This window comes from Camelus ferus, chromosome 7 (assembly GCF_009834535.1).
Source record: "Camelus ferus isolate YT-003-E chromosome 7, BCGSAC_Cfer_1.0, whole genome shotgun sequence".
In the NCBI taxonomy this organism is placed as follows: Eukaryota; Metazoa; Chordata; class Mammalia; order Artiodactyla; family Camelidae; genus Camelus; species Camelus ferus.
In genome coordinates this window covers 9,000,580-9,144,758 of record NC_045702.1, presented here as the reverse complement: position 1 = coordinate 9,144,758, position 144,179 = coordinate 9,000,580, and the positions used below count along the sequence as shown (strand labels likewise).

At 39.8% G+C, this 144,179-nt stretch overlaps 2 protein-coding genes and 1 long non-coding RNA gene across 5 annotated transcripts in view; all 3 read left to right on the top strand.

The window, feature by feature from the left end:
• Positions 1–1,396, top strand: part of ZC3HC1 (zinc finger C3HC-type containing 1) — a 16,184-nt gene extending 14,788 nt beyond the window's left edge. The window contains exon 10 of the mRNA XM_006184709.3: positions 933–1,396. Within this exon, the coding sequence (XP_006184771.1) occupies positions 933–1,001 (69 nt within the window). The 3' untranslated portion in view covers positions 1,002–1,396. The remainder of the gene's footprint in view (positions 1–932) is intronic.
• Positions 1,397–42,440: 41,044 nt separating this feature from the next.
• On the top strand, positions 42,441–134,764 carry UBE2H (ubiquitin conjugating enzyme E2 H). Of its 2 annotated transcripts, XM_032483329.1 has the most exons (7): positions 42,445–42,953; positions 95,228–95,304; positions 95,900–95,974; positions 111,958–111,997; positions 113,315–113,367; positions 126,656–126,784; positions 130,455–134,764. In XM_032483329.1, the coding sequence occupies exons 1-7, from the start codon at positions 42,901–42,903 to the stop codon at positions 130,577–130,579; spliced, it is 552 nt and encodes a 183-aa protein (XP_032339220.1). In that variant the 5' UTR covers positions 42,445–42,900; the 3' UTR covers positions 130,580–134,764. The 2 variants fall into 2 exon arrangements, with proteins under 2 accessions (XP_032339221.1, XP_032339220.1); XM_032483330.1 differs by lacking the exons at positions 111,958–111,997; positions 113,315–113,367 and having other exon boundaries at positions 42,441–42,953.
• Positions 134,765–136,689: 1,925 nt separating this feature from the next.
• On the top strand, positions 136,690–143,636 carry LOC116664798. Of its 2 annotated transcripts, XR_004321254.1 has the most exons (3): positions 136,699–138,407; positions 138,844–139,156; positions 139,824–143,636. It is a non-coding gene; the product is annotated as an uncharacterized LOC116664798 (long non-coding RNA). The 2 variants fall into 2 exon arrangements; XR_004321253.1 differs by having other exon boundaries at positions 136,690–139,156.
• The last annotated feature ends 543 nt before the right edge of the window (positions 143,637–144,179 follow it).

The following is a 144,179-nucleotide window of genomic DNA, read 5'->3' as shown; positions in this document are numbered from 1 at the left end:
TGAAGCTAGAAAAAAGTTTATGCTGTCTTTCAACTTAAATATCATTTAGTTTTGTAACTGTGTTAACTAAATTGCCCTCAGTCATGAGTAAGAGTTCAACCTTTTCCCTCCTGGAACTGTTTTATTGAGACATTCAGCCAGGGAGAGGATAAGAAAGCAGTGAAAATGTCATCTTACGTTAGAAAGTGGAGGGAACTTTCTCAATTATCTTGCCAGATATGTTTGTGCTCTCACTGAGGCCCTATGCTCATCACTGTGGCTCTCAGGCAGAGAGAACCGAGTGTTCTGCTTCACTGAGGACACTGGTCTTGTAGGGAATTGTTTTGTCTCCCTGTAACACCATTTCTCAGAATCTTAGATCACTTCACAGGCATGGTCAAGTGGCAGTGAGATTCTTCCTATTATTAGCTCTACTGGCTAAAACATGAAGCTGAGAAGGCCAAGGTCATAGTTTAAACTCTTAAGGGTCATTTAACTGTGTTTCATTTGTCGGCCTTGGATTATACTGTTAACACCAGCATGGCATCCTGCAAATGTGAATCCCTGTTCACAAGAAATAATGAATAGGGCCAATTCAACATCACAGATGAGAAATCAGTGCAAAATGCATGCCGCATTAATGGTGGGTCAGAAGTGACAACCTCGAATACAAAGATGAGGGCATATACAGAATCCTGGAGGGAGGACATAAGCTGTATTTAGAGGCTCTGAGTGCATTCACAGTATCTCTCACAGTAGACTTAAGCTTCTTGATTTTCTTGGCTTTAGGTGTATATTATGTATGGCACAATATAAAACTAACTTGTTTTACTTACTCCTAGACATATCTAGATCATTGTGGGAGAAATTTACAGACCACACTTTAAAGCTATCACCCATCCTTTGTCTCTATAAAATATTTAATCTCTAATAATGAGCTTTTCTACTTACAGAGTCTCTCTGAGAAATCAAGGAAGGTATTCCGAATATTCCGGCAATGGGAATCCTTATGCTCATCCTGAAGGTACTGAACCCCTGCAGAGAAGAGGAATGAGTGGCTTTGAAAAATAAAGCCTGGATTCCCTTTTGAGCAGCTGATGCTAAGGTTGTCTCCATTCTGGTTTAATCATATGGAACCCCTGCCCTTGCAGAGGCACGAGTGTCACCACCTGCATCTGACTGAGGGGAGCCTGTTTGCACACGGGCACACGGGTAGGGAGAGGTACAGCAAGCCTGGCTCTGTTAAAGGAGCGCGCGGTACAAAACTCCATAGAGGGCCCAGGACTCCTTGCGAAACTCAACGGAGGACCCAGGACTTGAGCAGTTGTAGTGTTTTTAGTGGCGGCAGTGTTTTGAGAACTTTTATATCCCAGGAACATGTCAGTATGTGTTAATAAAATATTTGTTAAGATTCTTACAGGTGGAGAACTGTTTTCCGCCTTGTCTAATGGGCTGATACAAAGGAAATAGAGACTGAGAAAACTGTAGTGGAGCAGTAAACAAAGTCAAAATTTTAGTTTTCAGGTTGGCTGCAAAGCCTAAATTTATCTGTGATTCTAATCAAAGAGGTATTCCTGAGCCAGAGGCAAGATGATGTTGATTATATCACCAGGAGGTCTCCTGATTTGTTACAGTGAGTGGTAAGCTGATAATTTTCTCTTCACTTCACTAATAATGGAATAAGAGATTATAACAAGGGGAGGAAGGCCCTGCAGAAGAGGCCCCTCTCCATGTGCCTTCTAATGCATGTCTCCACTGAGTGGGGCTCCCCAAGGCACTTTCACTGCTGGTGGGGAGCATTGGTCTTTGTGGTGGAGAAGTTGACCTTGACCTGCCCCATGTAAATAGACTTCCCACTGAGAAAGTGACCATGAGGGACGAAAGGAGCTCTTCTCCAAAATGTCTTATTTTCTTTTACTAACTGTGGTTGGTTGGTTTTATAACTCACTTCTTTTATACTGAAGTTAAAGAACATGATAGACATAATATTCCAACCATGCTAAACTTTAATTTATATCTCAAAAAAGAACATTTTTTGTACATACTACACCCAACAAAAAATGAATAATCCCTTAATATCATCTCATACCCAGTCCATATTCAAAATTCCTAACTGTTCCAAAAATGTTCTTTACATCTGATTTGTCCAAACTGGGATCCAGTTCAAGATCATAGGATGCATAAATCTCTTCAGTCTGAAGGACACTCCCTTATTTTTCATGAATGTCAGATTTTAAATTTGTCATTTTTCAGCTCAGATTATCTAAAGGATAAATAGTATTGATACCTCTCCTAAATCAAGCCTCTGTCTGTGGATGAAGCCAGTAGAGGCTGCTTCCAGATGGTTTTTCTAGGGGTGCTCTTTTGCCTTTAGCACTGATGAATGGCCTGACTGTTCATTGTCAGTCTCCGTGGTCCCCTTAGAGACTGACTAATGGGCAGCTTGCTAATGTTACAGAAATGAGACTGGTCCAAAGTGGGAAGCCATTTGCTGACTAGTGACTATGTGAATTAAAAGTCTGCTCTCTAGAAGCTCATAGCCTCTAGGTCACGATTTCTTAAGGAGTGGTAGAGTCGTTAACGTGAGGTATTCAAATGGACTACAAGCCTACTTTCGGTTTATAATGTGGGGGTTTTTTTTTTAAAGTCTTTCCATTACAATTTTTTATTTATACCTCCCTTAAAAAAAGTTTTTACATTTCTTTAAAATAAGCAGTTACACACATTTTTTGTGTTCTTTTTTTTTTAATCATAAATGGAAGCAGATTGGGATAGACCTGATGTAATTCCAGGAACATTAAGTCTTCCATGTGTGAGGCACTATGCAAACCCTTACATAATACAAAGATAAATGACCGCTGGGTTTCCACCCTCAAGAAGTTTGTAGTCTAGCCTGAAAGATACATTTATGCATAAATGTTGCATAAGACAAAGAGTGCTAAATACTCTAGGAGTATAAATAAGTTAATTCTCGTGTATGGAATTGGAGAGAATTTCAGGGAAGGTATAGATGTGGGCTGGACCTTAGAGATGAGTAGGAGACATAGGGTCCATGAGAACAGGGACCTTGTCTGTCTTGTTTATAATCTCAACACTTAAAACTGCCTGGCACATGGTAGACACTTAATTAAAAAAGGATATTTGAGGCTGAAGGAGCATTAAGAGCAAATGAGCAGAATTTCATATGCTCCTGAAAGAGCAGGTATCCTGCTGTGGCTAGAGCTTTGCACTGAATAGAACAGAAAGGATAAAGAATACAAGTTGGGCCACTTTGGAGTCTTGTATGTTATACCGAGGAGTTTGGTCTTGATTCTGTGGGAAAAGGGAAGCCGTTGGAGAATTTTTGAGCAGGGAAATGGTGTTTTTGCTCGGGAAGAGAATTCTTGTGTCTGAATAGCATACATTAGGGGAAACAGGACTCTGAGGGAGGTATGATGGCGGGAAAAATGGATGCTTCAATAGAAATGTCAGTAGTGACTTCAGCATGATTGGTTTGGTCATGAGGAATTGGGGACGAATCACAGATGACCTTGAGGTTTGTGGCCTGATCAATCAAGATAGAGAACTCAGGTGAGGAGGGAAGACAGTAATTTTATTTTTAATGTTTTGAGTTGACTTATGTAAAAACATCTGTCTAGAGATGGTGTTCTAAAGTCAGGAGAGGAGGGTTCAAATAAACAGTCATTGTTTCAAATGCTCAGAGTCTATAGAATCTAGAGCCACACAGAGTGAAGCTATCAAACTTATCATCTCACAGGGACCTTAGTGCCAGCCTTTTTAACAGCATACCTGAGGGCTCGAGGCTGCCTGTCATGTTTCTGGTGAATATACCACTAGGCTGGACTGAGTATACTGTCAGATAGTAACAGGTAGTCTCAGATGGGATGATGATTAATTTTATGTGTCAATTTAACTGGGTTAAAAGATGCCCAGATAGCTGGTAAAAACATTTCTGGATGTGCCAGTGAAGGTGTTCCCAAGAGAGATTAGCATTCGAATTGGTAAACCTAGTAAAGAAGCTCACCCTTACCAATGCAAGTGGCTTCATCCAATCCACTGAGAGCCAGAATAGAACAAAAAGACAGAGGAAGGGAAAATTAACTCTCATCTTGAACTGGAACCCCCATCTTCTCCTGCCCAAGGACATTGGAGCTCCTGGTTCTTGGGCCTTTGGACTGGGACTGGGACTACACCACTGGCTTTGCTGGGCTTCCAAACTTGCATATGGCAGATACAGGGACTTCTCAGCCTCTATAATCACGTGAACCAGTTCTCCTACTGTACAAAGACCTCCTTCTTTATACATATCCTATTAGTTCTATTTCTCGGGAGAATCCTGGCTAACACAGATGGGACTGAGCTCATGAACTTCCTTTCTCAGCATTTCTTTTCCACACATGACATCACTTCAAAGCCAGGCTGTTATTCATTCTTCTTGTGGGTTGTTCCTCTAAAAGTTTTTGGTTTAACCTTTTTAGTAACACACTTGTCCTGATTTGACTCTTTGTTTGAATTTTTTTTTTCTTTTGGCAGATCCTTTTAAAGAAAGTCATTGCCTAAAATTTCATTTTTGCTACTTTACTATACATAAAGGTAGCATCATAAATCATTACAAGGAATTTTCCCACTTGTAACTAGCCAAACTAGGTAGCTTATGGGGATGCTATATAATCTTTGTATCAATTGTTTCCTGCTGGCTCTCTTGCTAGTAAATAGGATTTCCAACACATTCCTCTATACCTCCTAGGTCAGAACCTTCTTTTGCAGTCTTGGTCCTAGGGGTCAGGGCAAGTCGTGGTATCTTGAACACCCCCTGCTAGTCAAGGCTATTCAGGCTGCCTAGTGTGGCCAGTCCTTCCAGCCTTCAGATTCTGCTTTTACTGTTTTTCTCCACAGAGGCCCATAGGATTCTATGTTTTGTTTTAACAAAAGTGGCGTTTCCCATCCAGGTAGACTTTGTTTCTGTTTTCTAAGAAGTTAAGACTGAAACTCAAAGACATTTAATAACAAGGTCTGTCATACAGCTAGAATGTGGCAGAGCCACACTTAAATCCATGTTCCCCACCCTTCTGTTCCTTCCATTATAATACAGCTTGGAAATACCTTTCAGCACGGCAAGTCTAAGATTTTCCTTTCCCAAGCAGAGTTGAGATCTGCCCCTCACACCAGAAGGGAATATCCTACAACCACTCGTGGGTTACAAGGATCCAGAAATGAGTCTTTTGCCTGGCTCTTTATAGATTTTAGCCAACTTGAATACACTGAGCAGGTGGAACATGCCCTTTAGGGACTTTCCTCATTTGCTCATCAAACTCTGACCAGTTGTGGCTGCTTCAGAGCCAGCTTTCAAATCCCTTCCACCCTGTTCCATCTTAGCAACTGAAACAGCTGCGTGTACAGCCTGACCAAGAGCAAAAGTACAAACACTTCTTCCTCCTCAGTTTTCCATGCTATTTTTGGTTTTATTCCTATTCTGGGCTTTCTTTGGCTTTATGTAGCTATTATCTGGTTTGGTTGGCCCGTGCCCTTGGAAGTGAGTGCTGCGCATGAGCCCTTTAATTAGAGACCATCATTCCAGCTTTACTGCATGCTCTCTTTTCTCTCATTGTCCCTTGGCTGAAGTGATGGTGGTGGTTATTTTTCTCTCCAAGCACCTCTCTGACTGAATCAACATTGTAACTGAAGCCAATTAGGAAGAGAGGGAAAGGGAAACAAAGTTTATGCGGTCTCTGGGGAGGACTGGTAGGCCATGGAGATTGGTGGTTTATTCAAAGATTATCTGAAGATTCAGACCATGTTAATATACTCTTCAGCTCTTTTCCTCATTTCTATCAGCTACCTATCAATATCCTAGGGGTAGATGTGGAGAAAAATGGACTGCTTCCCGTATAGGTCAGTAAGAGCCCTCAAGAGGTGGCCCTGCTCTGTACGTGTAAAAGTTTGATGGCGCTGCAAGTACACACTAAACACTGCTTGGTGTTTAACCACTGTTCTAAACACTGCCTCCGAAGCCTGTGTTCTTAACACTGAACCATCTGTATCCTAAGTAGGAATGTAGCTCAAAAGAGGGAAATTTACAAACATGAAGATGTTCAATACATGGTTACTTCTAAGTTGAAAATAACCTAAACATCTAACAATTAGAGAGTGATTAACTACATTGAGTATAAATCCGTGTGCAGAGCAGGCCCACCACTTGAACGCCACCCTTCATCCTCCCAGTCTAGGTTTGGGCAGCATCATTCATCATCCCTTTTCCTTCTGCTGACATGACTGAGTACATCTTTGCTGGGAGGCCCTGCAGCTGTGCCATGGTCTTAGTTTTCCAGGTCTTAGTTCCCCTTCTCTAATATGGGAAGAAAATAGATGTGAAACCAGTTGTGAGAGCTTTCTTCTGTAGACCCAAAGAGATTAGATGTCAAGTGAAAGGCAACTTACCAATTATAAAGTGACTAGAGAATCTCCCCTTCCAAACCATCACGCCACATCAGGAAGAGCTGGAGCAAGTCCCTGTAGCTCAGCTGAAGCTCAGCTGAGTTGTGATCAGGTATGCTGAGATGTAAAGCAGCAGTATCTTCCAGAGCAGCCACTAGGTGGCGACCGTGCTCCACACCTGGCATCCTTACGGAGTGGGATTTCAGAGACCTGGCCTCCCTCCCCACTTTATTGCTAATCACTAGCAGATCAGCAGTGGTGAAGAGTATGGCACTTGCTTTTTCAAATGGCTTATTCTCATTTTCAGCATCATTCCTACTTTGTCCTTATTTTGTTACGGGTCTTCTCTCCTAACCAAACTTCCCTGAAGGCTGAAGCGGCCCTGTTTCTACCGTGGGCTTATATAGTGATGGGAAAAGAGAAATAGGCTGAAAGCACTGAGACAGGTAGGGACAGAGAGAAAGGGAGAGAATGGAGCCACAGAAGGAAAAAGGTTCAGGTCAGGGTTAGGACCCTGTGTCCAGCATTAGAGGCTCAAATAACAAGGACAAGAAGCTGATTCAATGGGAATTCAGCTGCAAGAGGAAGTCTAGGAGAAGATATGCCCCTGGCGGGGAAACTGGAAGACATGAGGCGGCCCCCTCTACTCGATGTGGCGTCCTTGTGCCCCATCTCAGCTAGGCAAGCCACTAATGAAGCTTTGAGAACACGTTCATAGAAGAGTGGTGTGTCACCAAGGCCACAGAGCAGCCCAGACCCAGCAGATGACCCTTCCCTTGCGAGGATTCCAAAGTCTGTGACTAATGCTAATTAACCCTGACTCACTGTAGCACTGAGCACGAGGTCATTATCTCCGCTGAATGGAGTGGGGAAACTGAGGTGTGGAGTCGGGAAGCTGCTTTGCTCCATTAATGGCACCAGGCCTTTATAACCACCCTGATCAAATGCCCATGAAGCTGCCCTTGATAATCAGGAGCAAACACTTCCCACTGGACTGTCCAGAGGAGGAGAGAGGGGCCTTTGCTTAGCGCTATTTCCACGCAGGGTAGAGCCATAAAACTCCATGGTTTTATGTACAACAATGAGTTGCAGAGACTGCTTGGCCTAGCCCCTGCTTCTACAGTGAAAGCCAGGTTGGGGGCATGAGAGCCAAGGTCGCACAGTGGGTTCTGTGACTGCGCCAGGCCTAGAATCCTGAGGTTCCATGCCCAGTCCTCTTGCACTACAGCCCCGCTGACAGCAGAAGAGAGGCTGTAGTGTGTGTGGTCAGAGCACTGGCTCCAGATCCAGTAGCCTGGGTTCAAATCCTGGATTCCCTGGTTACCAGCTGTGTGCTTCTGAGCCAGCTACTCTGTGCCTCAGTTTCTTCACCTGTAAACAGGTGATAATGTTAGTAGCTATGCCATAGGGATGCTTGAGAGTGAAGTGAGAGTTCTGAAGTGCTCAGAATGGTGTCTGGCATGTAGTAAGTGCTCAGTAAATACCAGTTTTGTGTGTGTGTGTGTTATTTAAATAAGGCAGATATGGCAATCCTTAACTGCACACCTGGCCACTTGGCTATCCTATTGGCTTCAGCTCAGTGGTCTCTCTGGCCAAGTTTCTCCAGTTTGCCTGGTCTTTCAGGTCTCCTGAGGGGGGAGAGTCAGGAGGAAGAGACATACCAGAGTCCGCACCACACTGTCCTTACTCTGAAGAGGGCTTCTTTAGCTGGCAGCCTCTGTGACAACATCAGAAAATGCAGGTGCTGGTGACTCAGCGCCCAGCCCAGCTCTAGAGGCATCAGCAAGCATCTTGGGCAAGAAGACACAGACCAAGAAAACCACATTCCTGCTGGCTTCCTCGGGTCCTGGCTCTGGGCCTGGCAAGCCCACCTCAGAAGGTGGTGGTGCAGTGACAACAGGAGAGCTAATTACAGTCATCACCTGCTGGGGTGAGAATACCGGCTTGTTTTGTCCAGCACAGCTTACCTGAGTCATCCATCCTGGAGCCTGGAGCCACCGGGCCAGGAGCTGGACCAGCAGGCTGCGGGGAGTCTGGAACACATTCTGCGTGCTGTGCTGGCGAGTGCCAGTGCTTTCTGCTTATTCTCCCTTCAGAAAGCAAGTTGAGGCAGTTTGGCCCTGGAGACATAGCTCCACGGAGTGAAGAGCTTAGTAGGGGGTTGACAACAGGCCAAAGGCCCCAGGGCCTGTACTGGGGTGAGCAGAACCAGAGCTGAGGCCTCAGAGCCTTTGGAAAATCACTTCCACGGATCAGAGATAAAACCAAGAAATAGAGAACAGACGGGTGGCAGCTGCTTCCCCCCCTCCACACAGCCTCCCACACCAAGGAGCCACTTCTTGCCAAGGCCCCGGCACTCCCCAGGCCAACCCTGAAGATCAGTGATGATCTTGGTCAACTCTCACTAGCTCAACCTAGGGTTTTGCCAAAGTAAAATAAGAAAGAAAATAGGATCTTTATTTTACACACACACACACAAATTTTAATTACAATAGAAGAAAATACTTTTTCAGAAGGTATAAATGAGAATGAAAAGTCCCCTGTTCTCTCTCCAACTTAGTGGGTGAGGGAAGCAAGAAGGATGTTACAGAGGAGAAAAGACGTGGGCCCCTCTGCGGGACTGGGACGAAGAAGTTTTACAACCTTGAGGTGATTTCCATGGTGGGGACCATCTGTGGCACAGCTGGTGAAGGGGAACCTAAGAAGGCCAAGTGAAGACACCTGTGGGTGGAATGAGACACAGGAGACAGTGTGTTCAGTGATCCCATTGGCCTAGGAATGCGGCTTTCCTCCAGGAAAGAGCTAAAAAGACCCATAAAACGAAGAACTGGCCAAGAGGCCAGCTTCCCTGGGCCCTGAGGGGCCTAAGATGGGGATTGCGTCAGGCTCCTTCCCCGCAGCTGTGGCTATTGCTGGTCTCCCTCGCTCCTGCTGCAGCTCCCCAAGAAACTGGAGCCTTGGTGGCAGCACCTCCTGCTATGTGATCTGTACCCCATTAGAGCCTCAGCATTCCTGTTGCCACCCATTGCCCCTCTGCTTTCTACTTGGTGGGAAGTGAGGCTGACAGACTATCCCCCAAGGGAAGAGAGAGGCAGGAAGGTGGAGGAAGACCTAGTTCTGGCCTGGCTGACTGGAACAGACCTCAGTCTCATAGTGACTGGCCTTCTAGTCAACCTGCCAAGCTGGGGTGACTCCCAGCCCTGACATTTTTGACACCCTTATAAAGGATACTGTGGCCTTCCCCAGAGCAAGCATGCCCAAGAACCAAGTGAATGCTGCATGGTGTTCTCTAAACTAGCCTCAGAAATGACATAGAATCACTCCCAGTGTATTCTACTGGTTACAAACAAGTCATGAAGGTCAGCTCAAATTCAAAGACAAGGTTCCCCACCTTTCGAAGAGAGAAATGTCAAATAATTTGAGGACATCTTTAAAACTACCTTACCTATCTTGTCAACTTTCTCTGGGATGAAAATGTTAAAGGTTAAGGGTGTAAGTGAATCCTTCAATTAGAACATAGGTATGAGAGAAGAGAGGCCAAATTCCTGAAGGCAAAGGAATATTCAGTCTTGGAATACAGTGGAATCATCTGTATGAGTTCAAACACGACATCTCAGGAACTCAAGGATGATTCAGGCTTGAATCATTAATCATTAATCAAGGTTTATTGAAGGCAACCTACTAAATGGGAGAAAATACTTGCAAAATCATAACATACCCAAAATATGTAAAGAACTTATAAGCTCAATAGCAAAAACAAACAAACAAACAAACCCCAAACAATCCAATTAAAAAATAGATCTGAACAGACATTTTCCCAAAGAAGACATAAATGGCCAATAGGTACATGAAAAGATGCTCTATGTCATTGATCATCTGGGAAGTGCAAATCAAAATCATAGTGAGATGTTATCTCACACCTGTCAGAATGGCTATTACCAAAAAGACAAGAAAAACAAGTGTTGGTGAGGATGTGGAAAAAAGGGAACACTTGTGCACTGTTGGTAGGAATGTAAATTGATGCAGCCACTATGGAAAATAGTATGGAGGTTCCTCAAAAAATTAAAAATAGGACTACTATATGATCCAGCTTTGGGGTCCACTTCTGGGTATTTATCCAAAGAAAACAAGAACACTAACTTGAAAAGATACCTGCACCCCCATGTTCATTGCTGCACCATTTACAATAGCAGATATGGAAACAACCGATGTCCATCAGTGGATGAATGCATAAAGAAATTGTGGGGGGTGTGTGTGTGTATATATATATATATGTATATATTAGTATATTATTCAGCCATAAAAAAGAATGAAATCTTGCCATTTGTGACAACATAAATAGATCTTGAGGGCATTATGCTAAGTGAAATAGTCAGGCAGAGAAAGACAAACACCAAATTATCTCTCTTATATGTGGAATCTAAATAAATAAATTAAAATTAAAAAAACTAAGCTCATAGATACAGAGAACAGGTTGGTGTTTGCCAGGGGTGGGATTGGGGGATGGGAGAAATGGGTGAACTGCTTTTGGGTTGTTTTTAGTTCATGTAGAGTTTTTTTTTTTTTTTTTTTTAAAGCAAGTGAGTCTCATTCTACTGCATATCTCACCATAGAACAAGCATTGAACTCATGGCTCACTCATAAGTTTTTTAAAGGTCACATGCCAAATAGGATATCTATGATTAAGAATCCGGGTCTGGAGTTGTCTACTTAAAATTAGAGTTGGAGCCAGTAACAGTTGATGTCCAAAAGAAACAAAATTGAGTCAACAACTAAAAATAAAAATTGTTTCCAGAGACTTCAGCCTCAGGACTTTGGGAACGGCAATACATCTGGCTCAGAATAATGTATACAGAGGAATTTTCTAGTCATGATACACCATTCTTATGATTTCTTTCACAGTCCCATGTCTTTGGGAGGTGGGTAACATTCAGTCAACTGACTTAAGTTTATTTAGTACTCTTTATGGTGGTTGTGATCATCCTGTTACATTTCCTGAATTTGAGAAAGGGCCATACGTATCTGTGCATGTTAAAAGGAGTATCCCTGTAGCTATATGTGGGGCCCCAGAGGCATCAGGTCATTGTATCCTTTTCATTTTAAATTGTATCACCTGGAGCATTCAGTTCACTATGAAGCCAACATCAACCTTCACTTCTTTTTCAAAGTGAGACTTGTATCCTATGCAGAAACCCACATCTCTTGTCCAACTCAAATTCAAATATTTTTATTTTGCCCTTCAAAACTATCTTTTCCACATAGATCTTGATTTCCTCTGATAGCTCATCAAGTAACTTTTCTATTTCTTCTCTGATACAGTCCAAAATGTTATTCTCTATTGACTCTTTTAAAGAATTATGAATTTTTTTGGAGGTGGGGGACATAGCTCAGGGGTAGAGCACATGCTTAGCGTGCATGAGGTCCTGCATTCAATCCCCAGGACCTCCATTGAAAAACCAAATAAATAAATAAATAAACCTAATTACCTCCCCCCTGAAAAAAAAAATGAGTTCTTAAGAACTAATTAGAACCATGAATTCTAAAGAATTAGAGAATTATGAAATGTCTTGACACTCAAAAATTATTTTTGATCTATATATTTTTTCTTTTCTTCATAATATATTTCCACCAAATTTTAGTCAATAATTTTCAACTTTTTCAAAACTAAGATACTTTTTTTAGTGTTATTTATTAGGTTTATTTTTAGAGGAGGTACTGTAAACCAAGATACTTTTTTATTGACGTAAATTGACGTAAAACATTCTATAAGTTTAAGGAGTACAAGTGTTGATTTGATACATTTATATATTGCAATAAAATTACCACCTTAGAGTTAGCTGACTCTTCCATCACTTCCTGTAATTATCATTTCTTTTTTGTAGTGAGAACAATTAAGATCTAGTCTCCCAGCAATTTTGAAGTATATAACACGGTATTGTTGACTGTATGCTGTGCATTAGATCTCCAGAACTTTTGTATTTATTAGTTGCAAGTTTGTTAAAAAATGAAAATAAAAAATAAGAACTTGATTTGGGGATGGGAAATGCTGCCACAGGACGGGGTAGGGGACAACAGCTGGTATCCACATCAGGAACAGGGAAAGAGCAGAAGTGAGAGAGGGTGGTGGGAAGCCAAGGACCAGGGAAAAAACCCTGAGAAATGAGACTGAGCAGCTCTGGAGCTATGGGTTGAAAGAAAGAAGTGAATTCGGACGGTGACCTGCACAGAGGACGTTCTTTCCCTATAGCTTCTGGGATGCCTGCGGTCAGTGCCCCGCCTGCCAACTGAGGGACAAGATGTTTGGGCTCCCAGGCTGTGTGGGCCTCTGAGCCGCTGCCCGCCGAGCCAGAAGTAAGCAGCAGAGGCCGACACACTGTCGTGAAAGCCAGAACTGGCACTGACTGTGGAGCAGCTCACCAAGCCCAGGTTTGGGGCCCTTGCTACACAAGTAAGATGAGCCTTTGAGAATTCTGATTTTTGCCCCTTTGACTGCCCAGACAGAAAATTAGAACCGCTCAGTGTCCTCAGATCTTCTGGGAAGTCCCGAAGGGGTGCTTCACATGTGTCCACCGGCCCACCTGTCACAGGGCATCTTCCATCAGGTTCTTTGTCTCTGGCTTCAGCTCCCACTGGCTGACCTCATACACCCCTAAGACACTTTTTATTTAATTGAAGTGTAGTTGATTTACAATGTTGTGTTAGTTTCAGGTGTACAACATAGTGATTCAGTCATACACATGTACATATTCTTTTTCATATTCTTTTTCATTATAGATTACTGTAAGATACTGAATAGAGTTTCCTGTGCTATACCTTAGGACCTTGTTGTTTATTTTATATGTAGTAGTTTGTATCTGCTAATCCCAAACTCCTAATTTATCCCTCCATTCCCCCTTTCCCTTTTGGCAACCATTAAGTTTGTCTTCTGTGTCTTTGAGTCTTTCTGTTTGTAAATAAGTTCATTTGTGTCATTTTTTTAAGATTCCACATAGAAGTGGTATCATATGATATTTTTCTTTGTCTGACTTACTTCACTTAGTGTGACATTCTCTAGGTCCATCCATGTTGCTGCAAATTACATTATTTCATTCCTTTTTATGACTGAGTAGTATTCCATTGTACAAATATACCACATCTTCTTTATCCAGTCATCTGTTGATGGACATTTAGGTTGCTTCCATGTCTTGGCTATTGTAAATAGTGCTGCTATGAACATTGGGGAGCATGTATCTTTTCGAATTAGAATTTTCTTCAGATATATGCCCAGGAGTAGGATTGCTGGATCATCCCTTGGGACACTTGAGGAAGCCAAAGTTGCCATGCTTTGGGTGCACTGAGAAGCTGGGTTCCCTGTCTGTGTGAGGATGATAATCCACTCCCCAAAGCAGTGCGAATGTTGTCAGTGCACCCAAAGCCGCAGTGCATGGTCCAATCTCAAAGCCATTTGTTATCAGTTTGGTTAGCTTCTGGCTCTTAATCTGAGACCAGGGGTCTTATGAGAAGACATCTACTGGTCAGCCCTCCTCCTCTCCACTGAGATCCTCCCTCTGCCCTTTTCCTTAGACTCCTAAGGCCGTGGTAGCCTCTTGGAACCAGGATACACCAACAGCTCCAATTCTGAAGAAGCTGTTCCTTTACGTCTCCATATCTACAAGATGGATTTTAGTGCTTTTACCTGAAACAAAGGACTGAGTGTCCTCAACTGAAGCTTTATATGGGAACAGCTTTCCAATGAGAAGTTAGTTTTGATTTTTTTTCCCTTGGGCTCTGAAAATCCTAGGACTGAGTTTCAGAGGGGCAGAAAGTTACATAAGGGCAGGAGGAATAAACAAAGTGAGGCATGCAATTGAGTGTTGAGAGATGCAAAACCGTGTATAAGATCACGCTGATCTCTCAGAACTTCTCAGCTGCCTCATCCACCCTCTGACACACCGGGGCTGTGTCATTAGTGTTTGGCACTGAGAAGGTGCTCAGGAAAAATTTGTTGTGCAAATGAACGTTTATATTTGGTGGAAGAGTTTGGAGGCAGAACCTGTAACCCTGGTGTGGGATTGAGTCCCTCCAAGAAGCTACTTTGAAAGGGCTCCGGGAAATCTGATTTTCCCTCTGCTGATGAGAAGAGGGCAGAGCAGTGTAGGAAGTGGGAGGGGAAATTACCTGAGGGCTGGAAAGGGGAAATTTGGGGCTATATTTAGCCTGAGAAATGAAGAAGGGACTATGTGCCCCAGCAAGTGTGCGGCCTGACCTTGAGAACATTAGAAAAATTTTGACTCAGTCTACACTTCTATAACTCCCCTCATCTCGTTTGAGATTCTCAACTTGGCATTTTTTTAAATTAAATTAGGGTAACTAACCTTGTAATAAACTTTACTAGTCACAAAACCCTAACATGGGCAATTGTCTCATCTGACACTACAAAAACTCCATAGAATTAAATAAACAGACATGAGTCTCATCTTCCTTTTACAGATGAGAAAAGTGAGAATTGTAGTGTCAATAAAGGGAGTGAATTCTCTATCTGAGGTCTCTCCAACCCAGGGCCCTGTACTCTTTCCACTGTATGTATTTTACTTTGTATTGAGCGCATTACAACACAACAACAGGGAATTAAAGAAAAAGATAGTTTCAAAAGCACCTCATAAAACATGAAGCTTTATGTATACATAAAATATTGGTTTAATTCTGATATAACATATGGTCAGGGCTATTGCTAGTCTGTATGAAATCTTTCTAGCAGAGCATGAGCCGTGTGTTTGGTGAACAGCCTGCCCGACAGTACACGGTAAATCTTTGGAGTATGAAGGAAGGTAGCAACAGACACGAAGTCACAAAATCTGGGATTTAGGTCCAGTTCTACCCTTATTAGCTTTGCAGAAGTAAACATGTCATTTTGCCTCTCTGAACTTCAGTTTCCACATTTGTAAAACTTAAGGTATTAATTTGCTGTTACCTTTATCATCATATTTGGGGGGGGGGTGAGGGGTGTGGCAGTTAGGTTTATTTATTTAATTTTTAATGGAGATGCTGGGAATTGAACCCAGGACCTCATGCATACTAGGCATGCAGTCTATCACTGAGCTATACCCTCCCCCTCTCTTTGTTTGCTTTATAGGAAGATTTTTCCTAACTTTTCTTTTCTAGCTCAGACTTTTTTGCCCTGCTCTTGGCCTATATTTCCAACAGCCTCCGGGATGTTTCCATTTGGATGTCCTGTTGTCACCACAAACTCCATATGACCAAAGGTCACTTCTTGTGTTCCAGCAGTGTCATCGGAATTGTCCCAGTCACTCAGGCTGGAAACCTGAGTCATCTTTGATGTTTGGTAACTGTCTCTCTCCACTGTCAGTCGGCCCCCAGACCCTGTTGTCTCCTCCTTCCTGCATCTCTCACAGCCCCACCTGTTTCCTTCCCACATGTGCCACCCTCCCCTGGCCCAGGCCTTCTTGGCATCCTGTCTAAACTGCTGTCCAGGATGGCTCTGCCTCCAAACCTTACCAGGTCTAACCCATCTTGCACACATTCCTGCCGGATGAATCACTCCAAAATGTTGCTTGTACCAAGCCACCATCATTCTCAAAATTCTTCAACAACTCCCCATTAGGCAATGGGACTGGGGCTTCCCCTGTTTAATTTCAACAACCTTTGTGAATTTAAATTCCATGAGAAGAGTCTGCTTTAGGCTCTGAATATACTTCCTGAACAAACCATTCTCAGTCCGGCCTCCATACTTGTGCCTTTCTCCCAGGAGCAGAATGCCCTTCCTTGGGTCCGTCTCCCTATCTAGATTGGACCTACCTTTCCAGACTCAGCTCTAACCCCAACTTCACACCACCTCACATGATTTATTCAGCTCACTAGCTCTGAACTCCTATGGCATTGACTGCCTACAATATGCACATTTATTTCTTGCTCATTTATCATCTTGCAACATCTTTGCTCTACCATAGTGATTAAGAATGTGAGCTCTGGAGGAGGGAAAAAAGAGCTCTGGAGCAGAATACTATGAGTTGAAATCCAGACTTTGCCATTGATTAGCTGTGTGACCTTGAGTAAGTCACCTAACTTTTCTGTGCCTCCATCCATAAGATGAAGATCCTAATATGATTTACTTTATAGGGTTTGATGTGATGATTTAAATGACTTAATACACAAAAAGTACTTATAAACATAGAATTGTCATATAATCCACTTCTATTTCTAGGTATGTACCCAAAAGAATTAAAACTAAGGACTCAAACAGACTCTTACACATTAACATCGATAGCAGGATTTTCACAGTGATCAAAAGGTGGAAACAAACCAAATGTCCATCGACAGATGAATGGATAAACAAAATACGGTATTACATACAATGGAATACTATTCAGCCTTTAAAAGGACTGAAATTCTGACATATGCTATAATATGTTTGAACTTTAAAAAATTATGCTAAGTGAAAGTCATGGACACAAAAGGATAAATATTGTATGACTCCTCTTACGTGAGGTACCTAGAATAGGTAAATCAAAAGACAGAAAAGTAGAATAGAGGTTACCAGGGAGGAGAGATGGGGAATTACTGTTTAGCGGGCACAGCATTTCTGCTTGGGATGATGACAAGCTTCCGGAAATGAATAGTGGTGACAGTTGCACAACATTGTAACTGTACTGAATGCCTCTAAAGTGTAAACTTTAAAAAGGTTAAAATGGAAAATTTTATGTTATGTATATTTTACCACAATTTAACCCTCCTCTCAAAAGTGCTTAGAACACTATTTGGCATATATAAGTGTTCAGTGGTTGTTCGCTATTATTACCACCTCTCACATTACTGTCTTTCTTAAAACTTAATAGATGTCAAATGGAGGAGGTGGCAGCACTTTGGAGATCACTGCAGTCCAAGACTAGACCGCATGGATCCCAAAATATGATACTATCAGTGCATCTGGAGTTGACCAGGCTCAGGAAAATTGACTCATTACGTCAAATTCCCTGGAAACTGATCAACTCGATCTCCAAATGCACATTCTTGGAAAACCTCCTAGGAAAACAACCTATTGTCTGAAGATTCCTTACCCACATGGAATCAGAGGCTAAGGGTCAGGGGCTTTTAACCACTGGTGGCATTTGGGACTGGTGGCTTAGGGTTCCCTCATCCTCTGCAGGATGGCTTTTGCTGTCAGGTACACTGCTCAGGGCATCCACACCCTGAGGTTTGTCACTAGAAATCACACTGACTAGTTTTTGCTGTTCAACTTCCTTTTTTTCCAAATTGTGGGTAGATTCCCCCACACCTGCACCCTGATAGGACATTCTGCTTTTAGCCAAGTTTCAAAACCATTAATTCACTTATAAGCCCTTTTAGTTCTGGATCTGACTGTACATACCTTTGAATGGTCTTGAGGGTTTCCAGCAACACACTTAACCCACTTCAAGAGACACACTTTTGCACCTAGCAAATGGGTTCATTTTCATGTCTGCAGGAGACTAACCATCTCCAAATTTCTGAGGATATCCCACAGGTAAACACTGCCTACAATCTTCCTTTATGAGTTACAGCTCCTGCTATTACTTGGTGTATCATTTCATTCATTCATTCATCAAGCACTAATTGAGCACCTACCCTGGATCAGGCATTGTGCGAGGTGTTGGAAATACAGTGGTGGGCAAAATGGACATCTGCCCTCCAGAGCAGACAATCTAGTGGACAAAAGATGACCAGGGGGCAGTAAGATTGGCTTTCTAGGCAACATACGGATTTAAGACATCCAAACAAGTCCTCTCCAACAGTCACAACAGGAGATGATTCCCTCCTACCCGCCTCTAACAAAGCTGTCACTGCTCAGAAGGTTTTATTTGTTTTTGTTTTGTTTTGTTTTGTTTAGCTTTTCCCATGAAGTAGCTTTTAGAGCCTCTAGTGTAGCCTTTTGAATAACCTCAGTGGTGGCAAAGCTCTGAAGAGTGCAGCAGATCTGACTTTCAGAAAGAGTTAAAAGGCACTCAAAGTTAAGTCTGGTAAATAATTTGTGTGATAAAGCTAGGTAATATCATTGTGGGTAGAAAAAAATTTTTTAATGTGACTCTCTGGAGACTTATTTTTGTCATGCTAAAAAACTGTTTTTGGAAGCAACAAGGAAACTGGAAAGCCAAGAATGTTTGGAGCCACAACGGCATCACTGTTTAGCCGTCCAAAGGTGAAAAGGGTGACACTTATTTGGATGTGAAGTTCCAGAGAATGGCTGGGTTTCTCACTCTAGAACCAAACTTGAGAGCCTCTGGTTCTCTTTTTATATAAAAAGTATTCTCATTATTTTATAGTTATGAACTCCCAGGAGAAGGAAGGGGCCATAGGCGGCATCTTCCCAGCCGCCATTCTATGCCAACAACATGGAGGACAGTTTAGTTCCAGGGTGAATGCCCATTCAAATCCCCACTCAGTCCCTCACTAGCTGTGACCTAGGGCAAATTGCTTGGCCCTCTCTCTGCCTCAGAATCTCTACCTTGGGACCACCCTGTAACCACTGCATAAGGTGTGAAAATATAAGTGAGTTAGGAATATATGTATGTATATGTATGACTGAACTATTATGCTGTATACCAGAAATTGACACAACTTATAAACTGACTATACTTCAATAAAAAAAAATTTTAATAAATTTTTTAAAAAGAGAAGAAAAAAAAAAAAATGAAATGAGTTAGGACACTGTAGGGCATTGAAAACACTGCCTGGCGCCCAGTCAGGCTGAGTAAGTGCGTGAGTGATTTCTGATGACACTGTTTGCTCTTCAGGAGCAGGGACAGGATTGCTCTTTTTTGTCTCATGGTTCCTAGCATGGAGCTATTGATACGGTACATGCTTAATAAAAACCTACTCTGCAATAAAGCCTGTTCGGTTAGTTCTCTGCTCAGCTGACAGCAGAGGTTGCTTGAAGCGGGGTGAGCCAGGGGTGGGGTGGGAGCAGAAAACAGAGGGCCCTCTATTTTAAGCATTTGCTTCAGCTGTTGCATGGGGACCATCCTATCACGATTTAAAATAGAGCCCTCTGGGTGGCCAGAGCAGGCTCTCAAGGTCCACTGGGGCCCAAGAGACCCATCGTGGCAGTGAGGCTGAACCTTACAGCCTGCCGGCCTGACTGGCTGCTCCGAAGAAGAGTGGCTTTGTTTTGGGGTCAAGTGGTAGCTACCTGACACAGTGGGAGCTGCCAGGGCCGGTGCTGGAAGTAAGGCTGTGGTTCCCAGAGGACCGTAACGCCTCTGAGGCCTCTCCATCACCCGGGAGGGCCTCTGGATCCCTCACCAGCTGGCTTCTCACTGGCTTGATTCTATTTTTAGACACTTGTGGTAGGTTGGATTATCTCCAGTCCTGAACACACTCCCAAGCCACAGCAGAACTTAACAGCAACCCAGGCCATGTCTGTCTCTTCCCCAGAAATGACCAGAAAACAAAAACCATAAAGGTCATGGTAAAGGGTGGAAAGTGAAAGGTCCAGCTGCCACTTGGAGGTGGCAGGTCTTGAGCTGAGGTGACTGCCTGCTCTTCATGCTTGAGCTGGCCCAACTGTACCCACACAGAGAGGTAGCCACACTCTCCCAAGCCTCTGCCCCTCACAGAGCTGACCCAGGCCTCTTCACAGTCCCAGGCCTCAGAGCAGCTGAATCCTTGCCCTTCCCGGCCTTCCTCCGCTCAGACTCCTCCTCCAGCCGGCCCTAGTCATTTAGCTCTCAAAACACAGGTGGCTTGTTAAAATCATGTGGGTGGCTTGTTAAAAAATCCAGATTCCTGGGCCCTTCATTAAACCCATTAAATTAGAGTCTCTGTGGTGGAGCCAGGCATCTGAATTATTTAAACAAGGTTCCAGATGATCCTGATTCACACCAAACTCAGAGTCCGTGCCCTCATCAGTCATCTTCTCTTTGATCCTCACTTCCTTGTTTGATTGAAACTGGAAACCCCGAGGCTCAGGCTGGAGCCACACATAATTTCTGCCTCTCTAAAAAGTAAAGTTTTCTGTTTAAATTATGCAGACTCTAGATCTCCAACGGGAAGAATTTCCTATTTGCCTAGGGTTGGCACTTCCTGCCTCTCAGACTCTGATTTTTAAATATAAAATATGAGGATTATTAGCAAGACTACAGAGTCAGGAGAGGTGGCCTGGTCTAGTTCATTTATGTAAGAGGTTGGGCAGCTACTCTAAGCACAGACACGATTCTGGGCACTAGGGATACAGCACTGAACAGACCAGACTGGGTCCCTACCCTCATGAAGCTGACATTTTAGTGAGAGAGTCAATACATGAGCAAATAACTAAGATAATCTGAGGCAATAATTGAACCCGGTTGTTCTCAGGCACAAGTAACAGAAGATCCCAACTGAACCAGCTTAAATGACAGGGGTAGTTTCTTACCATACTGTATGGACTGAATTGGTCCCTGCCCCAGATTCGTATGTTGAAGGCTTAACCCCTAGTACCTGAGAATGTGACTGTATTTGGAGACAGGGCTTTTAAAGAGGTGATTGAGTCAAAATGAAGTCTTTAGGAACTATCTTGTTTAAGTCACCATTATTTGAGTTTTCTGGTACATGTTGCCAGGCTAAATCCATACCTGATACACCAAGAATCAGCTGTGTTTGTTACCTGTGGTGGCCGTGAGAATGGCTTCTCACATCTTTGAATACAGGGAGCGTAACTGATCAAGGGACCCAGTCACTGCATTCTGAAACCCATCACTGCATTTGGGCCAAGGCCAAGGCCGAATTTCCCATGGGCTGCTAATGAATGGACACAGATGGGCTATTAAAACAGCCCCTCTCCTAGGAGATGGATGGAAGATGGGTAACTTTGGCCGGAGGACTCCCCAGTGGCATCACAAAACTTTCCTTAGAATTGCACTGCAGTCTAAGATACTTCCACCCAACTTCCTTTCTTCCCTCTCTTCTTCACTCAGGGTTCGACTTGCAGCATGGTCTGATGGTTCTCCTAGGCTCATCTGACACCCTCTTCATTTTCCCTAACAGATAATTTCCCTAATAAGTGTCTTGTGTATTTAATCCCATCTTGGTGTCAGCTTCTCTGAAGACTTGGACTAACACATTCCCAAACCTGTGTATGCCTTTTATACTTGTTATTATAATCACATAATTGAATAAAGTATAACTCAACAACAACAACAAAATGAGGTTCTTAGGGTGGGCCCTGATGACTGGCATCCATATAAAAAAAGGAGATTAGGACACAGACAAGTGCAGAGGGAAGACCATGGAAAGAAACAGGGAGGAGACACCATCTGTAAGTCAAGGAAGAGGACTCAGAAGGAACCAACCCTGCTGACACTTTGATCTCAGACGTCTAGCCTCCAGAACTGTGAAAAAATAAATGTCTGTTGTTTAAGTCACCCAGTCTGTGGTTTGTTGTCACGGCAGCCCAGACAGAATAATACAGCTGTCCAACAAGAACTGAGGTCAGACCACTCCAGGCTTGAGAAACTCAGGGACTCAGTGGCTTCATCTCTTTCATTCCTCTCATCCTTCTGCTCTGCCATCCTCTGCCTAGCCCTCAGTTCTTCATATGGTTGTAAGTTGGCTGTTAAAGTTCCGGGAATCACACTCAGACAGGACAACACTCCCTGGAATGAAAGAGGGATTGTTCCATGCTAGGTATCTCCTTTTCAGAAAAAATAAAGCTTTTTCCAGCAGCCTCCTAACAGAGTCCCCTCACATTTCATTGGCTGGAATGTCATCACTGCCCAATCCCAACCCAAGCACTGGCAAAGGGGCTGGGAGCACCATAACAAGCTTAGATTAATTAGGATTCACTTCCGAGATGAGCTGGGGGTAGGAATCACCATCTGAACAAAATCAAAGTTTTCTGGGCAGGACAGAGGGAGAATGGGCTTTGGGGAGGCAGCCAAAGATGCCTGCTGTGGATTACTCTGCAGAAAATAAGAGCAGACTGATGTGATAAAGAGTGAGGAAGGTGGGGTGAAGATGACAGGGTTAGACCGGGAGATCGGGGATGGCTTCTCTGAGAAGGTGATGTTTCAGCTGAACCCCAACTGACAGGAAGGAGCCAGCAAGCAAAAACTGGGGCTCAAAGCATTCCAGACAGTGGAAGTGCAAAGGCCCGGGGGTGGAAACAAGTATGAGAAAGAAGTAGAACTGCACTACCTCTAACAAGACCTTCCCTTCCCTCCTCTCCTCTCCCTTTCTTCCTTTCCTCCCCCTCTGCCTCAGTCTACTTACCTGAAAAAGGGGCTTAATGAGGATTGTCAGTCACCTCCATGTGCCTGAACCATCATCAGGGCGGATACCAGTCTGACTCTGCCACAATGATGTCACAAGAGCAGAAAGCCCTGGAACAATCAGGCAGGCATTCTCTTTCAGGAAGGATGGGAAAACTCCAAACGGTAGCTTGTCCAACGGTCCCAGTGAGCAAGCACCTTGGTATTTCCAGCTTTCCTACTGGGGGAGAATTTACAGAGTTTGATGAAGAAAATGCCATATGTCTTGGGTACTTGTGAGAAATGTGTGCAGGTCCTCCAGGAAGATAAATTTCACATGCCAGCTGCTCACCCCTCCATCTCATTCACGTCACTTCTGCCTGGGCAGGGGGTCAGGGAGAGTGTGGGGAGCAGACCCCAGTCTCTCAGAACTCAGGAGTGTGAACTCAGCATCAGGAAAAAGGTGTGGCGTCACCAGATGTCAGGTTGGAAGGGATGTCAGGGGTCATCTGTCTGACTGCTTCATCTACTATTTTTCTTTTTTCACTTAAAAATGTCTTTACATTCTCATTCTTAAAAAGTGAGCATAAAGTAGTCATCAATAGAGTACAAAAAATGGTAAAGTCCCATTGGCATATTGATACAACCACTTTGGTAACCTTACCCCATCAAGCTGGACATGTCCATAGCCAGTGGCCCAGCAATCCCACTCCTAGTTAGGTACCCAGAGAAACTCATGTACCCTAGAGAGATGACTGTGTACCAGGCTCTTCAAATGCATTTAAACCCATTACCTGTGTTCAAGGAGTTTTCAGTCTAGCAATGACAAATCAAAAGCAGGTCATTACTTGGTTTTAGAAACATAAGAGACTCACAGACATAGAAAACAAACGATTACCAGGGGAAAGGCAGTGGGAAGGGATAAACTGGGAGTTCAAGATTTGCTGATACTAACTACTGTGTATAAAATAGATAAACAACAAGTTTACACTGTATAGCACAAGAAACTATATTCAATATCTTGTAGTAACCTATAATAAAAAAGAATATGAACATGAATATATATGTATATATATGACTGAAACACTATGCTGTACACCAGAAATCGACACAACATTGTAAACTGACTATACTACAATAAAAAAGAAACAAAAAATAAATTTTAAAAAAACTCAAAAAAAATTATAAGGATTTAGTTAACTAAAAAAAAGGAAAGAAAGAAATACAGATATGCAGAGATAACAAAATTCTAAAATAGAACATGACAGGGTCAAAATATGAGAGCCCAAGTATTTGCATCTCTGCTCTTCTCCCAGTCTCAACCTAAGAGCCTGAGTGCTAGGAACTGAATGTTTGTGTTCACCCCAAATCCGCATGTTGAAGACCTAACCCCAATCAGTCGTATCTCTATGGGAATCTTGACATCCAAGGGGGTGAAAATCTGTCCCGTGGCCTTGCTCGCTTTGCTGAGTCAAGGGTGGTCTGCAGTGAGAATACATAGGTTCAGATCGGCTTTCGCACTCACTGTATGTAGTGGGCAATCCACTTTCCTCTAAAAAAATTAGAATAAATAACACCTGTACTGTCTTTTTCATAGAATTCCTATGAAAATTAAATATGGAAACATTAGGGTTTTTTTTAATTCTTACATTATATTGAAGTCTAGTCAGTTTACAATGTTAGTTTCAGGTGTGCAACAAAGAAATTCAGTTATAACATATACATACATATATATTTTTTGAGTCTTTTTCATTACAATTCATTACAAGAAATTGAATGTAGTTCCCTGTGCCATACATTAGGTCCTTGTAAATATGGAAACATTTGTAAAAGCCCTTTGTAAAGTGTGTAAAATCCTATACAATGTGAGATATTATGATCATTATCTTTGGCACTGGCACTGGAATGCAAGGGTTCTACAGATAGGTAAGGGGTTCTAAATAAATAAGATTGTATGGCTACCCCGTGTGACTTAGCTCCTGACTATGGACGGTCTGTCTGCTTTCTCAGCTTGCTGGTGGTCTGAAGTCATACCAACTTGGCAAGTGTTTGGCTGGAGCCTGAGAAAGACAGGGACAGAGAGATGAGGAGAATGAAGGACTGAAGCAGAGATAAATGGCAGACCTCACCTGTCTTCAGGGCTAGGATTTTCCAGGGTGTGTATCAGAGGACTGCCTTACCCTTCTTCATCCAATAAAAATGACTGTCAGAGTGAGTCTGAGTTCAGAGAGAGCTCATAGTGAACTTTGAGATACTCATTTGAGAGTAATCCTAAGGTCACCTGACCTACTTGTAGACCGCATGGAATATGGGATGTGGAACCTCCTCCCTCCTTCCCTGCACTCTAGCCACACTGAATTATCAGGAATTCATCTGATTCACATTATGCTCTCTAGGTTTGCAAGCCGTTGTCTCCCTCCTGCCCTTTAATTGTGCTTATTCTTCTTCCCTGAGTACCTCTTCCCATGCCCCAAATCCTGCCTTAACTTGGCTCACTCAGCTGTTCTTAGGTCTCTGCTAAAGGGTCACCTCCTCCAGGAAGCCGTCCCTGAATTCCTCACTTTGGGTTAGGTGTCCAGACTGAGCAGCCACACATGTAGCAGGTATGAACTATTCAACAAGGATGATGCCAATTAGGTTACTTAAAAAAAAAAAAAAAGTTCTTGATGTTACTTAGAACCACCTCAAGCCCACCCTCCTAGACTGGAGAGAAGTCTGATACCAATTGTTCCAGAGATGAATTCCACTCCCTTGGATCATCCCTCACTTAACCCCAGACTCCTAGTCCTCCAGCAGGAAGATGCCCTGGTTGGCTCTGTTGCTTCATGTCCCATTCCTGGCCATCTCTCTGTCATTGGTGTTCCATGGAATCCTGCGGCCTCCTGTCTAGCTTAAGGATTTCCCTCACCAAGGCTGGCTTCCAGCTTCTCCACCACTCCCCTAAGCTCTGAGCCCTCTACCAATCCACAATTCTCTTCCTCGAGACTTTTCTGGAGTCTGGTTGCTGCACATTTTGAACCCCTGAACCTCCCATCCTTTCCTTAGACAATAAAATCTAATCTCACTGATTATACAAATGACCCTCACCACCTCCAAGTATCACCTTCTGGAGGTAAAGATTTCTCAGGAATCTGAATAGAGGCCTGCTTATTATACTATACTATACTATACTACACTATACTATACTATACTATACTATACTATACTATACTGTACTATATTATACTATACTATACTATACTATACTATACTATACTATACTATACTATACTTCATTCCCTCCTAAGGCATCCACAGCAGCAAAAGCTGATTCTTAACAGACTACTCTGCTTCATATATCACACATTTACATCATCCTAACCAAAAAACAAGGAAAGAAAAAGAAAGAAGTTTCACCTGTACCTTGTATATGTTTCTGTCTCCCTAATAAATAGCTTTAGAGCTATCTTGAGGACAGATACCTCATATTACAAACCTTTGTATTCCCAAGATGAATGCTTAATAAACATTGGATGAATGAACGAATTGCCTGTGGAATTCAGAACTCTCTGTACAATATGGTACTTACTGGCCATGTTACAAGGCTTAAACACCAAGGTCTCTTTTTTGGCATTCTCTTTTATCAACAGAGAGCTCCTGATTTTCAGAGTGTGATAGCAGCTCATCCTCCTAGACTGGGGACAAGTTTGTAGAAGGCAGAATGTCTGTGCTGGAATTTTCTATCCACATGGCCAAGTCTTAGCCAGCTTGTGAATATCAGTTCCATGACCAGTTGACAGACTTGACCTTCCTGATTCCAGGTAGTTAATAGCCGAAGTGTTAATAACTTAGCAAATAACAGACTTGAGAAAATTTTCATGCAAGGAAACCACTGGAAGATTATTCGTGTGCTTGGGCAGATTTTTTGTTTGTTCAGTTTTGTGTGTAAGTGTGTGTGGGGTGGCGGGGAGCTGCTTTGTTTTTGTTGTGCTTTGTTTTGTTTTGGGCTTGCTCCATCAAAATCTTGGCTTCAAGGTGTTAAAACTGACCAAATAATAAACAACCAAATCAGTGCTGCCCCAGAAACCGAGGTGCCATGGGATGAAATGTTTCCACCTGTGCCGAAAATGAACCTTATTAGCACAAATGGCCAAGGCAAGTAGGGTTATATTCCATTCCAGAAGGCACACAGCCAAAGGAGGGCTTCTGGCACACTCTTCTTAGTATGCCTGACTCAAGATCTCCTTCCCTTCCCCTAAAAAAAGAGAAGGGCTTGAAAATGCACTTAGTTATCTCAATAACAGGCAAATTGTTATCCCTCAGTGAGAGAAATTTAATTCCAGTGATCTGTGTGTGGGAGCTCCAGGGATACCAATCAAAACCCAGCAGGGTTTGAGAGTGAAGTATCTAATAACCAACAAACAATTATTTCTCCAAAACAAGTCGTACCCAACACATTTAGAGAATCTTTTCTTTTCTCCCTGACTTAATTACTGATCTGGTAGATAGCTGGAATGCAACGGGAAGCAAATCCTTGGACTGTAATCAGAAATATTCCCCTCCGGATGCTAAACCAGCCACGCTCAGGTTAGATGTGAGGTTGTTCTACCTGTGACTGGCAGGGAGGAGCACCTGTGGGGGCTGCGAGTGGAGGCCCCCCGCCCTGGGCAGGGGCAACAGAAGTCAGTGCGTGGTGGGGACACTGTGTATCTTCCACACACAGACTACAAAGGGGAGGCCACAGAGGAGAACAGGGAAGTGGGAAGAGGATGGGAACTAATATTGGTGGATTGAAGGCCTCTGCCATGGAATCCCTGAGGGCTTCCTTAGATGACAAGGAAGTCCAGGAGAAAGATTCTCCACATAAGCCTGGGCAATGACCACCTGAGGTAGAATTCGAGAAAACAGCCTAGTGAAATAAAAAAGGAGGTAAAGGACTCCATCTAATCATTGATTAACAAAAAATTATTTAGCATTTGACTATAGCACTGACTGCGGGTACCAGGAATATATTTTAAGAGGGATCTGGTTTTCACCCTCACCGAGCTTCTAGCATCGTGAGAGAGCTGGACATCAGGCAATGAATTCTACCAAGACAATCATGAACTTCGGCATTCCACAAGGATTCCAGTCTCCTGGTATCAACCGGGGCCTTGCCTCAGTCACTCTCTATGTGATCTCCAGCTACAGCCAAAGACAGATTCAGCTCAGACACAACGTTCTGAAGATCTCGGAGAACATCTCTCTCTTCTCTCAATGTCCCAGAGAGGCAAACTGTTGTTAATGAACAAAATGAAGTTCATTTTGGGGAAGAGGGGAGGTCAATTACTGATTTAAATATTATTGCTGGGGGCTGTACAACCTCTGTGAAAATCAAGACTCTTACACAGTTCTGCCCAGGAGTTCCTCTTTATTTGAAATATAATCTAAGAGAGTCTTAAAAATTAGTTGTACACACAAGGATGCAGCGTTAATTACAACAACAAAAAAGAGATGCAGCGAGTGTCCATAAACCTATCAACAGTTAAAAACATCCATAGGATGGAATAGTTTGCAACAGCTAAAAACAACAATATGAGCAGGTGCTCATGGCCTAGTAGATGAAAAAAGTTGATACAAACTCATATAGACTATATACTTCAACTATGTAGAAAATGTGAACATAAAAATGAAAATATGCCAAATATTAAGGAAGCTTTCTTGGGGAGGTGAGGTCACGGATGACTGTTATTTTCTTAACATGTTGTAAGTTTTCCCCACTGGGAAGAAATTACCTTTTAAAAATGTTTTTTATTGAAGTATAGTCAGTTTGCAATGGTGTGTCAGTTTCTGGTGTACAGCACAATGCTTCAGTCATACATATACACACATATACTCCTTTTCATGCTTTTTCATCATAGTGACTAGAAGATACTGACTATAGTCGCCTGTGCTACACGGTACAATCTCGTTGCTAGAAATCACTTTTAAAATCAGAAAAATGTTATTACAAATGAAAAAGAATAATTTCAGGCCTATAAGCAGCTGTGGTTAAATTTTGAATTCTACATTTTTCTTCCATTTTCTTCCCTCTTCTTTTTATTTCCATTTGAGGAACTACGGGCCTGTAAGGTAGGGGTGAACATTTGGTTCAATAGACTTTGAGGGGCCTCCTGGCACCCCTGGAAAAGAGCTGCTCCCCTAGGCTTGCCTGCCCTCCCAGGGAGGTGTGTGGGTGACCTCACACACCACATGGGCTGGGCAGCTGGCTTCCTTTAGGCCTCAGGAGGAAGCAAATGGCTCCAAGACTAGTGGGGACCCGGGGAGGGAGCTGAGGTGGGGCAATGAAGGGTCTGGGGTGGGAGCAGCAGGGAAGGCTTTGGGGACTTTGCAGGCCACCTTTCCTGTACTCAAGACAGGCATGCCCAGCAGTTACTGACCACGCTCCTTTTCCTCCCTTTCAAGATAGGGCAGGAATATTTGTGCATCTGGGGGTAACCTAGAAGTCAAGGATATAACAAGAGAACCATCACGAAGGATAGATAAATCCTGGCTGAGTCTGGGCTGGGCCAAGTGTTGTACCCAACTGGTAATCAGTGACAACTGGTCACCAGCCTGGTTGGTAGGAAGAGGCCAGGCTGGTGGTTCTGAGACCCTTAGGGTGTTTCAGAACCTCCTGGGTGAAGGATGTAGGAGGTCTACCCGCTGTTTATGCACTGGTCAAAAATCTTGAGTGAGAAGATAGTTTAGACAATGTTGTAGGTCCTGGGATCCTTCCACAGTGCAAGAGGGTCTTCTGTCTTTATTCAGTGCCAAGAAATACCAGAAAGTTTCCTATCCAGGAGTTCAAAATTCAAGCAGCCCACGGATGAACAGGGCAGCAAACAAAGTCACAGGCAACAACTGAGGGGAGGAGGAGGAAGGTGAGGACTGGCACCTCTCCAGGGAGAAGGGATAATTTATTTGGAGGCTGGAGGAAAAGGGAACTGGACTCAGGGGACCAGAAAGTCTTCCACTATCTTTAGGGGAGGCAGAGCCAGAACCTCCTCTATGTTATTCCTGCTACTCCTGAGGAAATGGAAATAATGAAGGAAAGGAAGAAAGATTCTCAGGAGCTGGAGTGGAAAGGCCTGAGGGAAGACTCTGCCGTCCTGCTGTTCTTCCTCCAGCAAACCCTCGTTCTCCCTTGTCTCCCTTTTGCAAATGATCTTTCTACACAATCAGGTAAATCGGGTTTATTTCCCCAGAAGGGACCGTAGGAAGACAAAGGTTGTCTTCATTTTGTGTCATTGATTCTCTGATTTACTCAACAAATATTTTTCTGACCTGCTTCCTTTTTTTTTATTGAAGTATAGTTGATTTACAGTGTTGTGTTAGTTCCTGGTGTACGGCATAGTGATTCAGTCATACACACATATATATACATATTCTTTTTCATATTTTTTTGTTATAGGTTATGATAATATGAACAGAGTTCCCTATGCTATACAGTAGGACCTTGTTGTTTATCTATTTTATATATAGTAGTATGTGTCTGCTAATCCCAAACTCCCAATTTATCCCTTCCCTCCCCCTTTCCCTTTGGTAATCATAAGTCTGTTTTCTATGTCTGTAAGTTTGTTTCTGTTTTGCAAATAAGTTCATTTGTCTCATTTTTTTTTTGATTTCACATATAAGTGATATCATGTGATATTTGTCTTTCTCTGTCTGACTTACTTCACTTAGTATGATCATCTCTAGGTCCATCCATGTTGCTGCAAATGGCATGATTTCATTCTTTTTTATGATTGAGTAGTATTCCACTGTGTATATATACCACAGCTTCTTTATCCAATCCTGTCAGTGGACATTTAGGTTGCTTTCACATCTTGGCTATTGTAAGTACTGCTGCTATGAACAGTGGGGTGCATGTATCTTTTTGAATTAAAGTTCCCTCCAGATATATGCCCAGGAGTGGGATTGCTGGATCATATGGTAACTATTTTTAGTTTTTTTAAGGAGTCTCCATATGGTTTTCCATAGTAGCTTCACCTAATTACATTCTCACCAACAATATAGGAAGGTTCCCTTTTCACTACACCCTCTCCAGCATTTATCATTTTGACTTTTTAATGATTGCCCTGCTTCTTACATCAATTTTCTAAACATTCTCAATTAGCAGGCCACATCAGGGAAGGCAAAATAGCCTTTATTAAAATGTGATTTATCTCAGTGCTTGCCAGACTTTTTCACGTCATGGCACACGTTATGGTAAACTGTAATATTTATATGACACAAAGGATAAACTGACAGTGTAAAGCTGGATGCTGTCGTCTAGTGCCAGCTGCTCCAGGGCTGCAGGGGTTCATCTCCTCTGCAGACCTGTACCCCATGTCTTGGCACACTATTGGGAACCCCCAATCTGACACTTGGATCCTTGCCTAAACTAAAAAAAAATCCCTAGAATTAATAAATGGAAGTCATATCTATCAGTGACACAACGATGACATAAACTGTGTCTTAAATATTGTGAACACATTTTAAATGTATCCCCAAAGCAAAACAAGGACATTTTAAATGAAGCTGTTATCCCTATTGCCAGTGCTATTCCTAAGAAGTCCCCACCCGCTCACTAAGCCTGGACGACGCTGGGAGAGCCCCGGTGGTCTCTGGATGTCTCTTCTAGCCTGTGTGAAGTATTAGGGCTCATTATCATTATTGTAACATAACAGTGTCCTTCCCATCCACCACAGGTTCTGAACCCAATGAGAACAAGGCTTAGGAGTGAGAAAAGTTGAGATGAAAGTAGAGCCTTATTACTGATAAAGCTGGATTGGAAGAAAGTGGCTGGTACGCACATCCAAACGGGCTTCCTATTTTTGTTTCCCAGAATCAAACTTACCCACACAGTCTTCAGCAAAGCAGCTGGATTATTGCAGGGCAAACACCCTCATCCTTCCTGCCAAGACTGGCTGCTTACCCCTTGATGTGCGGGAGGTTGGGAGAATTCAAGTTATTTTTCCAGTGCCATTCCCTCCCAGAGAAGCCAGAAGTAGTTTCTGTTTAATGGGGCAAGGTAGGAATGCAGGGTGGTGAAAATAGCCCAAAGAGCCTTTGAGGGTTTATAAACCTTTTACTCTCAAATAAAAGCAGAGTGTGTCTTGGCTTCCTGGAAAACAGAGCTTGAGACAAAACCTAAGGGTTAATGTTTTAGTGGAGAGGGGAGGTTGCAAGCCCAGAGCAGCAAGAGGGAAGAAAAGAAAGGTGAAGCAGGGAAGGAAGGGAAGCAAATCCAAGACTGTGCATGACCAAGCTGGCTCTGGCCTCACAAGAAAATACGCAGCATTGCTCGCCAGGAGGCCAGCTGGGTTGGACCTGGATGCTGGAGCTCCTGTGCCCTGGCTCCCCAGGGGGGTTGAGGCAGCACCTGACAGGGCAGCACAGTGACAGCAGCTCTGACTGCAGGGCCACAGAAAGAAGCCCGTGCCTCTCTAGCCAGGAGGCAGGGCAAGACCGGGCAAGATGAGACTGCAGAAAAAGTGGGGCTTAGCCAATCTAGGAAGGTGTATAACTTATGAAAAAACTGTCTTGATTTTGAGTTTGCTTAGGGCCCTGATGCTCTGGGCAGTCAGATATCTTTTGACTACAACTTTGGTTAAGTGCTGGTTAAAAAAAAAAGAGAGAGATGTGCTCTCTCCTTGTGATGAAATGATGCAACTGTCTGCAAGGGCCCAGAGGCCTTGCAAGTTTGAACTGGGCCTGCAACCACACAGAAGCCTGGACCATTGGTCCAACCACTGACCAGACAGCCAAAAACATGGCATTGAAACAGCATCATTTTTATATTTATTTTTTCAAGCTGTATATGGTTTTATTATTATTATGTATTGAGATATAATTTACATACTTTAAAATGCATTCTTCTGTTGGTTTTTTTGTTGTTTTTTGGGGGGAGGGGGAGGTAATTAGGTTTATTTGTTTATTTATTTTGATGGGGGTACTGGAGACTGAACCCAGGACCTCGTGCATGCTAAGCATGTGCTCTACCATTGAGCTATACCCTCCCATCTAAAATTCATTCTTTTCACATGTACAATTCAGTAGTTTTAGATCATTCACAAGGTTCTGCAACCCACAGCACAATTAACTTGAGAACATTATTATTACCCCTAAAAGAAACCCCATACCCATTAGTAGTCCCTTTCCATTTCCCATTCCCTGCAGGAAACCACTAATTTACTTTCCACCTCTGTGAATTTGCCTGTTCTGGACATTTCATATTAGCGGAAATACTCAATATGTGGCGTGTTGTGACTGGCTTCTTTCATTCAGCCTGTTTTCCAGGTTCATCCATGTTATGACATGTGTCAGAACTTCAGTCTTTTTTGGGGGGGGTGGATTAATAGCCCCTTATATGGCTATATCACATTTATTTTTCCACTCATCAATTAATGGACATTTGAGTTGTTTATACTTTTTGGCTATTATGAATAATGCTGCTATGAATACATATATACAAGTTTTTTTGTGTTTTAATTTCTCTTGGGTACATACCTAAAAATGGAATTGCTGGGTCACACATTAATTACATGTTCAACTTTTTGAGGAACTGCCAAACTGTTTTCCAAGTGGCTGTACCATTGTGCCTTCCCACCAGCAATCTATGAGGCTTCTAATTTCTATGTGTTCTCACCAGCACTTATTGTCTGTGTTTTTGATAAAACCCATTCAAGTGGGGGAGAAGTGATACCTCACTGTGATTTTGATTTGCATTTTCCAAATGACAAATGGTGTTGAGCATCTTTTCATGTGCTTAGTGGCCATGGAGAAATTTCTACTCAAATCCTTTTCCCATGTTTAAATTGGGTTATTTGTCTGTGTACTGTTGAATTGTAAGAATTCTTTGTATACTCTGGATAGTATATGTCAGATATATGTTTGCAAATCCTTTCTCCGCTCTGTGGGTGGAGATATGTCCTTTGAAGTACAAAACTTTTAAATTAAAAAAAAACGTTGATGCGTATCTTCTTATTACTTTATGTATGCATCTATCAGTAGGTACTGTTTAAAATCGAGTTGTAATTGACAGAACATTATATTCGCTTCAAATGTACAACATAGTGATTTGATGTATGTATGTATTTCGAAATGATCATTTTTAACCAAGAAGAATGTGACTGAATCAAAACAATCATGTTAGAGTTTGGTAACATTCCCTTCTGCCCCAGCCATTGCCGGCCAGTCAGCTGAGGGCCCGTTTCCTGGATCCTTTGCCGTGTGACCACTGGAGTAAGGCCAAGGCAGCCAGAGTGCCCTGGGGAAAACCAAACTGCCTCTTGAGACACTGGGAGAAAATCAGAGGAGGGAAATTTAGGAAGGGAAAGGAACCAGGAGTCCTGTTTTCTCACTTTAGCTTTCTTTTTCCTTTGATCAACTCAGCAAATTCATACATCTCACTTTCCCCAAATGCAAAATTAGCAGAAGAGACCTGCCTACCATTGAGAGGAATAAGGAAAATTCAGTTAAGTCTTTTTAGACTTACCCCCCAAATTTTAAAGGTCCTGGCTCAATGTAAACTCTCCAACGTGTGACCTTCCTGGTTTCAGGCAGTTTTCCCCCACAGTCTGTCAAGGGTGAGCAGATGAATTCCCCAGGCACCCAGTGATAGCTGAGACTGGAATTCAGAACCCCAGATTTTGAAGCCATCTGCCTCAGGGCCAGAGCCTCCCCTTTCCTTCCCAGAGAGCCAGATTGGAGCCCTGGGTGTGGAAGCCCTGACTCCACACATTCTGCCTTTAAAGTGCAAATGTCTGTTTTAGGCACAGAAAATATATAGATGTGTAAGAAAATTCCTGCTCACAGTGCAATAGGGAAGCTGCACCGGAAACGAGTGGTCACTACGACCACACGACACCCACAAGATAGAAGTGCTGGGTACACATGGAACCTGGCAAGCCTGCCCGCGACTCCAGTAGAGGGTCTCAGATGGGCAGCTGTGTCTGCCCTTGCAGGGGACCAGGACCTGCAACAGCTCCACAGTCTGGGGGAAAGGGAACTCTACCCCAAAGAGGGCAAAGTAGTACATTTAGTAAAAATAAAATTTGTGCTTCTTCTCAGTTGGCAGACTAGAAGATAAAGGCCTTTCCCCTAAACTAGGTAAAGCTTCCTTCTCTCCACTCCTTAATACCATGGCTACTGCGTTCAAAGGGGAGGAGAGGACAGAGGAGAGGAGAAGATGGGAGAGTAGGGAAGAGGATGTTTGGTCAACAATTGTTCCCACTGTGATCCAGAGAAACAGGGAAGAGTAGGACTTTTTAAAAAAAAACAAAACCTTTATTGACCTATAACTCACATATCATGCAATGTACTCAAAATGTACAATTCAATGTTTTTTTTAGCATATTCACAGAGTTGTGCAACCATCACCACAATTTTAGAACATTTTCATCACCTTAAAAAGAAACTTGTGCCCCTTAACCATCACACCCGTCCCTCATATTTCCTATTCCTCCCACCTTAGGCAACTACCAAACTACTCTGTCTCTATACATCGTTCTATTCTGGACATTTGATATAAAAGGAATCATACAGTGTGACCTTTTGTGACTGGCTCATTTCTCTTTGCATAGTAGTTTCAAGGCTCATCCATGGCAAATCAGTATTTCATTTCTTCTCATTGCTGAGTAATATTCCATTGTATGGATATACCACTTTTATTTATTCATTCATCAGTTATGTTTGGGTTATTTCCACTTCTTAGCATTCTAAATAATGGTTCTTATAAACATTTTGTACAAGTTTTTGTATGGAAGAGTGGACTTTTCAGTTAGTCCTTAGTGATCATGTAGTAACTGCCTATCATGTGCATAGCACAGTGATATGTGTAGGGATGAGGGAAGGTATATAGGAGGGCTGAGACACAAGGAACTATAAATATAAAATGTAATGGTCCAGCTGTCCTCTGACTAAAGGGATCCACAATCAAAGTTCATTCTGTGAATCTTCAATGGATCCTGGCTCCAAAAAAAGCCATACAGGGGACAGTTAAGAATATCTAATTATGGACTGGAAACTAGATGATATTAGGGAATCGTTGCTCATTTTCTTATGTTTATGGTTATAAAGGAACATGCCCTTATTTGTAGGATATGCATGCTGAAGTACGTAGGGTTGAAGTGTCACGTATCTGAAGATTATTTTCAAAAGGTTTGGCAAAAAAGAAAAAAAAAGTACACACACTCACACATATATGCCTACACGCAATTAAAGCAAATATGTTAAAATGTTAACAGTTGTTAAATCTGGGCGGTGGGTAATTGGGTGGTCATTGACCTATTTTCTCAAATTTTCAGCATATCTGAGTATTTCCAGAGTAAAAAGCTAAAACAATTACAAAATAAAAAAAACTAAAGCAAGGTAAGGAGATAAAAGTTAGAGGGTGTACCTTTCAAAAGAAGGTGGTAGAGGAAGGACTCTTTGAAGACAGGACATTTGAATAAAGACATGGGTGCAGGAAGAGGAAATTGGCCACGAGGACCCAGGGGAAGGGCATTCCAGGAAGAGGGAACAGCCAGCTCAGGGGCCCCAAAGTGGAAATGGGCTTCTTGTGTCCCTGGACACAGGCACAGAGAGAGGCTGAGAGGATGTGAGGGAGGCAGGAAGTGGGGTTGAAAACAGCCTCACTCCAGACTACATGGCATCACAGAATTGCTTTTGAGAATGACCTGCTGAAGGACTGTGAGTGGGCAGTGACCTGGGTTGAATTATATTTTAAAACATTTCTCTGGCTCCTGGGTGGAGAATATACTGTGAGGTTAGGGTGGGGATCACAGTGGACAGAGAGGCTGATAAATAGAATTTATTGCAGAGAAAATGTTATCTCAGATTAGATAATGGCACCAGGAGAAGGGCTCAGGTTTGGCAAATATGTCCAAGAAGGGGAATTCTCATAGAATTTGCTGATGGACTGGGTGTGGGAATATGTGTGGGGGGAAAGAGTCAAGGGAGCGCCAAGGTCAGTCTAAGCGACTGGCCGGATGGTGGTGGCCGTTTGCTGGGACAGGGAACACTGCGGGGGGGGGGAGGGGGGTTGGCGTGGAGGCACAGACTTTCTCTCTTCAGAGGAACATTAATTTGGTTTAGAATGGCCTGGAAGTCTTCATGGTCATGGAGGAGGTTGAATTTGGGTTGGGCCTTCAAAATAAGGAGTTCATCAATGTCAACAAATAAAGGCTTTCATGTGAGTTGACAAATAGAGTGATTGCTAGAGGCATGGCCTTTGAAGTTGGGGACCTGGATTTGAATTCCGACTGGCTATGTGACATTGGGCAAATTGCTTAACTTCTTTGAACCTGAGGTTCTTCATCTGTGAAATAGGCAAAATAACATGTGTCCTATCAGGTTGTTAGGTTGTAAAACACCTTGGCACAGGGCCTGGCACAGAGTAGGTGCTCAGGAAATTGGTAATGTTTCCTGACACTCTGTGGAGATCATCAGGAAGAACTAACTTTGTGAGCTCCCAAGGAACTGCTTTAAGGGACTGTTAATCTTCTGATGCCTTTTCAGCTACAGCAGTCCTTTCCTCCTTTTATTCACCCAGTATTTGAGCACTTAACTGTGTACCACATGCTGTTCTAGGCATTGGATGTACAGCAGTGAGTTTTAAAAATCCCTGTTTTACAGGGATTTTCTGTTGGAGGGAGCTTACATTCTGGTGGAGGGAGAAGACAAACATAGCTAAGGAATATACAGTATGTAATATATGAGCTGGTAATAAGTCCTAGGGAAAAAAACAAAACAGGACAGAAGAAGAGGACGTGCTAGGGTAGAGCTGGGACTGTAATTTTACAGAGGTGCCCAGAGAAGGCTCTACTGAGACAGTGACATCTCTGCAAAGACCTAAAGGAGAGAAGGGAGTAAGCTGTGTTTTTATCTAGATAAAGAATGTTTCAGGCTGAGAGAATGGCTAGTGCAAAGGTCCTGGGGTAAGAGCATGCTTGGCATATCTGAGGAACAGCAAGAAGGCCAGTGTGGCTAGAAAGGAGTGAGCAACAGAAAAGGGGAGGGTCAGCTCCTGTAAGTCCTGGGAAGCCTGTGATGGCTTTGGCTTTAACATAGAGTGAAATGGGAAGTCCTTGGAGGGTTTTGAACAGTGAGGAGACAAGGTCTGATTTACAGTTTAAAAGGCTCACTGGCTTCTATAGGGGGGAATTCAGGGGTTAAAGAGAGGAGGCCAGTTGGGAGGTAGTTATAGTAATGATGATGGCTTGGCAGAGGTGGTGGGGAAAAGATTCTGGATATATTTGATAGTAGAGCCAACAAGATTTCCCGATAGATTCAAGGTACAGCATTAGAGAGAGGAGTCAAGGATTTTTAAGTTCAAGGCGTTTGACCTGAGCAGCTGGAAGGAAGTATTTGGTTGAACCAAATGAAGCTGCCAATACTTAACTGTTCTTAACCTTTAAAAAAATGGCAACTTTACATATTTTAACTTAATAGCGGTCATTTACTGAGATGGGGAATACTCTTTGAGGAAGAGGTGAGGAGGGTATCAGAAGTTTATTTTTGGACAGGCAATGTTCACTAGGCAGCTGCATTCACGTGTCTGGAGCCCAGGAGCGAGGCCCCAGTCAGAAATGTACTCTAGAGAGTCAGAGTATAGCTGGCAGTGAAAGGTCTGAGACTGGATGAGGTCACCTGGGGATAAATGTAGATAAAGAAGAACAGAGGCCTGGGGACTGAGCCTGGGTCTCTAGCATTTCCAGATCAGGGAGATGAGGAAGCAGCAAAGGAAACACAGGAAGTCACGACTGGAAAAACAAATGTTCCAAACAGGGGTGCTGGCCCAGCTAAGAGCTCCCTAGATGTAGGTGTGAATCATTTCCAACCTCACTCTCTCCTTGAGGCTTGGCATTAGGCAGTGTGTGTGTGACATGATAATATCTTATTCATGATAGAGAGTGCAACATCTCTTCTCCTATTTGATCCATTTCACAGATGAGTAAACTGAGACACAAAGGTTAGGCTATTTGCCCAAGATTCATCAATAACAGGTAGCAGACCTGGGACTAGAAGGGGTCAACTGTTTCTAAGTTCCATGCTGTCATTGAATCACACTTGTTTGGTGGGGTTTGGGGGTCGGTGTTTGCCCAGGGGAACTGCTACCAGAGGTAGTAAGCAAAGAACCCCCTGGGAATGATAGTAGTACAGGAGATGCAATCTTGCCGCTGCCAGCTGCTGCCTGAGCTCCTACTGACTGCTTCTGTGGGGACACATTGTAACAGAGTTACATGGAGATGACTTGAAATGAGTTTTAAGCTTTTATTTCCTGGCAGCAAGGAAACTGCTGATATTACTGCCCTCTTGAGGGATCTGGACCTGTGATCTCAGATACCAAGAGCGCTGGATTAAAATGAACCTATTTCTCAACCGAAATGGTCAGACTGAATCGGGAGACCTTATTTGGGGGACTTTCACATTTGGCAGGGACAGTGATAAATTCACTTTAGTTTTAGAGCCGTTGGGTTAATAGGGAGCTTCAGAGACAGAGTGGCTTCTGGGCTGGGCTCTTCCACTCACTCCATCAAATGATGGATTTCATCTTACTTTCTCTTAGTGTCTTGCTCAAATCATAATATTCTCTGCAAACTTATTTTCTTGTCTTTGAGAAGCTGCTCCTGAGATCGGAGGCTCCACTGGTCAAGCTTGGCCCTGCCCTTGGGAGAGATAAACAGGCCTGAATACATTTCCAGATTGCAACACTGGCGAGTCAGGCAGGGCTGGACAGCTGTTCCCTCGCAGCACCCCTGGTTGTCCCTGATAAGGAAGAACACGGCTCATTCCAGCGTACTGCCGTGTGTGCACATATATAAACAGACACTCCCAGGCCCCGGTGTTGTTTTAGAGTAAATTATTGACATTCTGAATGGCTGAAACATTGAGGGGAAAGGTGAACACAAACTCACTCTACTCAAGAGAAACTCCAGGTTCGTAAGCCAAAAATAAATCAACCAACACTATCATCTGGCAGCACTGTGGAGCCACCTTCTGAACCTACCTGGTCAAGGCCCTGAAGCTCTGGAAAGAGGAGGGAAGGGTTGCAGTGGAGGAAGGGGGAGGAAGTCAGAATAGGGAAGGTGGATTGATGAAGGAGCAGATGGCAAAATGCCCAGAGAGAAAGGTGTATTGTAAAAATGTGAACAAACCTTCACCACAAAGATTGACACTATGACATCTTAAAAACAAAAACAAACAAACAAAAAGTGAACGCTCTTCTTAAATAATAGTATGTAAGGAGTGGGGCAAATGGGAGATTGACAATAATAACACCACCACATAACATTATTGCACCTTGTAATCAACACTTCATGTAACCTTTAGGAAAACCAATTTACAGTTTACAAGAGGCTTTCACATTCATCTTTTCCATTTACTCCATCAACCCACTCAAGTGGATAGGGCATTTTAAGTCACATTTTACAGATGAGAAAACTGAGGCTCAGGGAGGATATAAGCAATTAACTGAGGCATAATTAAGAGGTGGGGAGGGGCTTGTTTGTCCTAAGTAATTCAGAGCTAAGATACTTACTAGGAAGGGTGATTCCTTTTCAATGACTGCTCAGAGGCTAAATTGCCATTGCATTCCTAGGTAGAGCAGCTCCACCTTCTCCAGTGCTGTCCAGTGCTGTCTAACTAAACACTCCTCTGATGATTTTTGCCTGGTACTTAGATCACAGCAGCATAACATCTGTGAAGATTAAAGTGCCAGGGAAAATGTCTAGATCCACCCTTATACCCTTCATTCTCAAATGCCCCATCCTTGACCAGTTCTTTCTGTTTTGGCAAAAAATACCTTGGGTCCTGTAAGCGTGCTACCTCGCTTTCAGTTGGGGCGGAAACATCCTTATTTGCATACGACATTATGGAAGCACAGGACCCACCTAGAAGGGTCAGGTAGGTGTTTTTGAAAGTGCCTATTGGAATCTTCCAGCAGTGGTTCTCAAACTTTGGCCTGCATCAGAATCACCTGGGGAGCTTGTTAGAGACCTGGATGTCCAAGCCCTACCCCAGACCTTCTGAATCAGAATCCCCAGGGGGTGGGGCCTGGACATTCATGAGCTTAACAAGCTCCCCAGGTGATTCTGGGGAGTACACCAAAGCTTGGGAATCATGGGAGTGGGAGGTACTCAGGTGCAGGAGAGTAGGGAGCAGCAACAGGAGCCTGGAGAGCCCAGAGGAGACACAGTCAGGAACAACCCTCTGCTCTGCCCTTATCTCTATTTCCCTTTAACAAAGTGTCAAGTAAAGAGGGTTAGAAATCTCTTCCTTCAGACACATCCTCCTAACAGAATTGCTATGTGCAGAAGGAAAGAGCAACATACCCCCTTTAGAGGCAGTTAAAATAGACCATATTTTTCAGAAAGAATAGAGGTTACCAAGGGCTGGGGAGAGTGAGGAAAGAGTGAGGAATTATTATTTAATGGGTACAGAGTTTCTGTTTGGGATGATGAGAAAGTTCTGGAAATGGATGGTAGTGATGGTTGTAGAACATTGTGAATGCACTTAATACCACTGAACTGTAAACTTTAAAATGGTTAAAATGGAAACTTTTGTGTTATGTATACACTTACCCCCCACATATGCACACAGCACACAGAATAGCTGGTCTTTTGAGGGATGGAATGATGGGAGCAAACAACATTCAATTTTATAGCAATTTTACAATCAAACAATGTTGATTGCTGCTGCCCCGGGTGCGTGTGTGTGTGGGTATGTGTGTGTGGTAGGCCACATAAGGGGACCCAACTCATAAAATACAAGTGTATATTCATGGAAACAAGGGAATAGATAAAAATTCTGAAAATAGATGGCAGTGAAAATATGATATAAATACAGAAGCTGCCTAGAACACTGTTTCCTGCCCCCTTTGCCTGGTTTACTCCTGGGTTTCATATCATTTCTTTTGGAGTGCCTTGTAGAGCAGTGTCTCTCAAACTTCACTGCACAAAGGAATCACCTGGGGACCTTGTTAAACTGCAAATTGTAATTCAGGAGATCTGAGACAAAGCTCAAGCCTGCATTTGTAACAGGTGATGCTGACACTAGATCTAGACCACATTGGGAGGGCTGTGTAAATTTAAAGTCTTTCTTAGTTCATCAAGATAGTCTCATGTCCAGCAGAGTGATGACCACTCATTAGGTGCTCAATAAATATTTACTGAGTGAATGATGGAGTATATAGGGTTGATATAGGAGTTTGGAGGGCAGAGCAATGTTTGTCCTGAACAACAGCAGGACAATGTTTCTGCTTTTATCAGTCATTCACTTTGTGAAATCACCTCATACTCTGTAGAGTAAGGATGTTAGTCGTAAATTATTTCTGGCCTTATCACCTTGCAGCTTCAACTCTAATCCTCGAAAAAGTGACCCTACACGCATGGAGGGTAATGAACCCTGATTTGCAAGCTCTGAGGAGGACTTGCCACAGTCTACAATCGCTGCAAACAAATTCTCTCCATCCAAGGAGGACGCAGGGAACCTGCTGCTGTAGGAATTTCCAGATTTTGGTGCTTGTCTTGGTTAATTGCCACCTTGGCCTCCTCAAATCAAGTAAACAGACATTTTAACAGTGTATGTGGGAAGGAGGTTCATCACCCTAAAACACATGAATGTAATATTGCCATGATTTAACCATTATCATTTATGATGATGATGTTAACGACACTGGCAGTTGAGCGAGTAAGTGTGCAGGGGAGTTGGGGGAGGGGGCAGAGGGCTGTGAGGGCAGGAGAAAGAGGGACTACAACTCCCAGAATCCCCTGAGAAAGTCCACGCCGCGGCGGCGGCGCCCCACCCCTTTCACCGGCTGGGCCCGCCCCTCCGATGACGTCACAGAGGTGACGTCACGGCGCCCAGAGCGAGGCTAGGGTAGAGAGGCCGACTGAGCAGGAGTCGTCCGCTTGTCGTGGAGGCTGCTAGGGAGCCGGCGAGAGGGAGAGCGGGCGAGCAGGCGAGCGAGCTAGAGCAGGCAGGAGGGAGCGTCGCACGGCGCAGAGGAGCGCCGGGGCCGGGCCGAGGCGGAACCTACAGCCGGAGAGGGGCAGCCCGAGCCGGGCGACGCGGAGTCCCCACCCCCACTCGGCCGGACAGTGCCCGGTGTTCCCCCGTGCGGGGGGCGGCTGCGGCGGCGGCTGACGGGTCCCGACAGAACCGCGGGGGTGTTGCCGCCTCCACCGAGGAGCCGGCGCGGCCGCGGGCTCTTCAGAGCCGGGGCCCGGGGCCCGTGACAGACGGGCCGAGGAAGGGAGAGAGGCGTCGGCGGCGGCGCAGGCGACGGGGAGGCAGCGGCGACACCATGTCATCCCCCAGTCCGGGCAAGAGGCGGATGGACACGGACGTGGTCAAGCTGTATCCTTCGTGGAGGGGGGATCCGGGCTGTATGTGGGGGGCGGTGTGGGGATGCCCAGGGCAACCCCTGAAACCTAAGCAGGGGCCCAGGGGCACTCCAGGCCACTGTCCGAGGCTTCCTCCCTCCTCTCCCTCCCCCCAGTGCCTACGGAGGCTCCTTGGCACCTCCCAGGAGCCGAGAGCCTTCTCAGCTCCCCCTTTATCTGCAGCGCCCCTAAATTTGGTTGTTCCACGCTCTTTCTGCACCCCTAATGCCCGTGACTTTTATCCACGACGTTTTGACTCCCAAGACGGCTTTTTTTTTTTTTTTTTTTTTTTGGCAGGACCGGCCACCTCTTTTCACTAGCGAGCCCACCTTTTTCCTGTTTGCTCTCCCTGGATTTAGGGACTCGAGATAGAAATTGCCGGGAGTGAAGCCTTTCTCCTTTTCCTGAAATGCCTCCATTCCCTCCACTCACAATGCTTCTTGAACTGGGGTAACTCAAGTGACCTCCTTTATCCCTAATTCCTTTCTATATTAGGAAGAGAGTAGTCTGCTCGGTGCACCCTCTTGCAATAAAGAGCTCTGAGTGTTTTAAATCAGAGACCCTTATTAAGGTCTCTGGTCCCTAGAAGAACCCCACTGTTTTTCTTTGCACCGACAAAGCCTATCCCACCCATAGTTGTATGTGATGAGGACCCCCAGGCCCTCCAGCAAGCCACCCTCCATATTGTGGCAATGACAGCTAGGGGGAGGGAGAGAAAGAGGATCTCCTTGACAAAATAGCCCCTGTACTAACCACTTAAGCAAACTCCCTGTATGGGGATAAGGTTTTCGGGGAATAATTGCCCTGATCTTGCCAAGTGACACCCTTTATTTTCCTACCCCCCGCAACTTTATGTACTCTGGAGGTAGCAGTGGGTAAGCTATAACTGATAAGAGTCCTTCAGGCAGTGGTTTTGGTTGGAGTCCAGACTGATTATTTCAAGACCAGCTAGAGAAATTCGCGAAGGTTCCTGTGACAAATCGAGACATTTTTTGAGGGGTAATTTAGAGGGTGGGGGGAAGAGAGGAAATGAGCCCAGTGTTCTGAACAACTAATCCCTGGGGAGAGGGGGAACCGGGGGTGGGGAGTGGTAGTGTGTGAAACGCAGTTAAAAAGTCCTGTCTTCTGCTTCTCTTTCTCCCTCACCCCCATCCCCCCACCATTTCCCCCTGTTGCAGGGTTTTGTTTATATAACTCAAGTTGTTTGGCTAGATTCTTCAGGTGAATTCCTTCTTTCTTCCTTTTATTGTTCCTGTTTTTGATTGGATGTTTTACCTCTTTAAAGAGATCAATGATTATTGTCAAATACTCAGTTATGGAATTCGCTAAAGTTTTTAAAAAGTGGTTTTTGCATTCGTTTTGGAAGTGGGGGATGGGAGGGAAGTTTCCTGGGCAAGTGATTTTTCCCCCCCATAATCTTTTCAGGAATAAGGTGTTTTTCTCTTCGCTCAGGAAAACTTGATTAGAAATTAGGCACAGAAGAGGAACTTCTAAGTTTTAGGGTTTGAAGTTTAGAATTTTGGGGGGAGATAGGAGTGGGGATTAGAAAGAGGAACAAGTAATAAAGTATGTATTATGTACCAAATATATGTCTAGGCACAAGTGAAACTGACTGTAAGCTCTTTGTGGCCGTGATTGAGTTTTGTAAACGTGTGAATGATACCAGTAATGTTGGCTTTTCATAAGGTGGCAGGAAAACTTGTAACTATGGCTGTGTGTACATTTTACACAAAGCAGTTTCGGGTTTTATTTTTGTTTAGAAACTAGGAAATGACATGGTGGCAGAACCTGAGTTATTTTTATCTTGAATTGAGACTTACTGTCACACCTAATGCAGATTTCTACCTAATGTTTAATTGGAATGGGGGTGGGAGAGAGAATTCCAGCTGTCTTTGATCAATGTCAGATTCTCAAATTATATACTTATATATTTTTAGAAGACTGAGGATAAAGGGTGAGGCCTAACTTGACCTGATGCCTTTTCCATACAGTGCCTTTTGTTCATTTAGTAGTTGTGGCATCTAGAATGATTACCGTATTTAGGAGTGGGGTGTGGGGGGTGGAGAGGGAGAGGAAAACAGACAAAGAACAGCAGGGTGTCTTTCTTTTTTTTCCTCCCCTAAGTGGCTTATTTCATAGCTTATTTTTAGTAGAAGATGAAGAAAGGCAAAGATGCATTGGCCTTCTGTTCTTTTCCCACCTTCCTCCTTTCTGACAAAAGAAACCAGAGGCGCTTTAAAATCGTGGGTGTCTGAGATAGGAGAACAGTCTCGGGATTTAAGAGCCAGAGGTTATCTTTGTTTCGGGTTTGTTATTTTCTGGTGTAAGTTAAATTTTCTGTTATTTCCTTTTGTGTGTGTTGGGGTGAGAGATTTTGTGGCCTCCTTTCTCTGTTGAATTCACATTAGTAGGCCCAAATGGAGACCACAATTTTTGAGCAAGGTGTATTTAGCAAAACATTTAAGGAAAAAATTCCCCAACCCACTACTAAAATGAATACACGTGTGTGGAAGTGCCGAGGGTTGAAAATGAAAGATGGTGGAGAGGAAGTAGGAGAGGTCTGAAGGAATGTACTTGCTTTTTGCCCCTCAGTGCCCCTTGATGATTTCTTTGGTGTGGAAGCTGATAGCTGGTTTCATTGCAACCTCCTGTTTCAGCCCATTTTTGGATGTCTCCTGAGCATAATTATGCCACCACGATTTACAGCCTGGCAGGGAACCTATATAGTAGGAAAGTAGCAGTGTGGGGGTAGGGAAAGAAGAGGATGTGTAACTAATTGGCCACTGCCTTCCACCCGTCGTTAGGTTTTTTCCGAGACACCGTCTCTGGTTGTTGTTTGGAGCCAGTGATATTTCTTTTGTGATGGGTTGGTAGGAGGAGAGCTGACTCCCAAGTTATGCAGGGAGTGAGTGTTTTGCACCAATGCACTTAATAATCTGCTGGGCGATTATGTTCTGAAACTCTGACTCATTCATTGTTTCTTTTCTGATCCTTTGCTAAGGGTTGTGCAAACCTCTCCAGGAGCCTAGAAACTGATGTACATGACTTTTGGGCCCCGTAGGAATGTGTCCCAATCAAAAAACTTGCAGTGAGCCCAACTCCTGTGGAATGGTGGGTTGAATAGTGTTGCCATTTGTTTGCAAAGTCAGGTAGATGGGTGATACTGTGCAGTTCCCAGCCTGGCAAGCTTTGAGGTTTCCATCTCAAACCCGGCTGATTATTTAGATTGTCTGAGAACTGGGACTCTGGTGACCTTAAAGCGTGATTTGCCCTAAAGGAATATCGGTTTAAGTTCTCCTGGGTGGAGGAACAAACAGCTCAGATTACACAGGTTTCCTTGTTAGTGGGGGTTACTCGTCTCACCCTGTTGCACAGCCTAGTGATCCTTTTATCTGTGAACCAGTGGCCCCTGCTGAAGGCTGGAGCTGCTTGTTTTGGAAAGCGTATGCAGGCAAAAGGCCGCAGGCACAGCTCCTCACAGCTCATTGGCTGCTCTGTTACTACCCGGAAAAGGAGGAGGGGCGGAGCTACCAAACAGCTGATGGAGTGTGTGACCAGAGTGTGTTTACATACAAAAGAAGTAGGGGCTGGGGAGGCCTTGCGAGTGGTGTTACGGGATCAAGCATATTTTCAAGGGGTAAAAAGAGGAGAGGAAAACCTGACCTGGGAGAGTACAAGATATGTTCAAGAAAAGTGAATCTGATAACGGGGGCTTGGCATACACTGTGTTTGTTACTCGTGTGAGATTTTGGAACTTCTATAACACCAAGAGTTTTCAGAGTCCCTTTTTCAGAGGGAGTGTGGTTACTTGAAACAGGATAGCCACTGCTTTAAATGTATTTAAGTGACGCCTGCAGGGATTCAAAAGTATGGCAGAAATGTAAGTTTCTCTTACAGAAGCTTCAAGAGTAATGGTTAGAGAGGAGCAATGTCTTATGCTAAAGTCATTAACAGCATTAGTGAATCTTACAGGATCCTGGGTGACTGCCTTAGGGTTTCAGAAGCTTTCAGTAACAAGTTCATCCCCTCAGATGTTTCTGCACCCTGTTTGTGCCAAGCTTGGGGTGGCAGATAGATGCTGGGGGTTTAGTAGTGAAAAACTCAACGTGTGTGGTCATGATGCTTATGTAACTAGTTAAAGAATTTTTTAAACGTTAAAGTACAGGCTGTTTATAGCAGGTGAGCACTGTATGTATCATTTTGTTTTTTGAATAACTTGTATTTACTTTGAGAATTGACTTTCCAAAGAACAGAAAGGTTAAAGTGAATTTTACATGATGGGTGTATGGGGATATTCCTGTTACTTAAAAAGATGTTAAAAAACTGAAACAAAAACAAACATTAAAATGTGTAGCCATTTGTCTTTGACTTCAACTTCAGTATTTTGCTGTTAATCGGTAGTTATTCTATCCCTAGGTTGGTAGTCTTTGTTGCTCTTTAATTTGTGCTCAAAGTGTAGACTGTTCTGTAGTCTTTTAACTAACTCCAGTGACAGCTGGGAACCAGTGGTTTGCCTTTTATTTCCTGTGGCCTCTGTTTTAGTGGGATGAGATGGAAGATGGAACAGTTTTATGGTCTTCAAGCTAAAAGTTAAATCTTTGGCAACTCCCAGTGTTCTGAATTCGTCTTCTCTGCCTAGATTTTGGTGACAAATATAACATACTGGTACTTACTTTGGTTAAGCAGAACGTACATGAGTAAGCATTCACAGCTTCAGACCATCTGATTCCTGCAATGCAGTTCTAGTAAATTACACACAAGCCTAAAAATTCAGCTTTTAGGGGAGAACAATCTTTTGCAGATGTGATCCATAAAAATCCCTTACCCTGGTTTGTGTGTGTGTGTTTTAAGGACCTGGATTTGTTGGCTTTCTAGTGTTGTGCAAATTCCCCAGCACCTTGACCTGCATTTTATATCTATGTATGTATATATAATTATATATATATATTTAATTTAGTATCTTGTTTCAGTCTTAACAGATCTGATGGTTCTAAGAATCATTGGATTTTTAGGCATGCAATTCAGACCTGCAGAAGTGCTTATAGTGTCATAGCTTTAAAAACTGTAGACCTACGGTGTACATTTTAGTAAAATAGTGAAAAAACTTAATTGGATTATACAAGTAGTAAGGTAATTGAGAAAAATAAAGGTTACAGAAACAGAAAGAAAACAGTCACCCATAATCCTATCCTTTAAACAGTGGTTTCTCACACTTTAGTGTGATCTTAATTACCTGGAGCATTTGTTAAAACAGGTTGCTAGGTCCTACCCCTGGAATTGTCCAGTTCAGTAGGTCTAGGATGGGGCCTGAGAACTTGCATTTCTGACAAGTTCCCAGATGATGCCGATGCTGTTGGTCCAGGGACCACAGTTCAAGAACCATTGTCCTCTAATGTTAACATTATGGTGTTTTTTTCTTATCAGTCTTCCCTGAATATATTTTTTTCAACCTGTTTATCATACTGTATGTGCTTTGTTTTTGCTTAATGTTTTTGCAACAATTTTTCCCAGTTAAAAAGTCAGGTAGATAGCTCGTGTAATATGCCTTTCCAAGCCTGTACCATTGATTTAATTCTTTGCTTTATTTTCCATGATAAGTAAGATTGAAATTAACATCTTGTACATAAGGCTTTTCTTACATTATTTGGATTATTTCTATTTCCCATAAATGGGATTCTAGATCAAAGAAGGCAAACTTTTGAATTAAAATATTTAATTAAAAATCTTAGGGTCAGTGGGCTCTCACTTTGTTCTGTTGCATTCTAGTTGGTGTCATTTCAACACCGAAGCAGTCAGCCTGTCATAGTGAAGAAAGATGAGTTCTGATCTCTCTTTAAACTTTCATGTTTTTTGTGATAATGGCAATTCTTAAATTAGGGATACTGCTCCAAGTACCTACTGTGAGTTGGTAGGTTATACATATATTCATGAACAGATAGATCTGACTGGCAAGAGCTATATTATTAGTTTTTATATTTTGAGTTTTTTTCCTTTTGTTTTTTATTGAGGTATAATTGACATAAAATAACAGTACATATTTCAAGTGATAAATTTGGTAAGATTCGACATAAGTATCACCTATGTCACTTATCACCACAATCAAGGTAGTGACCATATTCATTTTCTCTAAGTTTCTCTTGCCTCTAGGTAGTCTTTCCCTCCTTCCCCTGCATAACCATTGATCTGATTTTTGTCACTGTATATTAGTTTGCATTGTCTAGAATTTTATATAAATGGAATTATACAGTGTGTACTCTTTTTGTGTGAATTCTCTGTACTTTTGTGAAAAGGTAAGCACACTTTATGTTGATGGTGCCCTTTTCTTTTTGTAAAGTATTGATAAAGAATTTTTAAACATTGGTTTTACTTAGCACCTCCAGTTACGTTTACAGCATTTACAAATATTTACACAGGACTCTGTTAAGGTTTAAATAGTATCGTCAAGTTTCATGTGGACTAAACTCAGATAAAAGGGACCAAATAGCAACTCAGTGGCAGAACTGGAAACAGATTCTGAGAGTTAGGGTATCTCTTAATATGTTTTCCTGGAATCTTTTTTTTAAAGTTAATTTTTTTGTGTGTTTTACTTTTTGACATCCTATGTGAATTATTTGATTAGTTAATTAATAGACATTGCCATAATAAGAAATTAGACATTGCTTTGTAATAGTTGTTATTATTATCACATTCTCGTAATTTATGAACATTTGAATCTCTGTGTAGGTGTTTACATGCATGTTGCTTAAAAAGTTAACACCTTATTACTGACAGTTGGAATTTTTAGCTTGGCTAACAAGATGAAAGATAACCCTGTTTCATGTTGGAGTCAGTGGTGGTTTATTTGGTGGCTAGACTTTGGTTTGGTCCTCAAACACGAGGATGGTGCTCTGAGCATATATATTAGAGTGTATTATTTCTGTATTGCCAAAGTGTAATTCAAGTGCAATGTAGAAATTTTATTTAATTTTATTTTATTGGTGGGGAGATAATTAGGTTTACTTATTTATTCTTAGAGGAAGTACTGGGGATTGAACCCAAGACCTCAGGTATGATAAGCAAGGGCTCTAACCACTTGAGCTGTACCCTCCCCCTAGAAGTCTTTTAAACACCAGGAAGTCAGTGTGGACTTTTGAGAGGCTGTTGTTACCTTAGTGATTCTCAGGTTGAGTATGAGAAGAATTGTTACATGTTTATGGGGGTCCTGAGGTTATGGTAGTTTCTTCTCTGTACCTCACCAGATGCTTGAGAAAGGTGGCTGGTTGTTGCAGGCTGGTGCTCATGGTGGCATCTGTCCATGCCTGGCAGAACCCAAATTCTCAAGAGCTAGGTGTGGAAAGCCCCACGGAGCAGTTATTTATATGCACATGAGGGATGAAGGATCCTTACGCCTTCTCCTGCTTTTTAGATATCTAGGGCTTTGAGTAGGTGGTTTAAATAGGTGCTTCTGATCTTTTGACGTGGCCCTGCAGAGAAGTCGGGGAGAAGTAGGAAACTCATGTGAATTGGAGAGGTTTGGCTGGATTTGGTCATCCTGAGGAAGATAAGCATGGCTGGTGGGTCTATCTTTGGGCTCACAAAGGTGTCTGGACTGTAGCACTTGGAGGAACCATATTTAGGAATGTAGAATATTATTTAATTGATAGGGAATGGAATCTTTATGTCTTTTGTTCAGCTTCCTGGCTTCTAATTTTTAAACTACTTTTAGGGAGGTATTATGTGTCAAAATAAGTAAGAGATAGTCCTTGCATGTGAAATTATTATTAATGTTGTAGATTATGCATTTTCTTTTTAGTATTAGGCAAAATGTTTCTTTTTCCTTGTGTTATGTTTTTTATCTTGTACACTTTTCAAGGTTTCTTGGACTATAAAATCTTAGTTGAGGTAATATAAATAGAAAGTTAGATACAGTCTGTGCCTTGTTCGTGTTACCTCAGAAGCAATTGGGTTACTACTCAGCTTAGTGAATGTAAATTTAGTTTTGTCCAAATGGGGCCAGTATAACTTTGGTTATCTGGATATTGCTTTTTAATCAGTTAACTTTCTATTGTGTAGGCAGTTCTGAAAGGTTGATTAATTCAAAAATTTGGGTAAACATTTTCATTGTAGTGTCTTATCTGTAGAAGATTGATTCAGTTAGAATTCTGTCTGTAAGAATTCACCAGGTGTAATATAGTTAGATATATTGTTTTATGGTCTTTTAGCCTACTGAATGTTTAGTACCCTTTTGCTAATCTATTTATATAAATCTGTAAATAAATTAGTAAGTGTCTTTTTGGCAACAGAGCTTGAAAACTATATCACACTTTTTGTTTCACTCCAAAGGAAAGAAACTGGATTTACTTTTTTCCATTAACAAATGGTCACTTTTATATAACCTTGAGGGTCCCCCAACTGGGAATTGGTGCTTGGTCAGGTCACTAATCCAGACTAAAGCTCCTACAATGAAATCATTGTGTGATGTAGAACTTGGACATTTTGGATTATTTTTAAAAATTGTATTTACATTGAAATGGATGAACACAGGAGGGAAATGTATTTTAAATGCTTCTGGCATTTCCTGACAAGAGGAGTTAAAACTTTAGCTCTTTATCTTAACTTGGTGGCTGATCTCAATGTTGCTTTAGAGTATATTTGAGTAAATATATTGAAATGTGGAACATAATTTATGTTTGATAACAGAATCAATGATGTTGGCAACACAATTTGACATCATTAGCATCTGTCTTTTTTTTTTTTTTTAATGATTTTAGCATCTTACCAACTAATTCATTCAATTCCCCACAGCCACCATTTTGATAATAAGCAGGGAAAAAAACCCTCTATTTCACCTTTCTGTTCATCTGTATCCTTAGAGGTTAGAAAAACAAAAACAAAATACTTTTAAGTCAGATTTGTTTTATGAGTGGCAGAGGAGAGGAAGTAGACCTTTGAGTGTGTTCTTTTGGTCTGATTATCTGGATTGCTTCCCATTTCTCCTGGGGGTAAGGAAAGGCTGCTCTTGAATGCTGTCTTTGATTGTCAGTTGACACACATTTGAGTATACCTGTATTGAGTCATTCACCCTTTTGTGAACACTCACTTGCTTTTATGTTTTCTTTCTACAGGCTCTTGGGTTAGGTACCAGATTGTATCTGTCTTTGAGTAATTAATGTGGCTTTTCCTTTGAGATTTAGCCAATAGTTTTATAACATGTTAACCATAATATATCAGAAAGACTATTGGTAGCTCATAAAGACTAATTTCATTTCATATATTTCAGTCTATATGTCTGTTTTCTATTAGTGTGCCTAGCTTATACTTTGACTAATTTCTAGAAATCCAACAAGAGAATTAAATTTACTGGCAGGAAAGTACACAAATAAACCTTTGGATAGAAGGTATTTCCAGATCCTTTACAGTATCTTATATTCAAGCTTAATTAAAAAAAAAAGATAGATTCTTTTTTCTAGAAGATTGAAAGTCAGGAGTCTACTTGGCCTATTTCACTTTGTGCAGTTTGGCAGTTATTTGTCAAACTTACTTATGCTAAAACTGTATAGTCGTTTACAACTTAGATATACATTCTCTGAATATAAAAATAGGCTATGCCTTAGATTTGCCTTAACTCTGTTCAATAAGTGAGACATGATGGAACTTGGCACCTGAATTTAATGTTCTTATACTTTAAAAGTCCTGGTCTCTCCTTGGTTTTGGGTTTTTCTAAGCCACTTTTATATAATCTGGCCAATGTTTCTGAGATTCAAAGCTGCTAAGTGACTGTATTTCCTTTCAGTCCTCAAGGTAGGAAGTCTAGAGATCTCTACCACCCAGCATCCTCCTGTGCTCCTCAGGCAAGTTAAATGGGAGTAGTTCCCTGCCCCACAGGCGTTTATTCCCGGCATTAAGTTTTAGCCCTTTTGCATCTTGTAATTCAAAGAATGACTAATGGAATACAGTGTCTACTTGTGCTTTTTTTCATTTTTTGGGGGGTGACCTGGTATATATGCTCAAGCCTTCAAACTGGATTATCTTAATTAACAGAGATACATGTCTTATCTTTCTATTCACTTAATGGGGAATAGAGTTAGAAATCCTGTTTTTTATAGTCAGAAATTAGTGTATGACTTACGCTTTTTTGTTTGTTTTTTCTTCTGTTTTATTAGGTAGAATTATTACAGTTCGACTGCACATACACATTATGTTGCATATAAATACATACATGCAATATACTGCACATTTTTAACTTATGCTTTTAAATGGGGGCTTATTAATTCATTTGGATGAATTGGATAAAACGATGATTTTAGTCTGTCACTTCTGGCTGTTTTATTTCTTAAATGTCATTCTTACAGTGTTTTGTCAGCTCTGATGAAGTTCTGATGAAATTTTTTTATTTGAAGTTAAATTTTAGTAGGTATTGCGCGTTCATAGATTTTAGCATATTTTTCTACTTGGAGAAGATCTGGAATGCAGATAATAGTATTATACAGCAATGTTGCTTTCTGTATATAAGGGCTTCTTGAATTGAAATTAATAATTGTGTTATTCATAGGCAGTGTTGTTTGTGACCTTAAGTAACAATTTGAGAAATACTAACACTTGGCTATAAGTGCTTTAGATTTAGAAAGTAAATTCTGGTAATTTTGTTTTTACTATTGATAGGCAAAATAGAAGCCAAAGTTGAAATAAGGAGTCTGCTTTTCATCTGTGATTTATAAGATCAGTTTTGCTACTTTGTAGTCATATTTGTTATATGAAAAATAGAATTAAAACAGTATAGCCTAATGCTGTAGTTAATCTGATTTTATGAATGTGTCATAAAGAAAAAATAAAAAGAAAAAATAAAAATGACTTAGTAGGTTTTAACATAAATGTTCTGATATCTCTTTACAATTATAGATTAGATAGTATTGCATTTTGTATTCTTGTCATGTCAGAATTGTATGTGCCCTATCAGTAATTTTGAAACAAAGTAAGCCTTGTAAAAGTGCCTGATTTATAGAAGTTTTTATCAGGCTAGAATGGCAGCATGCTGTTCCTTTCAAAATTTTATGTAATTAATTACCTAAATTATATTTTGTTTTTTTAAAAGGTAAACTTAGGGAGTGGGAGTATAATTGAGTAAAAGAATATGCCCAGAGCCAGGATAGGCTCCCATCAGTTTGAAACAGTTTAGTACTTAAAAATCTAAAATACTTTACCTTTATGTCTTTTTTTTTTTCCCAGATCATATTTTTAATCTTGATATAGAGGCATTTCTGTTATAAGGCCACAAATGCATTACTGAAATATCTTGCATTCTGCAAATAATGAAGTGGAAATAATAGTGCTTAAAGATACCTGCATGCCTTTTAATACTCTCCGGATACTTAAAATACATCTTTCAAAGAAAATTTAGTTGCCAATATTTTTGCTGATATTTAAACTGTCTATAGTGGATCGGTTTTGCTTTGTGTTATGGTAATTTTAATTACTAGTCTCAAGACAGCCAAGCATGTACAGAAACTTTAGATCCTTAGTTTTTTAAAAGTTGGGTTGATTTTTGTAATAGAAGGCTTGGGATGTAAGCTGCCCTTTGCGTTTTCTTCTGTTTTTTGCCTTAATGTTTTGATAGTTTGTTTCTTTTTTCTTTTTTTTTTTTTTTCAGGTAAACTTTTTTTTTCTTTTAGAGGTACTGGGGATAGAACCCAGGACCTTATGCATGCTAAGCACACACTCTACCACTTACTCCCCCAGATAAACTTTTAATTTTAGATTTACAGAAGAGTTGCAGAGATCATACAAGGAGTTCTTGTACGTTATTTAGTTCTAATTATCAATATGTTATTATTTTACAGTACTGTAGCATGTGTCAGAGCTGAAAAACCAACACTGATATGTTACTATAAACTGAACTCCAGGCTTTATTTCACCAGGTTTTCCATGAATGGGGGTTTTAGTTTGTTTGTTTTTTTCCTGTTCCAGGCTTCCATGTAGGACACCACATTACAGTTATTGGTCATGTCTTCTGAGTAGTCTCTTTCTGGCAGTTTCTCACTTTCCTTATGTGCATGACCTTGACAGTTTAGGAGTACTGGTCAAGTATTTCTTGGACTGTTCAGTTTCAGTTTATCTGATTCCTTCCTCCGCCATGACTAGACCTCATAATAGTGAGGTATTAAAATTTGGTCAAACTCGTTTTGGGTTTTTGGAAAGAATACCAAGTGCCCTTCTTAACACAAGCGTGGGGGACACCTATGTCCTCATGACATCATTGGTGATGTTAACTTTGGTTCACTTGGCGTAGGTGGCATTTACCAAGTTTCTTCACTGTAAAGTTACTATTTTTCCTTTCTGAATTCTATTCTTTGGAAGCTAGTCACTAAGTGTAGCTGACACTCAAGGGGGCCAGAGGAGTTAAGCTCCACTTCCTGGAGGGAGTTATTGTTACTGACTTTTGATTGTAATGTAATAGTGTATTAATTTTAGTTATTAGTGGATTTTGTACGGAAGTTACATTTGATTTTGAATGAAATGCAAATTGACTGCTGCCTTTTTTGAAATAAAAAGGGATGTAAATATATGAGGATGTGGTCTAGGAGCACACAGATTTGATGGGTTTGTTTAGCAATTTGCATGGCATATTTAACTTTCAATATTTGGCTGTTTTTAGACTTAAAATAACATATTGTAAAAGTGAAGATAGACTTAGGATGAGTTGCAAAGGTTAAGAGCCTCATAACTCCAGGAATTCTATAATCTTGAAGAGTTTTTAGACCAGGAAGAGAACTTGGGGGGGGGGGTGATAAAATGCTATTACATTGTGCTATCTTGTTATTAACTAGTTATATGATTCACTTATAAAAGAAGAATATATTCTTATCAGCTACGAGTTCTAGTAAAGGGTCATTTCAGCCCATAGAAACATTTTATTCTGTTTTAAAGGAGTGTATTTTTCATCATTTTGGTATCTTATTTTTTTTTCTTTTTAGCCGTTCTAGTTCTAGTTTCAGTGAAAATCTTGATATAATTGTAGTTGGAGGTTTTAACCAGAAATTCAATTATTATAAGAAGATTAACTGTATAGAACTTCACTTTTTCTTGACTTCAGAATTTTCTAAGCAGTTGAAGCTTACTCCTTTAAATGAGAAAACTTGTTCACTTTGACAGTTTTTGGTATATTTTTATTTTGGCTGTGTTTTGTTTTTGTTTTTGTTTTGCTGTTTTCTCCTTTCTCCCTGGGAATAATACTGATTTTCATATGATGAAAGTTTTAAAGTATGTACAATACATTGGTTTCTCGATCAGGGTATATTTATAGTTAAGGTTATTGGGTAAGTGACCTCTGGAAAAGTAATAGTGGGATGTTAAAATTTGGCCAGACCCATTTGGTTTCTAGGTGAAAAAGTTAAGCCAAAGTATTTATCTCTCAGAGGCTTCTTTGAAAATAGTGAGAAAGGTAGAAATTGAATGTTAATGGCAAATATCTTGCTAGTTATAAATATAGTGGTAATACATTCTTTTAAGATTGTAGAGTAGTTCAGAATTTGATATTAACTTGTGGGGACACCTGGGCATTCGTGTGATACGTAAGTCAGAAGTGTTTGTAACCAACTATTTATTGGTTTAGTAACCCTGCTGGTGCATTTTTAGACCTTTGACCTTAAATAATGCAAGCACCTGGGTGTCATGTGGGTGCTAAGAGTCAGTAGTGTGGATCTTAGCTCCATCTTACTGGCTTAATGACTCTGGGCAGATGTTCAGCTGGTTCTTTTGTACCAGTTTCCTTTGCTCATTTTCTTAAAGTTTGAGTTCCCTGGAGGGCCTTTTTTTTTTTTTTTTTTTAAATCAAGTCTTATTTTTTTTAAGAGCAGTTTTAGGTTCACAGCAAAGTTGAAGAGAAGGTACAAAGATTACCCTTATTCCTTGCGCCTACTCATGGACGGCCTCCTCTCTTATCAACATCCCCCACCAGAGTGGGGCATTTGTTAACAGCTGATGGACCTACACTGACATTATCACCCAGAGTCCACAATTTACCTTAGCATGCACTCTTAATGTTGTATATCTGTGGTTTTGGACATATGTATAATAACACGTACCCATCATTGTATCATTCAGAGTATTTTGACTGCCCTAAAAACTCTCTGTGCTCCACCTATTCATTCCTCACCACCCCACCCCTGGTGAGTACTGATGTTTTTACTGTCTCTGTAGTTTTTACCTTTTCCAGAATCATGTAGTATGTGGCCTTTTCAGATTGTCCTCTTTCACTTAGTAATATGCATCCAAGTTTCCTTCCTTGTTTGTTTGGTTTTTGGTGGGTTTTTTTTTTTTTTTTTTTGGCTCAATAACTCATTTCTTTTTAGAGCCAAATAATAATTCATTGTCTGGATGTACCATAGTTTGTTTAACCATTTACCTTTGTAAGCCATTTTTAGTGAAAAGAGCTAATAACTCTTTAATAGTTTATCATTTTTCTAGATTTGCCTTTATACTTTTTCTCTTAGTAGCAGGTAGCTGAATTTTATACTGCTGGCCCATTCTGTCCTCAGTTATACCTTTCTTGTCCCCTGATACTTGTTCTGTAATGTGCTACTTTACATTCTATTTCACATTTATTCTGGTAGAATCATTGCTTGGAAATGTTATGACCCTCTTTATGTGAGTAAAAAATCTAAACTACACAAATTGGTTGAAAGTGCTGAAATCATAGACTTAAGTCCTTCTAGTAATGAGTCTGGACAGCTTTTCTCATGCTTTTGTCCCTTACAGCACATATATAGCTTTGCATGTGAAGCAGGTGCTCAGGAAGCACCTGTTAAATGAATTTTGATGAATAATATACCACAGGTTTCCACCAAGTCCTTGGATCAGTTTTAGATTAAATTTTGTTTCTATGTAGAAACAATATGGAAATTATGTAGGAGAGAGGCAGATCTTCCTCAAATGATGGGGGCTTTATTCTTTATATGCAGATGCCATTTGCCATTTCATGTACACTGTTCATTTTTCCACATGTAACATGTGCATTTGTGTTCTGAAATTGTCCTAAATGCTAATACTTTAGTTTATCAAATGTCATTTTCAGATGAGTTCTTTTCAAAGATTCTTTGATTACTGGTTTTATTTAAGATGAAAATAAACGATTAAGGTTGGGGGCTGGGGAAAGAAACAGCTGAAACTTCTATTACTTGTGAAATAGAATACTCATCAAAAATCATATTGCTTATTAGTACTCAATTTTGTACTTTGCAAAATGTTTCAGGTTCTGAAGGTGACTTTTACTGGCTTAATATTTGATACTGTGAACATGTTGGTCTGCTCAGGATTTCATTGAAGACCTTTCTTTATTTTATGTTTGTTTTTACTTTTTACCCAGACTCTGTGAGGAAAGGGATTTTATTAAAGAAATACTTTAACAGCTCACATCTGCTATAAAAATTATATATGACCTATTTTTAGTTACTCAGAATAATGGGGGAGGTAGTTTGTAATAGCCAGATATTTAAAATCTCATTTTACAGATGCAAAACTTGAGGTTTAGTAATATACTTAAACTGTATATACACATGAGTATACATTTTACTTTCTGTGTGTGTGCACAGGCTGTTAGGAAAGAATAAATGTTTGCTCCTTAGGCTATTGGTTAAGTTCTTCAATCATTTGAACCTTCTAACACAAAGGTTCCAGAAAATGTTGCCTGCAGACCCCTTGGGATCCCCAGGAAATTTTCAGGGGGACTATAAAGTCAAAATTAACTTCATAGTTAACATTAATTTTTTTTGGCTGTATTAACATTTGTGCTGATGGTACAAAACCAAAACCAACCAATGGATAAAACTGTTGATGCCTTAGCACACCAAAACCGTGTTAGTAGTCATCATATTCTTCACCACCACACACCTACAGCTTTTTAAAAAGGCAGTTTCACTTGAACATGCTCTTGAAAACAAGTAAACACAATAAATTTTGACTCTTGAGTACATGTCTCTTTAATATTCTGCATGAGAAAATAGGAAGCACCTTTCCTGCCTACTGAAAATGTGGTGGTTTCTAGAAAAAGCACTTAGGTGATTTGCCAGCCAAACTAGCTGTTTTTTTTATGGAATGCCTTTTGTACTTGAAAGTATGACTGACTGACAAACTGTGGTTATTCAGACTTAGATGTTTGGCAGACATTTTCTCAGAAACCAACAAAGTGAGCCCTTCACTCCAAGGAAAACTGATAATACATGTTGCCAATGATAAAATACAAGCTTTAAAGTGACAGTCAGATTTGGGGAAAACTTGCATCTGCTGCCACATGCTTGACAGTTGTCTAATACATAGACATTTCCAATGAGATCAATGGTGATATTAATGTGATTTTTTGATATTATGTGATGAAATATGTCAGTATTTGGAAGATCTATATAAATTAGTGAACCAGTATTTTCTAAATGGCCAGTGCATGATAAAAAATTGTGCTTGGGTGAAAGATCCATTTGAAGTGCAAAGTAGACCAGTGGATTTTAATGTAACAGGATGAAAATTTCACTGGAATAATTTAGGAAACTACCATTTATCTAGTTTTGGTGTAATATTAATGAAGAATGTCCAAAATTATCTGAAAAGTCCATTAAATTACTCTTTTCTGACTACATTCAAAACATAGTATGCCAGGTTGAATTTAGAAGGATATTTGAGACTGCAGCTCACTTCTATTAAGCCAAACATTAAAGAGAGTTGGTAAATTGTTTTTCATTTTAGAAATTAGTTATTTTTCATAAAAATATGTTAACATGCATAAGATTTATTAGTATTTTTAAACAAATTACTGTCTTAAAATTTTTAAATTGTAAAAATTGATAGATATTTCCACATAAAAAAGCTCCTTAGGGTCATCAGTTCTTTCAGTGTAAGGGGTACTGAGACCAAAAGATTTAAGAACTGCTACTCTGACAAATGTGTGTCGATAGAGAAGTTGTCATTTTGTTTCAAAGTCTAGGGTGTACTTTATTTGTACGTAGCATAATGTTGGCATAATGGCAGGTTCTTTAATAAAATACTTGAATCAGATTGAATTGAATTATGTAGTACACCATGTAAATATACATTTAGCCAAGAAGGGAAATTGGTGTTGTGTGAAGATGGCAAATGTTTCTATGTTAGTAAAGAATGTCAGGCTTACACCATATTTCATAGATTCTAAGACATTTTCCCCCTTAACATCTTTGAAACTGGGATGCCTTAGAATTGATGGTGAGTCAGTTTGATTGTCAGCTTTTTTTTTTCCTTGGTGTGTCATTAATGTGATGAAATAAGGTGGCACTTCTTGTGTGAAGATGAGGAAGAAACACATTGGATAGCAGTTTACTACTTGGGCTACAGGATGTGCTGCATTAAATGTTTTTATCAGGCACTGAGTTGACTGTGGGCAGTTGGCAATGGGTCTGTTGTTAGAATATTCCATTCATAAAGCAGTTATCTCTTTATTGCAAACTAGAAGACTAGACTCTAATGCTGGAATTCAGGCTTTTAAAATAAGACGTAAAACGTGATATAAATTTTAGGTTTTTATATGCAGAGCTTTTGTTTTCTATTTAATCATTTTGTTGGTGGGAACGTAATGGTGAGTCTTGAGTTATTCCCATTTCTGTTGTAAAGCAGGCTTTGATAGGTTTTACTGTGTAACTCTTAGAAAATGAATGAGAAGGGTAGCAGAATTAAAATTTTTTAAAATTTATTTTAATTAAAAAGTTTAAAATCTGTTAATACTTCACTGAAGCTTGAGGAATTCACAGGTTTTCTTTTGGCATCTGTTATTCTTAATCTGAGCATTATTGATATTTATTCTGCATGGTTTTATGAGGACCTGGGAGGTACAGATGTTCATTTTTTCATCTCTAGAGCTTTCTCTGTTCTCTTGAATAGGGCTATTAAAAGATAAGTTACTGTGTTCTGTTATTAACCTTGTGCCTCTGTTTAATTCTGTCTAAAAATGAATAGGACCATAACATGATGATAGAAAGATACTGTACAAACAAATTACATAGTCACCCTTAAAAATAACCTTAGAAAGAGGATAGTAGCTTGGTAAAGTAAGGAGCTGAGCCTATTAGAAAAGGATTCTGGAGGAAGCTGAATGTCATAGAGACAAGAAGTAAATAAGCAAAAGGGCACCTGTGGGGATGGGAGGTGGTTGATGGCCTAGACTGATGAAAGGATCCGAGGTTGTAAATTAGTCACTGTTAAGTATGTGCGCACTCGAGTATAGTGTGTGTGACCAAGATTATGTGGGTTGCTATAAGGTAAATAGGCTGAGCTTTTTGCTATTTGTCATCTAATGGACACCAGTAGGTTCACACCTGATATTAGCTGGAGGTATGATCTCTCATCTTTAGTCAACCAAAGAAGGACTCTTGGTAAAGAATTTACTCACATAGGTTGTTGAAACCTGATCGTGGCAGGTTGGCAGGGTTTTGATGGTGTTAGTAGAAGGGAATGCGTAGATTTTATGGCATGTTATATATGAGAATGATTAAGATAATATTTTTAAATGCATGTACTTTTCCAGGTAGTTTTGAAAAGTAAAATATAGTGGAATGACCATAGGCTTTAGTGATGTATTTGGATTTGCATCTGCATTTTATTTCCTCATCCAAAAAATGAATAGAATACCACATTATAGGATTACTTGAAGGATTATTTGAAATAATGTATGTGAATACATTTACTATGTATTTGTTTAGTGAATAACTCAGGAGTTGTAGTTGGCTATTAACAACAGATCTGAAATAATGTAGCTGTAGCATGGAGTTAGTAGGTAGGCAGATAAGGGCAAGTTTGATATTGTCAGGGACCCAGATGCCTTCTGTTTTTTTACCCAGCCATCTTTAGTGTATGACTTACTTTCCTAAAGAGGTTGCTCCTACCGTCATGTTAATGTTACATTCAGGAGGAGGAAGAAAGGCAGATGAGTAAGGCAAAGGGATAAGAACTGGCGAAGACCCCCCCAACTCTGACTATGGAACTTTTCCGAGTGTCTCTCCCTACAGGTTCACTTACATCCTGGGCAGGAAATGTTGACTGGCCAATCTTACCTGCAGGAGAGGCTGGGAAACATTGCTTTCTGACTGCCTTTAGTAAAATCAGAATTTTATTAGTAAGAAAGAAGGGATAATAGGTATTGGGTTGGGTAACCAGCAGTGTCTGCCACAGTGAATTTTTTTTAATACATATTTGGGGGTATTATCATTTAGACTTGGCTTCGCATGCCTTGAATCTTGATTCACAAAATTTATCTCTTACCTTTATTCCATGTCTTTTAGGTTCTGCTTTGCTTGGGGACTGGGCTTACATGGTAAAATTATTTATTTGGGCATTAAGGGAGAAGAAAAACCATTAACTTGGCTTTTTTCATATATAGTTTAGCTGGTATCTCCAAACTTTCACTCAGAGGACATAATTTGGGAGTTTGGTCATTTATGGGAGTTTGGTAGAGGAGAGGCAGCATGCTAGTGTGAAAGAAGACTGCCTGGAAGACCATCCAGAGTTCATGTCCTTGGCTCTGGTACTCAGTGCTGTGAGACCTTGTGCCTTTCACTCCTTGGGTATCTGTTTCCTTACCTGTCAAACAAGGAGTTGGCTTATTAGCTCATTCTAAGTCTTTGCAACTTGAATATTTTTATTTTATCTGAAGACATTTTGCATATAACTCTTAGTGTGTATGTGTGGATGGGTGGATGGATAGATAGAAAGGAAAAGCCATGTGTTTACCTGGTGTTGCCTTCTAGGGAATAGAAAATAGAAAATAGATTTACAATACAAATTTAAAATCTTACTTTGAGTCAACTATTTTTGCTGATATAGATAGTAAAAATAAACGTTTTGTAGTTTGTTACTTTCTTGGAATTTTTACTAGGACTTTTTGAAGTTTGAAGTAGAAAGCATTGACGTCTTCATTTCTGACTTTGAAATATGGGAGTAGAGTGTTGCTTCATACATAGAAACCTGTATTAATGTTAAATTTGGGTAGGAAAGCCTCTGTCATACACCTTTTCATTTCTAGAGGTAGATCCCTGGAATAGTTGAAGTATAACGAAGTTTTAATTACTCAAATGCCATTCAATATTAAGTCATTACCTGCTTACCTGAGAATTCAAATGCTTTGTTTACCATGTTTAGATCAAACTTTGACCAGCTCTATGAATGAAGCAGTTGTTACCATTATACAGATGATGGAATTAAGGCAAGATGTTATGGTTCTTGACTGATAATGGAGAACAGCCAAGTTAAGAATGTCTTCTGATTTTGTCCTGTAGGGGTGAGTTTATCTGTTCACTGTATATTTCAAGAGAGGGAATCTTGTGGATCCTTCATGTCTTGTTTCAGTTTTGTTTTTCATATGGACTATATTTTGAGAGGCAGTATGGTAGATGGAGAAAGCCTGTGTTAGAATTCTTTTAAACAATTAATGGAATTTCAAGCCAGTAAATTTCTTTCATCTGTATTTCCTGATCCGTGGTGTTAGGAACCAGACTTGAGAATGGATCCATGTTTTAGAACCAGTCCTGTCTAATATCAGTCACCTTAGATATTTGTAATTGATAATTGGGATATTTTTGCTAATAGATCAGAAAAAGATATTATAAAGCCAAATTTTGGTAAAAGGATTGTTAGCTGGAAAGGTTGTGATTGAGAAAATTGGTTATCAGTTTTATGATTTTTCTAAATTAATGCATAATTTCTAATCACATAAAAGGGGTCTAAGTTTGTCCAGGCTGTTTTAAATTATAATTAGTAATGTTACATAATCAAGTCCTAGGTTGGCAGTAGTATTTACTGGTTAAAATATTGTGGTAGGCCTTTAATTGGCCATATTGTACATCTTTTTTGTTCAGCTGCCACATTTTTATGAGTAAAACTACAAAAGCATGTAGAACTTTATTTTATTCTGGAAGTTAGTTGATAAGGGTAATTCAAATAGAATTGCATGATGTTGGCGGTATTAAGCTTTTTGCTTGACAAATAATGACTGGAAAATTTTCTTTATAGTTTACTATGAAAAATCTCAGATAGATAAAAGTGGGAAGAATATAAGTAAATAGCTGTATACCTTCCCACTGTGTAGACTAAATAATAAATATTTTGCCATATTTGTTTCATCATATATATTTTTAGTTGAACCATTTGTAAGTTGCAAAGATAATGACACTTCAGCTTAAATACTTTAATCTTCAGAGAGTCAGGGCTTTTCCTGTATAACCATAGTACCATTATCACAGAATATTAATAATAATTCCACTTATATAATTTCCATAGAGGAAATATTTAAGTGATGATGTTAATTTATCCGTTTTCGGAGTAAGAAAGCGTATATTCTTACTCTTTGAACAGTTTAACACTATTAAAAAAGACAAAGTTAGTGCCAAAAGATAACTTTAAAACCAGTGCTATCCTAGTTGGGAAAATATTTTTCACATAATAATAATTTATAAACTCAGCTTTAAATTAGTTTAAATTAGCTGTTACAGCTGCACATCTTTGAAAAACTTAGCAATTTATGTAGAATGCACTTGAAGTGTACCCATATTCATTGAATTTGTTTTTTAAAGCAAAGTGACCAAATGGAGCCTAGATCAGCATTCATTGTGTGTGTGTATGTATGTGTGTGCACACACACATACATACACACACATATATGTATTTTTTATACAAACTGCAAAGGTAGGATACAGCTGTGTAATTTTGGATTAGATTCTTTGGGTTAACTGAAAGTTGAACAGAAGGAACCCTTTTCATTTGAATCTATATTAAAATCTTTTCAAAAATAGATTAATCCATTTTTCTACCCTTAGAAAATGTGGAATGGTGAGTACAATTGGACCCTCAAGATCCAAGGCCAGAGGCAGTGATGCAGTCATCTTGATAGAAAAATAATAGTGTCTGCCACAGAGGCCATTGCACCAGTTAAGTGAGACCTGTACCTAGGGCCTAACACAGTGTCTGGTATGTAAGCATTCAGATGTTAGCTTAAAAAAATGTGGAGTATGTATTGATTTGGAGCTATAGACACCAGGACATTTTCAAGATTGTTTTTTTCCCCCTTTGGCTGTATTCTAGTTTTATGTGCTTATTTAAGAGTTTTTTAAATGATGAAATATTTTGAGCACCACCACAAATAATGAAGAATAAGATAGTGATAGTAAAAAGAAGATCTGTTACCCAGTTTTGTCAGATCTTAACATTTTGCCTTATTTTATTCAAAAGTTTTATTTTTAAGAGAGAAATAAGACCCAAAGTTACATTTCCCTCTGTGAAATCCTCCCAGATTCTACTTCCCTCCCTTTATTCATGAAATAGAGGTAACTGCTTTTTTAAGTTACCTTTACGATAGTTTTTTAACTTTCTTACATATGTACATATCCATAAATATGTAGCATTGTTTTGCATGTTTACGTAAATGACATTATACATTTTAATTCAGTATTTTGAGATTTGATGTTGATAGGAGTAGCTCTACTTCATTTGTAACTCATTTTTAACTCACTTGTAAAAGTTACATGCATGTACCATATTTTGCTTATCCATTTTGTTAATGTACATTCAGGTTATTTCCAATCTTTCACAATTATATATAGTGCAGTAAAGAACATTTATGAATGTCGTTGAGCACATATGTGTTTCTCTAGGGCAGTGTTTTTCAGGCTGTTTTGTTCATTGGACACAGTAAGAAATGTATGTTTCAGTGAGACCCAGCATATATATAAGTACACATACATGTAATATATATGTGTATATAATACACATAATTATATATAATGTATAATAATATGTACATGTATATGTGCATAGCAGAAATTGTACTTTTATAAAAACATTTTCTCTGAAAAAATGTTTACCCATACACCCTTGAGATATCTCTATATATCACCTCATTTTCAAAAATGCTGATCAGGACCTACATTAGACAGATAATGGCTCAGTATATGTAACCTGAAGCAGAATTGCTGGTCTTAACGGTGCACAGCTTTGCCAGAGATGAAAAAAATTTACTTTTCAAAGTGGTTGTACCAAACTTTACATTTCAGCAGTATCTGAGACTTCCTGTTTGTTCATATCCACACCAATAGTTGTCTAGCTTTCTAATGCTTACCAATCTGATGGATGAGAAATGGTATCCCAATGTGTTTTCTTATCAAATATTTTGAGTATCTTTTCTCTGTCAGACCCTTTGCAAAGCAGGAAAGATGCTAGAAGCAAAACATAGCTTCTGTATTCTAGGAGAGTGAACTTTGTCAACCGATGAGTGGCAGAGGGACACAGAGGAAGGAGCAGTATGAAGCCTACTTGGAAACTGCTGTTGCAGGAAATGAAGCTTGACCTTGGTCTTGAAAGATGAGTAGCATTTTCAGACAGCACATAAGAGTTGAAGGACATTCCAGGAGGGAACTAGGCAAAGGCATAGAGCTGTAAAACCACATTATTCAAAGAACTTACTGAGTGTTAAGCATTGTGCGTAGAGTCCCAGGATTGGGAGACCAAGGGAGGGGCAGAGGAGAACCTGCAGACAGGTGGGCAGGCTGAAGGAGTTTAGTACTGCAAGCATCCAGAGTCATTGATTAAAGTTTTAAGCAGGGTAATAACAGGAGATTTTTTTAAGTCTAGAAATGAATTTTGGTACTTTAAAGGTTAATCTAGTTTTTGTTTTAATTTCAGTTTCAAACTCATAGCTTGGCTCTTATTTGTTATTGCACCTTTGAAACAGATGGATAATAGAAATTAGTATTTTTCCTTTGAACTGGAGTTGGTCATTTGCTTTCCAAAATAGAAGTAATTGTAGTTCAGCTCAAGATGCAGTTGCTATCATCCATGCTCCTTGGTTTTAAGTGGGACAGCAGATGATCTTCACAGTATTTTCTATTGTCAAATAGGTATAGGTTTGTACAGGGCTGGTAATTTTAAGAATTTGTGGTTTTGGACAGTGTCTTTCATGAGGATATTTTCAGTCATGGTCTCTCTCGCTACATCATATCAAAATTGAGTATAGTTGAAAGAACTTCCTTTAGAAAGCTTGAGAGCCTCTTGTTCGTCAACTCTGTGTGTGTGTATGTGTGTGTAGATGATTCGAGAGGTCTTTTTGGACTTCTTAGCACTTTGGGCATTCCTGAGCCGCCAGTCCTTTTTAATAGGGGCATTTGTTTTGCTTTAAGGCATGACAGTTGAGACCTGCCAGCACCTAATTTAAGTAGAAGCAATTTTAGAGACCAGATTGGAGAGAGTTAAAGTATTTTGAAATCCTCAGTGCCTTAAAAGAGTAAGTGTGAAACATATAGCACAGAACAGTCAACACTTACAATAAATCTCACACTTGTGTTGGTTTTAAGGAGAGTATTCAGAGTTACGTTCATTGAGACTGGGGCAACACTGCATACTACATAGATGTTACTTCTAATTTAGGAAAATCATGCAAGTAGGTTTTTTTATACTTTAGTTTTTAATTAAAAATGAACATTCACTATTTAATTAATAACTGTAAGTAGATTTTTAATAGAACTTTTCTAAACTTTACAGTTCAAAGTTTTTGTTGTCTTTCCTATCTACTTGATACTGTAAAAAGTACCTGCTTCCCTCCATGATACCTCTGAAAGGCTTTTTATTAGTTTAGGACTTAATCCATGGAGAGCTCCTCCAGTTGAGAGAACCATGCCTGAGATTAAAAGAACTAGACAGAAGTTTGTGTTGCCCAGTTATCCTGCCTGCGTTCTTTCCTCTCAGAAACCCTGCAATGTTGATTCTGTCAGGTTCATCATCTCCTGTCACCCAGCCAGCCTCCAGTGAGCACACACACACACAGAGTTTAACAGGAGGGGAAGGAGTGGGGATGCGAGGGTCTGTTCTCAGAGTGAGGGCCGGGACTGTTGTATTTACTGACTGCCTTTAGCAAATATAATGCATGTTAACACCTTGGCAGCTGAAGTAGGCTGGATCAGTTAGATGCAAGGTGACTGTTCTAAAATAAACAAAATGAAGCAGCATAATCTTGAATTTGTGGACAACATGTGAGACTGAGCAAATGAGACTTTCGCAGGTGTTTTGACCATTAGCTGTGAGCATGCTAAGAGTGTGTTAGGCAAGTGGACAGGATGTTCTTTGTGTGTACTGTATAACCTTGAAGCCTTGCATCTATTTCCATTTCCCCAGGAATGAAATCTAAAACAGAAAAACTACTTCCCCCTAGCTTTCAAAACAAAAGTAAGGTTTATAAATTTGAACTAGACTGTTGTATAGTCCTGAAAAGGATGGCCCTGATCCTGGATTTGATTTTTGGTAAGGGTTTCTACTTGTTAATAATTCTGTTAGAACTTGAACATAGATAAATGGTTAAAAAAAAAAAAAAAAAAGGGTGGGGGAAAGCCCAGGACAGTAATCACTGTGCATATTCTTACCAAATGGCTGAGAAATTTAAACCAAATCTGTTAATGTCTATATAAGCTGAGTGTGTTGATTTCTGTGCTAGATAAAGCTAGTGCTGTATCTGAAGACTGTTTTCTTATTTTTCTTAGATCCCCCTGGAACTGGATGTGTTTAATGGCTGAGGACTTCTATGTTAAGCCAGTTATAGTGCCCGTCAAAACTTTGTGTTTAGGATATGAAAGTCCTGGACTAAATAAATATGATTATCTGCCTATTGAAAAAAGCTGAAGTAATTTGAAGAAGAATGAACAGGTGCAGGAATATAAGCCATTTGAAAATGTACAGTGCATCTGAGAAAGCCTTCTGAGAGTTGGAGGGCTTTATGGATTTCTTCTGTCTTGTCATTAGTAAGGGAACTTGGTGTGGAAGACACATTTCAGCTGGATAGATTTAACAAGTCTGGTAAAGCACAAGGAAGTTTTTCTTTATAGGTTGTCTTTGCATTTTCTTTGATCTGTTTCTGTATCCTGAGCTAATGATTGAAAGAAAAATCTGTGGAACTCAGTATTTTTATGGTTTTTGAGATGGGGGTGGGGCTCAAAGTTGACTTGTGTGTCGGGGGTAGAGGGAGTTCTTTTGAAAGACAGGCAGACTGGGGTTGTGAGCCACTTAGCCTGTTTGCTTCTGCTTTGGCCACAGGTGCAGGCAGGCTGTTTTACAAAGAATTAAAGTTCTGCTTCTAAACAGATGCCTTTCCAGTGTTTCTTCCTGGCGCTCTGAAAACCAGGGGGGGAAATAGTCTTGTTCTGTTTAAAGGTTAAGGGCGTTGCCTGCCTGAAAGCAGCAATAGTATTATTTAATATATATTTTAAAGATTGAGACAAGAGATGGAGAAAACTTCCTGACATTTAACAGAGTGAAGCCAAACCACCTTTTGTGGGTGGTGAGGTGGTTCTACTACTCCTTAAAGCTATAAAGTTAATTTCATAGCCTCAGGGAAAGGTGTTGCTTCCCTTAAAGATCAGTTCTAAGAAGGTTGGAAGTTGACTTGTCATTTGATCTATAACTTAAACTGATAAAAAGTTTTTGTATTTACTATGTGCCAGGCACTGTGCTTTTGGCATTTTAGATATCTTGCTTAATCCTCAAAATAACCCCAAGAAGTGTAGGTGCTGTTGTCATTTATCCTGTTTTACAGATTAGAAACCTGAGCTTTAGGCCCCAGTCTCAGGTCAGGTAAGTTGCAGAGCTGGATGATAAACTCAGGCCATCTGACTCTGAGCCACGGAATTTTACACAGTAGTACTGTATTTTCCCCAGACCAGACCATATGGCAAGGAGTGTGGTCTCATTTCCAGGAGGGAGCAGGCTCAGAGAAGAGAAGTAATTTACTGTCATAAGGCTGGTGTTGAAACAGAATTCAGACCTGGGTCAGTTTGAAGTGAAGGCCCATGTTCTTTCCACTGAGTGTATCGTATTACCTCTTAGAGTACATGACTGCAATATCTGATTTACTAAGATCTCTTTATTTTTTGTGTTGCCTGCCCTCAGTTTCTAGAGGGGGTTGTTTAAAAGTTCATTTGTGAGGTGGTGGTTTGGAACTCAGAATACATTGTCTGCTGGCAATAAGCGTTGTACTTGGTTGTGTCTGAGGCCAGAGCCCCTTGGGACAATTGATACGCTTCCACCTGTGATACCAGCCTGCGTTCTAAGACCTGCCTTGAGTTGCAAGGCAGTAAGAGAAGCAGACATGTGGTCCTAGTTGTTTCCAGATTCCATTTGTCCCTTTACAGGTGTTATCTACCATAGCATGGGTCACTATAAAGTGTGGGCTTGAGGCGGAGTATGGATCCTCAGAGGTCAGACCTGGTTCTGGTTGTGTCTGCACAAGTTACTGGTTGTCCCACCCACTCTCTACTAGGTTACCTGAGATGAGGCTCCTAACCTTTCTCAGGCTGTATCCTCATCTGTAAAATCGGTGAGTACCCTCATTGTAGGGCTTGAATGAGACAAACGGGCATTAGGTGCTCAGCATAGTATGTGGACATCAAAGGTGTTCATGAAGTGATGGCAGTGGTGATGGAGATGGTCGTGATTTATTCTGCTTTGTGGTTCATCTCTTCTGTTACCAAAAGCTTTTTGTAGAGGCGAATGACTGTTTTGTAACATTCAGAATTGGATGTAAAGTTTGGGATTCCCTTTATTTTATAGTCATGCAAATCAGTAAATTGTCCTGAAATTTAAATACTATATTCTCAAATTATATGTTACAAATTTTTATATACTTTAAATTTTTTATTTTAATTGAAAATACATTGGTTGATGAATGGCTTTGATATTAACAACTTTCATGAGCCTTTCAAGTTTTTGTTGCATTTAAACATAATGTACTTTTTGTTTCTCAAATGGAGAAACTGAGATAGGAAGTAGGGATAGGCTTTGCCCAAAGGCTGTTAATTAACTAAAGCAGGCATGGGCCAAATAGTAAATATTTTAGGCTTTGTGGGCCATGCGGTCTTTTTGCAATGCTACTCAGCTCTGCTATTGCGGCACAGAAGCAGCCATCAGCAGTACTTTAATGGGTGGGCTTGGCATGGTACAGTAAAATTTTATTGAGAGTTGGGATATAGCTCATGTGGTAGAGTGCATACCCAGCATGCACGAGGTCCTGGGTTCAATCCCCAGTACCCCCTATTAAAAAAATAATTAAATAAATAGACCTAATTACCTCCCCCAACCCCCCCAATTTTATTTGTAACAACAGGTGATGAGCTGTAGTTTGTAGACTCCTGGACTAAAGAAACATACTACCTCATTGTGAAGCCCTGCCTTGGTGCTGCATCTCTCTGTAGGTTGATGTGGATTTACCAAAGGTTGATTTTCCCATGGGCTTCATCCTCAGTCTTCTTTTCACTTAACACTTCCTTTACCATAAAATGATTCATATATATACATCTTCAGTTGAATTGTTTCCCAAACTCCAGATTAGTATAGCTGCCTGACTTCCATCTTCTCTCCAGGAATATTCCAACAAGCCCCTAAACATTTCTGATACTGATTTTAGTACTGTATCCATCAAAATCAGGGTGTAGTCTTTTTATGTGTGTTCACTCATCTGTTACCCAAGTGGGAAACCTGGATGTCCCCTTAACTCCACCCGCATCCTGTTTATTCTGCCCCCTTGAGATCTGTACTCCCCTATTCCCTCCATCTCTGCCACCGCTGCTTTATTCAGGTGCTGATCATCTACGTGGGCTGTTACAAATCATCTTACCACTTTAGGGCTCCCTCTAACCTCTGTCTCCTTCCAGTCTGCCTTTCATTTTGCTGCTAGAGTGATCCTGTTTTTAGTGTATCTGATCATGCCACTTCCTGCTTAAAACCCCCAGTTGTTCTTCAGTGCCTGTGGTTTAAAAGCCTAACCTTGCTATAAAAGTCATTTCAATAGAGAAGTATTGCCTTCTTACCATGACAGTCCGAGATGTGGTGCTGCACCCACGCTGCAGGATGCCAGCCTTTTCAGAGGACAGTCCTTAACTATTCTACATAATGCCTTTCTCTCCTTCTGGCTTACTTTGGTTTATTCTTGAGTATTCACCTCAGGCTTTGCATCTTCCTTAAAATCTTTCTTGGGCTCCCTGCCTTGACTCCATATTTGCCTTGGATGCTTTTCCTGTCTTCTGCACGCTTTAATAGCACCCTTTGTTTTCCCCTCAGATGAGCAGTTACTGCTTTATAAGCAGCCTGTGCTTGTGGCTCCAGCACCCACCTCTTTTAAGCTGCTCCTTGGAGGATAGATCCTGAACCTTCTGTACCTTTGTCCCTAGCTCCTAGAACTGTACCTTGTTCATCTGGGCTTAGACTTTTTTTTTTTTTTTTTTTTTTGATTCTAAAGTTTGCAATATTCAAGTTTGCATTCTCAAGTTTGTAATACTCAATTTTTTTTAAATTGAAGTACAGTCAATTACAAAGTGTCTATCTCTGGTGTACAGCACAATATCCAAGTCATGCATATACATACATATATTCATTTTCGTATTGGGCTTGGACATTTTGAGGAATGGTAAGTATTCATTAATAAAAAATGTGAGGCCAAATGTACATTTTTCTTTCCTTTTGGGGGGTTCTTATTTCTTCTAAGAGGGTTAAAAGCCTAAGGAGAGTGGCAGAAGAAAAAGACCCTTGGGCTAGAGGCTGTGGTACAGAGAATGCTCAGTGGACAGGCCTGGGGCTTAGAACTGTCCCTTGTATGCTCTTCATGGGGGGCAGCTCACTCCCTAGGGCAGTGGTGCTTCAGGGAGTGTAAATGTCTGATGAATACCTACCACCCACTATCCCCACCCAGTTATCAGTGGGGCAGAGGATGTTAATATCCTGGGATTCTTACACATGTGTATTTCTTCTTTGAATTTCCAGTCATTTCTCCAGCCTGTCATTTTCTCCCTGCTCCTTACATTTCATAGTTCTTCATGTTGTGTCTTTTTACGTCTTCCTTTCTGAGACAGGGGCTCTAGACACAGTGATGTTCAAATGATGAAGATGTTAGCATCTCAGCTTACAACTGAATGCATTTGTATTTTCTAACAGAAATACTGTTATCCATGAGGGTTAATAATCCATAGTGAAATAGTGTACTTTAGATACAAGTGAGTTAAATTGTCTTTTATTTATGAGAAATTACATTCTGAGTTTTAAGAAATGATCTTAAGAACTTTTGAAACGAAAGTCTGTTAGCTAAAGACTTACAGAATCAGATCTGCTGTGGTGAAGTGAGTGTCATCCTTACCCTTTGCTGTACCCTCTCCTTTAGTACCCCGATTTCTTAGCTTTGCAGATAGTGACCTAGGAGCTCTGTAAAGGCAGCCTTTCTTGGGAAGATCCCTAGGTTGGCCCCTGGAAGGTGGGTTGGAAAATGGGAAGGAAGTGCACATTTGTATTTCTCTGGAGTTAAATCAGAAAGGTTCAGTTATTTGCTGTCATATTTAGAGTACACTTTGCTGGTTTTGAGATTGAGCCTATGCAGATAGCTGGAGCGTCTAAAGGAGAAACTTCTTTATTCTTAAGTGACTGCTTAGTAATCTACATAACAAATGAGCCATTTTGCTTCAGAGATGTGAAATAGGCATCTATAAATGAATAGTTTTTGAAACTAAAGTTGTTAAGACAAAGTTCATCTTTTCACAGTAGGGTTTCTTCAGAAAACCCTCTTTACTCTATTGAAATGCAGCTAGTTTGAACTAGAAAAGCATATTCCAATAATAGGCTCATGCAATTAGGCTTTACTATAATGGTGTGAATGCTGGAATTTTTTGTGTATTATCATCATCAATTGGTGTTAGTCCCAGGGGAACTACATAATAGCCAGAAAACCTTGATTGAGAGATGCAAACAAAGGTTTCTGTCTTATTCATAGGCTTGCTTTAGTTCTTGAAACTAAATAAATGTTAGGCTCTTAAATCTTACACATTTTTGGTAACCATCTGTCGATGGTAAGATTAAGAAATAGTGCTTCTGAACTATGGCATTATTTTGAATTAGAAGAAAATGTTGAGGGACTCTTCGTTTAGTGCCATATTCATGCTAGACCATGTGTAGAAATGACACAGCGGTGTGCTTGTGAACGCTGAACTACCACCCACGGGGGTATAAAGCCCTGATTTGTAGCATTTACTGATTTTTGAGGTATAAAAACTTCAGACTGCAGATACAAGGTCGCTGAACTTGAAGTTGGGAAGAGATGCATATTATCAGCTGGCTTCATTCACCACACTGCTGAATTCACCCCAGCAGCTAAATGTTCAGAATTTTACAGGCTGTATTTTTCATACTTGTCTCATTCCTGACTTTACCTTTGTCCTTTGCTTTTTGAAAATTAGCCTTACAGATGTATAATTTATATACAATAAAATTTGACAGTTTCAAGTGTAGAGAGTGATGAGTTTTGACAAATGTATACCCCACCACAATTTTGATACCATATTACCCCTTCTACACATAGTTGCCAGATTAATTTTTCCAAAATCTTTGCTTTGCATCCATCACCCACCTATGCATAAAATCACCACCGGCCATATACTATCCACAGGATAAAGTACAAAACTCTGCGGCCTGGCGCTCACCCGTCTTGCCTCTTGTCTGCTTCTCTGGCCTTATTTACTACTGCTTGGCTGCATGAATCTTATTCCAAAAAAAGAAAAAGAAAAAAACAAAAGCTGTTCAGCTGGTTCCTAGCACAGTTCCTGCACCTGTGCCTTTGCTCTTATCTGTACCCTACTTGCAATACTGCTGTCACCTCACATTGCTTCTTGTCTTGACTGTCTTGCCTTTCCTTAAAAGTCTTGCTCACATCCTGTTTTCTTCTTGTACAATCCAGTCTTTAGTGAACTCTCTCATCTGACCTATTGTACCGCTTTTGGGCATTTAACTTGAAACTTGTATTGAAATTACAGGTGTTTTCTGGAGTAGTTTGGTTTTCCCCAGCAAAGTTGTAAACTGTGATAGTGTAGAAAATGTTATACACCTCAATTTTTAGCATTTGGCTTTGCTTAAAAAAATACTTAATAAATGGTTCTTGATGATGATAAACTTTTCAGTGACTCTTCCTACTCAGTCACAACCATCAGTGACTCTGTTGGGGAGAATAGTGCTGTGCTGTATCATAGATCTCTTGGAGAATGAAAGTTTGGTTTGTTAAAGAATATAAATTTATAAATGGGCAGTGAAGTCTCTCAAAACCAGTGTTAGTCATTAAAATGCACATTGGAGCTTTTAACTGTGCCTTGAAAATTCATCCAAAGGTGGCTAGCATCATGGACTTTGAACTCTTGGCAAGATTTAAACATTTAAAGTAGGTCCCAAAAGAAAATTCTTTGTTCCTTTCAACCAGCTCTATTTCACTTTTTGAAGTGCTAGTAAGAAGTCAGTGGGGTGCATCTCATTGATTTCCTTCCTGTCCCAGGAAGCCATATTATGGTATTCTGAAAGAACTTTTGTGTCTTTTTCACAAAGTTCTATAGTAACTTTACTATAAGCCAATTGTTTTTCTTTTTGTTTCTTTTACTTACTCTATTAAAAAAAAATTTGCAGATATGCTTGTTGGAATCTGACATTGAAAGATAACCTAATAAATGTTTAGAACAATTATAGATGCCTGTCTATTTTACAGCCTACCTTAGAGGTTTCGTTTCTTCTGTCCTTTAAATGATGGGTTTATCAGGTTCCACAGTTGGTCCTCATCTCTTGGTAGTTGGCATGTCTTTCTTGGGTGATTTCATCTATTACTGCCCAAACACTAGTGTCTCCAGATTTTACAAATGCCCTATCTCTTGAGTTCAGTCTTGGATGGCCAGATGCCTACTGGACGTCTCCACTTGGTTGCCCTTCAGAGACCACACATTCAGCGCATCCCTAGTGGGACATCACCTACAAGTCTTACCTCTCTTCTTGCTGTTGCTCCCTTGCTGAACGATATTGCCAGCCCCAAATAACTTGAGCCTAACACCTTGGAATCATCCTTGGTGTGTCCCTTTTCCTTCACTTTTCAGTCACTATCTTCCTCAGTCACTCTTTTCCTTCACTATCAGTCAGATCCACCTTACATATTTTTCTTAAATCCTTTTCCTTCACTCTGAAGTCAGGCTAACCTCATGCTTTGTTGGGAGGGGGACTGCCCCACCCCCCAAGTATTTAATCGGTGAATTAAGAGCAGGTCCACTTCCCTGGCCTTAGATTAACCAAGCTCATGAGTCTGAAAGGTAAAATTGGAAAGCTAGTATATAATTTTCAGTGTGTACCAGTACGTTCTCTCCTAGACATAGCTAGGAGCCCATTCTATAACTAGGAGGTTATCTGAGAAGGAATCAGAACAAAAGCAGTGAAATGAGTCACGTGTTTAATGGCTTGTCACAAACAGATGGTGCCACCATCACATAATAGGGAGCTCCCTTGTGACCAGAAAACTCGGCTCTGAGCAAAGGTGGCTCCTTTCCTGCCCAGTTACTTCAGTGGTACCTGCCAGTCTTTGTCTGTTATAATTCTTCTTCAGTGCTTTCAGGACAGACCCTTACTGTTGAATACCTTATTTCTTTCCGTGTATGAATACATTCATTCTGGCTCTCTTTGAATATTGCTATGCGAGAAACCAAGCTTTCTCTTTCACATGGGTTGTGCACCTCTCTTAGTCATTATTTGTTGATCTTAAGTTTAACTTTGAGGGCTTTCTTATTTCTGGTGTTTGGAGAAACCTTCATTGCAGCTGCCATGTAAGAACAAAAGGCTAATCTCCTCTTGGGTTCAGCTGGCATTTTTACCTCCTGAAAACACCCTCTTCCTTCCCCACCCTCGTTGGTTTGGAGCACCCTCTGAATGCCTCCTTAGCTCCCTCTGAGTAACCCATAAAGTAACACTCATTTATTTCACTGTTTGGTGGTGGTTTCCCTGTTTCCCCACTGAACTTGAGCTGTCCTTCTGAGCTGTCTGAGAGCAGGACCACTCCTATGTCCAGATCCCGCTGTCTAGCACAGTACCTGGCATCTGTTTACATTGTTCACTTAACCAGTGTTGAGCACCCACTGTATGCTAGACAAAGAACAAGTCAGATATGTTTCCCTGCCCTCATTGGAGCCTGGATTTGTTGGCGGTGAGGGAGGATGTAAACAAAGTAGTGCTATGGTAAGACTTACAAGGAAACAGGCATTAGGCTGAAGTAGAGAATAGTTGGGGGTCTGTTGGGGTGTGTATCCTGATTCAGGTGATGAGAAAGATTGCTGACAAGTGGCTTAAATTTAAGACACACTGTAAAGGATAAGAAGCAAGCTATCTGTAGAATCGGAAGTCAGGGCTCACCAGAAGTAGCCATTGCAAAGGCCTTGAGGAGGGGGAGAGCTTGTATTTCAGGAAATGAGAGACCATTGTGGCCAGAAAGGCAGAGAGGAAGAATGTAGCATGACTGTACTGTCGGTCATGCTGTGGGCTTGCTCGCATGAGTGAGATAGAGCTATTGATACAGCGATTCACGTAGGTTAAGATTTGTTTGGAACTAGTACTTAGTTATTTGTTAAAACTTGTGATTCTAAATGTTCTTTTTGCATATTCCTTTCTGGAAAGTTAATTTTCACAAATAATGATTGAAAGAGACCCTAGAATTTCAGTCTTACGTGAAGCATAGCCTGCATAAAGTTGGCCAAACACTTGTAGGAAGTTCCTTTTTATGCATGAAACTCTATTCTTCAGGAACCTGTAATGCAGCCAGATAAGCCTTCTGGATCATAGCGAGAATTTTCACTTAGTCTTATTGACCATCATTATTTTCTGCTGGTTGATCTACTATTTCAACTCAACAACAGTTGAGTTAAATACTATTAATGTAATGTGATATCCTCATGTGAAAACTGATTCAGGATAATCACAGCTGAGTCATTTAGGCTGTAGTACATTAAAAAAAATTTGTTGATTGATGTAGCTTTAAAGGACTATTTAAAAAACTATATATTTTTATTTTTAAAACTATTTTTTTGGATTTTCTGTGGGGGTAAGACTTCTCTTCTCACAAACCCGTTCTGTACCTTTCCCTGCCTTAGGCTACTCAAACATTATTGGGCTTAATGGGAATCAGAATACTGAGTAGCTAAACATTGAGTAGTAGCTCTATTACTTGCCAGCAGTCTTACCTTGGAAGGTGTCACAGACTGGCCATTTCTTCATCATTGTAGTGGGAAAAAAACACCTGCATGATAAGGTCATTGAGGATTAAATGAAGTAACATATACTAACATCTCTTGGTAGAGGCCTGGTGAGTATTTGGTGCCCATTAATCTTCTGCTACCCTGTGGGGTAAATATGATTATCTCCACTTTTGTACATGGGGGGAAAACAAGCCTTAGAGAATGTCACTTGCTGTAGGCTGGTGCTTCTCAAACTTTTATATGCATGCAAATTAATGGGGGGACCATTTTAAAATGAAGATTCTGCATTTCTAACAAGCTCACCACCTTGAGTAGTTAGGGCCCTAGGCTACTTACCCTAGGAAGTGGTGGAGCTGGGCCTGAAACCCAGGTTTGCTCTATTCCAAAGCCACCTCCCATCCTATAGAACCTTCCTAACTCTCATCAGTGGAACAAAGGTTTTGTTGAGGGACCTGCAAGTTGGTTACTTAATAATTTCTTAGATTAATAAGAATCTGAAGTTGTATTTTATTTATTAGCTCAACATTTACTTAGAACATTTTATGTGCTATATCCCCTTTTTAAAGAAGTGTAGGGCTAGATAAAAGGGGAATATTAACTTCATGTTGTCTACTGGACTGTTATTTGGGGTGTCATCACCTTACATGTAGATGTCCCATATTGCTCTTACCCCACCCCCAGTCTGCTCCTCTCCTGCCTTCCCTTTTATTTTTGTTAGAACAGTGTCATCTCCCAGGTTGGAAACAACAGATATTCTTGCCCCTCATGTATAATTAGTCATGAAGTTCATTCAGTTCTTAGAAATCTCGTTGAAATGTGGCTTCCTCTCTAGCCCTCTGCTCCCCATCAGCTCTTACCTGTTCTTGCTCATCAGTTCCCTACTGGCCTTCCTCCCACCACTGTTTCCTAACTGCTGTGTAGTCTCACTGGAGCTAATCTTCCTAAATCAGGACAAGCCTGAGCACACTACACCCCTCCCCAAAAGCTCTGGTCTGTATAGACAGAAGATACAGACTTGAACTAGACTGCTTGGGTTTCATCCCTAGCTCTCCAGTTTACTGGCTCTGAGAGCCTGAGTGGGTTACTTAGCCTGTCTTTGTAATAATAACTTGTCTCCTTGGGCTGTTGTGAGGGTTATGAGTTAGTGCAAAAGGCTTAGAATGGTGCTCGGTGCATTGTTAAGTGCTGAAAGGGCTGGCTGCTGTGAATATTTGTGATGAAAAGCGAAGTAGCAATTGTTTTTAATTGGGAAGGGTCTGCACCAGCATAGAAGCTGGGCTGAATGCTATCTTTGGAACAAATTATAAGTTGTTAATACCCTCATTAGCAATTGCTAACATCAGTATATTAAGGACCTTAAGCATATTAATGGTAAAAAGTAATTGCGTACTTAACTTTTTTCAAGATTGAAGAACTGTAATTTCAGCTTTGTAGGTTAGTAACTAAGGTTGATTAGACTAACAGATGTACCTTGTGAAATCTGAGGTTACTGTTTTGGAGTATTAATGATAATAGCAAATACTGAGCCTTTCCTTAATCCTGTAACATATTTACTATTACTCCCTTTTTTACATTGAGGACAACCAAGGCACAGAGAGGTTAAATGATGCCCAAGACCCATATGGCATCTTGAGGTTCATACTAATGAGCCCACTCTTTAACCACTAGAATTCCAGACTTACGGTGAAATCTCTATTCTTGGAAAAGAGCCCTCTTCCTTTGGGGAGGCAGAGCTCTGAAACTCGGTGACTTGGTGAAACTGAGTGGCAGAGAGTTGGTTGATAGCACTTCTCTGCCATCCTGTCAGTCTCCAACATGTGCCTCTTCAGTCCTGGATTTTTCTTTCTAATGCTGGTGTTAGATACTTTCTGTTTCTTTTAAAGTGATATTAGTGGTTCCTTTTTTTAACAGAAAAGTTCATTATTTCAGGCACAGTGCAGTCAGGTACTGTTCCCTGTCTGGCTTCCTTCTGTCAGCTGGAATAATCGTTGAGTCACCTTCCTTTGCCGTCCAGCCAGCGTATGCTCAGGGAATGCATACTACCTGATCAAGCCTAAGCGTGAGGAAGGTAAATTTGCAAGGGACAACATGCAAATACAAGTATTCATCTAGATGTGTTTGAACATGTTGAGACAGTTCTGTCAGTTGAGGGACAAATAATGATAGATACTTTGGTTTCTTATTTGCATAGTTTTTTGAGGCAGTGATTATTTCCTTGGGGGAAAAGTACCGAAAAGAAAAAACTTAATCATATGATACCATATGGCCCAGCAGTGAATAATATTTACTTGGTCATTAAATTACTACAAGATCTCTCATTTGTCTTAAAAAGTCTATGGCTTTTGGTAAATTGGAGATTAACATATTTCTTTAAATGTTGAATACCTTGTTAAAGTATTCAAATCTGTAATTCTTTTGAGAGAATTCATTATTTTGTATGCTGTAACAGCAAAAGTAGTTTGGTCCAAGGAGCTATTTAAAATGTCAGGTCCAGCCAAGAAATAAGAAATTAACTTCATAACCTATTTGGGGCATAAATTTAGAGTTACAAGTGCCTTGGGTATTTAGAAGGTAGGTAAGATACTGCTCCTGTCTTTGGAGTGGTGACATGTCAGACTAAAGTTTTCCTGGTTTTCAGCTTTTTCTGCCCAGACTCTGGAGTTAACCTGTCCCATGAGTTAAGTGAGATTTAATTGGCTAGCCTTGTCTTTGGGATAGTTAATGAAAGGTGCTTCTTATCCTAGTGCGTTTTTGTTCATTAATCTTGGAGGGCCACCTTCAGATTCAGGTGTTGTGTTAGAGAGGCAAGAAGGAAGTTCAGTAGAGTTGAATTGGTGAGAAAGAGCACTGAGCAATTTGAAGTGCATATGGCAATTGGGGTAGTGTTTAAAGATTAACTTTGTTTCACTTGAAAAGCTTTAATATCAATGTTGGTGAGAGTATGAGGAAAACAAGTTGGCTCATATGACAGTGGCTAGAAAGTAACCGTACGCAGCCCTTTTGAAGGACATTTAGGTACTATCAAACTTAGGTATATATCCCTTTGACTCAAAAGTTCCAATTATTGAAATTGCAAACAGAAACTTGAAAAAGTACAGCAAGAGACATGTACTGAAATGTTCATTGTAACATTGTAATAGCAAAACACTAACAACAACCTACCTGTTCCCTAATGGGTGCAGGCATTTTTTTTTTAAGGAAGCTGAGATATATATGTACTAATAACGATGTACTCCATATAACATGATGAAAAGTGTTTATAGGACAGTTTACACCTGTGTGTCTGAGTGTACATAATGATATGAATATATGTATATATAAACATTAATATATAAAATATGTAAACAATAGTAATATCTGGGCAGTGGGATTAAAGGGTTAGGGGAATGGGGAGGTTGCGCTAAGCTGTACTCACATTTTAAAAGACAAAAAGACTAAAACTCAGTATTTCACCAGATGAGCTTACTTAGTTATATTGAAAGGCGTTCTCAGAACTGCACTCTGCCCTGTGGTGGTGGCACCAGCAAGCTGTTTGTCTCACTTAGTGGCACCTGAGCCTATCAGTCCTACTTGTCCCCATGGTACAAACGTGGGAGAGGGAAACCTAATAGTTTTGTCACCTTTTCAATGCCAAATTTTCTTGCTATATATACACCCACTGTTTTGTATGTCTGGGTTTGTTTTCTCTTTGTTTTGCTGAATAACTGGGTTTTTTCCCCCCAACACTGCTTAATTATTCAGGAAAGACTCCTTGTGAGAAACTTGATTTTTCGGTTTCCTACTCATAGCTCATAACAATACAGCCTTTATTCCCTTACTGTTTGTGCATATTTAAATCTCAAACTTCTGTTTACTTTAAATTATTGGGCTTGTTTCCATATCACTTATCACTTCCGTATCTCTGAATTGTCCCTGACAACCCATTTCTTACTATATGTTAGTCATTTCTGTGGGTCTCCAGCTAGCAGTCTTACTAGCATGGCAAGAAAGCTTCCTTTCTCAGCTCTATCACCTGTTACTTGTATGGTGCTTAAAATATCTCCAGCCACCCTTGTGGTTGTATCACATTACACACCTAGTTTTAAGTCTACTTTCACCTCACATCTCTTGACTTTCTAGGGTTTTCTTTTTTTATTGAAGTACAGTCAGCTACAATGTGTCAATCTCTCGTGTACAGCACAGTCCCAGTCATGCATGTACATACATATATTCATTTTCATATTTTTTTATTAAAGGTTATTACAAGATATTGAATATAGTTCCCTGTGCTATATAAAAGAAATGAAAAAAATTTTTTAATCTATTTTTATATATAGTGGCTAACATTTGTAGATCTCAAACTCCCGAATTTATCCCCTTCCACCCCCTTTTCCTGGTAACCATAAGATTGTTTACTAAGTATGCGAGTCTCTTTCTGTTTTGTAGATGAGTTCCTAGTGTCTTTTTTTTTTTTATTCCACATACGAGTGATATCATATGAAATTTTTTTCTCTTTCTGGCTTCTTCACTTAGAATGACATTCTCCAGATCCATCCATGTTGCTGCAAATGGCATTATTTTATTCTTTTTTATGGCAGAGTAGTATTCCATTCTGTAAATATACCACAACTTCTTTATCCAGTGATCTGTCAGTGGACGTTTAGGTTGCTTCCATGTCTTGGCTGTTGAATATAGTGCTGCTATGAACATTGGGATGCATGTATCTTTTCGCATTGGAGTTCCCTCCAGATATATACCCAGAATTGGGATTGCTGGATCATATGGTAAGTCTATTTTTAGTTTTTTGAGGAATCTCCATACTGTTTTCCATAGTGGCTGCACCAAACTACATTCCCACCAGCAGTGTAGGAGGGTTCCCTTTTCTCCACACCCTCTCAGCATTTATCGTTCGTGACTTTTCAGGGTTTTCTGCTTATTCAGCCATATTGGCATTTTCTTATGATAGCGTGTTTCTTTAAAAGCAACTTTTTCTGTTTTAAAATTTCATTTCTTTTGCTTATTTTCACTATGGACTTTTTTTTTTAAAGCAGTATTCCAGTTTCTGTTGAAATTTTTTATCCCAGTTTTTTCATCGTAATTATTCATAAAGATAATAAAGACAGCTTATAATAGCTACTTGAACATATCTAATGGGATGTTTGCCTACTAACTATGCTTTCATATAGCTTTTGAGCAGAATTTCAATTAAGAAGACACTGCTGTTTTCCATATCACTTTAGATTACTTTTTAATCCTTTTTTTAAATTGAAGTATAGTCGGTTTACAGTGTTGCATTAATTTCTTGTGTGTAGCATTTGATGCTTTTTTAAAAACACTTGTTTTTCCAAGCCTTTATTAAACTTCCAACAGATAATTGCTGCTACCTCTCAAGTCCTCCAAATGAGTAATAGAAACTGGACTCAATTGAATAAAGGCATATTCCTTTGTCTTGGAACACAGAGTTCTCTGTGTGGTGGACTGCAGCTTAATTTGGTGTTCTATCCAGTGTATTCATCTGTAGTTCTGCTTTTTTTCAGTATAAAATCTTAACAATGATCTTGAACCTGTTACTTATTTTTTGTACATGTATTACTTTAAAAACCCTGAGTATGTGCTACTCACTTCCCCCTTATCATTTTATAAAATAGAGATTAAGTTATTAATATTTGACACCTGCTATTTCTAGTGACTGTGGAGTATTAAAGGGAACAGGAGGCATTGGTCATTCATGTTTTGGAGAAGTGAGGGAGTGAGGAGGCACTGTGGCCAGAGCTCTAGAGCAGTGGTTTATAAGGACAAACTAGTTGTTATCTCTCCCTCTTTCTTCTGGGTTTAAAGAGCTTGCTTTAAGAAATTCTCTTGGAGGTTATTGAAGTTATAACATAACAGTGGGGAATCCTTGGTCTCTAGAGACACATACTCATGATTAGCCAGTACAGGGAAAGAGGAAGAAGAGCTATGGCCTGTGTTGTGGACCTGGGTCTTTCCATAGTTAGCTCCAAGACTTCAAGGTGCATTGACTGTTCTATTTTTTTTTTTTTAAAGAGGATGACCATATATCCAAGATCTCCTCCTTCTCATTTCTGTGACCCATTGTTTTCCACTTTTCCATAATCTTCATCTGCTGAATGGGTACAACTGCTTGGTGTTAAGTTTTACACATCACTCTGCAGTTGTAATGTACTGTATATCACTTGGAGAGTGCCAAAGAAAGTATTTCCTTTAAAGTGTCACTGTTTACAGTGAATGATTCACATATGCCTTAATTGGAGTGTCTGTGGGTAAGGATTATTGAACACTTGATTAACTTAATTCTGTTTTCATTGAGTGGCATTGTAGTCTACATACCAGGTGTTAGGGTAAAAACTGGTCTACTGTGTTTAAAATGAGTAAAGGAAGTAAAGTTCTCAAGGATTTTCCAAGAAGAGAACAACACTGGAAACATGAATACAAATACACTGCATAGGTATTCCATAATGATACTGAGAAGTAAGTGATACTTAACTGAGAAGCTGTTTCATGATGCCCTGTACTGTGAATGGCTTAGTGAAGAAGCATACAGCCCAAAAAGGGGAGGTAGAATGTGTTTTAAATAGATGTTTCCATTGGGATTTTGCAGACAGCCCCTCAACTGTTTTCATGTTTCTGTATCATCTCTGGGGAAATTATATGTTGCCTGTGACTACGAAGTTTTCAGGTGCTGTTGTCATCCATAAGGTTGTGATTCGTTTGTTTTTCTCCTCCAGTCTACTGTGATTAGGTAGTCTGCCTTTGGAATGACAGGGTTCTTTCTGTTTGCCTCCCTGGCATGTGGACATAGTTTCATCTACCGCCACACTGAGGACAGGAAAACCAGAAGCTGTAATTGAGTACTGGTATCTTGTAATGTGTCCTACCTTCTAAAATTTTTCCCCAAAACAATTTTTAAACAATTTTTCTGGGTCATTTATTTCGATTTTCATTGTGGACTTGATGTCTCTGGTGTGTTTTGTGTCTTGAGAATCTTGCTAGTTTTAATTTTTTCTCTGCAGTTCAAAGTTATATTGCAAGTTTACAGATTTAAACTGGATGTTTGATCAGCTGATAATTCTTTGGCAGTGACTGTCCCTTTTCCACAGAAGTATAGTGTAGTTAAACATATACAGTCTTCTGATTAAAAAAAAATGATAGATATTACAAAATAAAAAAATAATCTTATTAAAATTTTCAAGTGTACACAAAATTAAAGATTAGTTTAATGACTCCCCATTACTCAAAGTTTTGCAATTATCAGTATTTTCTCACACGTCTATTTTTCTTTCATCTTTCTGAAGTATCTTAGGGCAAATCCCAGACGTTGTTGTTTAACACCTACACATATCAATAGCCCCTCTTAAAAATATGGACTTTTTCTTAAAGAACCATCATGCCATTATCACACTTAAGAAATCAGCACTTCTTTTGGAAGGTGCTTTATTTTTAACATGCCATGGGTTTTGCCTTGGAATCAAGCTATAACAAACCAAATTGTGAAAACTAAGCTTTTCCTTAATATTTCATGTGTTATTTACAAGTAATATACTGTATAATTAACTAATACATTGTTAATTTATATATATGGATTTGTACATTTTCAGTTAAAAAGGAACAAGGCATTGTTCCCATAAAATAGCAAAGCAGCAAAGTTTGTGTATTAAAAAACGGTTTCTATTTTATCAGTAGCCTCCTAAATAAATATTTGGTGCTTAACTGGAATTTGAACTTCTTAAAAAGTATAAATCTTATTTCTGTTTTGACTGTATTTTCTTGATCTCAAGATGGCATCATTTTTTAAAATTTATTTTTTATTGAAATGTAGTTGATTTACAGTGTTTCAGTTACATAGCAAAACAATTCAGTTATACATATACATTCATATATATACATATTTTTTCAGATTCTTTTCCATTATATCTTATTACAAGAAATTGAATATAGTTCCCTATGCTGTACAGTAGGTCCTTGTTGTTTATCTATTTTATATGTAGTAGTGTGTCTCTGTTAACCCAGACTCCTAATTTATTCCTCCTCCCCTCTTTCCTCTTTGGTAACCATAGTTTGTTTTCTGTGTCCATGAGTCTATTTCTGGTTTGTAAATAAAAATTTGTATAGATTACACATGTAAGTGATATCATATGGTATTTCTTTCTCTGATTTACTTCACTTAATATGATAATCTCTAGGTCCGTCCACGTTGCTGCAAATGACATTACTTCATTATTTTTCTGTATTTCCCTTTGGTTCTCTCTCTCACTTCTGCAGCTGGGTCTGACTTTGTAAACCTGTTGTATACAACATTTTGTTGGGGTTGGAGTGGGGCTTAGATTTTCTGATACACTTCCTTTTTCTAAAACCTATTTGAAAAAATATTTTCCATAACTTATGACTCTTAATTTTTCTTTTGAGTGTTTTACTTTATTATTCGGGAATCTGGTAGCAGAATAATGGATCTAGGGAAGAGCTAAGTTATGATTTTCCCATTTAAAAAAATAACATTTTCTTAGATCTTGCCAGTGTTTACTTTGATTTCTGACATGGAAGCTTTAAATGAAAGCATGAACTTAAGAACAACAACAAAAAAAACTCCTTTCCAAAGGCAAGTGTGATTTATAGGCTGCTGGGTGGTGGTGAACATGCATGCTGTTTAAATTTTTGGACACTGTGTAAAATTAAATACATGTATGCTACTTTTTATCCCTTAGAATAATGAGTATTTAAGTATTCAGTATGGTACAGTAAGTTGTCAATTTTTTTGTTTTGCTTTTGGACAATACATACTTATTTTGAAAAAGCTTTTTTCTTTTTGCACTTCCTTTCTTCTTCCTTTTCTGCTGTTTTTAAAGTCACCTCTCCTTGAAGGGAGGAAAGGAGCTGGGGACATTTGCCAAGAAGCCCCCAGGCCTGGCAGCCCCAGCTCTGCCTGTCTGGAGGTGGATACATTGGGTTGAACTGTGAAAAAACTGTTTTTAAATAAGTGATACCTCCTTCACTTCACAGTTGTTGGGCTTAGTTGCAACCCACAAACAGCTAAAAAATTAGGTATTTTACTTATTGGAGAATGTCTTGTTTAGAATTATTTAACCTTATTTTTTAAATAAAATTTCATCAACTTTGGTTACCTGATTTTTATAGTCTACCATAGATACATTTTAAGGAATAGTAGCCCAGTAACAGCTGTGAACCTGTCTAAAGAAGGAAGAGAAACTAGGAAAAGGACCTACCAACCCCTTCAGTCTAGCAGTGTGGGGAATTTCTGTTTCAGAAATTAAGTATATACCTTGTAGTTCCTAAGGGCATCATTGCATTCTGTAGTACCAAGTAACAACTGTTATTCCTGACGATGACTTAACATCAGGAGAGCAGTTTTTTTGTTTGCTTCTTGTTGTTGTTGTTTTCAGTATTCTGCTTAAGAATGTAGAAGGAAACTTAATTTTTTAGATAATGTTAGAAGAGTGTTACGTAAGTAAATTTTACTCACGTGGAAATTTAGTCAGAATTTTGTATATTTATTTTACATTAAAAAAATTGAATTCTTGTTGTGTCTGATGCTGGGCCAGGAACCTTTTGTGGATAGGTCATTTCATCTTCAACAGTTCTGTGAGTGAGGTAGTAGCCCCTCCCCAAAGCACACCCCTGACTCCCCCCTGCTTTTTATCCTAGAGATTAGGAAACAGTCTCGGAGTTACATGATATACAAGATGACTCCTTTTAAATCATGAGTTTTCCAAGCTGCTTATAGCATACTGCCCCTTGGTTTGTCCATTTATACTTCAGATTTAGTGTGTTTGAAACTGAACTTAGCATCTTCCATTAAAAAAAAAAGTATTCCTTCTGTCCTGTGTTCCACTTTGCCATTAATAGTGTCACATCACCTCTCTGACAAGGCTGAGTCTATACTTAGATCTCAGACTGGCAGCTTCAGGTTAGGCCTGTCTTGCAACTTCATTCATATATTCATTTTATACATACTGATTGGGTGCCTACTGTGTGCCAAGTGTTCGTCTAGGCTCTAGGAATGTGGCAGTAAACAAAATAGACAATCCCCGCCATTACGGAGCTTGCATTATAGTAGTAGGAGACAGATAAACTAAATGGGGTAAAATATGTAGTATATTAGTTGGTAGGAATGTAGCAGTATTGGCTGTACGTAGGGCGGTCCCAGAAGGCTTCACTGAGAGAGGCATTGGAGCATATCTGTTTTGTTTACATTTAGAAATTAGGAGATTGACATAGAAATCTCCTTTTTTGGTTTCTCATGAAAATGAGACTTTCTAGCAACGTTGGAGCTTTCTGCTGGCTGTGCTAGTGGCTAGTTAGTTGCAAAGCCTGTGAAAGTGTCTGCTTAATCCCTCCCCTCATTCCCATGGCTACTACCTTAGTTGAGGCCTTGAATGTGTCTTTTCTGCTTTAATTCTATTTAACACACCTTCAGCCCATCATATACACCACAGCTTGGTTATCTTTGTAAAGCCCAGCTATGTGCACTGTGCATAGAAATATAGCAGCTGTCTCTCAGTTCACCAAATAAAATCCATGCTTTGGGGCCCTTTGTAATCTGGTCTTGGTCTACTTTCTAATACTCCCCATGGTCCACTCCTCAAAATAAAAATGCACATTGCTCCCCAGTCTCTGGACCTATCTTATGCTTTTCTGTCTTTGCTTTAAATGCCTTCTCCCCACCTCTAATCACATGCTATTCTTTGGCCTGTGTAAATCCTTAACCTTCCCATAGCAAACCATCATTCTCTACCTGCAGCCTCTTCCTACTCTATAAACTCTAGAAGCACTTTATGCAAATTCTTTTTTTTTTTTGTATTTACTCCTTAATGTACAGATCTCTTGTTCTTTTGCTAAATTTAAAGCTTCTTGAAGGTAGGCTCTGTTTCAGAGTAGTTTTTGTTTGCCTTATGGTGCTTGTGTGGGAAGTTTGTACAATATTTAGTAAACCAACTTTAAATAGAAATGAAGCCTGTGGTCTTGCATGGATTTAATAGATGCTAACACTGTATTCTCCATGGCTCAGCTTAATAGATTCCTATTAAGTCACGTGAGAAGTATAAATACTTTTGGGGGGGATACAGGCAATAAAATTGCTGAGCTTAGGACGTAGACATAAGTATGTATTTTTTTTGTTGATTGCTCTTGACATTGTTGCCTCCCAGATTGAGATAAATGAATAAAAATGTGCGCTCATCTTTTATATATGTGTATTTCCCTCTTACTGCCTTTCATCTTTTTTCCTATGCTTATTTTCTCAGTAGCTTTTATTTCTGCTATTTTTATTGTTTCTCCTTTGAATAAAAGTCTCCCCTCCTCCTAATATGAAGAGCACACATTAAAAAAAAAAAACTATTTAAAAAGAATTTAACTTTCATCTTAACCAGGAGCCTTTGCTATTGTACATAGCCATTTTGTTTCTTATAATTTAAACAAAGGCACATCTGTAATTATTGTTTGCCTGGAGGCTATTTATTATGGATATGCAAAAGCCATGCTCATCTTCCTTCACTGTGGTTGGATTTTTCCTAGCCATCATTTTGAATCCATTCAAATTTGATTCTTCTAGAATTTGATTTGCTGTCTTGGCAGAGTATTCTCTTTAATCTCTCTTTATTTTCTTAACAAACTTGCTATTTGTTTTCTTCCTCAAACTAAGTATTGGACCTCAGGAAGATGTTGGATCATTTCATAAGCTCTAAAGAGAGCTATAATAGCTAAATTCTTCTAAATTGTTATGATTGTTAAATGCTAAAATTCTGATAGCTGACTACATTAATTTTTCAGAACTTTTACTATGGAAAATTTCAAACTAGAAAGAACAATATACTGAACCCCCCATATACCCATCACTCAGATTCAGTAATTATTGACTCAAGGCTAGTATCCCTTCTTCTGTACCCCTGTCTCCTAACTATCCATACGGGGTTATTTTAAAGCAAATCCTAGACATGTATTTTAATTAGTGAATATTTTGATTTATATCTCTAAAAGAGGATTCTTTACAAACATAACCCCAAAGTATTATTTTTATAATTTTTGCACATTAATGGATTAATAGACTTACTGTATTTTTTAAACATTTTTTATTGAGTTATATTCATTTTACAGCGTTGTGTCAAATTCCAGTGTAGAGCACAATTTTTCAGTTATACATGAACATACCTATTTTCATTGTCACATTTTTTTTCACTGTGAGCTACCACAAGATCTTGTATATATTTCCCTGTGCTATACAGTATAATCTTGTTTATCTATTCTACGTATGCCTATCAATATCTACAAATTTTGAACTCTCAGTCTGTCCCTTCCCACCTCCCCCACCTTGGCAACCACAAGTTTGTATTCTATGTCTGTGAGTCTGTTTCTGTTTTGTATTTATTTATTTTTATTTTTTTAGATTCCACATGTGAGCGATCTCATATGGTATTTTTCTTTCTCTTTCTCGCTTACTTTACTTAGAATGACATTCTCCGGGAACATCCATGTTGCTGCAAACAGCATTATGTTGTCGATTTTTATGGCTGAATAGTATTCCATTGTATAAATATACCACATCTTCTTCATCCAGTCATCTGTTGATGGACATTTAGGCTGTTTTCCATGTCTTGGCTATTGTAAATAGTGCTGCTATGAACATTGGGGTGCAGGTGTCTTTTTGAAGTAGCGTTCTTTCTGGATATATGCCCAGGAGTGGGATTACTGGGTCATATGGTAATAGACTTACTGTATTTTTTTATCAAGAAAACTAGGTAGTGAATGCTGCCCAGTTTCTTCAGCTTTAGTAATGTGACTAATCTCAACGAGAGTTGGAAGCAGACTGGTCTGAACATGTAGAGAGAAAGCCACACAAATTGCTTCTACCTTCTGCACAGATGCCCATTCTTTACCCTAGTCCCTTACTGCCATGGACACAGCTCAGAGAAGCCACTCTCTTTTATAAATGCGTTATCAGTAAACTGTCTGAATCCTAGGTCCTTGACCTGTTAACAGGCTTAGCCCTTGGCTTCCTTTCTGGAAAATTCCAGAACTATATAAAAATCATTTCTAAAATCCCGATAGACACATTTTGCCAAGAATGTCAGTTATCTCCTGACAGTTTGGCATTAACCTTTAAATATTAGGTTGTGTAATCATAAAGCCATTCAGGGAAAATAAGGTGGTGGGTGGCTGGCATTTTAAAAGTGACATGAACTTGGGTTCCTGGGAATGTTAATCATTATTCTACTCAAAATGCTGATATTCCTTAATAGTGAAATGCTAAGTAAGTAAAAACAAGTATTTTACGAATAACTTAGAGGTGAGTAAAATGTGATTTTTATGGGTTTATTTAGCATATTTTTATCTGAATGATATCTGAAGGATATTTTATATTTCCAAGCTTTGAAAGAAAGTAATGAAGGAACTTTCTTGTGAGTTCCCACCAGTCTACTAGCCTGACCAGCACATCTCAGAAATAGATCATTATTTTTGTCACTGTATCCTGCCTTCTCATTTGCCTTCCTTGCCCTTGACTTTGCAACAGAGAGGAGAAAGAAACTCATAGCCTCTACCATAAATACACATGGTAACAGCAGTCAAGTAATTTTATATTTTTTGTGGGCAAGTCATTCATTCGTGGTGATGGAATGGCTTATTTTTAATGCAGTGTTTTTCTTTCAACTAAACTTAAATTCCTTTTTTCCATCTGATTTAGTGTCTGGACCATTCCAGGGCATAAATATAGCACAGCTTCTTCATTTTACCAACTTGGTAGAAGTTTTAAAGGTTTCATTCAGTTTACTTCTAGCTTTTCATATGAAATGGCCTATAAGAACTCTTTAATTTACAGTATAATGTGTAATTAATGACAGACCCAGTGTATCTGCATGTAGGTTGTACCAAGCGTCATGGGAAAGAGGAGGTTTGGAACATTAATTTCTAATCTCATTTTAACATGACTGTTTCGAAAGGAGACTCTTCTTTGGAAAGTAGGTAAAATAGCATGGACTAAATCCCAAACATCACAAAATGGAAGCAACCTAGATTTATTGCACCCACATTAAAGGTTAGAAAAGATATCTTCAGTTTTCTGGAAGGGACATTCATGTGCATAACTTACAATTTTAAGTGATTAATTAAGAGTAATTGCTGTAGATGAGTGTCATTCATAGCAAATTAGGTCTGTTTGATGGGGAATCTTCTACAGATTTTTGTATTGCAAAATTAGTTTATGACTTCCTGTGTTAAACTCATCTAATCCTCTCCCTTTCTCAATTATTTATTTTCCTTGCAAATTTATTTAGTTTTGTTTAATGTCTGGGATATCTTTATCTGTAGTAATACAGTATATTCATTTCACTACTTCTGGGTACCCCAAGTTGAGTAGAAACATAAGTCAGAGGAGCAGCTGAGTGGGGAGAAGACCTTAGAAAACATTAATAAACGCTAGTAGCAGCCTATTGTATAATGGCTTATAATTCATTTAACCAGTTTCCTATTGATAAATACTTAGATTATATCCATTTTTATTTAAAATGTTTATTTAATTTTTATATTAAAAAGCATAAACATATTTCTACGTACCAGGTACACAGTCTTATTTTTAGTAAACTTTTTAAAAATAGTAACATATATACAAAAAAATACACAAATCATTTTTGTAGCTCAATGATAAATGGAACAGTAAATAGCACCCTAGAAACCCCCCTCAAACTCTGTTCCAATTCACAGGTGGTAATTACTATCCTAATTTCTATCACCATAGATTTATTCACTTAGCCTGTTTGAAATGTGTGTAAATGGGATCATGTTGTGTGTGCTCTTTGGTATCTGGTTTCTTTCACTGACTAAAATACCTGTGAGACCTATCCGTGTACATGTAGCAATTCATTTTTTATTGCTGTGTAATATTCTGTTGGGTGACCTTACTATGATTTATCCTTTTTATTGTTGATGAACCTTTGGGTTGTAAATTAATTTTTGAATATTACAAATAGCTCTATTTGTGATACTCTTGTTTGTGCTGTTCTTAAACATGTGTTTTGGTGAACATAGCCATCCGTATCTCCTAGGAGTAGTGCTAATGGGCACAGAACATACATGTGTGCAGCTTTACCACATCAGTAGTTTCCAAAGTGGTTGAAACCAAATCACAGTCCCACCACAGCAGTGTCTGTTTTTTGTTTGTCTGTTTTTTTAAATAACTTCAAGAACTGAAATTTGAGTAAAAGAGCAAATTCATTTTGAGTTTTCGAATACAGTGCTTAATTTGTCCTAAGGAATACTAATTTACACTCCACTGAATACTGAGTTTTATCTAGCTCTTTCATCTTTATCAATTAATAGTGGAAAATATCTCAGTTTTAAACTACTTTAATGAATTTATAGCTTGATTTTGCTCATTTCAGTTTTCTTAATTTCGGTGTTCTGACCTTTTCTTCCTAGTTTGTCCTTTTTTCTAACTTCTTTTTTTCCTAATTTTTTTTTTTTTTTTTTACAATATAGAAGTTTTAAATGTCTCTCTGTGTGCTTACATCTGCTAATGTGTCCCTCTGTGGTTTCTGGCTTTGGTGTCATTCACGAGAAAGCCTTCTTATCTACTTGTTTTCTTTCAGAACTTAATTGTATTTAATTTTGCTGATTGTAACTAGATTTAGCTTCTTTTTCTTTCACTAATACAAAGGAAGTTTTTTGGTTGTTTTTGTTTTAAAATAATTTAAACTTGTACCTTTAATTTATTACATTAGTGTTAGCTTTGGAATATTTTGCAGGGGGACGTCAGAGGGTGACTGGTCAGAAAAATTTAGTACACCAGAGCATACATGTATGTGTCACTTGGCCATAAGAAATAAAGCCAGTTTTCCAAGGTGGATGCTATTTGAATCCTTTCAATGAACATGTTATTAAAGTAGTTAGTTTTCATTTAGAAAAGAATGAGCTCAAATAGACTAAATGATCTTAACACTCTGGTGGATACTGCTCATGGCTCTTGAGCAAGAACTTTGCCAAAAATACACGTGGCCTCTGTCTGTTCTGTGGCCTACAGGACAGAGGATTGGAGAGCCAAATACTTAATTTTGAGCCTTTTTAAAAAACATACTTTATTTAAGAGATCATTTAAAATTTTCTTTGGCTTTTTTCTCTTTTGTATAATAGTACATATAATTTAATTTACACTACTGTGTGAGAAAAATGAGACCAGTCTATTGTATTTGGTTGTTGTTTTTATTAAATGTTACAGTGGGATTTGAAAGCCCCCTAAAGCCCCCACCACCTAAAATTTCTATCAGTGGAGTCATTATTGGGTTAGACTACAAAACAGAGAAATAAAACAGATGGTAAACCAGCAGCTTTCTCTTCTAGATGTGGTTTGGTTTGGTTTCTATAATTGAATGTTAGTAGTTTAAAGGGGTGGGTCTCAGGACAGGTATGTTTTTGAGGAAGAGAGCACAGAAGTGTTACTGCTCTATGATTACAGCCCCAGAGCAAGTAAGAATCTAGACATCAGTCTAGGAGGATAGAGGTTTGGGAGGGAGGAAAAGAGTAGTTAAAAATAAATACTATAGACAATATTTAAAAGAAATTTTTTTTTCTGATCTTTTGCATTTGGCAGTACTAAGAGTAAGGTTGTATCACTAGTTATTTTGTATTTCTAAGCCAGGAAGAAAACTATGGGAACTTCCTTAACAAATCTATAATTTTAGGAGCACAGCATTTCAGTGTTTTCCTGAGTGCTTAAATTTGACTAAAGGGAATGCTGGATTTACGTTAAAGGATCATTGGGGTTAGGTTGATGGGGAGAGAGTACACAGGGGAAAAAACTAAAATTAAGTGCCTATTTTTCATTTATGTATATACAGAATGCAGTCTTCACATGTTTTACATAATTAACCTGTTTAATCCTCACAGAAATTTATAAACTAGTGTTTTCCTGATTTGCAAAGGAGAACAAAGGCCCAGGGAGTAAGTTTACATTATTTCATCTAGGCTCAAACCCAGTAAAGGGCAGTTCTGGGTTTTGAATACGAGTCTCTCAATCTAAAGCTCATTCATATTCTTTGCACGAGAGTATATATTGCCTTCTAGATTACCAGAATTATTATGCATGTTTTATATTTTATTGGTTTCATATAAAATGTTGGTAACACTTTAAATGGCATGTCTTGGGGGTGCCAGCTTTAGTTCTTCTGAGTATATAAAGCCTGTGTAATTTCCTTTACCTCCATCTTAGCATTGAGAGTAAGCATGAGGTTACGATCCTGGGAGGACTCAATGAATTTGTAGTGAAATTTTATGGACCACAAGGAAGTAAGTATATGTGTTGGTATGTGTTTTTCTATTACAGTCTTTTACTCTGCTCCTTAATAGGCAATGAGAATATCAAAGCAGATGGTGATATGTGTAGTTTTTGAAAAATAAATTTAATTAAACTCTAGAACCAGTGAGGGAATCTTGCTCTTATCATAATTACCTTACATGTTTTTCTCTTTTATCTCTGTGTGACAATATTAAACGTGAATTGTAAATTCTAGGTTTTGTTATGGATGGTTTTAGGGAAGTGTTTTTTGTTGTTATTTTGGCAGGGTATGGAATAGATTGAGGTAGTAGGCTATTACTTACCAAATAAATTAATAGTGTTTAATCCTTTAAAGAATCACGCAATACTTTTATAAAGAATCATGTAAATTTGGGGGAGAAAATGAATCTTTGCAAACTCTAGATTTTTTAAAGAAAAGTTTTGTGATTGAACATAGAGTACCTACTAGTTATAAGAATTCCTGACTCTTGAAGGAATTAATTTGCAGGGTTCTCAAAAGAGATTAGAGTTTTAGCGTAACATTCAGATTCATTTTCTAATTTGAAGACATAGTTTTAATGTTCAACATTTTTACTTTTATTTCAGCACCATATGAAGGTGGAGTTTGGAAAGTTAGAGTGGATCTTCCTGATAAATACCCTTTCAAATCACCATCTATAGGTATGTAACTGCCCAGTTCTCTCCTTAAAGAATTTTGAAATCAGAGAGAAAAAGAAAAAAAAATCATATGTTTTATGGGAGATAATTAATTGCAGAAATATTTAGTTACTTAACTGAATTTTTCCTTTTTTTCCTTTAATTAGTGACTTTGGGCGGGGGGACTTCCATAGTGTGATAGAAGATGTTTAAATCTCCCCTTTGCATGATTGTAATAACTACAACTCTATAGATTTTTCTGTCTTTCAGGGTCAGATTAAACAGTTTTAAGACCCACTGTCCATTCAGGCTATTAGTAAAATAATAAACATCTTAACTCTCATTTTAAATGCCAGATAGTTGGAATTAATATTATATAGTGTCTATTTTAATTCTTTCATTTAAAAATCCTCTCTCTATCATGCTTTGCTTTTTTATTCACTCCACCTCTGGGTACCCTTTTTCATCCTCTTCACTTCCTGTCTTTTTAGCCTTCTAAACAGTTAAAGAAGGTAGAGTAGGAACCTCAGTGAGATTGTTTAAAGGGTCCTTTTTCCTCACCTTCATCTTCCTTCTGCCCTAATTGGTGATATTAACCTGTCACCCCCATTAAGGCTTTTAGCGACAATTTAGGTATTTTAGCAGATGCTACAGAGGTATATTTGGTTGAAGGTTGATACCTTTGTGGAATGGTAGTAACTTAGCTAACTTAAATCAACTTTTAAAAATTTCATTCTGTAGATGATTTTAAAATATTATAAAATACTGACCAGTTTTAAGAAGGAAGAAGAAAATAAAATGAATATTTTATGAGTGTTCTCTGCCACACTGAACCTCATGTTCAGAATTGTCAAGAGTTCAGACATCTTGCTACTGCTGTGGGCTTGTCTTCAGAACTAATGCCAGAACTCTTGGAGTTTAGACTACCCCCTACCCCCCCAAAAAAAGGTTTGTATTTTTTTAAAAAGGTGGATTAAAGACATTCTTAGCTTTATGTTTTGATTCTAGACCTTCACATTTCTGTCTAGGATAAATAATGTGGAAAAGTTAGAACAGACTGATTTCCAATCAAATGCCCCAGCCTGTCTGTCTGACATCTATATATGTTTGAGAGTTTTATGCTATAAAAATATTACAGAGCATCTATAATTCCTTCTTAGGCTGGGAACTCTTAGTGCCCATTTTAAGAGTAGACACAACATTGTAAACTGACTATAACTCAATTAAAAAAAAACTGGAAAAAAAAAAAAAAAAGAATGAACTAGGAATTTCCTCTTAAGTTCCCTTAGGTGAGTTTTCTAAACTCAGTAATTGAGAAGATACTTTATAGATAACTGAATTGAAGATCTCCCCATTGCTACAAGGATCTCCAAGTTTTAGAGTTATCAAATGGTGATACAGGAAGAGTGCTGTGAGGTGCTGAGTCTTTGATACAATCCCTGAGTGTATCTGACTTAATACCTTAGTACAGTTGGCACAGCAGCCCTTTCTCAGTTCCATTCCAGTGTGGTGGAATGTAGGTTCCACTCAGTTTGTGAAGGCTTTTGTGTCATGTCGTGGTTCCCTGTCCCGTTTATCTTTTAACTTTAGGGTGTTTCTTTATGTACAGGCATTTTAAACTTGTGTGTAGTTGAGTGGTACGATCTTTAAACCTTTACAAAGAGAATGTCCAAACCATGTAAATTCATTCAATAATATTTCATAAATACCTGTTTACTTAGACTAAAAATTGGCTTGCTAGCTCTAGTTTTGTTACCCTTGATTCTTGGTCAGAAAGGAAATAGAGCCTGTTGAAATTAACAGTGAACCTGTGGACATGCAATTACTATCCTGTAGAAATGTAGTTATTTCTCAAATCTAGTCTTAACATATATTTCCAGGTAATATAATTTTACTTTGACTGTTATGATGAAACAAATACCTAAATTTCAGACATTGTTTATTAACTAATGATGTAACTGAAACCTATGTACTTTCTTCAATTAATTATGTAATATGAACTTGGTTAGGACAAATGACTACGCTCATTTAACTTCTTCATAATTTCTCCTTTGCCTTTTTGTACTTTAGAACTTGGTAATACCTGCAAGTGTGTACTATCTTCTCTTAGGGAAGTAGATCTAGTTGAAATATTTGTACAAGCTGTCCTTGTTTCCTCCAAAGGAAGATTGCATAAGAGAGTTCTATCAGTTGTGTGGGGTGACCCATTTTCAGGTCATCAACAATGTAATTACTGTTGAAGTGTGCTTTAAACATTTCGAGAGGTAGTGGCTCACTTAGAATAGGCAAGGATTCCTTTTTGAATTGTATAGATAGTTGCAGAATTGTATGGAAGGCCAAGGAGTTAAGATAAAGCCAACCTCTTTTTAAATCCTGCCTCTATAGTATCTAGGCAGGCATACCCTTCTTTCTTAAGTATTAAGATGTGCGGATTTAGATTAAGCATCTTAATACTTACGTCTTGGAATTTTAAAACATATGTATACTTTTCTGTTTAATATTAATATATTTTTTAAATGTATAAATGCTCCATATCCATAGTAGGAATGTTAAGGAAGTCCAGGTGAGTGAAAATAAAGAAAAATTAAAATGTTTCATAAGCCTATCCCTCAGTGGATATCATTATTTACATAAAGTGTATGAAAATGTACTTTAAAACATTTTTCTGTGTATATTGAAGTATATATTCAATACAATTTGACATGGTCATCTTTAGGATATACTCCAAATAGTTTCAGAGAGTTTTCAGTAGTTTCATGACTGCTTGAAGTTTAACTTAAAATGCTTTTTTAAAAACAATTTACATCTTTAAATAAGTATTTTTTTCTCCCCCAAAATAGTAATAAAGCTACCTCAGCTCCTCTTTGAAAAGAGAGAAGGAATATAAACAGGCTCCCAGGAAAGTTATGAACTTACTCTTAAAATGCTGTCATTGTTCCAAACATCTTAAGCTCATCTTTTGAGATTTTTACATTCTCTTTGTATATCACGAGTGATGGCAAATCTTGATGCTTTTAAAGCTGGATATAAATTTCTGAAATGGTTAAAGTTCATTTAATTATAGAGAATAAGATGAATTGAAAAACCAAGTAACACCAATTGGAGTGTAATATTTGAATCTTTAAGTTCTAATTTATTTGGAAGTTCAGAGTTTTATATTTTTCATTCAGAAACATTTCTGGAATGCTCGCACTGCTGCTGGGTGTGTCACCAGCTTTGTAGGTAGGAGAGTGTGATTGGTCAGTGGACTGGGTATCAGGAAAGAGTGGTTCTGGCCTCAGTTCTCCTTGGCTATTAGAATGATACGTATCTGAACTGTTGTTTCCTCTTCTAGAAATTGAGATACTGGAATTAAATGAACTCTGCATGTTTGATATTGATCTGTGTATTAAATACTCAGGATATATAATTAGGAAGGCTGTGCAGTGCCTTCACTAGTTAGGAGAAAAAATCATATATAAAATACTGCATTTGCTTTAAAAGTGACAGCATTTCATGGCCTTTGGTGGAGGGGTGGGTAGTAGTGTGAGTCAGCACCTCAATTGAGGAAGAGAGAGTATATAGAGGAGACAGGCTTTTACAAGAAAGATTGTGTTTCGTGTATTGAGAGTAATCTTTACAAAGATTCAAAGATGTGACGGTGAGCATGGGACTTTAGAAATACTCTTTCAGAACCTCGAGTGATGCCCAGCCCATGAAGTGTTGTTCTGTGCAAAGAAGTGGCTACAGAGACTACCTATTCCATGCCTCAGAATCGCAATTTTCAGCCACTTACACGTGTGTTCATCTCCTAAGAAAAAGCTTTTACCCATCAAAGGAAACAGACCTGCAGTTACTGTTCAGGGGAAATAAAGATGAGCAATTTCATACATAAATAGGGTTATGTAGAGCAATTTTTTATAAAAATTAAAAATAGCCAATAAGCATAGGATACGAAATGGTTTTATGTCTGATCCAAAGAATGCAAAATAAAAACTGAGGGACTGTATGACTTATCAAATTGACAGGTTAAATATTGTTAGCAAAGGTATTATGATATGGCTAACCTATGAGTGACTTTACTTAAATTAAGGGAGTATTCAGAGATGTGCACTAAGGTTAAATTGCAGTGTTATTTTTAAAACTTAAAACTTGGAAGCAACCTAAATGACCCAGTTGATAATAAAGTAGTTAAATTATGGTACATTTTAATGGACAGAATGTTTCACAGCTGTTACTCATGTTTTAACACCATCTTTAAAGGAACACACAGGAAAATGTCTAACATTATACAGTATATTTAAATACTATAATAAATAATATCTATAATAGTGTTTTTTCCATGCAGATTCCAAGTATGAATACCAAATTTTGGACATAATTATCCATGGCTGTTAAGGGAATTAAACATATTTTTTCTGTAGCTTCCAAATATTCTACGATAAGTTCCCTTTTTTTTTATAAAAGTAAATATTTAAAAACATATGGCAAGTGTGTATCTTTTGAATGTGCTGTTTGCATCTTTGTCTGAGTTTCAGCTTTTCCTATCTTTTGTTCTAGAAAGCCACCAGGCTATCCCTGACCAGAATTCTCACCTGCTAACTTGCTAAGGCCCCATGCTGGCCCCCATGTTTTCCACTACCCTTCTTTATTTTTTCCTTTCAGTTTTAATTATGTGTGCATGTAAGTGTACATACTGTTTCCTTTGTCTCTCTGCTTACAGTTTAGTTTACTCCATCATGGCTACTGTCTTTACACCTTTACATATAGCTATTCTCCACTCCTTTTCTTCCTTCCCCTTTTCCCTTCTGGGCTGTTAGCTCAAGCATTTCTTAACTGCGTCTTTTTTCAGTCTGATTCCCCACTTGTATTCCCCTTCTCTCCTTTTTTCTCTTCATATGAACCAAAAAGACCCCTGTTCATAGATAATAATAACAGCAATACTTTTGATAAATCTAAACTGGGGGGGCAGGGGGAATTACATCTTCTAGTAAGATACAGACCTAAAATACTAGATTTCAGGCTTTCAGCCTCTAAAGGTCTTGAAAGTACCTTGAAGTCCCTAGCACTCCAGAGAAAATGTAAAAGTTGTTGCTTAATCTTATTTTTAAGTGATTACTGGCTAGTATATTAATAGACATGAATTCTACTAATGTCAGATAGAACTATAGTGTATTTTAGAATCTTTTGTAAATAGCCTTAAGACCAGCCTGGGAACTCTCTCACCATTTATACTTTTTTTAAAATAGAAAAAACTGTTGTAAGAACCAGCTGACAAGTCTAGGAACCAACTTTTGAAATACTACCTCTGTATATCTCAATGTTAAGTGAGGAGGACCCTCATTCTCCCAGGAGCAAGCTATATGCAATGTGTCTGGACTGCAATTTGATGATACCAAAACTGAGTTGTGTAAGAGGGATGGTTGGTTGAGAACAAGATTCTGGAGAGACCACTCAATGGTTTGTTGATAGAATGGCCAGGAAAAAAAACTAAACTCATTCTGCAGTGGAATTTTGGCCAAGCACTAGCCAAACCCATTTGAGTAAAGAGAGAGAAAATAAAAGAGTCACGGACAATAACAAAAGTTAGAATGCTATATTGAGCTTTACCAATAGTCTGACCTAATTGTAAAGGCTATCATCTGAATAGGATGGTTTTGGGTCATTCTATTCTAAAGGAAACTAGACTAGATAACCTGTCAGAGTTCTTTCTAAATTTCTCAATCTGCCATTGGTTCTTAATTAAAAGATATTCTGATAATCAGTATACCATTTTCTTTTTACTTATGCTAGTGATTAAGGGAAGTGATTTAACCTTTTTCATTGATGAAATAGCAGACTCTTCTGGCATTATGCATTTTTTATTTCACTATGACCAGAAATAACTTCACAATATTTTGGAAGGGAGTTTTATAATATGGTATGACTAAACTAACTATAGGGCTTAGAATATTTACCATTTTATTTTGTGTCTTCCTAGATGGAAACATTGTACAATTACTCCCTCAGGAACTAGTGTGAGTAACTTAAGTGAGCAGTGTTTAGTCAGGGGTGGACCAGGATTTCCAGTAGAGAGGAGTGTGTCATTCATGAGAGATTTTGGATTAGTCATTTAACAAAGACCTACTTGAACTACTGAATTTTCCACAAATAGAATGAATTCTTAGACTGAGGAGGCAAAATTCCGTTAAGATCACTGATACACTTCTCTACTTTCATGACCTTGGGTTTAAATTTAGATTCTGTTTCAAACAGTTAAGTAATTGTTACTGTGTAGTGATCTATATCTTTTGTATATGTGCTGCTGAAGCAAGCACAATATATCTTTTGAATACCAGTAGAGAGAAACAAGGTTCTAGTAGAAAAATTTCATTAAAAAAATCTTTTTAGATAATGCATTGAGAATGTAAGCCATTGTTAAAATTTCTCTTTTTACTGGTATTCTGAAAATATAATTTTTTTCAGGGTAGATTTTTTTAAACGATTATGTCTGGCAGCTGAGGTAGAACCTGCTTTCTCAGAAAATGGATTCGTCTTATATCATTTCTTCTAATGAGCTCCACAAATACATTGGATACCAGCTGTATGCAGGGGATCATGCTAGGAATATAAAAGTGAAAAAATTGCTCTTGTGACCCTTACATTCTTGGTGGTGGGAGGGGTAGGAATAAAGCAAAATTTAAACTGTCTGATAGCTTTATGCAGAGAATTGATGTGATATAATTGACATGATCACTACCTTAGATTAGGTATTCAGGAAGGTCTTCCCTGACAAAGCAAATTTAAGCAGAAGTTTAAATGAAGAGGGAATAAAAGCCAGCCCTGATTCTCCAAGATCAGGAATGAGAGCATTTCAGGTAGAAGAAGTTGTAAAGAGACCCCAAGACAGGAGCTTAGTGTGTTCAAGGAAGAGAGATGAGGCTGGAAGGAGAGTAAGACATGGGAAGGGTCCAAGCAGTAGGCCGGGTGAGGTCCTGTAGGGCTTGGTAAGCCAGGTTGCGTTTTATTTTTAGTGTAATGGGAAAAAGTCATTACAATGTTTTAAACAGGTTCAGTCATCACTCTGCTGTTATGGGAAAAGAGTAGAGATATTAGTGGTTTGGATCAAATGGCCAAAGTTAAACTCTGGTGTATGTAGATACACATTGCTTTGAAGAAATCTAGCTATATTGAGGAAAGCATACACACAAGGCTGGTACCTAGAGGAAGATAAAAAAGGAGGCTTTGTTTTTAATTTTATTTTATTTGAATAGGAGTTTCTGTAGCATGTTTATATGCTTGTTTTAGGGAGTTGTCTAGAAAAGAGGGAAACCTTGGTGATGCCAGAGGTCAAGGGGAGGATTAGAGGAGCAGTGTGCCTTTGAGACTGTAGGAAGGGACAAGGTCAGAACACAAATAGAAGATTGGTACTTAAGAAGACCATGAACATTTGAGCGAACTCTTAAGGAAGGAGGAATGAGCACGTATGGGGGGAGGATTTTGTTGGGAAAAGTGAGGGATCCTACCAATTGGTACCCATTTTTCCAAAGAAAATGGACAGGGCTCTCGGGTCAAAGTGAGAAATGGAGGACCAAAGGGAATGGGAGATTTGCAGAATAATGGTAAAATGTTCAAGTCATTGGAGAAGGAGGAGCAAGCTACTAGAGAAAGGAGAGGGGAAAATTATAGGAGATGTTGAATCCACAAAAGTTTATAGAGCATACTTTTTAAAGTTGGTATGTTTGTTTACTTATGTCTTTCTTCCCTGCCAGCCCAATAAATACAAACTCCATGAAAGCAGTCCCTGGGTCTGTTTTATTAACAGTCCTCCCCAACTGAGGGCCTGATACATTGCCTGTTTCGTAGGAGAATATTTATTGAATGAGTTAATGAATGAATGAGTGAGTGAGTGCCTACTTAGTGGCACCCTCAAATTCAAGTATAGGGAATTGTGAATGATTGGTTTCCCCCAGTTGTAGATGGGAGTTTTGGTGGGAGAGGGCAGGAGATTTGCAGAGGATTGCTAGAAAGAGGTGATGGTAATGGCTCTTAAACATAGTAATAAGTAGTGAAAATAGAAAGGTGGTAGGTAGGAAGAGAGGGTTAGTGGATTAGAGTTCACAATTGAAAGGATTATTTTAGGGTGAGAAGCTCTTTGACAAAGCTAGGAGACTGGTGGGTGAGTTTGCAATTTTGTAAGTGAAGCTATTTGTAGAGATGAGAAAGTTCAAGGTATATCCTGGGAGTGTGAATGAAATAGAACAGAGGAAAGATCATTGAGGAGAAGCTGAAGGAACTGAGAGGCCAGGGTGTCAGGAGTGTGGTCTGTGTAGGTGATAATGTCACTAAAAATGACAGACAGGAAGTAGTTGGTGGAGGAGAGACTTTGGAGCTGGGTGCAGAAGTTCTCAGTGATGGGAGAAGCCAGTGGTCAAAATGACCCTATCAATGAAAAACCCCTTAAAAAAAAAAAAGAAAACCCCTTGTTAGCAGTCTGTAATATGTACATTCATTCAGCTTCATCTTGCTATGTAGCCAGAGTAAAAGTATCAGTTGGCTTTCATTTCCATCCCCAGGCCACCTCTAAGGGGTAACCTTGCCTTTGCTTGCTTCTATGAGATTTGTCCATTTCCTTCTTGAAGCTGGGTCATTATGTCGATTTTAATTCTGCCTTTGGCAATTCATTATTGTATAATCTTTCTATTTGCTGTATAAAAATTCCACCTACCTTGCTGTTTGGGTTAGTTCCTACTTTAACTGTAGTAGGTGACCTCTAGCTTTTAAAAGTTGGTTATTCATTCTGACATCTTCTAGGCATTAAATTCATTCCTTCCCCTTTAGGATTGGAGGTATAATGAAAACATACATCCTTAGCTTCATTTTTCTTCAAACTGAAGTTCTTTTAAAAACAAATAACAGTAATATTTTAGTTTCCTTGGAGAAGCTTGTTCACACAGTTGAAGATTTATTCATATTCTTGGTGTTGGTGAAAACCATTTTGCTGAAAGGAACTTTGGAGATTATATCATCCAGTTCCCTTATTTTAAGGATGGTAAAAATGAAGGTGGAGGATATATTACTACTGACTAGTTGCAGAGTCTGCCTTCTGGCTTCCAGTCTAGTGTTTTTTCCCTATACCAAATGGAATCGGAATGGTCTTTTGAATAATAAATATTAGAGTAATTGTATTTTCCATTTCTAGTGTGATACAGTTATATAAAAAAGACCCTAATATCCCAATAATCAAAGTATCTTCTAGTACTCTTGACAATTCCTAAAGGATTAAGAGATGAATATGTAGGGGCAGATATTTTTGTTTTTAGGATGAGGAAAGTAGATGAAATTACTTGCCTGAGCTCGTTAGCTATAGTAACATCATTGAGTGCTTACTGTGTGCCAGTTACTGGTCAAATGATGTGTGTATATTCGCTTAATCTTGATGATAGTCCTGTGATGTGTGGTTACCACTATTTAGCCTAGCTTTATGAATAAGAAATCAGAAAGGCGAAGAGATTCAGTAGCTCTAACTTGCCCAAGGCTCACAGAGTGGAACTTAGGCAGTCTGACTGGAGCCTGAGCTTTTAACCACGACTTTGTGTAATAAGTGGCAGAGATTTGAAATTGGTCTCAAGATTTCAAGTCCAATGTGTTGTGTCCATACTCTTCTGCCTCTGACCATAAAAAGAAATCCTGCCTGATTCAGTCAGTGTGGTTATATGAATGACCAGGAGAGTGAAAGATAAACTATGGAGACAGGAAAGAGATTACAATCTTCCAAAAGCAAAACTGCAGGAGAGTAGATTTAAGGTGCAGGTTTTGGTAATTTGCTAGGTTGGTAGAGGGTTATGCTGTTGAAGGATAACACTCCTCTTCTCTGAGTTATAAATGAACTTTTCTTATCCATCCAGCCCATTCCTCAGATTCCATATTATCAGAGAGAAAGGAAGAAACAGAAAAGAGGACCCCTTGTTGAGTTTAGATCTCCTGAACACACACAGGATCAGTTCAGAAGTTCCCATGACACAGGGCAATGAGAGTGAGCTCCTTGCTTGGTTCCTCACCCAAGAAGAGACCAGCCCAGGTCCATCTCTCCTGAGTAGGAAAGGCTCAGCTCTCGGAAGAGACTTCTGCCCGGGTGCAGGCTGCCACGGCCTGGGCCTGGCTGTCTGAGGTAAGATGAAAATCTATCCCAGGGTGCACTAATGCACAAAAGCTGGCAGTAAAGCTGTCGCCAGTGAAGCTGGCAGCATCCCGACTCCTTTTTTAGCTGCAACACCCTAACTGTAATCACTTCCTGCATGCTAGGAATGGAGATCCAAGTTATTGCCCTTAAAAAATTTATAGTCTGAGATACTGCTAGGGGAGATGGCACTCAACGTTTAATATATTTTTTTTAACAATTACGTTTATTTAAAAAAATAGAAAATTAATCAGTTTGATTCTGAATGGTCTATTTTATGTGGGCATTTGTCCTGAAGATAGACTATCAGAATAATTTAAGGTATTTACTTACTGTTTTCTCACAGGAATTCATAAGCTTGTAATTAAATTGCGTCTGCCTCAGCTGCCTCAGTCCAGGTTCATTTCAGGCCTGGGATAGCGCTGCCATTTTTGCCTTTGGTGCTTTTCACCCCTTTACCTCAGGGCAGATTTATCTTGTTTCATGAGTCACTTGTTTGACCTCTCATTGCTTCAGGATTATTCTGGGTAGGATTTCTGAATAGGTGACTGGCCCTAGGTATTTCATTCTATCCACAAATTTGAACATTAAAAATATCCCCACAGTTAAAGGAAACAGAGATGGGAAATACAATTAATTTTTGCCTCTTTTATTTACATATCAATACCAATATCAGTTATTTGAAAGTGTGTACAACTTTGTAAAGATCCCAACCCCTGCCCCAGAATTGGACACAGAAACAGGCTGAAATAAAAACCAGTTTTCAGCATGACTCGGCAAGGCACTATTTACTTTCTCTGCCCATTAGTCTATGGGTCAGGAGATTTGCTATTCTAGAGTGGTAGAATATTTGAGTGGAACAAGCAAAAGCACGGCATATTTTCCTGTTTTAATAATCTGTGCTTTTATTTTTAAAGATACATAGTTTTGCATCAACTAAAAGCATGGTTTGGATCTTTCTCCAGAATTACAAATCTCCTGATTCCCTTCTAATAAAAGATAGAGGATAGAGGTGGTAAACTTTTTAGCTTAGCATTTGTACCCGTTGTCCCCTTTTCACAAGAGCTTGAGCCACGTCAGAGAATAATTGTCCAAAAGATTTCAAACAACGGAGCTTTGAGTTTTATCTGACCAAATCACTGTGATTTATCGTTAGAAAATGTCTGATAGTGAATAAAATCTTAAATCATGTGGATTAAAAATGACTTGCTGCTTCCACTTATCATGTTTCCATTACAAACAGTTTTCAAAATATGTTCTCTTAAAATATCTTCAAAATAGTTCCTGGTCGAATGGAAACAAGTGTTGGGAAAATTCTCTTGTTGCAGACATATTCATTAGTGTGGTGATAGCATTGCCAAAAGGAAGGAAAACATGCCAGGGCAAACACGCTCAGTCCTGAGAACGTTCCTTCTCTGAATTCCTAGCCTGTTCTTTCTTCGTCTCCTCCCCTCCTTGTCCAGAAGTTCCATTGTTGTCGTCATGATCCAGAATGTAAATGGCTTTGCCAGAAATGCTGTCCACAGCTTGTCCAAGAACAAATGTAAAGGAGATACATACGCCCCTTTCCATTTATTTGCTTTGGGTATTTTTCTAACAATTGAAAAATCCTAGCATAGGAAGAGATGGTTATAGTGTGGAAATTGTTTTTTGGTAGAATTGGTCTGGCTTTGCTTGTTCCTCAAAGGCAAGGTTATAAACTGTTTCTGCCTACTTTGGAATAGTCAGCGGGTTTTGTGTCTCTTTGCAGTATTTTAGCATGTTGGTAGCTTTGTATTATATTCTCCAGAAGACTTCTGTACTGAAAGTGTGCCTTACATTTCCCCTTAGGTCCTCTATTCTCAGAGCTCTGGCTATTGTTATTAAACCCTAGATATTAGAGTTGATGGTCCTTTTACAAACAGGAAGAGTGGAGATTTTGGAGATCATATAATCCAACTATTTCTCTTCGTAGGTAAAGAAACAGAGCCACAAAAGTATAGCGACCTGCTCAAGGCCTGCAGTTAATAGAGTTGGGACTAGAAGCCAAGTTCCTATTAGTACTTTCCTCTTTCCAGTCCGGGTCTGCCCTCTGTCTCAGAGCTCAGATGGGGCTTTATATTTAGCAGGGGCACTGGGGACTGGGCTCCAACCCATTTATTGCTAGAGAATATGTTTACTAAGCCCTTTTTGGCCCTCTTTATTATGTAGTCTTGGACTCAACCAAACCAAAAGTCTAGATTTGATTGGAAACAGTGTGGAAACTATATTGATTCCAAATGTAATCTCCTTAATCTTTCAGAGACAGTTCTGATAAACATTTAAAGCTCTCTTCACCATAGCTGTTTGCTTATACCTTTGAGGTTCCCTGTGACAACAGATTATTGAAGCTTATTCTTACTGTAGGAGAGACGGCCCATTCTGTTTTCCTTGAGATCTGCCATTCCCCAGCACTGAGGTGCTGTGACCTGATTGAGCTGTTCCCTGATTAGCCTTTTTTTTTGGAGATAAGCCTTTTGTTAAAAACAAACAAAAAAACTTAAAGGATTTGTATGTCGATGCTCTAGCAGCAGTCTCATTGGCTTCCCACCTCCCTCAGAGTGAAAGCCAGCATCCTTAATAAGACCACAAATGCTCACCACCTCTCTGACCTCACTTCTTGTCTTCTCCATATTCATTCCACTTCAGTTTCACTAGTCTCTGTGCTGGTCTTCAAACACATCAAGCAGACTCATGATGCACGGTGCACTTGGCTGTTCATGCTTTGTACACACTCTCCCCCCAGATGCAAAATGACTCCCCCTTCACCTCCTTCAAATTGAGCCACCTTCTCAGTAAGGCTCTCCCTCCCCATCCTATTTAAAGATGCAGCTCCCACCTCAGCATTCCTATTCCAGGTCCCCTTCTTTTCTGTGTTTTCCTCCAGAAAACTTGCCATCTTCTCTTAACAGAGCACTTTTGTTTTCTAAAGAACTCTCCAGGTCATTCTTAACCTGGAGGCCGCATTGGGAACTTTTGCCATAGACAAGGTTGCTTCACTTGATATTACTTATGAGAATTCTTATCAGGGGCAGTATTTTAAGTATCAAGAACGAGTTTCAAGTTCTTAATTGTAGCTTCAAGCAAAATACGTTTTGCATAATAGAACAAGTCCCTAAATTAAACCCATATAGTAGCTAAACATTAATGTTTCCCACTCATCAGGAAGTTTCTGGGCTGTTGTAATAACAGTACATTCCTATATGTAACTAACCTTGAGGACTGCAGACTTTGTAACCTGAGGATCTTCTGACTTTTGTAACGAATTAGTATTATTTAAACAAGAGTGTTTAAGATATGAGATCTCAAATAAAATAGCTGATTTTAGTGACTTCCTTAAATGGGTTTAGCACTAGATAACCTATGTATAATTAGGTCTACTTTAGAGTGATTGCTGCTATTCATAATTTTTCAATTGAAGGTTTTTTCCAACTATTAAAATTACACATTATAGAAATTTGGGAAAGTCAGAAGAATAGTAGTAGAAGAAATTATGGGAGAGTCTTTCAGAGTTGACTACTGCTGACACTTGTTTCCTTGCAGCCTTTTTCCATTGCTGTGCTCCTGCTTCTGGTATAGGAGTGGGAGTGGTTTGAAAAGGATAACAGAGAAAATATTCCCACCAAGAATTAAGTGCTATTAATAGCTGTACATGTTTGCTTCCACTTTTTTATCTATGTGTACATACACACTTTTTTTTTAAGCAGAGGAAATAATATACAAGCACATTATCTCTTTTTAGTATATGTCCTGCCAAAGCAAGCAGTATCTCTTTTTTAAAGGAATATAGTTTTACAGATAAATTCTTTGATCACCGTTTCTTGTTCTGTTCCCTTTTCCCACCATGACCTTGGCCCTGCACCCTCACTGAAGTAATTAACTCTTGTAAATTTGGTTTAAGTTGGTCCAGCACAGTTTTCTATACTTGTTACCATAGAGAATATGTAGTGTTGCTTTGTTTTAGTTTATCTAAATGGTATCATGCTATAAATACATCATTTTGTAACTGTTTTCCCCCCCTCAGCTTTGGCTGTATCCAATTTGATACATACTGACCTAGTTCACTATCTTGGCTGTGTGGGACTCCCAGTATATGGATGTACTACAAGTTGCTCCAGTCCCTTGTTGATGGGGTTGAATTTGGTTCTTGGCTTTTTTAAACAATGCTGCAACAGATATCCTTGTGAATCTTCTTGGACATGTGTGTTAGTGCTTTTCTAGGGTTACATAGAATTTTTATTCTGTTTTTTCTTCTCTTAATATTAAGACATGAAAGTTTCCATTGGCTAAGTATAATCTCTTCATAAACACATACCTTTTAAATATAGACTTTGAAACATCTTTATGGTAAAATTAGTATGAAATAGTAATTGGGCACAAGTCTTTTTGCATCAGAGTAATTTAAACATGGCATAGGCCTCTCTTGATGTTAGAGGATAAAACATTAAGCTATTTCAACACAAAAGATTAAAAAAACAAAAATTAGAAGCCTGGTTAGTACTTGGAGTGGCTAGAGCAAGTGAGACCGGAAATACCTGAGATTTCATAGTCTTAGCCTCATTTTCTAAGCTAGAGAATTTTCTTAGATTTTCAGAGATGACCACTGTCACCTCATCCTTGAGGATCCTCCTTTGATGCCACTTGTCTGCATCTTTCCTGACACCTTCCTCTCCCCAAATGTGCTACCCCTGACTGTCAGTCACCTCCTTGTGCACATTGCAGTTATTTCTTCATGTCTCTTGTCCCACTGTTCCAGTGACCTCCTCCAGAAGAGTACTATTTGGTTTTGTACCCAAAATAAACAGTGTGCCTGACACATAGGTGTTGACCAAACATATTTTGAATGAATGAAAGAGAACCTATGTGAGGTGAAGGGGTGAGGGTGGGATTGGGACATGGTGATGGGCGCTTTAGTAAAGAACTTCAATTTATTCAAAGGATGGAACAGAATGAGGAAGTTGTAAAAGGAAGTGAGGTGATAAAGATGACAAAATGACAGCTTTGAGAGTGGATCTCTGCTTTAGCATGCTGTCATTTGTTTATACACAGACTGATTAAATCACTAGTTTTAAGTTAGAAAATAAATTAATTTCTCCTTGGAATTTAAATGTCAATATATTTGTTTAAAAGTATATACATGTATATACATATATATACTTGTTTTTCTAGGAACAAATAAAAAAACTTGAATCTCTGACAGATATAGCCATCCTATGGAATTTTTTTAACTCTTTGCCTAATTTCTTGGTTGCCCCAATTTTAATCAAAACTGGGTTTCCTGGAATGAATAGACTAAAATTAAAGGAAATATTTTGGTCACTATTCTTATGAAATCATTTGTGGTTTGGAAGAGTACTTCTTTAGCATTTCAACAGCTTCATTCATGTTCCGCACACGGTATAGCAGAATGATGCCAGTAACTGAGCTACAGAAGGAGAAGTTCGAATGCAGAACCTCCACATTTAGAAGTTGAACAATAAAACTTTTGGAAGGGAAGTCATAGTAGCTTAACTTTTTATCATGGCACTAGTTATAAGCCATTTAGTACTATACATCTTCTTGGCGAGTACCTCCATAGCTCAGAAAACAGTTTCTTTTAATGACGTTTTTATATTAGAAGCCTCATTGCTCTCAGAGTTTTGCTCATTTGATTAATAGAACTCTGGTGTACTTTAAGCGACACTGTCAGGGGAGTATATTCTTACCAATAAACAAAGATCTAAAATTGAAAGTAATGAGTTACGGGTACCGTCACCTTTTCTACTACTGAAATTGTTTCCAGCACTGAAATACTTTAAAACTGGTAATTCTCTGGATACTTTTTGCTGCTAATGAACATCTCTTTTTACAGGATTCATGAATAAAATTTTCCATCCCAACATTGATGAAGCGTAAGTAACTATTTAAAAATGTTTAAAACTTAGCAGCAACCACTCTTGATTAGAGTTCATCTCTCTCTTCATTATAAAAAAAAAAAAGCCTCAGTTACCTTTTTGGATTTTGTCAACAGATAGGACTGTAAGAATGGTCATTTAAACTGTGGAATTCCAGGGACATGATATTCTAAACCACTTAGTTCAGAATCTACTGTTGGACTGCTTGGGTTTTTCCATTGTCATGGATGGGTCCATCATTTCCCTTGATACCCAGCTAACATTTGTAGTATTCCGCTCTCCATTCTCTTTGTATAGACACAATTCAGAGATCTGTTTTCAGCTTACAGATTATTATTTTCAGCCCTTAAAGTATTTCTCTTGAGAGTAAAGCAAACATGAATAAGTCGTTTGATTTCAGTTAATGAATCTTAATTGTCCCTTTCTTCTGACATTTTATTGGTGATATTTAAAAATGTGATACTAATGCCTCCCACTTTGCACTTCCAGTGCTGTTTAGAAGACATTATTTGTCCTGCAGTTTTTCTTTCTCATGCCACTAAATTTTGGTATTCACATGCACGTACATGTGAAGTATTACGAACTGTGAGAGTAGGTTTTACATGTACATCACACCCCATTGTCCTTTAATGCTTTCCTGTATCAGTCATCCTAATGACAGAGATGTTCTCTTATGTAACCACAGTATCGTCCTCAGATTCAGGAACTGAGTATTAATGCAGTACTTTTTCATCTGCTGCCATATTCCAATTATGTACTTTTTTAGCACCTTTTTTTTTCATTTATTAAAGGATCCAGTCCAGTATCATGTATTACACTTAGTTGCCATGTTTCTTTAAACTACTTTAACCTGGAACAGTTCCTCACCTTTTTATAAAATTTTTAAAGAATAAAGACCAGTTATTGTATAGATGTCTCTCAGTTTGGGTTTGTGTGATTTTTCCTTCTTAGGTTCAGAGTCTGCGTTTAAGGTGAGAAAACCACACAGTGAGATTGTGTCCTCTTCAGGGTGTCCTGTTCAGAGGCACACGGTCTCTCTGTCCTGATTACCTGTGTTAATTCTGACCACCTGGTTAAGGTGTTGTCTGGTTTCTCTGTTGTATAGTTACGGTTTTTCCCTTTCAGTCTGTAAGAAGGCACTTAAGACCTTGTATATAGTCTGCTCCTCCTCATACTTTGCCCAACTGGGATTCTTTGGGGGTTTTTTAATATGAACTAATAAAAATATTTTTCCTGATAATAAAATTAGTTGCCAGATATATGCAACTAACTTTCTAATTTTTAAAAAAATGCCGTTCTTTCCATCTGTTTCAGGTCAGGAACTGTGTGTCTAGATGTAATTAATCAAACTTGGACAGCTCTCTATGGTGAGTTTGGCCATGGAATATTTTTTAGAGATGTTGAGACACTGCCTAAAAAAATGTTGTTTGGATTTTCTTCTCTGGTTTAAGATGTTTTGTTGGGAATGGGAAGGGCTTTTGAAGTCCTGGTGGGAAAGTTTGATCAGTGAAAGAAGTTATTTTCTCATGAGTACAAACTTCGGGTTAGCAGTGGAAGTTTACAATCATCTTGTAAGATTCTGAAATAAGGTATAGTGATACACATATGGAGACACATAAAAACATATGCAAACATTTTATATATTTGTGTATTCCAAATACATGTGTATTCCAAAGCGCATTGTATACATGTTTATCTGTAATGCCTTTTAGTTTTGGAAAAACTCTTAAGAATGTCCCTGTGAAATGAGATGATATGTTAGGAGGTTTGGGGGATCATCTATTTCAAAGGTCAAAACTTCATTATGAAGCAAAGAATAATTTAGCCTTACCTTCAGTTCTGAAATTGACATCTCATCTCTTAGCAGTGAATTAACACATAAATTGAGATCAGAGAGAGAGATTGTATTAGACCTTCTCCCCATGAGCTCCCCAGTTTGGTTGGGGAGCTAAAAATACTTCTAAATATTTTTAAAGTCAATTAGGGATACAACAAATCTGTCTGTCCTCTCCACGTGTCCAAGTCCTTGGGCTTCATAGACTCTCCATGCTCTCATGCCCCTACCCCATGAAGTGTTCCCTGATGCTCCAGCTGGAAGTAATCTCTGGACATGCCTACATTTTATAGCTCTTTTTCTTGTGGCCTGCTTTTACTTTCTACCTCATGTTCGTTGTTTGCATCTACATTTTTTGTGCTACTGGATTATTTCCTGCCCTAAGGGCTGTCAGGATGCCCATCTGATTTGTATTTAAGTCCTGGCACTCCCAGCACGGTGTCTCACACCAGTGTGTGTAAGAATGAGTGGCCCAGACAACAAGCGGTTGCTGAGAGGTACGGGAGAGGGAATCACTTCAGGTCAGGGTTAACCACAGATGGCTGTCTTTCGTTGAAGAGTTACGAGACCTTTTAGTGATCTTAAGGTACTCAAGACCCCTTATTCCACCCAGTCTACGAGTCACCTTGTACTAGGATGGTGCATGAGAATCACAAAGTAAGGCTGATCACCCACAGCACACAGTTAATCCTTTTTATCCCCCTCTCCTCCTGATTCGTTCAGGAGTTATTTCCTCTGCCTGGAGTTACTCTCCCTGATCTTTGTGTGCCTGGCACCTTCTTTTCTCGTCTGAAACATGCTTCCTCAGAGAAGCCTCCTTTCCTAGTCATTCCATTTAAAATAACACCCCTCCATAGCACAGCACCCTCTTTAAAAAACCCTAAAATTTATTATTTAGCTTGTTCTATCGGATTGTAAGCTCCACAAGAGCAGGGACTTTGTCTCTCGTATAAGTGTGCATGTGTGGGCAAGTGCCTAAAACAGTGGCTAGTATGCAGTAAGGGTTCAGATATTTGTTGAATTAATGAGTGAATTGATCATGCCCAGTACTGTTATTAACATGAGCATTTTAAGGAAACAACAGCTTATGAAGAGATGAGGTGACAAGAAAGAACATATACTCTGAGATTGATTAAATGGATTCCTTTTAAGATGATGTTTTTGGTAAAAATGTCTTATGGCAGGCTGCCTGGAATATCTGATGTAATGATGTGTTTTCTTAAACTGCATTCACATTTTAGAAATATACATAAGGAAATACTGCAAGATGGTTCCAGTTACAATAAAGTAAATTGGACTTTAGTTTAACTAATTCTTTTAGTATTGACCAGAAAAGCTTTGTGGAATAGGTTTGCTTATTTTCAAGTACTTCACGTCTCAGGACACTTTTAAAAAAATAACAGTTTTATTAAGTTATAATTCACATATGTAAAATATACCATTTAGTTAGTTTTTAGTATATTCACAGTTATGTACAACCATTACCACATTGTTATCATAGAACATTTTCATCACCTCAAAAGGAAACCCTGTACCCTTTAGCTGTCGACCCCTTATCTCCGGGCCCTAGGCAACAACTAACCTACTTTTTGTTTGTATAGATTTGCCTATTCTGGACATTTCTTATAAATGGAATTATACAATACATGCACTTTTGTGACTGTTTTTTTTTTTCATTTCATATGATGTTTTCAGCATCCATCAATGTTGTAGTGTGTATCAACACTTCTTTCTTTTTTTATGGCCAAATAATACTGCATTGTACAGATGTCATTTTTATCTGTCAGGTCATAATTTGGATTGGTTACACCTTTTTAGCCATTATGGATAGTACCTCTATAAATATTTGTGCACAAGTTTCTATGTAGACCTATGTTTTCATTTCTCTTGGGTATGTACCTAGGCTATAGAATTGCTGGATGATATGGCAGCTTTGTTTAACCATTTGAGGAACTGACCTTTTTTCAAAGCGGTACTATTGTACATTCCCGCCAGCAGGTGTATGAGGTTCACAATAGACTTTGAAGTGAAAGGCCAACATGACTTAAGGTTTCATCACATCTATAAAATGTTAGAATATGTTCTTGTATTACCTTGCAAAGCATTTAGTAAGTAACAAGAATTAAACCACATTGGTCAAAGCGAATTTTGATTTCCATGTTACATGTGTATGAGTTACTGATAAGTGTTCATAATACAAGAGCACGGACACACAGGTAAGTTTAGGAAACCACGAAGAAAATATTTTTAGAGTGTAGTCAAAATTATACTCAGCATGGGAGAATTGTTTTGACATTTTGCTCAAACCCAAACTATTCCTTAAGAAAATTCAACATTTCTTTCATGGAAAGTTTTAGGAACAGGTAAATACAATTTATATGAATGTACTGGTAGAAAGGGTTGCTTCAAATAACCTTGAAGTTTCTTTTAGACCTATCTGATCTTGAGATATAAACTGAATTTTTATTACAAGCTTCTAAACCTGGCATCGAAGGTTAGTTCATAATTGGTGAATTTTGAATCACTCAATTTCCTGCTGTGATTCTTGAGAGAATTTTAGTTCAAAGGACAAAAAAATTAATTTAATATGAAACAACTAATAGGAGAAAATTGGCAAGTTAACACGAATATTCAACTGAAAAGCAGAAGGCTTAGCGGTAACTAAAACTTGTTCTTGCACCTCTACTATATAATATGGTAGGGAGCAGGGAGTTACTTGTGAAATTTCCTGCAATTAATTTTGCTGCAGGGCATGTACTGTGCAATAGATATTTGTATTTTTTATTATAACAGCAATTCCCAGTTGAAATCTCAGATTTATACTCATCATAACCTGATAATAAACCATGTTTATGTTTATAGCAAATTTAGTACTCTGTTCTTTACCTCCACCACCACCACCTGGAAAAAGAAAATTGATTTCTGGCAGCCCATTTGACTCATTGCTTCTGTTCTCCTCCTGTTTTCCTTTGCCAAGTGTACATGCAGTTTGTTCATTCAGAAGCTCAGAATTGGTATACTTGTAGTTTAATCACCCAGTAATTTTTAATTTTATGTTATTTAACCTTGTAAGAGAGCTAGTTATAGTGGGTAATATGGTTAATTTTGTAAAGATGTTTGTCATCAATATAAAGTTATCTATTGAGTATAAAGTTTCTATTGTTACTCTTTGTGACGTTAAAAGGAAAATAGCAGATGCCATCACAAAATTGATTCATTTTGACTTCTGGGATGATAACATCTTTTTTCTCTTCCTTTTTTTTTTTTTTTAAATGTCCCTTCCTGCTCTTCTAGACAGCAATGATAAAAGCTCTGGAAAACTTAAAATTCAGCCAAGGGGATCTAGATTTCAGTTTCAGAAGCAACTGTAATTTTAAAGGCTGATGAAAGGAAAGTTCATCAAGCCATAGGTAGCTTTATAAGATCCCCTTCTGTTTTCCTCTTTACTCTGAAATATAGTTTATCCATAGTTGTGTTTTCAGCCCACACTCCTGGAAACACCTTCACTGCAATGCACCTTCAGTTTCCCTGCTGCCCTTCTGGGCCACACATAACTCGACCCTCGCAAATTGTGCTTCTCTTGCCAGTCATTCTACTCATTTCTCGACTGACTCTGTAAATTACCTATTTTGTGGATTAAGTTGTGGACAAGTAATGTGGAAGACAATTTTCTTATGAAATTGAGCAGTTTATAATTTTATTCTCACCCTTAGGGTTGCTAGCCAATGGAGTGGATACTCCTCTTATTTTGCCGGTGAGAAAAATCAACATTTTGGAAATTACTTCCCCTCAAGTCATCTGAGGAGTCAATAACAGACAAATGAACTTGACTGCAACAAAAGGAATGCTTCAGGGACTTTGAGATTAGAATTAGACAAGAGAAGCTGCTTTTTTTTTTTTTTTTTTTTTTTTTTTTTACTAGGCATTCAGAAACATTTTAAGTCATAAACTCATTTAATAGTACTGTGGCCTAATGATTTTAAGCTGCTACATGAATTTAGGCCTCTCCATGTTGGAAATAAGTTGTTATTACGTCCCTCTTTTTAGTTAGGTAGCCAGTGAATCTTTCTAAACAATTCAAATTTTGGCTGAGGGTAACTATATCTTAAAATAATGCTTTATGTTGATTAGTGTTTGCTAGCAATGTTTCTAGACATTTTAGTGTAGTTATACAGACAAGAGATACATTTATCTGCATGGATAATTGATTGGCCAACAACTAATGTTGAACAGGCTTGAGAACTCAGTATTGATCCATCCATGTTGGAATCTCACAAACATCATCCTACTTTTGGAACAGCTGGATGTCATTATGAGTCTCCTAGACAGAGGCCAGGTAGAGCAGTTTCTTTCTAGTATTATGGGAGAAATAGCTGTAGTAGATAAAGAAGAAATACGCTGAGTTTTAGATTTAATGATTTCAACAGTGCTTGCTAGCTCCGTGATCCACCTCCTTTGTCTGCTTTTAGATATTCAGATTTGGTGTTGGTACATGGCCCAAGAGTTTAATTAGCTGTACACAGAAAAATGGAGACTTCCTGGGTTGAACAACTTAGTGGAAATTCATTAAAAACACCAAATTCACATTCACTGGTGTTCAGCACTAGAACCGTGGAGTGGTTCAGGCCTTGTGGCTTGTGGGATGTGAACCAGGGTATGGCCCTGAAGGACAGCCACAGCTGTGTTCTTCTTTCTTTGGAGCTGTAGTTTCAGGGCTCAGTTGTGATTATATGGATTTGTTTTCTCTTCGTTTGTTTGTGATCACTATATATAAGTAAAGCCTTTCCCCCAAGCATGGCCATTTATTTTATAATTGCATCTTGTTTTTTTCTGACATTAAAGACAAACTAAATTATTGTCTAGTAATATAAAACTTTAATAATGAGTTTTAGTATGACTGTAAGAATACCCAACTAGTTAATTATACATTAACTGCCCTCATTTCTAGAAGGATAATAACAAATCCTATTACTATGATTTAGCTTGCACTTTTTTAAGGCAGTCAGGATCATACCAGGTTTAAACTAGGATGAATGACCTCTAAAGTACACCTAAGTAAGGTGGGAAGCGTTTTGAGATTGACATGGCAAGCGTTTTTGATGTACAAGAGCCTGTTTTCTTCATTCTGATCGGTGTAGTAGCATTCATTTCCTCTTGCAGATCTCTACAGTTTAAATACATTGGGAGGAGGGAGTTGCAATTAGGCAGTGTGTGAGAGAGGATTTTCTCAGTAAGTGGAATTCTTTAAAATGTTCTGTGTTCTGAAACTACACACCTCTGATAGGTGACCTGGTGATCTGGCACTTCAAGGTATGTATCTGGTATTCCTCCAGGCTTTAGTACCCTGTGTCTTTCACAGTCCTCCTTCCTACATATAAAACAGGAATACCTGTTTTTAGCTTGGAATACTTAAAAGCCTGTAATGCTGTCAGTGGTGAGATTAAGTCTATCTGTCATGAATATTGCTGAGGGGAGGGTATAGCTCAGTGGTAGAGTGTGCTTAGCATGCACAAGGTCCTGGATTCAATCCCCAGTGCCTCCATTTAAAAAATAATAATAATAAATAAATGCAGATAAAACCTAATAACCTTCCTCCCCTCTGTGGGGAGAAGGGGAAATAACAAGCATAAAATACTGGGCTTTAAAAAGAAAAAAAAAAATAGAGGAAAAAAAGAATAAAAAAAGTTCTTTTAAATGAAGTGTGACAATATAAATTGTCAAATTAAAAAATATAGCAAAAATTCTTCAGATGTTTAATTCTTACTAATTCTGCTAATTGCACACTCTCTTTTAAAAGGTGTGAGAAAGGAAGAGTTTTGTTTTATACAGGCATGACCCTCTTTATGAGATGTTATTCTGTCTTTAAAAGATATCCATGGATTAACATGAGAACACGTGTAAATCTAATGAGTTCAGACCTTTCATATACTTTTATCCACGCAGGATGCCCTCTCAGTTAAGTGATAGGGTACATTCTTGAACATATCATCTAGCACATTGGTTTGCTGGATTTCATTGAAGCATGTTGGAATTTGGTGAACTAAATACAGCATGGCAAGCCTTGTGGCCAGCTGGTTCTGTGCCACAGTGCCACAGCAAGTCTTTGTCGTGGTCTGCTTCAGCTTGCTGTGTTTGTGCCCTCAAACAGGCTTTCCTCATTGAAGTTAGGTTCAAACTAGTTAGTGTTTAGTCTCAAAGCCATTTCTTTTTAAAAGCCCGCCTGCCTATCTGAGGGCATTTGTCCTGATTGGCTTTATTGAAGTCTTCCTCTAGGGGATGTCTGTCACCTTTTAGAACCCGCTGCTTACTCAGTCTTTCGTACATAACACCTGCTTGGTCATACGCAGTGCTGATCCTCCAGTGCTGATCCTCACAGACTGTAAGTAGAAGAAAAATTAAAGTGGAAAACTCAAATTCATCATTAATAGTACAACTTCTTAAGGGCTGACAAAAGAGTAGAAAAGTAAGGATCTGTTAATTAACCCCAAATTATTAAATGACCGGAGGAAATCTGGAGATTTTATTTTGCCCTGTTTCAATCTTATAGACTTGGACTACACGTATGTTAGTTAGTACATGTGTTTTTATACATATAGTAGATCCCCCCCCAAAAAAAAACTTCAATGAATGAAATGGAATTTTATGATTGGTTTTATTTTGAACATACGGCTATAAATCCATGGCTTGCTTAGCAATCATGATGAATTAGTTTCTTATAAGATGAGCAAAGTCAATCAATGGGATTTTGAAAGGTCAGCTGCTAATTTTCTCTAGCAAATCAAGGATAACATGGTTTTAACTCCTAGATGATCTCAACTTATTTAGCCATAAACTTCAACTATAATGGCCAAAAGCCATGGAAATAAGGAAGTCATAGAGTTATCAGTTCTGGGCCACTAGAATCAACTCCTTGTGGGTTTTGACCGTCTTTTTACTTCTTTAATTGTGGGGTTTTTCTTTCTCTTTTTGCAGCCCTGCTCCCTATTGATATGAAACATATAATGTCTTAGGGAGCTGTGGCTAGCTCAGTGATTGTCACCTTGGGAGGCCAGGGGTCCTTCTCCTGGGGGGTCAGTGAAATATAAGTCTGTTTGGATAGCATGCTTCTGGAGTATGAGGTTTTGAAGGAAAACAAGAACTTGCTATTGATGAGAAATGACCTGAGTGATTGTTTTAAGGACATGTTCTCTGATTGCAAAGGCAAGAGTTTGGAGCCTGGAAGGCCATCCAGAAACGGTTGTCCTGATCCATGTCTGGAAAGATATATTGAGCTTGATGTAGTTACATGCCAGGGGAAACGGAAGAGGAACTAGAGGCATTTCATTAGCACAAGTAGTGACTCTGAGAAGTTGGCTGAGTACAAGGAATAAAAGAGGAAGGCCTAACCGAGGTCCTTCCAGAGGTTCAGAGCCTAGGGACAAGGATGTTGCAGGAGAAAGGTATAGGTTTTCAGAGAAATAATTTTAGGTGTGTCAAGTTTAAGAAGAGAAATATAAAGGACTGATTAGAAGGTTTGGTAGTTATCAACATAGACTTATTTCTTTGAAATTGTAAGATGATGAGCTTCCTGGAGTAACAGTATATAAAATACACTCTGTATTAATACAAAGACCACAGAATTCACACTGCTGTGCAAGTGGCTGATGTCTTTCCAAACAAGTTTTTCTGCATGTTATTTGTTTGGCTTTAAAAAGAAGGAACCCAGGACATTGGGCATCTGGGGGACAAGGAGTAGGGTGAGAAAAGGGGGCAGGATAGGTGGTACTGGAGAAGGGAGGAGTGGCTTTGATGGCTGGTGGTGCCTGGCTGTGACTGTACTGTATTTATGGTGTGTTTTCTGAGTTACAGTGTTTGGGGTGTTAAATCTGAAAAAACAAGTTGAAGATTATGTAAGTTCCAGTCTCTGAGAGGACTGCCTGGTAATTGTGGTTCCTGGTAGGGCTGACCACATCAGGCTTCAGCATCCACAGGGTTTTAACCTGAAGATAGCAGCATGCTTTGCAAAAGTTTCCATTTTAATGTTCAAAGGAAATAGAGGAAGAAGAAATAACTTATGGTCACTGGTTCATAAACAACCGAGAATAAAACATGAGATATGTGATTCATCCCCTCCTGTGTTTTCTTTAAGCCTTGTACCCGTCTTTTTGTGAGTCACCTGGAGTAGGGTGGCTATACTTTAAGAATTGGTGCATTTGTGTGTGTGTGACTCATTTTAATTAACGTATTCCTTGAGGGATACAAGTAGCTGAAATTTCTTCTGAGAAGATGGCATATATGTATTAATATTTTAGTCTAGTCCTTTGATGCAGTTTGAAACCTGTTTTACAGTCATTTTTAGTAACGTGTACTACTTTTTGCAGGATTATACTTCTCTTTTTGCAGATGAAGAAATTGAGATGCAGAGAGGAAGAGACCTGCTTTCCTACCTAGAGTTTGGAATACCTCCACCTGGAGGAAGTGATGGTGATAGCAGTGTGCAGAAAAAGAATGATGAAAGGGTCAGGGAGGGCTACTAAATTAGAGCCTCTTGGCAGCTTAGCTGCCAAGACCTCTGAACATTTTCTTGAGCTAGAGAACCTACAAGCAAATAGCTCTTTCCATTTGGTCTCTGAGGACAGGGATGTGTAAGGGAGGTAATGCATTTCTGCACACACATCACACATGCAGATGCCAGCCTGTCCTAAGTCAGAATCTCTGGGGTAGGTTTGAGGCCTCAGCATACATATTTAGAAAAAAACTCCATGCGTAATTCTTAGGGACAAACAGTCAGGACCTGGACTCACCCAAGACTCTGGACTGAGTAGGGTAAATGATGCTGCTTTAGATGAGAGATCAGTATGATTTGAGTGTTTTTAAAAATTAAATATGAATATAAATCATAATGTGCTTCAGCTGAAGTCTGAGTGTTGTAACATTGTTAACATTAATACCATAAGGTTAGGCTGAAGAATCAGTCTTAATGGACTGTATTTTGAGAAGTGCTGATTTAGTCCAAGGCAAAAGTAAGAGCTGTTTGCTTATCAGAATTTAGACTTCTCAGGGATCTTGGGACTTCCTTTAAAAATTAAGGCAGCCAGTAATGGAGCCAGCTGACTGTAATCTCTAGGTAGCTCTTGGGTAGCGTATGTCAGGCACTCTCCCTTTCAAAAAAATGAAAGGTTAATGTTCTTCTAAAAAGAGTTGAACTGATTTATTAACAATTTCAGGGGAAAAAATGTTTATTATGATGGATTTTTTTCCAAAGATGAGTATCTTTATTTCATTCTTGGTTTATACTTTATGTCTCTTCTACCAAAATACTTATCTTGAAAGCAGATTTTGTGCACATCTGCATGTCTGAGAGATGTTTCTTTGTGGAGGACCCTCTCAATGGTAGTCACTCTGTTAGCCACTTTCAGGAATACTTTACTGTTTGAAAATGGCCATGGCCACAACATCCTGGCCTTCAGAAGCTGTCATCTTCACCCCAAACTGGGCTGTGTACTTTTCCTTTTCTGCTCTTCTGTTTTAGAGTTATGACTCAGCACCTCTGTAAAATGGATCAAAAGTATGTTAATGCCTGAAGACAGTAGACACAGGAAGGAAAAACCAATCATTGAGGGTTCTTTTATTTGTTTTGGACAAATACGTAAGGCAAAGCCACTTATTGGTAGCTTGAAAACCTTAAAAGTAGTGGGGAAGGGTATAAAATCTTTTCCTGGAACACATGAAACACCTAGTTATGAGACATGTTGTCTGCAGTATTTCTCAAATCCTGAAGGACTTCTGAACTGAAAGAGAGTAAAACCTGCACTTTATTGTTTTCTTCAAGTTCTTTGTTGTTTGATAGGAACATTCAGCTATTAAATCTTTTGGGAGCAGCACCTGTAATGCTGATATGGCAGGAGAGGCCCCCAGTTCACTATGTGTGGGTATCTGTGAACAGCCACGGGCTGTTTCCTGTGGTTGAGCTACTTGAAAACAAGCCACACTGCCTCTGTGAAATACCTGACAGTTCAGCCAAGAAATTCTTGAACATTCTCTTCTTAGGGACCATCCTGTTGGCCTTGAACTTGTGAGAAAGGAAAACTTTGGGGAGGGTGGTGACCATGCCTGAGGGTATACAATTTTGATGCAGGGATTGGGGAGCTTGTCCCTTCATGGTTGAGACAGTGTTCCTTTTATCTATTAAGAGAAGCAGTGTAATTGATAAGCCCAGGTTTGAAACCCAGTTCCTTGGGTAAGTTACCTAACCTCTCTGTGCTTCATTTTCCCCATATGCAGAATGGAGATAGTAATGGTACCTATCTCATTGGCTATAGTAAAATTAAGAATGTATATATAAAGTGATTACAGGGCCTGGCTTACAGTAGGGGCTGTGTAAGTGTAAACTGTTGCTGCTGTTACTATTACTGTTACTGTTATTAATGTTACTCTAACTCTTCCCTGCTCTGAGGTCATGTTCAATTTGTAAAACTTCTGATTCACACTTTTTGTTCTTCTTAATTTGCTTACCGTTTGGCATTTTCTGCCACTGCCTTGGTAGCCCATCTACTTAAGGATAGAGGAAAATTTTTTTCAGAATTTTTGTGTTTTATTAAATGTTTCAAACATATGCAAAAGTTGAAAGGACTTATTTATAGGAAAATGCTATTTTTACAGGTAAACGAAGTAAAATGTCATTTGAAGTGTGAAATATAGAAATTACAAGCCTGTTGCTTTAACATAACTTTTAAAATATTCTTATACACACTGTGTACATCAGAATTCTAGAGAATATACTATTTTACAGACTTTCCACTCAGAGCGTGAGCATTTTTCTCTGTCCCTTAGCCTTTACAGATAGTTCACAATGATTTTGTACGATGAATAACTATTGGTTTGTTAAATATGTTGCTTCGTTTTTTTAAAAAAAAAAAAAAAAGTAAAACAGTGGTGAAAATCCTGCCACAAATTGTTGGGGTTGTCTTCGAATATCATTTTTCTGTGCTTTTTGATTAAGAATCTCTGCATTTGTTTCCTGGCATGTGAGAATTTTACTATAATGTGGTTATTTAGAAAGCTAGCCTTATCAGTAATACCAAGTCCTTAACTTGGGGTTGAAGGTAAACCTGCTCTTTGTACTGACAGATGAATGAGAACAGGACTGCTGGCTGTCGTGGGATTGTCCATCCATCACTCTCTGAGTTGTTCAGTATGAGATCTGTGAGCCATATGTAGTTATTTAAGTTTAATTTGGTTAGAATGAAATGAAATGAAAAATTCAGTTCCTCACAGTCAAACCAGCTGTATTTCACGTGCTCAACAGCCACTTGTGGCTAGTGTCTGCCATACTGGTAGCAGATACAGAACATTTTTGTCATTGGAGAAAGTTCTGTTAAATAGTGCAGCTCTAGGTCATTCTGACTGCTCAGTTTCTTAACTTTATAGCGACAAGGAAGAGCTGCTTCTTGCTTGTAGGATTTTCTAGAGCAGAGGTCAGCAAATGTTGACTGCCTGGTTTTGTGTATAAAGTTTTATTGGAACATAGCCACACCCACTTGTTTATCTGTTATTTGTGGCTGCTTTTGTGCTGCGGTGGTGGAGCTGAGTGTTGAGTAGCTGTGACAGACCAAATGTGGCCCACAAAGCCCAAGTTAGTATTTACTCTGGCCCTTTACGAAAAAGTTGGCTGACCCTTTTTATCTAGACCAGGGTTTTTGAACCTCTACATTATTGATATTGTGGTTGTGCAGGGCTATCCTGTGCATTGTACTGTAGTAGGGTGTTAGCAGCATCCTGGCCTCTGTCCACTAGGTGCTGGTGGCACCACCTACCCCCTCCCTCACCCAGTTGTGACAACCAAATCTCTCTCCACGTGTTGCCAAGTGGCTGCAGGGGAGCAAAATCACCCCTGGCTGAGAACTACTAATCTAAAGTGATGTGGCTTGACAGAACATTCCCTTATAATACTGTGTGAGAGTGCCCACTCTAGAACAAAATTCATTAAAAGAGCAAAGTAAATTAAAAGAGTAGTTTTTATGCTACTGTGCTTTAGCATTCCCTCCAGAAACAGAAGTGTTTTTTATAAAACATGGTGAGTAACTAGAGTGGGCAGAGAAATGGAAGCCTGCTTTCTTTGTAAAACACTAGGTGACTGCAGGGGTTTTGTTGTTTGCGCTGTGTAGATGTCATCGGTGTACACCCAGCTGAATCTGGCAAGAAGGGAGTTAATAAATGTTTATTAAAATTAATATTAATAAATACAGTAAATTGGTACTTATCTGTCTTACGATTGTTTATGATTTTAAGTGTCCATATAGGTTCCCACCCTTATTACCCAGAATAATTGAAGAACTGGTTATATTCATCTCCATTGGAAATTAGAAGAATTGAATTAAATGTTAAGGCCTATAAAATTGTGTTCACTTCTTTTAAGATGTGATGCTTGAATACTTCTCAGGGTGGGGATTTTTTTTCAAAGTTGTAGAAATGGCGATGTTAAGACATTACTCAGTTTGTGAGAATGTGGAGTACTATAGCATATTGGGCACAGGTTTTAATTCATAAACAGTGTATGTAATGTTTCTCAATTCTCAGTTTAGAAAGTAGAGCGAATCAGAATTGGGACAACTGCCTTTCAAAGAGAGTATCAAGTGTACCTCTATCTGATTCTTCAAATTAAGTTTAAAGATTGGTTTTGAAAGGAGTATGTAAAATATAAGTCACAGGTAATGGAGCACACTTTTATGGAAAAATAAATTAAATACCTAGGAAGGTAAGACATTTTGACTACTAAATTCACATGAATTTTAGGTGAACTTGCTTGTTCCGTGCATGACGTATTTCTGTTTGTTTTTCAGATCTTACCAATATATTTGAGTCCTTCCTGCCCCAGTTGTTGGCCTATCCCAACCCCATAGATCCTCTCAATGGTGACGCTGCAGCTATGTACCTCCATCGACCAGAAGAATACAAGCAGAAAATTAAAGGTAAGGCAAATAGTTGAGCCTGGGGACAGAATAACTTAAGTCTGTTGTGTTTTGATCATTAAAACCCTTCTTAGTTATTCATAATTTTTCTCAGGCATAAAAAGAGACAGCTGTGGGCTGGAGCAGAGTTCACTGGCCTCAGTAGCTAGGTTCGAGGGTCAGAGACACCTTTAAAAAGCTGGAGGTTTCAGCAAGGAAGAAGGGAAAGAGAGAGGGAAAAAAAAGGGAAGTTGAGGAAGAGGGGTGTTTACTAACTGGGTGGTAGTAGACATAGCCCTGCCCAGAAATCCCTGTGACCACCTGTATGGAAGAACCTTTGCCTTCATTTGCTTCCTCTTGTCGGTAAAATTAGAAAATTGGCTTGAGAGTAAAGGATTAATTGAAAGGCATAATCTTACATTTGTTTACAAATGGAATTGTCCTGGCCCATCAGGACAGCAATTAACTTTGGGAGTTGGGGAATAATTACCAAATTCATCATTAGACTTTTAAAAAATTATATCATGTTATCTGTTGAGTAAAAAATACCCAACTGGCTAACTGGCTGCTTTTCTTGGTCTCATACTGATATGCTTGTATTTTGGGGAGTTTACATCTAGGCACATTTCTCTTCTACTGGCCCCAGTGCCCTGGAGCTGCGGATTTTTCTATTAAAACTTAAAATGTGCTATCAAAGTTTAGAAATGCACGGCACTACTACATTTAGAAATTTAGTAGCACTGGTTGGCTCATCCTGTAAGATTTAGAATCCTGTTTTCCCATTCTTAGTTTACATGCTCATGGGAACGAACTTCGTTAAGATGAAAACGTGGTTCTGAAAGGACAGCTAAAGCTACACACAAGGTTACCCCGTTCACCACATTGTCCTTTTATCTCTGTGTATGCTTGAGAACTTTTGTAGTGAAAAGTCTAGATACATAAAGCTCCACCAGAAAGGAAAGAAATTTAAAGTCCATGAAAATAGGCCTGCTCTTCTTAACAAATGGCTTAGCATGACTTGTTCATCTGCAACCGTTCAGAACGTCAGCTTCTACAAGGTGTATGGCCCCTCTGAGCACGTTTGCAAGAGATGGCAGTAGAAATAATTTATGAGAGCCCAGAATACATTGGTCTTCCCTTTTCTGTGATGGTTTGAGACGAATGGGAGCATCTGAGGCTACTGAACAGTAGTTTTCCTTTTCTTCATTTTTTCATTCTTCCCTGGTCTCCTAGGATATCATTTGGTACTTTTGTTGAGAATAAAGTAAAAATAAATTTACTGTAATTAATTTACTTAGGGCTCAGGTGCTTTGCAAATTAATATCTAATTTATGTAGCAAAATATCGATAAAGGCAAAGAAACATACATTTAAAGAAAAACGTAGTCATTTTCGACCAGATAAAATTCTGTTATGAGACTGTATTAAAATTTTGACATAGCAGTCACTTAACAGTGTCTGCAACCCACAGATATCTCAGTGCAGAGCATATTTCTATAGTTCTTATATTCATTATGCCTCACTGTTTAACACTATTCCTGTTTTAGTTCCTATCTGCTATAGTCCCAATTACAAATGGAACCCAAACTATGTTTTTATCTTAGAACAGCAAGCTCTAGCTTAGGCTCTAGATTTCTGAAACATTAGTGTTGGCTATCATTAGTGATCTGAGGCCTGTCAGACCTGAGCTCACCCCAACTTCCTACTGCACCTTTATATATATTCCCCCCACCATCTTTTCTTTGTTGCTTCCTATGGAAAATAAGAGATCCTGTCTAATTTCTCAGACCCAGGCCCCCACCAACCTGTGATCTTGGTCTCCCATTTATCCCCTTCTTCCTAGCATGTTGGTCTTCCTCCTCCATGTTACCGCCTCAGAGGTATCCCCATGTCAGAAGCCTTTATCTGCTCCTGTGGACTCCTTTAAGTCTTGCTGTTTATTTCCTTTAGTTTTCAAACTTCTCACTTCCTTGCCTTAAACTCCTGGGGTCTAGTTTTGCTTCTCCTCCCCTTCTGAATTTGTGACCCTCTCTCTCCCTAATCATTTAGACTTTTCTCAAGACCTGTTTTCCTGGACCTCTCTGCAAATATGGCCTTCCTGGCTCTCACAGGCTGCAGTCCTTTCCTCCTGCTTCCTTCTGATGGCACTTAGCAGCTGACTGTTTTTATCTTTGTCTGTGACTCCTGCTTATTAGTGACCTTGCTGTTCATTTTTCTATCTCCTGAAAGGCCTTGTCCCCGTAAGCACTTACGACACATTGGTCTCCTTGAATGTACTGAAGAAGGCTCATAGCATCAAATTACAGTGTCAGAGTGCAGCAGCTTCTTTCTACAAAGGAAGAAAAAGTAGCCAATCTGTTAGAGAGTAAAAATAAAATTTCTAAGACTTTAATAAACACTTTTCTCACTCAAAAAAGTAAATTAAGGTAAGTTTCTACCTAGCCAGGGGCTTTTGAAGTCTCATTATCTCAGCATAAAATTTTGTTATAATGAATTTGTAGGGCTCTAAGTCAGAAGTCTGCAAACTTCTGTAAATGCCCAGATTTGGCCACATACAGTCTCTGTCATGTACTCTTCTTTTTCTCTTCCTTTTTTTAACAACCCTTTGAAAATATAAAAAATATTCTTAGCTGGCCCTGCACTAAATTGTTCAGACTTGATCCTTTTACCTTCTCTTCTAGTCCCTGCAACTCCATAGGACGAAAAACAAAGCACGAGGACACGAGGATATGTTTTTCTGGATAGGATTCTGTCTCGTCTTTTCCTATTGTGTGAATAGGCTATTTACTTAAACTGTCTGCACCTGGACTTTTAGGAACACGCTTGTTTATTTGGCAGTTCTTAAATTTTTTTTTTCAGCTAACCTAGATTCAGCCTAGGCTATAGCAGCATAAATCTTTAGGTAAATAAATAATAGGTAGTAATGTCACTCAGGCTAGCTGTGTCCCCAGAGAGCAGCTTGTTCCTGAGCAGCTGAGAGACTTTTTACCAGCTTCTTCAAAAACCTGACAGGCAGGATCTGTTTAGACTAAAATCTCTTCCTAAAATAATAGACTTGGGCTGATGGTAATTATATAACTGTAGATCTAAATTGATGTGGGATTTCCTTGTAAATTACTGTGGACTCATAACTAGTCCTGTTCTATCTGGGGGGTGAATAGTTTAGTTAACCCAGAAAGTAAAAAGAAAGTATAGGGCTTGCATTTCCCCAGTCCATCAAGTTTGGAGGAGTGCAGTAGCATATCAGTAAGCAACAAGGGGTGAGTGAGAGGACGCCCTGGCTGGAGAACTGGGGGTTCTTCAACCCCAGACATCATCCTGGATGTCTGCCAGCTTTCCTGGGTCTTGCAGCCAAGGCCCAAGGTGGTCAGGCTGTCTTGTACACGTCCGTGAGGGAGGTGATGGCCCAGAGGAGAGCGGGGGTGGTGACGCAGTGTATTTATTCCCCTGCAGATCAAGTGTTAAGCTTTGCCTCTTCTTACTTAAGGGGGCAAAGAGCATCAACTCCAAAGGCATCTCCCTGTGCAATTTTCCCCTTAGCTTTAGTGACTAGAATAACTGTCATCGTCTGTTTACCCCCTGCCCACACCGCACGCGGAAAGCTTGGGGACTTGTCAGCTTTGGGGTTGTTGAAGCACAGGCCCACCTGCTCACTACCTTTGTGTTTTTTTTATCCCCCCAACCCTGTGCAGAGTACATCCAGAAATATGCAACGGAGGAGGCACTAAAAGAGCAGGAAGAGGGCACCGGTGACAGCTCGTCGGAGAGTTCTATGTCTGACTTTTCAGAAGATGAGGCCCAGGATATGGAGTTGTAGTAGAAAAAGCACCTGCTTTTCAGAAAGACTATTATTTCCTAACCATGAGAAGCAGACTATAATATTCATATTTAAACAAAGCAATTTTTTTTATTACTAAACAAGGTTTTTATGAATAATAGCATTGATATATATATATTATATATCACCCTTTAGATCTTGATTTCTTGGTCATTTCTCAACCTGAGGTGCATAGCATATTCCCACATTCCATTTTGGTAGCAATATGCGGTCTGGATGCATGCATTCATAAGTCCATTTGGCCAAGTCAGCCTGTGTGCTACTGAACTGTCAAAAGAAATAGCCGCTCTGATAGATAGACATGAGTAAAAATAACAGGAAAAAGTTGCTTCTTTTATTGATGGTTCCAAAGAAACATACCAAACCAACCAGCTCTTGGACGTGAAGATAGAATAGTGCTTTTTCAAAATGGAAAGGAAAAAACTGGGGAGGAAAAGGCCTGCTGTGGGAGCATTTAGAGCCAGCCACGTCAGAACTGGAGCTGCTCCTTCCTGTGTGCATCCTAGGTGGCCCCATTTCTGTGGAGTAACAATATAAAACAGGGAGCTAATTGGAGGATTGAAACTGAAAACAACTTTTTGACTTGGATTTTAAGTACATTTTTATATGTAGATTCCTGCCCTTCTCACTACCCGGCCCTGCAACCACAAGTGTTTTGCTTTGGAGAACCTTTTGGAAGTGTTTTCTGAACCTGATTCTTTTTCTTGGGGGTAGAACTTGTAATCCAGACCTTTTTTGAGAGGACAGGACAGAAGGAGAAAAGTGACTGGGAAGATGTTTCCTTTCATCCAACACGTGCAGAGTCACATCCTCACCCTTTGCTGGCCACTTTGAGACTGCCACCCTGGACTGAGAGCTTTACATTTGAAGGAGGTTGTGGGGTTTTTGTTTCGGTTGTTTGGGGGGTTTTTTGTTTGTGTTTTTGGTGTGTGTGTGAATTGTGCTTAGACAGGTTGCAAATTTAATCCTCACTTACCAAGAGATGGCCTCCTCCTTGGACAGCTGCTCAGTGGACCATTAGACTTGGGAAGAAGACCCTTCTGGTGGCTGTGACTCCTGGGCACTCTTTCACGTTTTGATTTTGTTTTCCCTTCTGCTGCTGCTCTTGGCAGCAGCCTGGTCATCATCTGCTTGTGGGAGTGGGAAATGGGTATTTCAGACCCAACACACATTCTAAATTTAAAATGAGTAATAATTGGAATAAATAAAGGTTCTTGTACCCAAAGTGACTCTACATGAGAAAAACAAACACAGCTTTTTTTTTCAGAGTGAGACTGAATAAGAGGAAAGGATTCAGAAATAGGATGTAGTAGAACAGGTTTTGAAGGAAGAAAATTTTCTCTCCTGTATATGTCAAAGGAAATAAGACAGTCTAAATGCCTGCTAATCAGATGTTTACTCAGCTAACCATATGTCCAGGTTGCTGGCAGAGTTTCTCCCAGATCCAAGTGTTGCCTGCTGAATTTGGAGAACTTCAGACAGTAGCTGTGTATTCTTTTTTGCCACAACCAGTAGGACAATAACAGAATTAGCCAATCCTAAAATCTTCTAAAGATGATTTTGAATGTCCCACTGGGATAATTTTTCTTTCTGTTGTGTGTTTTTTAGTTTAGAAGTGTTATATTCCACAAGATTTGAGTCAGTAAGGTTGGAAGATATCCTATCTTTTTTTATTCAAAAAGCACAATCAATCTTTTCTTTGAAAATCTATATAAAATACAACTTGCTTTTAGCATGATTATTTTCCTAAATAAAAAGCAAAGAATTTACTTATTTTATGTTAATTACGGGCATGAAGCAAAAGGTTTTCTTTTTAAACAAAATTAAAAGTGAGTTATGTAGGGCTGTGGTTAGTTAACTGTACTGAGGTATCTATCTAGCATTTGTGGCTTGTTGGAAGGGTAGTATTAACTATTTAACATGTAATGGTGTACTTTAACTCTTATCTAGCACGTTGTCTTCTCATTACTTGGGGGAGGGAGGGTCTGTCTCTGCTGGCACTGTCTAACTTGCTTCCCTGCTGAATTAGCAGTTTGCTTGTGCTATAACCGTTATTTGTAGGTGCGACTTAGGGTAGGCTTAAAGTGCTGGGTGGTGATTTGAGTTCAAACAATAAAAAATTGTATTTTTTCAATATTGTATAAACAATAGTGTTCTAATTACCTTTCAAAAATAATGTCCATATAATAATTGCCTTTAATCTTGTCAAAAAAAAAAAAAAAAAACTAGTAGAACCAAGTTTAGGAAAGGTATGTGAGCGGTGCCACAGCTCTGCTCCCCGACTAAATCCATGTTTCTCTAACCGAAAGACATCAGCTTGCCTGCGATCAAGAGCTCCAGCACTAGGAGTCTGGTGGTACAGAATTTCCAAATGAAGATTTGTTGGGGGAGGTTGCAGGGGTTAAGAAGCAGACCTGAGCATGGCTGCAGTGTGTGTGCACGTGTGTGTGTGTGTGTCCATTCCAAGTCTGTGATGAAGGCAGAATTAGGCTTCTATGTTAGCACTGGAAGCTAACAAATTGCTACCCAAATCACGCTGTACCCTCTCGTCCTGTGCAGGTCTGTCCTTTCTGGGCACTAACCTTGGTCCAATGCATGTTTTTGGCTCTGTGTGGAGCTCTTCCTCTCCACTGGGAAATTGACTTTTGATGAGTTGAACGGAATCCCTTCTCACAGTAACTTTTTATCCCTTCTCTGTGCCTAGGAGAGGTAGGAGTAGAAAGGAAGCTGGAAGAAGGCCTGGCTGTGACTGTGAGGACATTGGGCCCCCAATAATAGACGGTAGAGTGGGTCTGGAGCAGGGAATGGTATGACATCAAAAGCCTTTCTAGGCTGTCCCATCATAACACTCAGAAGAAGCGTCCAGAGCCCCTCAGAAAGGCTGAACATTATTGCTCTTAAAGGTGGTGGTGGTGGGTCAGAGCTGCTTCTGGCAGTTTCCTTTCCCTTCTTTTCTTTAGTACCCATCGTTGTTGACATCCTACCTTGTGGTTTATCAGCACAAGCCATTCTTCGCCCCTGTTCAAAGAACTAAGCTCAAGCTCTCACCGAACATCAACAAGCAGGAAGGCTGCACCACAGCAGCGTGGGATCGCTGCCCTCCAGCAGCCCCGCACCGGGGCCTCGTGGGTTGTTTCACAGCAGCCAACCTAGACACTGGCATTTTTGCTTTTCTGTCTTCATTCACATCGCCTCTCCTTGAGGTTACTGTGCAGTTTCAACCAGCATTTTATACTAGTGGGATAACTGTCAAAAGTTGCCATCTCTCTCTCCAATACCTAACATTTTTCTTCCACTTCAAAAGCTGTTCTAATTGCCAACTGGCTGATCTAAGCTCCAGAAGAGTGTCTCCCCTCGAAGGAATTTTTTCCCTCAAAAGACTCCCTGAAGCCCTAACTGGCCTTGGCCTGGCACTTGCTTTTTATTAGGCCTCCTATTGGGATGACTGAGAATCATGAAATATAGATCCTCTGCTGGCCTCCATGGTGAAGTTGTTAGACAACCAAGTTTCCAGGAACTAGTGTTTGATTTTAAATGGCAGGTGACCCTTCTATGTTCTAGGGAATCAATTAGGAAATTTGAAAGCCACTAACAAAAGTTAGTAAGAATTTTATTCATCTCATCAACTTCCTAACTGGGTTCATGGCCTTGTTGACTGAAAACAAGTCATTTCTGATTGGGTGCAAAGACCTGCATTTCTTTGTACTTCTTAATCCATGTTCATATTTTCTCTGGCCAGTGAAGATCTTGGCGATTCCATTAGGGCCTGGATGGAGTGGAGGCCCCTTGGGGAAGGGGGAGTTAGCCCTCAGGTGTGCAGGCTCTCCACTCACCTGAGGAAGGGCCAGGACTCAATTCAGCAAATAGTTGTCTTGGCTGTGGGCTTGGGAAGAAATGGCCATTATTTACTGATTGTATTTGGTACATATTGTGTGATACTTGAAGAGATAAAAGGGACTTACCAGCCCTTAATTGAAATCTAAGCTTTTTATCACTTATTTTTTCCTTGCCCACCCTCCTCCCTTCCACCTTTTTCCTTGCATTGTGATGATATAGTGGGCACTTCTGTCAACAGGACAAATGCCTCCTCTGACTATAACCTCTTAATAGTTGTGTATAATGAAAACTGTAAACTTTTTTAAATAAAATGTGTATATACCTTGGCAAATGGCTGGACCTTGATCAATAAGATAATAGCCCCCGTGATTACTAAGCCTGATTTTAAAAACATCCTCCCTGTTCATCCAGCTCCTCTGAGCAATGGACTTTGGCTTTTTCTTTTTTAACTGAGAACTCTTAGAAGGCAGGTGACTGGGTTAGTTTGGGAAGGGAGTGTCATGTGTAAGCAGTACTAACTGAGAGGCTTTGTCTATAGTCCTACCCCTGTACCTGGAGTGACAGGTGACTACTGGCTGTAAACAGCTGGCTCTGAGGCTTCACCAGAACCTTGAAAAGCCATCTGTTCTGTGATGTCCTGTAGCCTGAAGGACCCCACCTCCCCCCAGGTGGATCAGTATGACTCTTGTGTTGCTGTTCAGCCCAAACCTCTAGGCCATGACAAGTAATGCTGAGGAAAGGGTACCCACCTGGCCTGGAGTTCACAGACAGTACAGCTTCCTGCCAGGCTGATCTGCCTCAACAGGGAAGAGGGAAGCCATGAGTGTTACATCTGAAGCCGATCACTGGATTTCAATTCCTCTCTAAAGTGTATGCCCACAACAGCCACCAGATGGCGATGTTGCCTCTTTAGCCTACAGGAGAAACTACTTGTGCTTTGCTTAAGACAAAGGTTAGACAGTTTTCCTTTGGTCGTGTGCTCACTCCCCCAACCCTCTTCCACTGTTTCCTTCTCCGTACTCGTTTCCCCCACACTCCATTTTTTCCCTCGCTGCATCCTGATATATTCTACAGTAGGTGCAGCTCTGTAGCTACCAGAGAGGAGGAGGGTAAGGCCGTTCTGGTGCCAACAAACAACCCCAGCTCCACCTGGCTGCCTCCAGTGCTCATACACAAAAGTCAACAGGCTTTACTGTTGGTCTTCATGGACTCCTCAACCAGCGGCAGAACAGACCAAAGGACTGAACCAGCGCTGTGAGTCCTGGTCCCATCTCTTCTGTTCAGCTGCGTGTGGCCTTGGGCTCCGGGCCTCAGGTTCATCTGTGACATGAGATCCCTAAACCAGTAAGTTCTAACTCTGACACTCTATGACTCAGAGCTCTGTCCAGGCTCTGAAACAACACCGTATCATAAGCTTTAGTATCCGGAGAGAAGATAGTATGTCAACCCCCAAAACACCAAGGTTTTAAGACCAGAGGCTAGAGTTTTGGAACCCAAGGAGCTTTGGGGGTTTAGAGCACCCATTTTTCCAGTTGAAAGGAGAATTAAGAGATCTGTGGGTCACGTGAACAGTCATTCTGTTGATCTCACACAAGGCAACTGCTTTAAAAACTCATTGGGAAGTCCAGGTGAATTCAGTGGGCCTGAGTCCACCAAATACCAGTAATTTCACCCAGCATCACTCTTACTGCAGCCTCAGTCCAGCTGCTTCCCGAGGGGCGGGTGGCTCTTCGCTGCCTGCCTGAGGCTCTGCCCCTTTCCTTGGAAGGGGACCCAGGGTTTCCAAAGTATGTTGTCCTGGAACAGAAATCCGTAAGCTCAGAACCTCAGAAGTTTTACTCACTTTAAACTCTTGCTATCTCTGAAGGCTGCTCTCTACCTCAGGAAGTAATTTGTGTGAGACTGGATCTTGGTGTTTCCCGCTCCCCAACTAGAACCAGAGCAAAGATGATTTGTCTGACTCACATGCTTGGACCTGCAGAGAACCTGGATTCACCTGAGAGACTGAGCAGCCTCGCTTCTGAGGACCCCACAGGCTTCTCAGGGACTCAGATGCCCTGATGAGGCTGGGACAGTCTACCTTGGGCCAGCCCTGCAATCCAGTGCCTCACATTGTAGGGTTTGTGCACCCAGAACTTCTTAGAACTGAAGAGTTAACCCTTACTTGGGATTTAATATTAGAAGGTAAAAGACACAGCATTTCCTCTCTCACTTTGTGTGCGTGTAGACGTGTGCATGTCTATAATGAAGGATGCTTAATTTTGAAACAAGACCAGGGCACTTCTGTGCACCTGGGTTCCTCAGAGCTCTTTGGGGCTCAAACTTTGTTCTTGGTGTCAAGTGATTGGGGTGGCAGGAACAGACTTGGGCTCCCCAAGAGAAAAACTTGGCCCTTCTGGCTGTCCCATCACTGATGATTAACCTGGAGAGGGGCTGCTGGACATTGGTGGGGTTTGGCCATCAGATCTCTTTGCTCCCCTTCCCTTGGCTCCTACCCACTGTCAGCTGGCGCAGGGCAAGTAGCTCCCTTTGAGAAGCTTCAACCTAAATTCTGTTCTCTCCAGCTCTGTAAACAGTGGATCAGGTGCCTGCTACAGTCCACTGATGTGCATGTCAAAGTGTGGAACAAAGCTTTTAAAAGATGCGCTTCAGATTTCAAAAGAATTCTATGTGCTGGTAATAAATCAGCATTCCAGAAACCAGTGTAAATCCTCCATGGTGCTCTCCTCAGGAGAGAACCACTATTAGCAACGGCTGGAGAGGGCTTCCCTTGTGATCCTCACACTGGCCCTGGGAGCCCCTCTGGAAGCAGACCAGGACTTGGCCCCACTTCATATTAACTGCTTGTGAGGTGCCTAGAGACCTGGGCACAGAGTGCCACAACCAGTGCTGGACCCACATCTTCAGACCATAGATGAGTGTTCTCGCCACAAGCTCCTGCTGTGCCAAGTTGCGTGCTCTACTGGGGTTGTGGGCACCTGTGTCTCTGAGCCTCCTCCTGCCACCTGGGCTCCTATGAGATGCCTCCTGGTTGACCCGTGAACCTGGCTCACCCTGCTCGGAGGCCCCATGGGCTTGGTCCCTGAGGGTCAGAGCCTGTCCACACACACACCCCTATTTACACTGATCTCAGTGTCCCCAAGCTCAGGGGCCTGCAGTGGAGTCACGAAACTTAGACTGAGCCCAACCCACTCCTTAGAGCAGAAATACAGAAGTAGGATGCCATCTAGATAAATAATTTAAAACTTTCTAGTAGCCACATTTTTAAAAAAGTAAAATTAACGTTTTAACTCTATATCCAAAATATTATTTCAGTGTGTAATTACCATTATTAAATAAATAAGATATTTTGTATTCTTATTTCTGTACTAACTCTTTGAAATCCAGTATGTATTTTACACAGCACATATCAATTTGGACACTTAAAATATTTTCAACATTGAAAGTACCACGTAGTCCTACCAAAACAAAGTTATGTTACAGAAAAATTTCCATTGCTTGTTTTTAAATTGAAATTAATTACAATTAAATATGAAAAAGTCGGTTCCTCAGTCACCACCCTTCAAGGGCTCAAGTGCCACATGTGGCTCGTGGCCACCTACTGGAAGGCGCAGCCCTGGAAGCCTCTAAGTAGCGCACGAATTTTTAGGAGAAGAAATTAAATCACAGCAGCGACTTTTATCGGGGATTTGGAGTAGAAGCAGAACCTTACACTCTGCAGAGAATGTTCTGGAGTCCCGCAGTTCCCGCGTCGAGTCAGGGAAGCGCACCCAGTTCCGTCCCCGCGTGCGGCCCCCGCCGGCTGTGGGCGAATCCTGGCGGCGGCCGCTAAGGCCCCCAGGCCCCGGGGGCGTGGCTTCCAGAGCGCGGGGGCTCCCCTGGCCGTGCGCCCCGCCGTCCGCTGCTGGCTGGACCCCGCGACCTCGCGCTACAGTCACTCCGGGGGCTCGCAGGTGTCACCTGCGGGGACGTAAGTGGCTCCTCCGCGGGTCGGGGGACTTTTCCTCGAGAGGGTTGGGGCGGAGGGGCGCGGCCTACCTCCAGCCATCTTGGCCCGTCCCGCCTCAGGCACCAGGGGGCGCACGGGCTTCGCGCGGCGGCTCCAGGTCCCGGGCAGACGGGCTCTTCAGCACTTGCGCCGGCCCAGCCCGCAGGAGTGGGACCGGGAGGCCCCGGGGCATCTTGCCTGCCGGAGACCCCTGGCCCCGCCCGAGGTGCCCGGCAGTCGCCAGAAAGGAAACCGCCGAGGCCGCCCAAACGCCGACCGTGGGATCCCGGCCCCTCCCAGCGTGACCCGTTAGTGCCGCAGAGGCCGTCCCCCTCCCACCGCGTCCCCGCCCCAGGCCTGGACCCTCCTTGACCATCTTAGTAGGAACCAGAGCCTTCCAGCCTGTTTCCTCAGCCAGGCTCCTGGTGGCCAGCGACAGATGTGAGTGCTTAAGCAAGCAGTGGCATCTGGAAGGTCAAGGCGAGGCCCCATAATTCTGGGGAGGCTGTACGACCAGACTTGGAAAGTGAGCAGAGGGACTCTGGAGGCCCGGCCTCAGGAGCACCCGGCCAGAACAAGACCACTCCAGCAGACTGCCCCGTGCCCGGCTTGAATCTAACCATCCCTCCTCTCTGCATCACGTGCTGAAGAAGGAAAAGCCCCCGCAGGAGCCAGAACCCTGTCCTACTGGGTGCAGAACCAGGGGAAGAGCTCTCAGAGTGGAAAGGGAGGTAAGCCCAGACACCAAGGGCCACGTGCTTACTGCCACTGTGCCCGCCACTCTGCAAACCCTTTCACCCCACCTTATCTCGCCTCCCCAACTGACCCTTTGGACAGAGAGGATAAAGGTCTTGAAAGAACCACAAACCATAAGGAGGGGGGCTTCCTGGAGGGAGTGGGGCTTGATCCAGGCCCTGCTAGATGGGAAGGGTTTGGATAAGGAGGAAAAGGGCAAGGCAGCCCAGGGGTAAGGGAGTGGCCAGGGGTATGCAGGGAGGTGGGAATAGAAATGAGGGGAAGATGAAGGAGGTGGGTCTCAGGGTTCTGGCTGGGCTGGAGGTCAAGGTGGGAAAGGAAGTTGAATGGTGGCTTGGGGCTAAGTTAGGCATCAGAGGCACAAAACAAAAATATAAGAGGAGAGAGATGGGGAAGTGGACAGGGACCTGAAGTGTTCTCCAGAAGCAAGAGGGCTAGGTAAGGAGGGATGATGGCACAGGCTGCAAGGACAGGAGGGCCAGGAGCCATGGGGGGATGGAGCACAAGTGCAGGAGAAAGGAGCAGGAAGGATAAGAGAGGGCCAGGGAGTGCTTGCTTCCGAGATGGAGCAGAAGACCACAGCCTCCACCTCCAGTGCCCTCTGTCTTGCTGCTTTTTTCCACCTTGAGTCTCTTGCTCTAGGAGAAGTCAGCTGCCCTTTGGAGAGACCCGCATGGCTGGGAATTGGCGCCCGAAACCTGCGGCTCCTCCAGACCCAGTCAAGCTAGAAGGACTGCAGCCTAGGACTCGTGAATCCTAGATTCCTGACCCTCAGAAACTGAAACAGAGGAGCAATGTCCATACTTTTAAGCTTCTAAGTTTTGGGTGTAATTAGTTACACAGCCATAGATATCTAGTAGGCTGTGACCTTGAGGAATCACTGTATTAGCCCTGGACTGCTTATCTCAAGACTTATTTTAAATGAGAGAGAAAAATAATTTCTATCATGTTTAAGCCATGAAAAGTTGAAAATTTTTGTTCTGTTTTGTTTTCTATTTCTTACAACTGACCTTAATATTAAATTACTGGATAAAAAAGACTAGAAATAACAGTGGCGTGGGAAATTAGGTTCCTATTCTCTGTCTGTCATCTAGCTTTGGCTTCCACTTTCCACATGTCACCTCATAGTCCAAGATAGCTGCTGGAGCTCCAGAAATCATATCCCAAGTTCCAGGCAGTAGGAAGAAGGAAGGACGGAAGAATAAAAGGTCTTTCTTTCCCACCTGACAACTCTTTTTAAGGAGTCTTCTTGGACGCCTCTTCCACACTTCCACTTCCGAGGCCAAACTGGGAAACAGGGAAGTGGGGACATGTACTTCTTCAGCTGGGCATATTGCCCCCTTGAATAAAATTAGGGTTCTACTAATGCAATATGTGGATCTTATGTTTGGGGAGTCTGTTGGAGCAAGTCAGCTCTTTAAAAAATTATGAGACAGTTAGGGAAATTTGAACGGTGAATGGATATGTGATGATATTAAGAAATTATTGTTTTTATAGGTGAGAAAAATATTGTGTTTTATATTGTACTGTATATATATATATGTGGTCAAAGACTACCTTTTAGAAATACATACTGAATTTATGGATGAAATAATATGATACTTGGCTGTGTTTCAAAATAACTCAATGGTGGGAGGGGGTATAATAGATGAAGCAGGATTAGCTCTGTGTTAATTGCTGAAACTGAGTGATGATGGGTACATAGGAGTTCGTTATACCACCATTCTCTCTACCATTCTCTATAGGTTATACATTTTTCATGATAGAAATTTTTTTAAAGTTCTGCTATTAAATAAGAGTATTGAGATTTGTATTTTAAAAATTGGAGTTCTAAAACATTGGAGTAAGGAATAGGGGAGGTTAGCTCTGGGGACACACAGAGCAGTCTCTGCCAGTCCTAGCAGCCTTGCTCAATTCCTCATTGGCAGAGAAGGCCTGAATGGCCTATGATCTGATGTCCCTGTGGGTCATGATACCAGCTAGACACCTTGATTGCCGAGTACTTACTGGATCCTGCTGTGTTCCCAGATTTGCATTATGGGTCAGGGAGGAAGAGGGTATAACTAAAGGTCTATGATACTCAGGCCCTGATCCCAAGCAACTTATAATTTATTTCAACATACAGTGCCAGCGCAAGACACCTATGCTCCACGTAGTCACTCCAAGATAGGAGAAAAATAGGTGGGAAATTGTTCCACGTGTGTTCCTTCAGCAAGAAGGGTGAGGACAAGGTGTGCAGGAGGGCTGCATGGAAATGGAGGTGGGGATGAACTGGTCCTTGATTTGACCTGATCAGGAGAGAAAGCCCATCTGGTGAGAGGAGCATGAGATCAGGAGACCTTACTCAACCTCGCCACCAACTGCATGTCTGAGGGGGCTGAGGGCAGCTACGGGCTGTGCCTGTTTCTGACCCTGGCAAAGGAGTTAGTTCTTAAGGATTAAAAGTCAAGCCACAAAATCTCCCCGTTAATTATGATAATAGTAACAATAACAATAACAGCGAATGTTTTAAGATTCCAGGCATCAAGCTCAGGGTTTAATTTACATCAAGGCTGTGAGGCTGGTGTGAAGACACCACAGTGGACACCTGTTACTCTTGCCTGCCCAGCATCTGTTCCTTCTTCTTCTGGTGTCAGTGCCACTATGCTGTTTCGGGGAATTACCCCTCCTCACTCACTCTCGTTTTTGGAGGCTGACACCCCCTTCCACTCCCTCCAGTGGTGGCCCCCTTTGACCCTGCCAGCCAGTCAGATGCCCTACTCTGAGTTCAGAGAAGAGCCCGTGGCTGGGACTTCTGCTGACACCACTAGGGAGGAGGTCGTTTTCCCTCTGGGGTTGCTAAGCTGGCAGGAGGTGAGCCTGGGGCAGGGCTGGGAGAACCTCCTCCCTGAACTTTCCCTCTAGATGAGAATGTCAAAGCCCTTTTTTATTAAAGCCTGTTACTCTGGCTCTCTGTCATTTGCGAACAAGAATCTTGACTAATATGCACCTCCAGTATTCAGGTGGGGAACTAGAAGGTGTAGTTATATGCTCAAGGTTAGAATCTATAATAGCCATACCCTGGGCCTTAGAAGACAGACTTCCAAAAGTACAGATAAAAGAATAGATTTATACCAGAGCCTTATGTAGAAGATGATGGCCTCCAGTTAAGATGACCAATTGACCATACAGGTAACCCCAGTCCTTACCAAACCCCCCAGTGCTTGGTGGCTCCAGGTTCCTTTGATCTTGAGGATGAAGGAAGGGCTGCAATAGGAAAAGAGAGGTTCAAAGTTTATGTGTTGGTCATCTAGATCTCCTACCAATTCTGTGCAGCCAGACCACTGATCCTCTCCCAACTAAGCAACCAGAAGATTTTGCTACAGAAGAGCAGACCAGAGGGATACAAGCAAAAGCCAAGCGGAAGTTGCCATATCGAAAAACAGGGTTTAAAGTGAAAGTTAACATCCTGAACAGTGTGACCTCAACCTCCTTCCCCCATCCAGCCCCCCAAAGCCTGGCAGCCAAGCTTATTCCATCCAGGCAGGAAGTGGAAGGATTTCTGTATAAGCACTCTTACCAACTCAAGAGGAAGGAGTCTCCCAAGGAAATGGTCCAGTTAGACCACAGCTGGTGAAGGCCACAGATGTCAAGCTCATCTATGCACTCAGAGCTTCTAATCAGCTTTTTAGTGTCCCTCTTTGAAATACAAATTGAACAAGGTCCAACCATATGCTACCTACAGGAGACACATTTTAGATTCAAAGATACAAATAGGTTGAAAACAAACAAACAAAAAAATGAATCATGCAAGCAACAACCATAAGAAAGCTAGAGTGACTATATTAATATGAGATAAAATAGACTTGGAAACAAAATTTATTACTAGAGGTAATTGCTACTCATTATAATGATGAAAGTGTCAATCCATCAGGAAGATACAACATGAAGAAAAAAATGGACAATTGAAAGAAGAAATGGACAAATTAACAGTAAAGTTGGTGACTTCAGTACCTCATTTTCAATAATGGATAGATCAAGTAGGCAGAAGATCAACCAGGAAATGGAACACTTGAGCAACACTGTAAACCAGCTAGACCTAAAAGACATCGATGAAACAGCCCACCTGACAGCAGCAGAGTACATATTCTTCCCAAATGCACGTGGAGCGTCCTCAAGGATAGGTCACGTTAGGCCATAAAAAAGGCCTAAATAAATTTGAAAGAATTGAAATTGTATAAAGTATGTTCTCTGATCACAACAGAGTGAATTTAAAAATTAATAACAGAAAGAAATTTGGGAAATTGATAAATATGTGAAAATTAAACGATACACTCCTAATTAGCCAATTGACCAGGGAAATTAAGAAGTACTTTAAAATGAAGGAACATAATTGTAGATGAACATGCCAAAACTTAAAGGATGCAGCTAAAGCAGTGCTTAGAGGAAAAGTTATACATTCAAAAAAAAAAAAAAGACAGTTAAACACAGATAATTCTCCTGGAGAAATGAACAATTATTGGTGGGTCCTCTTACACAATGTTCCAATATGACATGGAAAAGACACTCAGCCATTCTTTCATCTTATTTCCGTGTTTTGGATAATTTGTCTTTACGCTCATTATTTCATTTGTATCAATATAGTTGAATGTGTTACTGAAATGAAAAATACTGTTTTAAAAAAGGTGTAGTATTTCTTCAGTGTGCTTGTGTGTTCCAAACTCTAATGTTTGGTTTTAGGGAATGCTTATAAAGAACCTTGTATTAGAAAATCAGAAATAATGCCATTAATTTTGTTAGACATGAAGACCAAACTTTTTCAATAATTTTAATGAAAGAGAAAAGCATAAGAACTAGTCTGCCAGCCGGCAAATAATTTTATTTTTGCTTAAAGGAAGAGAAAATATTAAAAACTTTATTAGATGAAATTAAAGGATTCTCATTGGAACATAATTTTCAAGTAATAGTTTATGATGACTTGATAAGACAGTGTTTTTGTAAAATACATTATTGAATAAA

Coding starts and splice junctions, on each gene's coding strand:
- UBE2H (XM_032483329.1), top strand. CDS start 42,901: ATGTCATCCCCCAGTCCGGGCAAGAGGCGGATGGACACGGACGTGGTC. Junction 42,954..95,227: donor GACACGGACGTGGTCAAGCT/GTATCCTTCGTG, acceptor CCTCCATCTTAG/CATTGAGAGTAAGCATGAGG. Junction 111,998..113,314: donor CATCCCAACATTGATGAAGC/GTAAGTAACTAT, acceptor CATCTGTTTCAG/GTCAGGAACTGTGTGTCTAG.